General features: G+C 33.2%; 3 protein-coding genes and 1 long non-coding RNA gene across 21 annotated transcripts; 3 read left to right on the plus strand and 1 right to left on the minus strand.

The window, feature by feature from the left end:
- Nucleotides 1-7,596: 7,596 nt before the first annotated feature.
- On the plus strand, nt 7,597-27,640 carry sb:cb288. 2 transcript variants are annotated; one of them, XR_015498324.1, is made up of 6 exons: nt 7,597-7,734; nt 11,208-11,253; nt 11,337-11,405; nt 18,288-18,372; nt 26,298-26,516; nt 26,549-27,481. XR_015498324.1 is itself a non-coding variant. In XM_087265287.1 (5 exons), the coding sequence occupies exons 1-5, from the start codon at nt 7,678-7,680 to the stop codon at nt 26,350-26,352; spliced, it is 312 nt and encodes a 103-aa protein (XP_087121413.1). In that variant the 5' UTR covers nt 7,597-7,677; the 3' UTR covers nt 26,353-27,640. The 2 variants fall into 2 exon arrangements, 1 of the variants encoding a protein (XP_087121413.1); XM_087265287.1 differs by having other exon boundaries at nt 26,298-27,640.
- A 1,463-nt stretch (nt 27,641-29,103) lies between these two features.
- On the minus strand, nt 29,104-77,789 carry npc1l1 (NPC1-like 1). 2 transcript variants are annotated; one of them, XM_087265246.1, is made up of 21 exons: nt 77,321-77,789; nt 74,902-74,974; nt 59,422-59,586; nt 56,198-57,515; nt 53,538-53,802; nt 51,151-51,251; nt 50,897-51,069; nt 47,815-47,943; nt 46,631-46,813; nt 45,553-45,667; nt 42,214-42,479; nt 40,360-40,449; nt 40,037-40,227; nt 38,261-38,388; nt 38,027-38,153; nt 37,845-37,903; nt 35,460-35,610; nt 33,740-33,971; nt 33,018-33,131; nt 30,677-30,839; nt 29,104-30,186 (listed from the first exon to the last, which is right to left on the minus strand). In XM_087265246.1, the coding sequence occupies exons 3-21, from the start codon at nt 59,482-59,484 to the stop codon at nt 29,876-29,878; spliced, it is 4,179 nt and encodes a 1,392-aa protein (XP_087121372.1). In that variant the 5' UTR covers nt 59,485-59,586; nt 74,902-74,974; nt 77,321-77,789; the 3' UTR covers nt 29,104-29,875. The 2 variants fall into 2 exon arrangements, with proteins under 2 accessions (XP_087121372.1, XP_087121371.1); XM_087265245.1 differs by lacking the exon at nt 77,321-77,789 and adding an exon at nt 76,482-76,864.
- On the plus strand, nt 40,267-44,021 carry LOC141375901 (uncharacterized). The gene is made up of 3 exons (XR_015498354.1): nt 40,267-40,498; nt 40,728-40,919; nt 42,171-44,021. It is a non-coding gene; the product is annotated as an uncharacterized LOC141375901 (long non-coding RNA).
- On the plus strand, nt 59,965-93,913 carry izumo1 (izumo sperm-egg fusion 1). 16 transcript variants are annotated; one of them, XM_087262634.1, is made up of 11 exons: nt 59,965-60,072; nt 75,502-75,602; nt 78,124-78,198; nt 78,281-78,378; nt 78,480-78,500; nt 78,863-78,927; nt 81,921-82,010; nt 82,120-82,238; nt 86,939-87,092; nt 88,098-88,266; nt 93,655-93,913. In XM_087262634.1, exons 5-11 carry the CDS (start codon nt 78,496-78,498, stop codon nt 93,731-93,733), a joined length of 681 nt encoding a protein of 226 aa, XP_087118760.1. In that variant the 5' UTR covers nt 59,965-60,072; nt 75,502-75,602; nt 78,124-78,198; nt 78,281-78,378; nt 78,480-78,495; the 3' UTR covers nt 93,734-93,913.
- The last annotated feature ends 21,688 nt before the right edge of the window (nt 93,914-115,601 follow it).

A 115,601-nucleotide genomic window follows, 5' to 3' on the forward strand; every position in this document is an offset into this window, starting at 1 on the left:
CTTGTACGCTTTGGCAGTGTTTACTAACAGCTCCAAGGACCCTCGTGGAAACACGGGAAGCTGCGATCGACAAATGCAGACATCCCACCTCTTCAGGAAGCTCCAAAAGTCTAATGGATTATATTTTTTCCATCGTGATCATCCAGCAGTTGGAGCTCATTAAGACGCAAAATGCAAGCAGTGGAGCAGCCGCTGATTTGAGCGCTGTAAAGCACGGATTTTACAAAACTTCAAATCGCTTTAAGAAGCCACCAAAAAAGAAAAAAGGTGGAAAGAGAAAACAGATTGTGGACTGCACACGTAATTACACACAGACAAGGCGACAGAGGCAAGGAAAAAAACTTTACTGACTGGCGAAAGTGAAGAATTAAAGAACCTCGAGAGAAACTAGGCTCAGTTGGGCATGGCAGTTTTTCCTGTGGCCAAACGATTTGTGCAGAGCTGCAGTCTAGGCGCTGAAGGCTGGGGAACGCTGGACATCAGCAAAGACTCGTTTGTTCCTGGAGCGTCACAGGAATAAGTCACATCCTCTCAACTCCTCCAAGACCACCACAGCAGCTGCTCAGGATACGGCCTGGTCCAGGATAATGGAAACTTTGGGATCATCTCGTCGCTGGTCTTGGGTCACATCAGTGGTGCTGCATAGTCTCTGAGGGCCTCGGGATGAGTATCCTCAGGTGGAAATAGAGAATAAAGAGAATAATTAGTGTAGCTGCTGTTCATAGTGTATATAAACGAGATGTGTGGAGTACATTCATGCATCATACCGCTATGTGATGCACTGTGTATGCTTTACTAAAAAGATAGGTCTTTAATCTAGTTTTGAACTGCGAGAGTGTGTCTGCACCTCGGACATCATCAGGAAGCCGATTCCAGAGTTCAGGAGCCATAAATGAGAAGGCTTGACCCCCTTTACTCAACTTTGCTCTTCTAGGTACTACCAGAAGCCCTGACTTTTGAGATCTTAAAGAGCGGGTTGGATTGTAGCGAGACAGAGGGTTGGTTAGATAAACAGGAGCTAGATTGTTTAAAGCTTTATATGAAACTTAACAGGCAGCCAGTGGACGGAAGATACAATTGGAGTGATTTGATCATATTTTCTAGACCTGGTATGAACTCTGGCAGCTGCATTTTGTACTAGCTGAAGTTTGTTAATAGAGGATGCTGAGCAGCCAGCAAACAGAGCATTACAGTAATCCAGCCTAGAAGTCATAAAAGCATGGACTAGCTTGAACCATCTGAGATGGATGGCATACTTTGTAACTTTGTAAGCGATATTTCTCAGATGAAAGGAGGCAGTTTTTGGAATGAACCGCCAACTTATCCCGCAAGTTTTTACGCAGCGGATGCCTTTCCAGCCTACCCAATTCACCTGTACCACATGTCTTTGGACTGTGGGGGAAACCGGAGCACCCGGAGGAAACCCACGATGCGAAGTCAGGGAGAACATGCAAACTCTACACAGAAACGCCAACTGAGCCGAGGTTTGAACCAGCGACCCAGCAACCTTCTTGCTGTGAGGCGACAGCACTACCTACTGCGCCACTGCCTCACCCCGACATGGGATATATGATTTTCAAAAGTTAAATTGCGGTCTAATATGACACTCTAATCTTTCATAGTAAAGCTAATTGCAGGTTGAGTTGTGAGATCTGCCTTGTACATGATTTAGGTCCGATAAGTAACAATTGTGTTTTATCTGAGTTTAAGAGAAGGAAATTGTTGGTCATCCAGCCTTTAACATCTTTAATACACTCAGTTAGCTTAGACAGTTCAGACGTCTCATCAGGTTTAGATGAAATATATAGTTGAGTATCATCTGCCTAGCAGTGAAAGCTGATCCCATGTCTTCATATATATTGCTACCCCTGGGACCAACCTGCTAATACTTGAGGAAAAATATCAACCTCAACCAAATGATCTTAAAGCAGTGGAGAGGAAGGATAAAGCTGCAAAGGAGTCTTACAAGTTCTTTTATGACTGGAGACACTCAGCTTATACACTACCTGAGTTATCCTGGTGAAAAGGTTCTTCTTAAGCTGGATAGCGAAAGACACTGGAAAACACCAGCGGACGTGCTGAACAAAACATCAGAACCAAGATCGTACATGGTGCAAACTCAAAATGGAGCTGTCCTGTGTAGGAACAGAAACCATTTGCAAGCAATGCCACCTCAACCAGAGGCTAAAATCCATGCAGAATCTGAGGAAGAAAAAAAAAAACAGCTCGGTCTGGGACTGAACATTCGAATACTCACACAGTTAGTCCAGCAACACCTTTACTGGACACTAAACCACCAGTTACGACTTCCAGTGGAAGAGTGGTGAAAATGCTCAAACGTTAGCTGGACTGAAATGAACTAATCCAATTTATAGAGGGGGATTAGAATTTGAATTAATTGTTGATTATATTAAATATATAAAATAATACATATTTGGAAAATATAATAATAATAACCATTTTAACAATATTATTATATAATATGTATAATAAGGGATAGGGGTGGTGATGTCTGCAAATGGGCCTCTTTGCGGTGGGTGGTGGGTGAGAGCAGAATGGCCAACAGTCTGAACAATATCTGAACAACTTTAGTGAATGAAGTTCATTTGTCAAAAAAAGAAAGAAAGAAAGAAAAAAAGAAAGAAAAAAAACACATAACACACTGTTACCTAATTGTACAACATGTTAGTGACCTCTTGTGGCAAGCAAGCTGAAATGTATTTTTTATATATTTGTATTTTTTTAGTAAACCGCCTACAAGAATAGATGAGGGAACTATATTCAGAGAAATTACAACAAAGTAATAATGTTAAAACTAAATTTGTTAAAACATATAATATAAAATACGCACACGCACGCACGCACGCACACACGCACGCACGCACGCGCACGCACACACGCACGCACGCACGCACACACACACGCACGCACGCGCACGCACGCGCGCGCGCGCACGCGCACGCACACACACACACACACACACACACACACACACACACACACACACACACACACAAAAAACACATTTCAAGAGTTCACACTTAGATATTGCTTGACAACTGTAAGCAGGTTTGGCATGCTTTCCCGGGAGAGAGATAGTTGAGCCCGGAGATAGTTGAGCCCAGGGCTCCCGCCAGGTCCATAGAGCATGTGAGGGGAGTACGAGATCAGGTGGTTCTCGAGAGCGCCCCTTTTTTGTAAAGGAGAAAAGGAGGAGAAGGGGGGTGGATGGGGGGTTTCTTCGGAAAACGAAGATAAGGGAGTAAGCTAGGCTAGGCTACTTATAGTGAGTTAGGATAGATCTGATTGGCTAACTAATGAGTGTAGATAGGTGGCCAGCTGCAGTCAATTATATCACGTGCTCTTCTCGAAATTAGTTGAAAAACTTAATACACTTCATAACATCAGATGTCTTAAACACTTTGTCGTTTCTTTTTAAATGTATCTAATGTTTTTAAACAACAACCTAAGGATTTAAACATTAGTTGCTAACATAATAAATGTCAGAGAAACATGTTCATCCTGAAATTGTTGGGAAATAACACTACATAAGAAAATAAATAAAATAAAAATATTTTTATACACTTTACTTTTAGAAATGCTAAGTGAATGTTGACTACATCAAGAAAATGCATAACCCTACCTTCAAAGGAACAAGTCTTCTTGATGGCTCTCTTTCCTAAAAGAGATGGAAAGAAAAAACATTATTCATTCATTTTCCTTCAGCTTTGTCCCATTCACACACTCACTATGGCCAATTTACTTCAAACTCACACAAACATAGTGAGAACATGCAAACTCCACACAGAAATGCCAACTGGCCAAGCTAGGACTTGACCCAGCGACCTTGTTGCTGAAAGGCAATAGTGCTAACCACTGAGATGCTGTGCCGGCCACCCTACAAAAACATGATCTAAAACACAAGGAAAGACTGTTACAAATGGCCGTTTGTGATATCCAATATGCGTGTGCAGTAGCTAATGTGATTTTTCTTTTAATGATTCTTTTTTTTTACATTATAAAAAGCACAACTGTTTTATACATGTACATACACACATTCTGTTCAGTCTTTCAAGTTGTATGAGGTCATGAAACCTTTGCTATATACAGTTGAAGTCAGAATTATTAGCCCCCTTGTTCTATACAGCTTAAAGTGACATTTAAAGGCTTAACTAGGTTATTATGTTAACTGGACAAGTAATTAGGCAAGGTATTGTATAATGAGGGTTTGTTCTGTAGACAAATCAGAAAAAATATAGCTTAAAGGGGCTAATAATTTTCACCTTAATTTTATTTTTTTTTTTAAATTAAAAACTGCTTTTATTCTAGCCAAAGTAAAACAAATAAGACTTTCTCCAGAAGAAAAAATATTTTCAGACATACTGTAAAAATTTCCTTGCTCTGTTAAACATCATTTAGGAAATTTATAAAAAAGAAAAAAATCCAATTGGGGGTAATAATTCTGACTTCAGCTGTATATAAATAAATGTAAGATTTATTTAAAAATATTTGCCTATGCAAACCTACTAACAAATAAAATTTAAATAAATTGTGTACTTGTGTTGAAGTGTAAATAAAAAATGTATATGTTTTTTATGGTTATCATTTCTAAATGTAAATGAAAATTGTAATTTACATAATTATTATCAGTTAAACATAATAATATACTACTTTTATATAAAAAAATAAATCAGTTAAGAGTATTACAATTTACGTATTTTAAAAATACATACAATTTTACTTGTTTAAAAACATTCAAATTCAAAGATTGAAGATGTCACTGCAAATAATACTACTACTAATAATAATATTAATAATAATAATAATAATAATAATAAGAAGAAGAAGAAGAAGAAGAAGTAGAAGAAGAAGAACTCCATCTTTATGCAAACATGTCTAACTTAAATAAATAAAAAATAAATAAATAATAAACAATAATAGTAAATAATGATACGCAATAAATACAATGACAATGATCAACAATAACAATGGGTAGCACAATCACCTCACAGCAAGAAGGTCACTGGTTTGAGCCCAGGCTGGGTCAGTTTATATTTCTGTGTGGAGTTGTTCTCCCTGTGTTTGGAAGGGTTTCCTCCGGGTGCTCCGGTTTTCCCCATGGTCCAAAGACATGTGCTATAGGTGAATTTAACTGAACTGGCTGTAGTGTATGTGTGTGAATGTGAGAGTGTATTAGGGTTTCCCAGAGTTAGGTTGCGGCTGGAAGAGCATCCGCTGCGTAAAAAACATTCTGGATGAGTTGGCGGTTCATTCCGCTGTGGCAACCCCTGTTTAATAAAGGGACTAAGCCAAAAAGAAAATGAATGAATGAATGACACATATATGTGTTTGTGTGTACAAAAAGTGTAATTTTAACCCAATTTTTACCTAAATTCTGCCTTACGCAATCTTTTCAAAATATTTATGTATTTTTTCATCAGTTAATGTAAAGCATATTCATGTAAAAATTCATTATTTATTTTTTTTTTAATTTAATCTGGTAGTTCTGACACTACCTATTAAAACATAAAAGAATGAGGGATTGTGCTCAGTTGTATTTTTTATCTTATTGCTTACAAAATATACAATACATTTACATATAGTGCAAAAACTAAGGTGCTTCAACAATTTCAACAATTCATAAAAATGATAACAAATTATTATTTTTTGTCTGCATTGTGTGATACTTTATGCAAGCTTCATCAGAAGATTCTTGTTCAAGATTTGCTGGTGTATTTTGCCCCATATACAGGACATATCTTCATCTTTTTATAGCTTGCCTGTTTTGTGGTCACAGCAAGCTTGTATTCATAACGGATGTGGCTTTAACCTTCTGAAAGTAAAAAAAAAAAAAGATGAATCATAAGACATTTTAATTGTTTAGTGCTTGTGCTTTCGGGTAAAGTGAAGCTAAGTAACACTCATGTCATTTTATTTCCCTCATTTATTTTAGCATCTTTTCCTGTATCCTACTGCTGACATTAACAATTTACCACCAGTAGTTCTGTTCAAGTTTTACTGGTCAAATTTTTAAATATTCACCTCAGATAAATGACTATTTACAACACAGTAAGCTAACATTGCTAAGTTGCTAACCCCTTTTTTAATTGTTCAACATTTGAACAGTTGGAAATAGTAGCTTTTGTGTTTACATGCTTAAGTACAGGGAAGTACTAGTAAGTACACTGTTCTACAACTAGAAATCAAACTGCAGTTTTAACTGACAGAACCGGTTATTTTGGCTATAACCTCCATAATGCAGCTGTATGTGCAGCATTACATCACTGAGATGTGCGTTATGTAAAGACCGTAAATTACTTTATTTATTAAGTGTAAATGGATTAATATACACTCACCAGCCACTTTATTAGGTACATTTTACTAGGGGGTTGGACCACCTTTTGCCTTCAGAACTGCCTTAATCCTTTGTGGCATAGATTCTACAAGGTACTGGAAATATTCCTCAGAGATCTCGGTCCATATTGACACGATAGCAGCACGCAGTTGCTGCAGATTTGTCGGCTGCACATTGATGAGGTGAATCTCCCGTTCCCCACATTCCAAAGGTGCTCTATTGGATTAAGATCTGGTGATTGTGGGGGCCATTTGAAAATACTAAATTCATTGTCATGTTCAAGAAACCAGTCTGAGATTATGTGTGTTTTTTATGCATGTTGTCCTGCTGGAAGTATCCATTAGAAGCTAGCAGCTAGCATTTGAAGCCATGGCCAGCAACAATACTCAGGTAGGTTGAGGCTTAGACACGATGCTCAATTGGTTTTAATGGGTCCAAAGTGTGCCAAGAAAACTTCCACTCACCATTACACCACCACCACCAGCCTGAACTGTTGATATATTAGGCAGGATGGATCATGCTCTTCTGCACTCAGTTCAGTATCAGCTGGAACCAGTTTGGCCATTCTCCTCTGACCACTAACAACAACAAGGCATTTGCGCCCACAGAACTGGATATTTACTTTTTTTCAGGCCATTCTCTCTAAACCCTAAAGATGTTTGTGTGTGAAATCCTAGCAAATCAGCAGTTTCTGTAATGCTCAGACCTCGTCTGGCACCAACAACCATGCCACATTCAAAGTCACTTAAATCACCTTTCTTCCACATTCTGATGTTTGGTTTGAAGTCAGATCGTCTTGACCATGTCTACATTCCTAAATGCATAGAGTTGCTGTCATGTGATTGGCTGATTGGAAAAGTGCATTAACAAGCAGTTGGACAGTACCTATTGTATCTTAATTAAATTAATTATTTATTCTTAAGTAATATTAATATCGTTTTAATTCATATTTTTAAACTCACACATGGAAAGATATAATAGCCTACATTAAAAACACTGAAATAACATTTAAGAGTTTTTTTTTTTTTTTTTTTTTTTGCATGTTGCAAAACTTTTTTGCCCTTTATTATGAAATATGTACATGGAACATATACATCTCACAGCAATTTTTTGAAAAATAAATAAATTAGACACACCTAACACCATAACACAAATGTTAGTGACAGTCGTTGTCCCGCCCACTATTTATTCTTGCTCCGCCCACTTAAAGTGAAAAAAGGGGGTTCGTCTGAAAGTCTCTCATTCGATCTGTTCACAATGGGCGACTCGTGATAACCACGGAAAACACACACAAACAAACACGGGGAAACACGAGGACGGAGATGAGAAACAACAACAGCAGCTCCTTTGAAGAACCACAAGACCACAACCTCACACAGGTATACAAGCAAACAAGCGAAGCTTTGCAATGCAACAATCAGCTGTTTTGCAGTGCAGTTGTTTTAAATGCTAACCCGCCGCTCTTTATATCATTTTTCTCTTAATTAGGAAATAGCCTACGTTTATAATAGCCTACAGTATGTTTATGTTCAAATAATTCACTTTAAATTAAAATAAAACGTTCTTTGGCTCAAAAGTGAAATTGAATCTACACACTGTAGCCTGCAGAAAAATGCTTATTTTAAACAAAAATTCAGATGATACTTCAAATGTCTAAATGAGGTCAGTGTATCTCTTTGTTTTATTCAGTTATATGTAGTTTAGTTTATAAGGAAAAGTTACAAGACTGAGGACTGCATTTATAATCAAAGATGAACTGTAAACATCTTGGGAAATGGTCAATCTCTCTTGCCCTCCTCTCTCTCTCATTTCCTGTCTTCCAGCATGTTTTGGAAACTTTCAGTCATGGCATAGTTTCTTATCTTTGTTAAACAACAGTGCTGGGACATGCCCCCTCTCTTTTTCTGAGTTTTTTGAAGCGATAGTTAATCCTAAAATGAGCATTTACTCATCTTTTAAGTTGCTCCAAGCACGATTTATTAAAAAGAAGCAGCAGTTGTTGTTTACTTCAGAGATGGCACTGTTAACACACTTTGTATTAGCCATTACATTTATTTGAGTGGTTATTAAATTATATATATTTTTCTTTATTCCTACTACCCATAAGTTAACAGTACACATAGATAAATAAAAGGATGTCATGTACTTATTCTTAGTCAAGGGGCTCACCTTGTATCAGCCCTGTTGCAAACTTAGCAGCATGGGAGGCAGGGCATTCTCTTATCGTGCACCTAAATTGTGGAACGCTCTCCCCACAAATATCAGAAACGCCAGTTCCCTGGACTGTTTTAAGAAACTTCTTAAAACTCATCTTTTTATTATTGCTTATAACTTATGAGGCCTTCTTTTAATATGTATATTTTTATCATTATTATCATTCTTACTTTTTTGTGTATTTCATGTTCTTCTGTGTGTTGATGCTCTTGTTAGGGCTTTGAGTTTGAGAAAAGCGCAATATAAATAAAATGTATTATTAGTTTTAAAATTATTATTCTGTCATGCTGGTGAAAATGTGTCACTATAGATTAAGGTAAGTTGGTTTTATAATCGCACATTCATTCAGTTTTAAATAGTGAAAACTTGTGACTAAACATCACTATATTGTTTATCGCTCTCTTGAATATTTGGTCTGTAGTCGCATGTATGACTTCAAAACTTTTGATTGCCTGGTGAACAATGGTGTACTTTAATAGTCATTGGCTGATAATCTGAGTTCCCTATTTAGAATTTGCAAACAATGCTTTTCTGTAATGATATTATTATGGAGAAAGTCTGAACCTGCATATATTAAATCCAGCTTTTCCCCAGTCCACGGTAGCAGAATTAACATGCACTTATTAAGGTTAACATCAGGGCCCGATTTTTCAAAAGTAATCCACTAGGATTTTGGATAAGGGATTGGATCAAATCTTGAAAATGTTTTTTTTCAAAAGAAAAAACGGATTACATGATCAGATTAGATCACGTAATCTAATCTTGGTTTTGATCCAGATCAAACCTTTAGTTTGGGTTTTTCAGACCTTTTTTGTAGGATCTGGATCACTTTGATCCAAAAAACCTGGATTAAACCGATCCCATCAGAAGGGTAGATTTAGCGTGGATTTCATGCCCAAAATGTAATGAAAACTTAAAAAATTTATTAAATAATACTGTTTTTGGATCATGCAGTATCTTATGAGATATACTATTTATTCATAAGATTTTTATTTTATTTGTTCATCCGTCAGGCTATAGTGAGTATAGGCTTAAACGTATTCAGCCTTTCAGTATAGGCCTACAGCAAAGTAGAAAGAGTTTGGCCTCATAAAACAATCCCCCAAACAGCTGTCAAAACTGACCAAAAACAATACATTTTATTCTTTCACCAATTGATATATATATATATTCATCACAATGGAAAATATTTTTCTTTTTAGAATATTTATTAGTGATGCATGCAATGATTGCAGAATAAAAAAAAAATGCAAAGAATGGTAATGACTGATTTTTGAAATCTCTTTCAACAATTGCAAAAAGAGACTGAAAGTGCAGAAGCACAGCTTCATCTGGCAGAGTAACAACTGACTCTAACCAAACTGCAGCAAACCAAGGCCAATGACTTGAGATCCGCCTCCTAAAGGCTACGCTCAGAAAAGCTGGTCTCTCCACATCAGTTGAGGAAGTCTGATATTATTGTGGAGTTTTTGACATTAAGTCTTTTTTTATTTACATCTATATTTGAATTTTTTTTATAAATATCCTCAATGTACAGTGTTGTAGGTGTTAGATGAGCGGACTGCTTAAAGAGGATGGGGTGTTGTTTTTCTTGTTTTTATTATTACTAATTATTGTTTAAATAATTATCAAATTTTCTTAGTTTTCATTTTAAATAAAAATAAAGTTATATTGACCCCATGCTGGCTATTCTAATCTTTACATATCTATAGTTCTACATTGTGATGTCCTATCCTGTTTGAGCGCTGGTTATCCAGATTTAGTGATCCTGAAAAGTTCCTATCCAGATAAGATTGATCCAATCCGATGTTGCTTTGAAAAACTGGCTCAAAAAGTAAGCTGGATTACGTGATTACGGATCGCAAAAACAGGATTACTAAATCCGGATAAATTTTATTTGGATTAAACCTTTTGAAAAACCTGGCCCAGGTAATTCATTAGTTAATCATTTAATCTGTTTGTTCATTTAAATGAAGACTGATCATAGGAATTTGACATCCCCGGTTCACACAGATACCTGTAGGTGTCTCAAGAGTTCAAGAGCACTGGCCTTTACAGCTGTTATTCAAAATAAAGCCACGCTTTCAAAAACAACTTTCATTTCATATGTAACATCACTCTCCAGGAGGAATTTTAGAATATTTATCACTGACTAAATGGGAAGATCTTTTAAAAAATTATATCAGTGTTGTCGTTATTTGTATGTTTGTGTTTGTAATTTTTATTTATTAAAGGGATAGTTCACGCAACATTCTTTACTCGCCCTCAAGTGGTTCCAAACCTTTATAAAATTCTTTAATCTGTTTGAGAAAATCGGTAACCATTGATTTCCATTAAAACATATATTTTGAAAGTTAATGGTTACAGGTTTTCAAGCTTTCTTCACACTATCTTTTGCATTCAACAGAAGAAGAAAATAGACAAGCAGGTTTGGAGCAAGTGAAGGACAAGTAAATAAAGACAGAATTTTCAGTTTTGCGTGAACTAGACTTAATCTATCTGTCTGTCTGAACAAATAATATATGTTTCAACTTTTTTATTTAACCCCTTCTGTTTTATTTAACCCTTACAGTAACAGTTTTGCAATTGAATCAAGTCTATTGTCTTCTCATTGAGCAATTGTTTCTCTTTTTTTTAGATTTTTCCAGTCTCTTCATGGCTCCCCTCCAACTCCTTTAGAAATGGTAATGCATTAAGCAGTCTTAATAATGATGCCGCGTTAATGGTGTTTATTTATATGCATTTTCTAAAATCATTGTCTTTAAAGGCTCAGTGACTGGCGGTAAACCTCCTCTTGCTGACACTCCAGTGAGCAGACAGAGTGGAATCATACCAGGTACTACTTTTCACAGGCCCCGTTTACACTAGTGCGTTTTAGTTTGAAAACGCATAAGTTTTGCTACGGTTACGCCATCCGTCCACACTACGCCAGAGTTCTCAAGCGCCGAAAACTGAGCTTTTTGAAAACGCTGGAAAGGCCGTTTTCATTCTAAAACTGAGGCGGGGCTGCAAACGTTCGCCTATCTGATTGGGGCTTTTCCTCAATATTAAGTAGCCCGCACACAATTCAGTCTCGCATCCTCTTCTTGTAAGTTAAGAATTCGCAAGTTTGATCAAGGCTGCAGTCTCCCCCTTCTCAGTTTGATATGGAAAACATACAGAGGACACGGGTAAATCTTCAAAGGGAACAGTGTACTTTATAACTTTATTCACATCACCTTGGCTCCGTTGTTTCACTTTCTCAACAATAAAATGTAAACATGATATAACTGCCTATTTTCTTTTTAATATTAGCAACTTAACAGACAGCAGAAATGTTGAGGCGTCGTGCTGCATATATGAGCGTCATCTTCACTGTGTGGACATTTATAACAAAACGGAGCCAATAACAACTGTTTCCTTTCAATTTCAGTGAAAATACGAAACGCACCCTCTCTTTTGCTGAACATCAGTTTTAATAATCGATAATTATAAAAGTATAACATACAATAAGTTTATACATTGTAGGAAATAAAGGCAAGCGATCAGTCAATGTGCCTGGATTAATCATTAACTTATCTTTGCGCTTAACCAAAACATGTTACCCGTGAACAAGTAACTTAATAGATTCCTATGACCAAAGTCAGGGAATTGGCCTATGTCGTTAGATAAAGACAACAACATGAATGAAATATCACGTTCAGCAAATATAGTGAGATTAGATCCAGCGGGAGATGCTTGATGAGCAGTCCGACAAGCAGAGCTCTCATCTGGGTAGAAATGCTGGAGCGCTTGCCCGAGCGTGTGTGTGTGGTCACGTGATGTGCGTTTTCAGCGTTTTGGTGTGGACTGAGAGCTGTTCAGAAACGCTGGGTAAAACGCGAGTGTGGACGCGGATCGTTTTCATTCTACAACGCCGTTTTAAAACTAAAACGCACTAGTGTAAACGGGGCCACAGTCACCATAAAGTGAAACACCATCATTTTATTAGCATGTGTTTAGTAAAATGTTCCATTTTTAATAATAGTTTAACACAATTTAATCTGTAATTATCTTAGTTTTATTCTTTTTTGTTTTTATTTTATCCTGTCTTTTATTCCTGTTTATGTAAAGCACCTGAAATTACTATTGTGTATATAAATAAACTTGCCTTGCCATTAATATTTTTGATGAATACTTAAAGCAATTAAGAGATCAAAAAGACACCCATAAAGTTACATAAGATTTATTTTAAATTAATGTTTTAAATAATTGTGCTTTTGAACTTTCTAATTAAGAATCCTTAAAATACTATAAATAAAAAAACATAAACGACTCAAGATAAATTAATTTATAAAAAAGAAAGTGCTAGTTGCAGCACCTAAGCTAACATTTGTTATTATTATTATTATTATTATTAGGGTTTGATTTTGGTCAGCCAAAGGTTTCATTGCAGAAAACTAGTTTGTTTGTTTGTTTGTTTGTTTGTTTGTCTCACATCATTGTAACATTCTTCTAATGTACACCTAATTTTTGTTCAAATTTCCCCAAAACTAACTGTTATAAAACATTCTGAATAATAGGTGTTATTTAAAGAAAATGTTTAAAAATACTCACTCTTGTATGTTCTGGAATCTTTATTTTTGTTGGTGTTACCCTAAATTATAAGGAGTAATAAACCTAAAATTCGGAATCTGTGTAAGTTATCATTTTGTAACATTCATTAATTTTCTTTTAGCTTAATCCCTTATTTAATAGGGTTTGCTACGGCGGAATGAACCGCCAAATATTTCAGCTTATGTTTTATGCAGCGCATGCCCTTCCAGCCACAACCCAGTACTGGGAAACACCCATACACTCTTGCATTCACACGCACACTCATAGACTATGGCCAATTTAGTTCTTCGAACTCACTGCATGTTTTTGGACTGTAGGGGGAAACCAGAGCATCCGGAGGAAACCCACGTGAACAAGGGGAGAACATGCAAACTCCACACTGAAATGCCAACTGGCTTAGCTAGGACTCGAACCAGCAACCTTTTTGCTGTAGGGTGACAGTGCCATCCCAAAACTAACATTCATTCCTTCAATTGTTTTCTTTTCGGCTTAGTCCCTTTATTAATGTGGGGTCGCCACAGTGGAATAAACCAACTTACCCAGCACATTTTGTGCAGATGCCCTTCCAGCTGCAACATATCACTGGGAAACATCCATTCACACTCATACACTACGGACAGTTTACCCAATTTAGTTTTAGTTTTTTCTTTATTTTACCCAATTCACCAGTACCGCATGTCTTTGGACTTGTGGGAGAAACCGGAGCACCAGGAGGAAACCTGCGCGAACCTAGGGAAAACATGCAAGCTCCACACAGAAATTACCCAAACCTAACATTTAGTGACAAATAAATAATAAATTCGTAATGATTTTAGTAATTTATTATGGTTGTAAAATAACTAAGACATAAGAAGAAATGTTTCTAGAATGGTATTTAGTTCTCAAGTAACAACAACAAAAAAAAAAATACAAATAGTAATAATAATTTTTAAAAATCATAAAGGTTGGACAATATTTAGTGTTTGCTGGATCAACAACAACAATATTTTCAACAAAAATACAAACAGTTTATTGAGTATAAAATTAGCATATTGGAAAGATTTTATGTTTAAAGAATCATGAAACCCTGTCAATGTTTAGTTTTGCTGTTGAAAAAAAACTTCACTTTACATGCTTTATTTTTAATATTTTTAAAATGCATTCAATTTGAAAACATTTACTGAATATTAATGTTTAACTTTTTTTAGTGTATTTTAATCAAATGCAGCACTGAGGAGAATTATAAGCTATTAACTTTCTTTCAAAACTATCAAATCTTAGACAACTCAACCTTTTAAACAGTAGTATGTTTCTCAATTCAACTTTCCTCCTAGGAATTTATCATCAGTATTGTTTGCTAATTGAAGTACATGTTTAATTAGTTTTTTCCAATCTCTTTCTTGTCAGTCAGACATTCATCAGGTTGACCAAAGTCTTTTCAGTGGCTCTGCCTAAAGATTAAATCTGTGTTTTTGTGTGACTGTCATGTGGCTTATGCCCTCAAAACAAGTCCTGTCAAAACAAACGCTTGGGGAAGACGACTTATCTGCAACCTCTCAGCTCTCTGTGTTTTTATGCACTGGGTGATGTTTGTGTTTTTCTTCTGTGTGTTCTGAGAGTAACAGAATTCAAGTGTGAAATGAATCACTTGATGTCAGCACTTGTATCTTCCTTTGCCTGATAAAGATGATGAGGTTATTTTTGTCTAGAAATATCACACCTAGAAACCACTGTATTTATAGACACAGCAAACATCAAAACAATAAAGAAAGATATAATTCAATATACCAGTTTATATGCAAAATATGTAGTCTGGCATATCTAGATCAGTTTTATGACATTAATTTAAAGATCACCAAATAAATCTTAAAATTTTGTTCCTATCTTTCAAACCACCAGGTTTTATTCAAATGATTAATGAAATCTCACTGCATTTTGCAGCTTTTTGATTTGGTGGCTAATTAGAATTTTTATGATCCTATTTGTACAATTTAGTATAATTTGCTCATCCCCAAATGAGGGGTAGGGTTAGCAGTGGGGTTTGGGGACACGCCTCCTTTTAAAAATCATGTTTTTATATGAATTAAATAATTTGAATTAGTACAAATTGGACACTTTTCTGATGGTAAATAAAAGTAACAGTTCCTTGTGAGATTGGGTTGATTTGTCAGTAAAAATTATTTTCAGGGTGTCTGCAGGGTCTTAAAAAGTCTTAATGTCTTAAATGTTAAAAACCAAAATTTGTGCCTCAGGTTTAAAATTTAGATCCATTAAATTGTGTTTTACGTCTTAAATACTTTTAAACAGGTCTTAATTTTCCTTAAGCTAACCAATGCAACAGTCCATCTAAAAAAACATGTTTAAAGGTGTGGTCTACTGTGATATAATATTTAAAGTTTAGTTGATGCGTAATTTAGCTGTGTGGACATAAACAACATCTCTGAATGTAATACGCTCAAAGTTTAATGTAAAGTGAGACATTGGCTTTAACAGCATTAGCTTATCAAAGCCTACAGCGAACAAAGTTTGGGGACTACAAAAAAATACACCCGGGTTAATAAGATCATGAGTTATGTGCATACAGTAGCAAAGGGGTGTGGCCAGATGTGCTATATTGTTATAACAAAGACGCTTCCTGGAGCCATTCCGCAAATCAAAGCACATTATGTTAGCTGACCAATCTGAGCCTCCTGAGGGCGGGCCTTTCAGAGAAACCGTTTCATGTTAGCTGAGTAGCTGTATATAATCAAAGGAAGATATATGAAAAAATCTTGCATAACTGAATCATCAGCACACATTGCTTTACATCTTATAAACACAACCAAGCCTTAAAAATACACTCTGTGCTACCCCTTTAACAAAGGGAAAATTGATTAACTCTACTACCAATATAGTTTAATCATCTTTCTTGCATCCTTACAATAACATTTGTGTAAAAGTTATCCATATTTTTATGCATAATTGTATGTTGTAAATAAATTTAATTTATTGTAGTATTTAAAACTTGTCTTTTTTAGAAGAAAATAAATAATAATTATAATAATAATAACAATAATATAAAAACAAATGATTTATTTAATTGAAATAAAATGAATAAGTTGTATGACTGAATAAATGCCATAAAAAATGTGCTTACATTAATTAAATTATAATCTGTACTGTAGCCGTAACAAACTGATCAAGCGCAGCTCAATCATGCCAAGAAAAAGGTTGTTCAGCTGAAAAAAAAGTACATTTGTAATGTTTAAAGTTCTGATTTTCTCAGATTTTAAAACAAACAAACAAACAAACATATGCACAATACTTTGTGCATTCAAAGTATTTTTAAATTTAATATACTTGTGGTTAAGTTTCTGTAAAGGTACAAGCAATGCAAAATTACTCAAGGGATTTTAACTATTTGTTGAGTAAGATTGCTTTAAGGTATTTTTATATAGAGCTGATTTTTTTCTTTTTCATTGTTACACACACACACAGCTGAAGTCAGAATTATTAGCCCCTCTTTAAATTTTGTTTTCTTTTTTTAAATATTTCTTAAATTATGTTTAAAATAGCAAGGACAATTTCACAGTATGTCTGATATTTTTTTTTTTTCTGGAGAAAATCTTATTTGTTTTATTTCGACTACAATTAAGGCAGTTTTAATTTTTTAAAAGCCATTTTAAGGTCAAAATTATTAGCCCCTTTAAGCTATATTTTTCTGATAGTCTACAGAACAAACGATGGTTATACATTAACTTGCCTAATTACCCTAACCTGCCTAGTTAACCTAAATACCCAGTTAAGCCTTTAAATGTCACTTTAAACTGTATAAAAGTTTCTTGAAAAATATCTAGTCAAATATTATTTACTGTCATCATGGCAAAGATAAAAGAAATCAGTCATCAGAAAGGAGTTTTTAAAACTATTATGTTTAGAAATGGGTTGAAAAAAAAAGTTCTTTCAGTTAAAACGGAAGTTTTGGGAAAAAATAAACAGGGGGGCTAATAATTTAGGGGGGGGGGTAATCATTCTGACTATATATATATCTTTTTTAAAATTTTTAAATATACATACATTTCCTGATGATTAAAATGTAAAATATGACTTCACCCTAAGTTTTTCATAGTTTTTAATTACTCCCCTTTTGTTGTTTTAAACCTCCAAGACCTTCTTTCATCTTTTGAACACAAATTATGATATTTTAAATCCAAGAGCTCTTTCATCTTCCATAGATAGCAACAACAAAACAAACAAAAACCGTTTTAATGACTTTGTTTGCCAATGTTTTCTCTTCTGTGTCATGTTAGGGTGCACATTTACTAGCTCGCAATACGGCATTTGCGTGTTGCACTGCTGTCCTTAAAAGGAACACTTTGGCAAACAAAATCATTTTACAGGTATGTTTTTTTTTTTTTTTTTGGTGCACAAAATTGTTTTTTGAGCTTAATTTGATTACAGTTGAACAACTAAAGTCACATGGCTTGTTCTGAGGATGTTGCTAGTGCCTTTTCTGGACTTTGAGCTCATAGATTTAAAAAAAAAAAATATATATATACATACATACATACATGCATACATATCATAATTTTAAAGATGAAATTTAAAGATGAATTAAGGTCTCAAGGGTATGTAGTTTAGCTCTACATAAATACTTGTTGCATCATTTAAGATAAATAATTAAATAATGCGATTTTAAAATGTTTCAAACCATAATTTTATTACTTTTAAAGAAAAACTTGACACATTTGAACATCAGGGTGTTGTATGTAAATATGCAGCGTTAAAGCTTTGCTTTGCTGTATTTTTTCCCTCTCCTTCAGGCTCAGACTGGTTTCCATGTCATGTCTGAAATTCTACTTCTGTTCCCTCATTACAGCACATGAATGTGTTTGTCACAATATGCTGATTCTCAGGCTCCTCTCTCCCACCTCTGACCTTTCACAGGCCTCCGATTAGTACATCTGATGTTTACTAACAGAACTAAAGTGTCCACTTTGCAGTTTTTCACTGAAAAAAAACAATAGATCTCTGAGGGAAATAGCAACTTGAGCTCTTCTCTGTGTGGAAGAAACAATTATGAGACTTTGCTGATGCATGTTTTCAGACAGCAGTGTGACGGGGTGTGTGTGTGTGTGTGTGTGTGTGTGTGTGTGTGTGTGTGTGTGTGTGTGTGTGTTTGCAGGTGCGATCGCTGCTGCAGTGTTTATAGCATTTCTGTTAGCGCTCTACACTGTTCTGTGGAAATGCATGATTTCACCACCCAAACGGTATGAACCCAACACATTTTTTTTTAATAAGTGACTGTGTGTGTATAGGTTTATGTGATTTACAGGGACATCAAGATTTATAATAGCATTGATATGACTTGGTTATACTCTATTAAGGTGGTTTACAGGGATGCAACTCTTGTCTCTGGAATTCAAAATGCTTAAAAGTTATGCTTAAAATTTTGCCACAGGTTTTCTGTGAGTGTTGTGTTTCAGGGTAGGGGTTAGGTTAGGGCCAAACAATAAACAGTTTATACAGTATAAAATACATTACATCTATGCAGTGTTCCTGTAAACCATGTATACAAGTACTGCATGTGTCTCTGTGTGTGTAAAAGTATGTAAAAAAAGTGACATTTACATTCACTTTTTTTTTTTTTTTTTTTGTAAATTGCAACTTCCCTAAAATTAAACATTTTGTTTTTTATAATTTTTAATTTTAATCTTAATTTTTCCAGGGTATGGTGTGAACACTGTTAGCTTAGCTTAGCATAAACCATTAAATCGGATAAGACCATTGGCATCTCACTCAAAGAAATATTGATCATATTTAAAAGTTGACTCTTCTGTATTTTTATTGTGTACTATAGTTTCTCACCATATTGGCCTAGAAAATAGCAACTTTTCATTTATTTTGTCAGTCTTACTTGAAACAACAGAAGAGTCAAGTTTTAATGGTGCAGTAGGTGATCTGCCTAAATGCTAACAGTTAGCATAATATCTTTGAAACACAATCCCTCCCCTGCCATCCAATTCCACGCCTCTTGAAATCATGAACGCACATTAAAGATGACAGAGACCCACTAGATCATGTCATTCGCCAGTTAGAAAACTTTATAGTACTTTGTAATGCTACAATTTTAAATGGAAAAACTGTATTATATCTATTAGGGGTGTCAAAATTAATTGTTTCTTCGGTGCACCGCGATGCAGACGCGGACAATTTGGTATTGATTCAGTTATAATCATAACCGGTTATTGTTTAGTGATTTAATTTATCTCAAATGTCCTGTCGCGGTAGTTTACTATGGCGAGGGAGGCAAGCATGAGTATTTACAAAGCTTAAAACACAGAAACTGTGCACAATTTAAATGCGTGTGTTTGCTGGACAGTCTTTTACTGACACTTACAGCAGAAGCTGAAATTACGGAGTAACTGAAAGTAAGCGGCATTTCTCTCTCTCCCTCTGTGCACCTTTGACCTGCTGGCATGAGGTAGTTTCCTCTCCTCGGCTGTTAAAGTGATACTTCTGGATACAGACATGAGCATGTTTGCAGAGCAAGTTTTCTCCTTTGCGTCTATCACGGCCGCTGTTATCACCACTACCGCTTAGCCGCGTCACTCATTGGTGAACAGCACCAGACCGTTAGAGCCAATCGCAGCCCTTTCTGTTGAGCACGTGACCAATCATTGGGGTGTAAGAAAGAACTCGCTCGCTGGCCCGGCTCCACAGCTCCCCACCCAGTCAGAAGCTTGGCCCACCCTGGCCCTACATCAGATAACAGCAATTTTTTTCCCGATGCGTTTCATGAGAAAGCAGCATAAGTTGTGATCGTGAGCTTCAAAAAACATGCTTTGGCAAGCCAGACTCCTTTATAATCTTGAATAAAGTATTCCGTTTTAATATTTGTAACTGATTCAGGCTGCAAAAGATGAAAGAGAAACCATTCAGCATAGAGCGCAGGTTTCTGTGCGCATCACGCGTATGAGCACGCATTACCAAATGCACTTCCCTTTAATATAATTTTATGCAGTCGTAATTCATACAATAGGAAGTCTAAAAACACAAACAGTTTAGCAGCACTGAGTGAGATAATCGCGAGGATGTATTGGGCATTACATTTATAGCATTTTTCTCACGGAAAGAGCAAATATTAAGATCACTATCTGTTAATGACGCACAGAAACGGACAAATCACAGGCAGTTTCAGTAGTAAAGTTCATGCAAAGTGCAACATACAAAATTCACAAAAGAGTCCAAAGCACTTTGTTGCAGTTTGTGTCAAAAACATCAATATTTCGACACGTATCCACACATAGGGCTCTATTTTGACGGTCCATGTGCAAAGCGCAAAACGCAGGGCGCAAACACTTTCAGGGCGTGTCAGGACACGTTTTTTTTCTAATTTAAGGACGGAAAATCTGCCTTGCGCCGCGGCGCATGTTCTAAAAGGGTTGAGTTTATTTTCTTAATGAGTTATAGGTGTTTTGAGAATAAATCAATTACAGTCTCATCTCCCATTCCCTTTAAGAGTCAGCTGCGTCGTGCTAAGAGCGCATTCGATATTTACAGGACGCAAAGTAGGTCTAAGTGGGAAAAAAATGAACATTTCACTAGCAAACAGTTAACAGTTTTTAACAGAAAACTGTTAAACAGAGCATCTACTGCGTGGGAATGAGAGATAATGGATCACTTTCACTTTCGCTCTTGGATAGGGAAACCTTTACGCACAGACATCAATTAGTCTATAAATAAATACTTTTGTTTGTTAAGCGCAAATATTCGTTTCAAAACTATTTCTAAATTCAGTTCTAATTTCCAGCAAACGAATAAATGAATAATAATAGCAAAATGTGCTCAAAAACCTGAGTTATATCCTAAAACACATGCTGTGCCCCATATAGTCTAAAACCTGACAGGTGGGCAAATCTAAGCTTGTTTTTAATAAAACAAATATAAATATAAATATGGATATAATAAATAATACTGCTAATAATAATAACATTATACAAAAGCAAATTGTTATGAATGAACTGAAAAAGACTCCCGATAAGAAGAAAACATAAAAGCAGTGGTTTTTCCTATTTATGTAGGCTAGAAAATAATGTTTTGTAATATTTTAATCCTTTATATTTATATCCTATATCTATACTTATTATATCCTATATATATCCTTAATATTTACATTTTTTCATATGTAAAGATATTTGCCTATTGCTCTCTTGTGCGTATTAAGCAGTGCGTAAGCGAGGCGCAACTCTGCGCCGGAGTTTAGACCGGGTTAGTTTTGGTCTAATGAAAAATCTATTATAGATTCTCAAAATAGCAATGCACCAGCGGTCTGCCTCAGAACGCCTTCCTTTTTAGACCAGAACGCCTATGGGCGAAAAAATGAGCGCTAATGCATTTGCTATTTAAACAGTGTAGCGCAACGCCTCAAAACGACTCTTGCGCCAAGCTGAAACTACCAAAAGACTGCTGCTCCACGCCTTGCGCCACACTGCGCCGGGTGTATGATAGGGCCCATAATCTTGCTTTTGCTTTGCTCTCTCTAAACGCATGCTCTTCTCTTGACGCGCGCTGCTTCGTGTCCTTCATCTGTATAAACAATATCGAGAGGTTAGTAAGTGAACTCATTTCAATATCACTGATTTAATTAATTAAATAGGAAAGCCGTTTAAAGTGCTGTCGATTGACGTGTTTTCCTTTTTCCCTTTAAATCTCTCTAATTATCATATGTGATCTCCTCTATTATTGAACCTTTTAACTGATCAGGGAAAAACGTCAAAATCATACACAAGATATCCTAAACTGTTACTATTCACTGTTTTGGTTAACAATAGTGCAATGCAATATTAAAAATTCAGAATTCAATAATGAATAGAATAAATATTGATAATTCAAGATGTTTCAGGGAGCAGGGGGACGCACACACACAGAGCACTATGATAAAGCATGTGAAACGCCTTGTGTGTGTCGATTAAAACATGTTATATGCGAAATAAACTCTGATTTTTTTTTTTTTTGATTAGGCTATAAATGGTAATGTATTATCTACCACTAATAATTAGGCTAATATGCAAAGAAAATCTGCTATTCAAAAATTAGTTCATGTAATTAAAAATACTAATGTCCATATTGGTTCTGGTGCAATAAATAATAATTAAAATTAACATTAAGATTTTTTTTTAAAATCACAAAATATAGAAAATTGTATGGAATATTGATATTTTGATATGGTTGATATTTTTTGAAGGTATCATCTCAAAGTTGTAAATTCCAGCATAGTGACAACACTACAGTTATTGTAAAGATGCATAAAAAACAATATGGGTGATTCTATTGCATGTATATTTTACATTTATAAAAAGTTAAGGAATAAAACTCTTTAAAAACAGCAATTATTTCCAGTATCTTATAGAGCATATTTATCTTTTATAATTCATTTTGCTAAACATAAATAATTAATTGTTTTAATTTTAGGGAATAAAAGTTTTTTTTTTTGTCAACTCTGTCATGAATGATTTTAGTAATGTTTAGAAATGATAATAAATCATAGCCAGAAAAATCCTAATGGGTTTTTACTAAATTGACTGTAACAATTCATAGTTTTACAACTTTGTAGCCAAACATTCTACTTGCTATAACTACAAAGATCACATAATACTAATAAAATGGGGATTAAAATATTTTTAATTTGTCCAATATGTGATTAATGAAATATTCAGTTTTCCTTTTGTAATTGTGGTAATAGTATTGGCAGTTTACAGTTTAAACATTTAAAATTAAAATATTGGTGAATTTTTTTTAAGAAAAGTAAAATAAATTATTTTTGATTGCACAATGATGGAAAAATACACTGACTAATTCGAACATTAAGAATTCATGATTTTTGGTAATATGATCTTTGAAAATGATTAAGACATTTTATAAATAATCAAAAATGTAAGATGTAACAATTTTTTACAAGCTAGAAAAAGGATAACCGTGGTCACTACAGTATGTACCTGCAACTATAGAATCACCCATATAGTTCATGGAGAGCAACATGTTTTTCTGGAGTTTTCTTACAAAACTTGGCAAACATCACTTAAGCAAGCAAAGACTGAGATAAATATGATCTGCAGTACAAATAATAGTTTTTAAATAAAAGTTAGTTTGCTCTTATTAAAATGACAGTGAACATTTAAAAAGATAAATACACTACTTTTAAAATGCTATAAATTATTTTATTACTTTTAAAATAATTGTTGTGTAGGTTTACACCTCTAATATCTAGCACGTCTTTAGTTATGTAGTTAGCAATCTAAACTTGTCATAATGTGCAATATTTCATGCACGCAAGGTCTCTCTCACATGATTTGTCTACAATGTCTAAAGCGACTATCCGTATGCTCAGTGGTTGGCTGCATAGGTGCAGGAATTACACTTATTACTAAGCCATACTTGCATGCTATTTCAGACAGAATATTCAAAGTAGTATGGTGAACAATATAGAGAGCGCAACGCAGGTTGTCATTGTTCAAAAATGAACCAATGTGTTGTGAATATAAAACCTCACCAATGTAGACTAGGCTGAATAGTGCTGTTTAATTTGTTTTGTTGTTAAACTAAACAAGAATAACTTATGAAACTGAAAATAGTCACATCAGTCTTTCACTAAGAGATTTCAGTGGCTGAACAACACTTCTGTGCATATAACCAATTTGTAACAACAAAAAATCTACATCAGCTGACTAATGACTAAATGACTAAAATAGTATTCAAACAACATTAGCTGTCTAAAACAAAACCTTCACCCATGGTGTCGTGAACGGCTGCAGATGTACAAATCTACATTTGCTGACAGATTTTTTAGCACTACCTATCAGAATTATCGAAAATGTCAGCCCAACAATAATTAATTGGATGAACATTTTTTAGTTTTATGCCTCACCCAGAATATAAAAATCTAATAAATACATTTAGATAATTTATTTTAATCAGTACTATTGGAATGTGAAGAGACTTTAAACCAGCACAAAAAAAAACAAACAACAAAAAAAGAAAATTCTGAAGACAATTATCTACTGCAGCTTTAAATGGCCAAAAAATGTTTGTTTTTTTATTTAAAGCTTAGAGCGCTCTCACTAGGAGATTGTCTGAATGGCTAAAAGATGAAACATAACTAATTAAAAATTATAACTATTAAAAATAAAGTGTTTCACATACAAGGCTTAAAGGTGCCGTAGGCCCAAAATGTGAGGGCCCTTGAATTGTTGTAACTTTGCGTCCCTGTCAACAATGAACAATGACAGCCTCGCTAGACTGTTTACCATGCTACTCTGAATATTCGCTCTGAAATAAATGTGGCCAAACACTAACTACATTTCTAACTGGCGAATGACATGAACTTGTGGTCTGCTTTCATGTCTCAGTGCACGCTCTGAGACATGATATATGCTAAGCGGTTAGCATTTCGAAAGATTACCTACTGCACCTTTAAGGCTAATCCAGAATAACTGCATGTCGTCTTAACTGTAAATATCTTAGAAATGACAAATATGTCTCTTTCAATGTTTTGTTTCAAGATGAAAACCAGCGAGTTTTTTTGAGTCCTTTTTATAAAAGAGCCCTAAGTACCTTATTTTAACTAAAGCTTATACTTTGATTATGCTCGGTTTATGAAACCAGGCAGTAATGTTTTGATAATTAAATGAATATGACTCATTAATTCATAAATAAGATAAATTAACTTTTTTAATTAGAATCTTACAAACTTTTCAAATGTTCTATATTAAAACATACAGAAATTATAATGATCAAATATATAGTAAATTATGAAAAAAAATCCCGAAAGAAATAAGCCAACAAACCAAGTATGTATATATATATATATATATATATATATATATATATATATATATATATATATATATATATATATATATATATATATATATATTTACATCAAGTTAAAGTCAGAATTATTAGACCCCCTGTTCATTTTTTCCCCGAATTTCTTTTTTAACAGAGAGAAGATTTGTTCAACACATTTCTAAACATAATAGTTTTAACAGCTCATCTCTAATAACTGATTTATTTTATCCTTACCATGATGACAGTAAATAATATTTGACAAGATATTTTTCAAGACACTTTTATACAGTTTAAAGTGACATTTACAGGCTTAACTAGGTTAATTTGGTTAACTAGGCAGGTTAGGGTAATTAGCAAGTTATTGGATAATGATGGTTTGTTCTGTAGACTATTGAAAAAAAAATTGCTTAAAGGGGCTAATAATTTTGTCCTTAAAAATGGTGTTTAAAAAATTTATAACTGCTTTTATTCTTGTCGAGATTAAACAAATAAGACTTTCTCCAGAAAAAAAAACCCAAAAAAACATGATCAGACATACTGTGAAAATTTCCTTACTCTGTTAAACATGATTTGGTAAATATTTAAAAAATAAAAAATTCAAAGTGGAGCTAATAATTCCGACTTCAACTGTATAGGCTAAACACTGTATAAGATTTGGAGAACCACTTTAAAATCAAATAAGTATTGTGACATCAAATGCATATTACATATTCATCAAACATTGATCAAAAAATGCAAGATGAACAATATTCTAAGATATGTGTTAAAATTTATGAACATTTTTCAATTTTTATGCAGAGTTTGACAGCTGTTATGAAATATATACAATGTCTGTGCAAATGTATGGTGCGGACACTCTTATTAGATTCCAAACAATTCAGATTATGTGCATATGCATTTATTTAAACAAATTAATGGTGAAATATTAAACAAATGTCATATTCATTCATTCACAAGACTTAGCTTTACTAAACACAAATGCACCGCTTGTGTGTTTTGGTTTTAAAAATCATCCTCAGTCGAAGACCAATTTATAAATTTTTTTCTTTCTTCTTTTTTTTTGTCTGGAATGATGCATATATTTTCACTAGTTACTGTATTTTGCATAATTAAGTTAACAAGACAAGTTAATTAGACAAGTTATTGGACGATAGGGATTTTTGTTCTGTAGCCATTATAAAATATCTTAAGTGGCTAGTAATATTTACCCATAGGATTTATGAATTTATTTGTTTGTTTATTTATTCTCTCAAATACTGTGAAAAAATTCCTTTCATTGTCATAATCATAATGCATTTAAATCATAGTGTTGAACTTTTTATTTTGTCTCCCTGTCTCTTGCTAGGAGGAAAAAAAGAGCAAGTTTGAGGGTTCACGAGCAGAGGTCTCTTACATGCTGACTTCCACCTGCCCAGAGTTACTCATCTTAGGTCAGATCTGTATCAGCCGCAGCTTTAATGTCTGTTTGGCTGATCACTACACATTATCCACTGTCCCATTTGAAAAATAGTTCTGAAAATCTGTGATTTGGGCATTCAACTGAAAACTGTGTGTGTGTGTGTGTGTGTGTGTGTGTGTGTGTGTGTGTGTGTGCAGGTGCATGCGTATGTTTAAAGGAAATGACAAAGGGATGGTTCACCCAAAAATGAAATTTACTCATTTACTCCCATTCGGAATGTTTCCAACACATTTCAGTTTCTTTCTTAAAATACAAAGGAAGGTATTTTGAAAAAATGTAAAAATTAGCAGCCATGACGTCAGTAGTTCCCCCACCCCTACTATGGATGGCAATGGCTGATGATTTCACACACACATACACACACATCTTCTTTTTTTATCAAACAGAAAATAAGAAAAAACACATTTAATACAACTTAAGGGTGTGTAAAAGTAAATTATTTTTAAAATGAACTGTTCCATCCATTAAACGTGCTCTTGAAGCGTGTATAAATATATATGATTTGGAAGAGTGACCAAGACATAAATGTCCACTAGATGTCACTAGATTTGTTCACTTTTCACTCAACGAAACTAGGAAATCAGCCAAAAGTTCTTCATTCTTTAGCCCATATGTTTTTTATCTTCGTAAACTTGCCTGTTTAGGACTTTTATTTGATTTTATTGCCTATATATGCTAATTAACACACAAAAGATAACACCTTTTATAAAACTAGACGTTTGTTTTTCTCCAAACGTCCCCTTTGGCCAGGTGAACTCTGCACCAGTGAATGAGTGCATGCGTGTGTGGGTGTGAGAGAGCGAGTTTGTGAGATATTTGCCTTGTACAGCAGTATTGGTTAGAGAGAACAGCACATTTCTGGGTTAAAGTCTTTTTGGGTACGTGTGTGTGTTAATGTAAGAAAAGGGAGCTACAGATTGCACATTTTTATTCTAGATAATATACCCGTTTGCACAATAGCTGTACGCGGTTATAGATATTTTACTTATGTCATGGCTTTTTTATTAGCGGTTTTCACTGTGAATATCTGACTTTTATTTTGGATTAAAGTGTGTCGATGTAATCCAGTATGCAAATGTGTACTTTGGTTAAAGACGAGTTTGTACAGTTGTTTTAAACTAATACGTTAGATGGCTTCAGAATGAAAATGTTGCTAGCTTTATGCTTTCCAATTTCCAAACCTGCATTGTGTTAATCTTCAGAAAAAATATGAAGATGTTTTTAATGAATTGTGAAAGATTTCTGTCCCTTCATAAAAATTACCGCACTACAGTAATACAATTAATAGTAATAATAATGAATTAAATTCATTAATAATACGATTGTGGCTGCTGTGCTGACTGTCTAGTGAAATAAAGGACATTTATTCCAGAGCCCAACATCTGGAGCTTAAGCGTTAATTTAAAATCTTTAAAAGTTCCTTTAAAGACAGTCTTTAATATTTGAAATCATTTAAAAAAATGCAATAATTTACTACACTCACCGGCCACTTTATTAGGTACACCTCTCTAACTGCTCATTAACGCAAATTTCTAATTGTCATGGCAGCAACTCAGCAGGTAGGCATGGTTGAGACGATTTGCTGCAGTTTAAACAGAGCTTCAGAATGGGGAAGAAAGGTGATTTAAGTGACTTTGAATGTGGCATGGTTGTTGGTGCCAGACAGGCTGGTCTGAGTATTTCAGAAACTGCTACTGGGATTTTCACACACGACCATCTCTAGAGTTTACAGAGAATGGTTATAAAAAATTAAAATATCAAGTGAGCGGCAGTTCCGTGGGCGCAAATGTCTTGTTGATGTCAGAGGAGAATGGCCAGACTGGTTTAAGCTAATAGGAAGGCAACAGTAACTCAAATAAACACTCGTTATAACCAAGGCATGCAGAAGAGCATCTCTCAATGCATCACACATCCAACCTTGAGGCAGATTGGCTACAGCAGCAGAAGACCACACCGGCTGCCACTCCTGTCACATAAGAACAGAAAACTGAGGCCAAAATTTGCACAGGCTCACCAAAATTGAACAATAGAAAATTGGAAAAACGTTGCCTGGTCTGATAAGTCTCGATTTCTGCTGCAACATTCAGATGGTAGGGTCAGAATTTGGTGTCAACAACATGAAAGCATGGATCTATCCTGACTTGTACCAACGGTTCAGACTGGTGGTGGTGGTGGTGTAATGGTGTGGGTGATATATTCTTGGCGCTCTTGGGCCCATTATTACCAAATAAGCATTGTGTTGATGCCACAGCCTACCTGAGCATTGTTGCTGACCAAGTCCATCCCTTTATGACCACAGTCTGCCCATCTTCTAATGGCTACTTTCAGCAGGATAACATGCCATGTCAATAAGCACGAATCATCTGACTGGTTTCTTGAACATGACAATGAGTTCACTGTACTCAAATGGCCTTCACAGTCAGCAGAACTCAATCCAATAGAGCTCTTTTGGGATGTGGTGGAACGGGAGATTCGCATCATGGATGTGCAGCCGACAAATCTGCAGCAAATGCGTGGTGCTATCATGTCAAATGGACCAAAATCTCTGAGGAATATTTCTAGTACCTTTTTGAATATATGATATGAAGGATTAAGGTGTGTATTCATGACAAATGCAGTATAACAGTTTTTTTTTAATATATTTTATTCATAAAATTGCCTGTGACAAAAATAAAACGCTATTTTCATTGAACAGTGTGAAATCATTACATTTATTCCACAATAAATATCCTTAAAACATTTATTTTTAACATATAAAAAGTTTTACCTTGATTGCCTCTGAAAATGTTTTTCCAACATTTATTAAAAGAGAAATTGTAAAAGTGCTCGATGGCTCCTTCAACAGTAAATGGTAAACTTTAAACACACAAGCTGTAATGAACATTCAATGCGGTTTGTTTTACACAAGGTAGAAATACACACAGTGCATTTAATACATAGTAATGCTTATGATAATACTCTCTCTATACTGGAGTGTTTGAGTTGCAGTTTCCTGTTCTCAAGGCTGTAAGTGTTTCCGTCATGAACAAGACCATTTCAATCATGTGAAACCTGAACGACAAAATTAAATAACAAATATTACATCATAAAAAAGTCAAACAATTGTGCTCTACTGTAGTGATTTCCTTCATTGTGAAATGGTGGAATCAGCTTGTATCTGTTATCACTTTGCCTCAGGTTTGACCTGGGCAACATAATCACCGGTACGAATGATGGTGAAAGATCGACAAGCTGAATATGTCCCATCTTCAGAACAGCAGTAGCGCAATGCTATCAGAGAAGTCCATGTGAAACGCATAGAGCTGACAGAGCAGGTTCACATTCTGCTTACAGCGTTTCATCGATGGCATGTGATTGGCTGCTTTATTTCCCTTAGAGACTCGCATGCATTTACAATAGTGGCATTCATGACTTCCAGTTCAGTATAATGATTGAGGTAAATAAACTCGAAGAAAGTTTTAGGGCTACAACTTGGAGATATCCCATTCGGTGGGCATTTGGGTGGTTTCAGGCATAATCACTGCCATTATTAGGACTGACGGCTCTTCTGGAGGGCTCGAAGGCTCTACAGGGAAACTTGAAGGCTCTGCAGGGATTACGCCATTGGACTTTTCATGGTTTTCAGGCAAACTTGCAGGCTCTACGTGGATTTCGCCATTAGATTTTTCATGGTTTTCAAAGCAAACGTTGTCATATGTAGCTTTACTGTTGAGCTCCATCTCTTTTTCTTGTTCTTCTTGAATCTGCAGCAGAAGTGCGTTGTTCACTCCAGGACCTGGGAAACACACACACAGTCCTTTTTATTAGTTAAAGTCCCATTGAAATCAAAATGTAGTTTTAGACGTTAGTATCAGTATTTTAATCTCCATGTCTACTAAAGTGTTTTATTTTTTTCTTGAGCTAAGAAATTGTTTTTTGTTGTTGTCAATGGTAGCTCAATGTTCATAAATGTCTTTAGTAAATGCACACCCTGATCGTATGCGGTAGACACAGGCGAATAAAGTCATTTTTAAATTGTTTTAGTGTACAAAAGTGTTCTTGGAGCTTCGTATAATTAGTTGAACCACTGCAATTCACATGGAATAATTTGACAATGTTTTTGGTGTTGCACTCTATGATCCTTAAATAGTATCTTATTACGTCTTGATTTTTGTTTTAAATATGCCAGTCAAGACTTTTTATATATGAATAAAGGTAATGACAGTCATTAAGTGACCTATCTACAGTAAAGGTCAAGTGAGTGACGGTTTAGTTTAATAACTTACCAAAGTAACTGAGCAGCACAGGCAGAAATATGAGGCCATGGGCCATGCCGAGAAGAGTGATGACCAGATTGAGTCTGAAGAAGAAGATCTGGATGAGCTGAGCTTTAGCAAACGCCAAAACAACAATTCCGGGCAGATTGGTCATCGCAACACCAGCAAACACCTGAGAAAGACAAGGGATTTAAGAAATTTTTTTAAACTACAGTAGTAGTTTTAAAATTTACAGTAGTAAAGACATTTTTTTGCTCAAATTGTTATCCTTTGTGATTCATTAAATGCAAGTAAAAGTGTCACTCAGAAATATCTTAAAAATAGCCAGATAAAATTTACATTGTAAAGAAATGTATCATTCCTATTGTTTTCTGCATTGTATTACCGTGTATGTATTTATGTATGTATATTCAAACTCAAAAAAGTTGTTTCATTACCCTTTAAAAAAAAATTTGTTGAACAAAAGAGTGTTTTTTTGTGGCATTTTAATTAAGGCAAGTTTATTTATATAGCACATTTCATACACAGTGACAATTCAAAGTGCTTTACATAAACGGGAATAAAAGAGAGAGTTATAAATAAAATAAAAACAAATAATATAAAAACAGATAAAAGCAGCATAAAGACAGTTTTTCCATATTCCAAAACACTGGTGTATCAAATTTTCTCATTTTATTTGGGACTTCCCTATTCTGGTGTGTATATATATATATATATATATATATATATATATATATATATATATATATATATATATATATACATACATACACACACACACACACACACACACAAAAACAACAGTTCTGTCTAGTTATCGAATCTAATTTGGCTCATAGCAGTGTGATATTCTGCAATAACAGCACTCTTACAGCCTCTTCACCTTTGTGTATTACTCCGCCCACAGAGTGACAGCAGATCGATAAACTCACAACAGTTTGACAAATATTGCATCTAATAGACAACATAATGTCATTTTAAGGATAGTGCCTATTTTAAAATATATATATTTTCAGACAGACAAAGCGTCGGTTTTAGCCGGTTTTAGCCTTAGCCTATTAGCCTAAGACGGTAGACTTTGTCTATCCACGAGATGACGCCAGTACTGCATAATAAGCCCTTGCTTAGAAGATTAAAACTTCATGTTTTCTAACATGAAGATAGAAACACAGCAGATCAAATCATTATTAAACTGGTAAGTGTTATTGTAAGTCGATCTCATTCTTTTGTATAGATTGCAACTTTGCAGTTTATTTATAAGGACTGTACCTATTTTAAAACAGTTACTTACTTCCTGTCCCGGTTCTCAAAAATGTTAAAGAGACCTCACCCCCGAACACCCCCACCTTATCGCATACACAACAGCAGTCTAGTAGTTATTGCCCTGTTTTTTGGGGCGGTTAATTATTGTGATATCCCATTTGCAACAGAGAAATACTGTAGAGTAACACTGTAAGAAGATATCTCTGTAGACTGATGGCATTTCATGTCAAGTTCAGCCTTATAATCTTAAAATGTGAGCAAAATCAGCTGTTTTGTCATCACTTTATTCATTATGCTTGAGAGTCATTTAAACACTAGCTCTAAAGTAGAAAGAATTAGTAACAGCTCCTGCTGTTTTGACGTCAGCTGCAGATGCAGATGCATGCCTCTCGCATAGTGTACATATTTATATATATATATATATATATATATATATATATATATATATATATATATATATATATATATATATATATATACTCTGTATAGGTTTATATAGAGTGTGTATATACTTTCAGATACTGTATATACTTGTTTCATGACCCTTTAAAATAATTTGTTAAACAAAATAAGTATTTTTGTCATTCTTTAGTAGGACTCTGGTACATCTTTATATGTTACTTTCGAATTCTTGATGTGGTCTTTAAAAATGTGTCAATGAAAAAGAACTTAAACTGTGACTTAAACTGTTTTTAGACGTGCTTAAACTAAAAAAAACATAACAGAAAAGGTCCCTTGTGATTCATTCATGACGTGCAAGTAAACACTGAGTCAAAAAAATATTTATAGGCATCTGTAAATATCTGTGTCTTATTAAGCTAAACAATTGGCCTGCGCAAGAAACTGCTCATTTTGTTTCACTATTTATATTAATTCATTGTTGTTGGCCTCTCAAAGTGCCGGCAGCTATTGACATGCAATTTGTAAAATCATATTAAGGATCACAGTTTCAGATACAAAAAATCTTCTTCAATGTTTTACAAAACAAGTAAACCAAAAAAAAAATCATCACATTTTGGAAAATGACTTTTAGAATACACTAATATTTTTAAATATACAAAAGGTTTAGAATATTGGTAGTACTCACCGCACTGCCCATGTTAGCTGTGGCTTCCTTTGCTCTCTCCACTTTTGTGGGGCGAACGCTTAAAGCAAATGAGCGTGTTGTATGAGACACAAACTCCACTGATATACCAACAGCCTGCGAAACAAACTGTGTCTTAATAATCGAGCTTCACTTATGCTTTTATGAAACACATTTAAGTAGTCACGTTATGATGGCACTTCATAATCATATTGTCACAATGTGGTTTAAAAGCACTCTATGCTAATTATATTTAGATGGAGTTAGAGTTTATGATTCATGTTGCTGCTTTCTAAAAAAAAAAACTATATATATACATCTTAAAATAAAAAAAATGACTGTTTAAATGTAATTTGGTGAATATTTGTGTTTTATTTTTTCATAATTTAGCATAGTTTTTAGCTTAAGTAAATGTATAAAATTAGTAATTTTATAATTGCTTATGTTGTCTTTATAATATGGTTATTTCTAATAATTTATAATCAATATGTGAAAAGGTATCAGTTTGGAAATTTGGTTTCCTAATATGGATGTCGATGGTTACAGGTTTCCGACATTTTTCTAAATATCTTCTTTAGTGTTCAACAGAAAAAAGGGTCACACTTTATTTTGATTTTCCATCTGTTGAATTTAGGTTACATTGCGTCTACATGGCAACTTTTTTTTTATTTTTAACTTGAATGTTTATTTTTTATGAACTGTATGTGTTTATTAGACACACTCACCGTCACCAGGTTAATAAGTGACACGGCGTTGAAGTCGATGCCCCAAAGGGTCATGACGCCAACTGTGTCCACAGTGATCATCACTATAGTGAGCAGGTTCAGAAAGCCGGATCTCAGGTCCATGCCAAGCAGAATACAACACACCACGAATGTGGGCAGCAAACACACGGCGATGTTGAACAAACCCTCATTCACGATGTTCAGGTACTGCTCGTAATACACATACGTCACACTGCAAAATAAAAGACAGCATGTGTTTTACTTGTATACATACGCTGTAAAAAGTCTTTTTCAGTTGAATAAAATGAACTTTATACAAGTCGAGTCAAACCGACTAAAAATAGTATGTTACCTTAAAAGTATTTGGTGGAATGCTTTGGGTCTTATATTTTTTAAAGCATATATATATATATATATATATATATATATATATATATATATATATATATATATATATATATATATATATATATATATATATATATATATATATATATATATATTATTAAATTGTTTTCTTTTTATAATATATCCCAAATGACGTTTAACAGAGCAAGGAAATGTTCACAGTATGTCTGATAATAGTTTTTCTTCTAGAGAAAGTCTTATTTGTTTTATTTCGGCAAGAATAAAAGCAGTTTTTAATTTTTTAAGAACTGTTTTAAGGTCAAAATTATTTGCCTCTTGAAGCTATGTATTTTTATCTATAGTCTACATATAGTCAAACCTGACTAGTTAACGTAATTAGCCTAGTTAAGCCTTTAAATGTCACTGTATAGAAGTGTCTTGAAAAATATCTAGTCAAATATTATTTACTGTCATTATAGCAAAAATAAAATAAATCACAAATAATCACACACACATATATGCATATATATATATATATATATATATATATATATATATATATATATATATATATATATATATATATATATAATATTTTAAAATTAATATTTGAATCTATTTCTCCGTAAATATATGCAATGTATTTTAGTGCATTTAAACAGAAGAGATTTATTAAACAAATATATTTATTAAAATATTTTTTTTTGTCACCAAACATATTTAGATTGAAAAAATACGTTTTTAAAATTATTTTGCTTCTCTTGATTTTTTTTTAAATTTGTATTTAATATTTTTCTATAACATATAAATTTGGTTTTATAATTCTGACTTTAATTGTATGTATGTATATATATATATATATATATATATATATATATATATATATATATATATATATATATATATATATATATATATATATATATATATATATAAATTCAAACAAGAAAAGAGAAAAGATTTACTTTATAATGCTTTAATTCTTACAGTAAGTGTGTTTAGATACAGTCATGAAAATGTAGGTTACTCTCCTTCATAGTATTATATTACTTGCTAGTACACTTCATTAAAACATATTCTAAGATTTTTAGTACATTTTTAATGTGCATTCAGTTTCACATAGACAGAACTTAAAGTGAACAACGACAAGTGCTACTTTTAAAATAACAGTGTCCTATTAAAAGAAGCATATTAAGTAGCTCAAGGATCCGTTATGCAGTTTTGTCATTTATGAAGTAGCTCAAGGACACACTATCATTCAGTATTATTACATGCGCTGATTATCGCTTCTTATCTTATCACAGAGAAGAAACAGCAAGGGTAAGGATGGTAAATCCAGAGAGATAAGTGAGGATTAGAAGGGGACACCTACGTGTAAGGGAAGACCTCAAAATCTGGAGAGGTGTCGTTGAGTTTCCTCATGGCCATGGTGATGTTATGGGCCAGTTCTCTGGCTTTCTGCAGCGCTCCGGTGTACTCCTGCGAATTCACCAGAGGAGTGTGATAGGCCATGAACCGAGTAGCTGCAACACACACACACACATCATTAACTATGAACTCAGCAATAATAAAATGCTGAAAAACCTATATAAGTTGAACAAATATTCTTGTTGGGATTTTCTTATGACATAAATACACTTTAATAAAGAACTATTTCAAAACCCAGTCAACTTACAGAATGGACGACGTTGACTAATGAACACAAATATATTTAACATTATAATTTTTTTTGTGAAGTTCGTGCCAACTAAAATTGTGGAAGAGAATCGCATTTTAGTGATTAGCTAGTAGCATTTATTAACAGTCATCTCAAATACAGTAAACAATTTACTAAATAAGGACTATTAGTACAACAACTTTGTGAGTTCATCGACTTGATGAATCAAGACAACTGTTAGCATTGTAGCTTAGCCTATTTCCCTGCTGAAAAAAACAGCTTAAACCAGCCTAAGCTGGTTGGATGGTTTTATCTGGTAGACCAGCTTGGTTTTAGAGGGATTTTGGCCACTTCCAGACTATTTTCCAGCCCGGTCTTAGCTGTTCAGGCTGGAAAATGACCAGCTAAAACCAGCTTGACCAGCCTGGTTTAAGCTGGACATAGCTGGTTTTGGCTGGACTCCCAGCCTGGCTAGGCTGGTCAAGCTGGTTTTAGCTGGTCATCTTCCAGCCTGAACAGCTTAGACCAGGCTGGAAAAGGCTGGAAACCAGCCTGGAAGTGGCCAAAACCCCTCTAAAACCAGCTAAAACCAGCCAACCAGCCTAGGCTGGTTTAAGCTGTTGTTTTTTTTTTCTCTCAATATGGTTAATAAACTACATAGGGAGACTTAACATTTTAATGACTACACTTTAGTTTAAGAGTAAAGCAGAGTGTGAAACACTGAAAAGTTCACATAGTCAGGTCTTGAACTACACTGAAGTGAGTACACTATATGTGCAAATGTTGAGCAGTGAACAGTTCCCTAGGACTAGAACTACAACAAAAATGTCAATTTACATGTTAGACAAAATGAAAATCACTGTAGCTATTATAGCTTAGCAACAAATAAGAGAATTAATGATTAGTAATTTTTAATTTAGTAGTTAAACTGGCTATTTTTACATTGTGTTTAACTAAAAAAAGGAATAGAACCACAATACATTCCAGTGCTTGATTAACCGAGACAACTGCTGTAGTCATTAGCATTTTAGTAACAGACAATTTAAAAATTTAGGAATAAAATAAAGTCTGTAGCTTTCATATTTCATTGAAATAAATAAATCATACCTTAAATAACTGCTATTCACTGTAGCTTAGCATCTAAGCAAGTTAGAGGAATTAGCATTTTAGCAACTGACAGTTTATAATTTTGGAGTAAACCTGGGTAAGTAGCTTTGTCGCATTTGTCCAGACAAATAATACCTCAAACAACTGCTGAAGTCACTTTAGCTTAGCATCTTATGTAAGTTAAGTGAATTAGCATTTTAGCAACTGACAGTTTCAAATTTTGGAGTTAAACAGGCGCTGTAGCTTTGTCACATTGTTCAGTCAAATTATTCATAGGCTACCTTAAACATTAGGACTAGGACTAAAACTAAAAGTTTACATGTTTGACAAATTGACAATTGCCGTAGCCAATGTAGCTTAGCATCTTTAACAAATTAGTTTATGTAAATTAACATTTAATGGTGCCCTGCTGAAAAAAAAAACAGCTTAAGGTTTGAGCTGGTTGGCTAGTTTTACTAGGTAGACCCGCCTGATTTTAGAGGGGTTTCTAGGCTAGTTTCAGATATTTACAGCCCGGTCTTAACTAGTCAGGCTGGGAAATGACCAGCTAATAACCAGCTTGGTTTAAGATGGACACAGATGGTTTTGGCTGGTCTCCCAGCTTGCCTAGGCCCATCAAGCTGGTTTTAGCTGATCTCCCATCCTGACCAGCTAAGACAAGTTTGGAAATGTCTGAAACCAGCCTGGAAATGGCAAAAAAAACATCTAAAACCAGGCTGGTCAACCAGCTAAGGTTGATTAAAACTGTTTTTTTTTTTTTTTTTTTTTCTCAACAGGGTGGGTTTTTGTTTAGGGGTAAAACTGGCTATTTGTACACAAAGGAAGTGCAAACATTTCACTAAATAAGGAATAAGACTAACACAAGAATGTGTATTGCTGTGTGAATGTGAATTAGACATTAGCATTTTAGCAACCGCCAGTTTAAAATAACGTTGTAGCATTGTCACATATATCTATTTGTTACATTAAACAAACAAAATGCATGTATCTTACCTATTATTTCCCCAGTTTCATTGTCTCTAATCACAGCTTTATCATAGGCTCCCAAACCACTGGAAATGAAAGAACATTTTTTTAGTAAGTGGCAAGTGCATTATTATAAAGGTGTTTATCTATACTGGATGGAAACCTTCAGTGTTCAGTTGGTTCAGACTTAATTAATTTGCTTTTCTTACCCTTTTGGACACTGCAGGTCAGGTCTGTTGCTCAGAAAATCTGGCAGAAATCTGTTGAATTCTGAAACATCAGGCCGCAGTACACCATTTTCAGGTTTGCCCATACACTTCTTGAGACAGACACCGGCTGTCAAAGAACATTAAGTTTTAGATCTCCAAAAGAAAACATTGCATTGTACCATTTCAATAAACGGCAACACCTGAGGTGGACACTGCTCAACATTTTTCACTTACTCTCATTGGCAGGACAAAATTCATCTTTGTTTGGACCAAATGTGTAAAGGCGACAGCATCTGGATCCAGGGTTCAGCCAGTCAATATAGTCATCCACCCAAGAGGATGCTGGGATAGCCAGATAAGATCTAAAAAATCAGAAACATTTAGAAGAAAATCCTGCAAGTAAACCTTTGAATGATAAGGTTCTATCTGACATATTTGTCAAAATTTAGTTATTGACATATTCTTATTAAATGACAGCTTATTTACATTATGGGATGTTTTTTTTTTTTATAAGTTCTTTACATTTTAGGACTTTTTATATTAAAAAAAAAACAAAACAAATGTCGCACACATACTGTTTGCTATGGAATGAAAAAACTTAGCTCATTATCTCAAAATCGCAGATAGAACCTTATAATTCCATGGTGACGATATTTAAAGCGATACGATTTTGCTTTTGGTTAGTATTAATAGTATCGATATGTTGTCCCTTTTTTGCCCTTTAAATATCCCTATAAAATAATGGAGGTAATCTCCCTCAGAGTTATTGGAGGTTTAGTTAACAAGGGAAGAAATGTGGAAAAATATCAACTTGGAAACTGTTGTGCTAAATAATTGTTTAATTGCTGTAATTTACCCTCAAGATGTGTTAGCGAACAGTTAAAATTAGCATAACATTTTTGCTTTAATAATAAAAAAGATTGGAAAAGAGTCTATTCTGATCTTTAAAAAAAGGGTGGCATGGTGGTTCAGTGGTTAGCACTGTCGCCTCACAGCAGAAGGTTGCTGGTTCGAGTCCTGGCTAGGTCAGTTGGCATTTCTGTTTGGAGTTTGCATGTACATACTGTATAAGTGAAATGGATGAACTAAAATTGGCCGTAGTGTATGAGTGTGGGGATGTTTTCCAGTACTGGGTTGCGACTGAAAGGGCATCCACTGAGTAAAACATATGCCAAAATCGTTGGCGTTTCATTTCGCTGTGGCGATCCCTGATAATTAGGGACTTTGCAGAAAGAAAAATTAATGAATGAATGATTTTATACTTTTAATGTTGTGGTATCGGAAATGGTATCGAATATAGATATTTTTCAAGGTATCGTATCAAAGATAGAAATTCCAGTATCATGATTGAGATCAGCAAGTTTTTTTTCCTAAATAAACTTTTACTTTACCCAAAAAAGACCTTAAAATTGCTAATTAAAGTGATAAAAAATTACACTAAAGATTTTTTACATCATTACGAAAGTTTTCTTTTTATCTTTTCTATTAGCTTTACTCCAAAATATGAAGCACTTTTTAAATATATGAACCATAAATTAAAATATGTTTCAGACTGAGATAATAATAACCAAATTAGCATGTAAAATGGAAATATTAAGTCTTATTAATAACATAATTATATTATATGACTATATTATTTATAAATCTTATTTATTTAAAAATAATTTATTCATGTGGTGGCTAAAACTGTATTTTCAGCACCCCTTACTTCAGTCTGCAGTGTCACATGATACTTCAGAAATTATTTTAATATGCTAATATGATGATTATTTTGACCAAATATCTCACTTAGTTGGCATTAAACATTAAACTAACTAAAATAAAATATAATTCCTAAACAATTATGCTGGTATCCTAATCATGTCATTGTGAACTTTTAAGATCCATAACAAATCTGTAAGTTTAAGGTCTGATGTGATTTATTTAAAATCCATAATGCTGTTACATGTATTTTGAAAAGAAATAAAACATGAAAATGCCACAAAAAATCTGAATTATATCTGTGCTCACCGCTCAGGATATTCAGTAGCGTAGCGGATCTTCTGGGTCATAGAGAACTGGTCACATCCCACACTGGAACACACTGCATTAATGCCCTCCTCGCTGTTGAAGTTGAACCCTTTGGTCGTGATGAAATACGTGGGCACACCAACCTCAAAATACTTAAACAGGTATGCAAAGTAGTCCAGCATGTAGGAGTCCTGGTTATATTTAAACACAGAGGAAAATACAGAGGAAACACTGTGACTTATTAATGAACAACTGAATGTTTGTTTTTGTTTTGTTGTCTAGTGGCTAGTGTGGAGGAGTGTTCAATAAACCGCTGTACTTACAGTTGGCATGGCCAGTTCCTGATTCAAGCCCACTTTGACATGAAACATGAGGAACACAGAGCTAAAGAACATCACCAAGAACAACACCATCTAAGAGAAGACACAATGACATGTTTTACATGATAAAAGTCTTTATAAGGCAAAAGAGAAATACACATTTTATTAATGGGTGTAATTTTTAGCTATACACTACATATTTCATGTAAAAAAAATGTATTCAAATGTTGTGTAATTTTAAATTATTCTATTTTCATGTTTTTTTTTTTTTATTTATTCAAAAACCTTACAGATTTCAAACATTTATGCAAATGTCTTGATGGTCTCACTGTAGACTTTTAGGATCAATAATGCACTTCTACTTATTTAAGATATGTTAATTTGAGGGCATCTCGGTGGCGCAGTGGATAGCACTATTGCCTCACAGTAAGAAGGTCGCTGATTCGAGCCTCGGCTGGTTTAGTTGCCATTTATGTGTGGATGTTTGCATGTTCCCCCATGTTTGTGTGGGTTTCCTTGGGGTGCTCCGGTTTCCCCCACAAGTCTAAAGACATGCGGTACATGTGAATTGGATAAGCTTATTTGTCTCTAGTGTATGTGTATGAATGAGTGTGTATGGATGTTTCCCAGTGATGGGTTGCAGCTGGAAGGGCATTCGCTGCGTAAAACATACGCTGGATAAGTTGGCAGTTCATTCTGCTGTCGCGACGCGAGATTAATAAAGGGACTAAACGAAAAAGAAAAGGAATGAATGAATGAATGCTAATTTGATACATCGCATTAAATCAAAAGCCTTTAATACGTATTTGTTATAACTAATTACATTTATTTAAATGTACTTCATTTAAATGTTACATTTCATTATTTAAATATTAATTAATTCCAATTCAATTAAATTTATCCTCTGAAGTTCTGTTAGTTCAAAGTATTCCAGATTAATTTCAACAACATCAGATTAATTAAATGATACATTTCTACATAATAAAATATATTCAATTAAATGTAAACAATTAATTTAAAAAATAGTACTTATACTATTATTTATTTATAATAATAAAGACATTTAATTTATTTCTAATTTACTTAAATTCAGTGATTTGTAGCAATTTCAGTAAAACAGATGGATTTAAACACAATAACAAAATTAACATTCTTTATATGTACTCATTTTTAACATTATATCTTTACAAAGGATTTTATGACCAAAAGTGTGCCAAGCAGGCACAGGACGTCAACATGACATCATATTGATGTTGTACCCCAACGTCCTGGAGATGTTGGATTTTGTTTGTGAATGAAAATCAAGTTGACCTCAGAACCCAACCTCAGGCCAATGTCAGTGTCCAATTTCAAACCTAAAATCAACCTAATATCAACCAAATATCAATGTATAATTATGTTACACCTTGATGTTGTGTGGACGTTACCACTATGACATCTATCAGACATTTCCGGATTTTGGTCACTTTTCAACACAACCTAAAATCAACCAAATATCAACGTAATTTGACGTCGTTATTAGACGTCAAAATAATGTTGTCCTTAGACTCTGGCTAGACATTGAATTTTGGTAACCTGACATCATGACCTAAATTTAACCTAATATTAACGTCTTATGATGTTGTGTGCCTGCTGGGTTTGTATCTCTCTTTCCCTCTCTCAGTGTGTGCATGTGTATAAGTGTCTGTTAATAGTAAGTTTAATTCTATATCTATTGCAAAATGCAGCAATTAATATTAACTAAAAATAATAAACAGTGTAAATGTATTGTTCATTTTAACTCATTGCTTGTTTGTTACTTTGTTTATTGACAGAAACCCCCTAAAGGCAGTGTGCAGTGAATCTGTGTAAACGCACCACTACTACTCTGCTGAAAGAGTTGAGCAGGAACGGAGCGTAGTATTTCCTCATGAGCGGCAGCAAGATGCCCTCGTTGGGTTTTTGCGGTCGTGGAGTGTCCACAGTCACGCAGCAGGCGATCTCACAGCGGTTTGAGTCCTGACGGCGAGCGTCCAGAGAAAGCAGAGCCACAAAGGCAGTCATCTGGAGAACAAAGTCCATCAGCACAGCCAATGCAGCGTACAGAGCGAAAGACTTCACTGCTGGCATGGTGCTCAATGCTCCTGCACACACAATGAGAAGAGATCAGTCAGATGAGTGTGCTTCTTCATGTTGTAGGTGGAAATGATCTAAACTCACTGACTGCATTAATATGATTCAGAGCAGAAGCAGAGCAATTGCTTCTCTAAAACATATCCAAATAACATAATAATGGAAAACAATTTGCCTAATTACCCTAACCTGCCTACTTAACCTTTTTTTAACCTAGTTAAGCATTTAAATGTCACTTTAAGCTGTATAGAAGTGTCTTGAAAAATATCTAGTCAATTAATATTATCTGTCATCAAGCCAAAGATAAAATAAATCAGTTATTAGAGATGAGTTATTAAAACTATTATATATATATATATATATATATATATATATATATATATATATATATATATATATATATATATATATATATATATATATATATATATATATATATATATATATATATATATATATATATATATATATATATATATTGCGCACGCTTAAGAAAAGGTAAAATGTTTTAAAAATAACAATATAATGTATGTATGAACTTTTAGTGTCATTAATTTGAAGTTTTTTTCTGTTTAATAGATATTTAAGATTTTAAGCGTTGTTTTTTAAAAACAAAACTAAAAGGTATATTTAAATAAATTTAAAATTTAAATAATTATTGTTAATATTACTTACATATCTGTTGTCTATGCAATGAGGTGTATGTGAATTTTTAGTATTTAGTCAAGTAAAAAAACATGTATTTTAATGACAAAGTAAGTAATTACAAAAGTAATTTAAATACAATTTGAATGATCCAATAAGCAATTAATTACTTTTTTTTTAAGTTCTTTACCTAGCACTGCTTAATATAAGTATATTTTACTAGGAATTACTTGGAAACATAATATCAAAGTAAGAAAAAAGTCCCTGTTTTCCAGTTGCATTACCACTTTTCTGATTGTTTTTGCTGTTAAGTGTAGAAACTTTCTGTTTTATGATTAATCTTATACTCAGATTGACACTTTTATGATAATAAAAAAATATTTTTACCATCATGGAAAATCGTGCAAAGCATTGAGGTCTCTGGTTCATTTAGGTATCTCATTATCTATTTTTTGTTATCATATACCTTTAACTGCTCCACAAAGAAAAAAGAAATTGGATTGCATTTCTTAACTCCTAATGTTGCTCTTTAACATACTCATTACATTTTTTCACCAGATCCTATCATTTCTAAAATATCAACCTCTACCAAATGGTTAATATGTTGATTTATGGTAAAAGTACTGTAATTAATACATATACTATGAAAAATCTGAAAATATGAAGTGAAAGACCAATTTATTTAAAAACATTTTAAAACTAAAACACTTCTGAATACCAAATCATCTTTATTTTTTGAAGTATGCCATCAAATATTTTAGATTCTCATTTAACGCTCTCATATTTTCCTTTTATAACACAACCAAAATCAAGTGTAGTGATTATATGATAGGTGTTGTGTAGTGATAGGTGTTTATGCTTGTTTGATTATTTTGTAAACCAACAATGCTGTGTAAACCTTTTTTTTTTTTAAAACAGTCATTCTATAAATGACTTTAACAGTCGTTTTTAAAGCAGTCAAAATATAGTCAACCATTTAGTAGAGCAGGCATTTAAAGGGATATTATGAAAACAAATATGCTGAGTCACATGCTTACAGTAAATGTATATAGGTAGTGTATAAACTTCAGTAAAAAACAAAAAACAAAAACAAAATCAGTACTTTATTATTTGAGTAAAACATTTTAAATATGAAATGTCAACTCAGTAAAAATGACTACAAACAATGTTACATTTATATAACTTATTTAAGCAAATTACTTTTTGTATATATTCAAACGAATTCCTTACATGAAATTTACTTAAATGAAGTAAATTGTACTTGTTGTTTCCTTCAGTGTACATTTTTGCCTGTAATTTACATGAATCATATCTGTTTTTATTAAGGGTGGCACTTTTCTAATGCATCATGACATGCGCAAGGGAGTAAAGTTCAGGTAATTAAAACTAAAGTTGCTGCGACCGATACTAGATCTGTGACACCTGCTTCGTATATGATTCTGGAAACACTTTGCTCAAAGAGGATGACCATAAGACTGACACAACATCTTCATAATCATGGCGTGATATGTCATTTAGTGTCATTAGCTCAGTTATGTCATTATGTCAAGATGACATTGCTTGAGGTGTTTTTGTTTTGACAACTGGACATAAACAAATACATTATAAACTATCAGTGCCTTTGTCATAACAGCTTGACATTACCAAAACAATTTAACCTGTCATAAACCTGTCATAAACATGATATGACATATTCATTATAGAATTTAAGAAACTACTTAACTTTACGTTATTGTAACTACTTAACTTTTTTATGTTATTATAAACTGTCATGTGGTTGGTCACTGTCATGATGCCATTTTATTTTACTTGTATAAATATAATATTATTTGATGAATAACACAGCATTATCTCAGAATGATTGTGGATGGAATAGATTTTTTCCAGAAAAGGTGAGATATGGGTTTAAATGTGAACTGTTCTGATCCTATGTGTGAATATGCTACATGGTTATGTCCACATTTGTGCAGGTAAATAGCTTACATCTGCATTATGTAAATATGAAAATGTTAAGAGTAAATATTATTGCTAAATCCTTCCCTTCATATTGACACCTGGACAGTACTTTACTCAATAGGAGCATTCCAAAACAAAGTCAAAGAGCAGTAATTGATGCTACGGTGTTCAGCCTTGGTTTCTCTTTTAGCAACCTGGCCTTTAATAAGACAACCCATTTTTTTCTATAATAAACTGACTAAAGTTTTTTTGGGGAAAATAAGTTTTATGTTCGATCAACTGATATGTGAGGACAATAAAGCCTACTCTACACAATAAACCCACTGTTTGTTGAAAACCCACTTATTTTAAACTTTTTTAAATACATTTTTATTTTAATTTATTTTTAAATTTAATAAATTCTGGTGCAACCTGCTGTCTGATAAAAAAGAAAAAGTGTTTTATGGGTTGAAGTATAGTTTTAGATGAGTAGGAGATTCTCACCCAGGAAGAAACAAACAGATTCAGACAAACTGCAGAGCAGCATGCTGGGAGCCACGTTTCCGAGAACTCTGCCGATCTGTTCCTCCCGCTGCTCTCCTGGTCTGCGCAGGTCTCTCTGATCAAGAAGAAGAACAGGACAGACAGAAAGAAAGTATGGTTTATGAAGAAGAGTCATAAGTAGCAAGGTTTTAGAAATATTTATTTTTTTATTTTTGACATTTTAGATATTTCATTATTATGATTTATTTATTTTATTACAGTCTTTTAAATACACTTTTTATTTCAAATACTTCATTGTTAAACTGAATAAAATGCATGATTTTAATTAACAGGATGTAATTTTTCTTTTTAAGCTAACACTTATTTTAGCTATTAAAAATGTTTGCAGAACGAAATCTTAAATAGAGAAATATATCCAAGCAATCAAAGGATTTTGAATCAAAATCAGATTTTTTATTTCTGTTTTTTTGAAGTTGCCAAGATTTGTTTTATACTCAACAACACTGCAGTATTAGGTCACAATACAGAGCAGTATTGTAGTAATATTTTGAAATATACAGATCAAAAATGACCCATATGTAGGGCCAGACAGAATCTGCGGACGTTTTTTGCTATTTCTGCTGAGAATTTTGGTAACAATTTGCAGATTTCTGTGGAATGATTTTGGGAGTATCATAACTAAAACCTTATGTGAAATAAAAAATTATATCTTTTTAACTTGTATTTAATGCTTAAAATGCAAATCCAATTAGACAAAATCTAACAAAAGACAGAAAATATTACTGTACAAACTGTATTGTACATAAATCCGATTAACATTTTCATATTAGTCAATAATATTACTGAAGTTAATTTAAAAACTGAATAAATATAAATATACACACATTTACTTAAGTAAATAAACAGAATTAATGATGGGCTAAAAGTCTGCGGAAAATCTGCATAATTCTCCGTGTGCAGAATCCGTGTGGGCCTACCCATAGGGTTATACATTCCCTGTAAACCATTTGACTACTGTAAAAGAATAACCTACAACACTGAAGAAAATCGTAATTAAAAGAGCAATAACCCAACATACCTGATACTCCAGGACAAAAATGAAGATGTTGTCAGCTCCCACGGCCAGTACAAGGAAGGGCACCACCTGCAGAATGACCAGCGAGGATGCCACACCAATCCATGCATAGAAACCCATTGAGGCTATGACAGAGCAGCCGACTACCAGAATCCCACCCAGGCCTACCAGAAATTTCGAGTCTACCTGCAAAAAAATTAAAATAAACAATCATGGTGTGTAAAAGCAGCATTAATACACATTTATTAAGCAAACAAGACCAGCAGAACATAGGTTATTGAAAAAAACATCAGGGACACAAAGTGCAACATGATGTTATCTAAAAGTACTTTAACTGATTTATAATCGTTTATTGTCTTAATTGTGGAATTTCCTATAATATATATATATATATTTTTTTTTTCTTTAGAAAGTTTAATTTTTTTATTATTTTTTTCTGCAATAAAATACATTTTTAATAATAATAATAATAATAATAGTAAAAAAAACATAACTTTCAACAACAAGAAAAAAAAAAAAAAGAGATTAGATCAATATTATTAGCCCCCTTAAGAATTAATTTTCCCTGATTGGAACAGAACAAACCACTGTTGTCTGATAACCTACAATTAACCTTACTAACCTAGCAAGACAAGTTTAATTAGTTATTAAAAAACAGTTGTTAAATGTTGTTATGTTTAAACATGTGTTTCCGCTAATCAGCACTCTATTAACATTAACTTGAAATAAATAAAAATAATTCTTCAGTCAAGCTTGCAATTATTCATTCTCCTGGCTTATTATGATTAAAAGTTGTTGTTTAAATGTAAATAAAAGCTGAGAAATATATTTTTTCCACAATAATGCTTCGTGTACATCGTCTTATTATCTTTTGGGAAAAGCATGTGTCATTTCCTGTCAAAAAAAAAAAACTTATGCTGGTTGAATAAAAGTAACTTTTAAGTAAGAATTCGTCATGGATATGAGCAATTTCGGACTTGACTGTATATAAAACAAATACTACACTACATAAATATAGAATAAATACTAAAATACATCTATAATTATTTAATACACAGAATATCAAGAATGCACTTCAATCAAGACATGCTGAAGTTTCCATTGGGCCTTTATGTTGAGAAAACGATTGCTACTATTATTCTCTTATCGGAAATTCCCAGTAAGTCATTAACCACATCGTTACTCACCAGGATACGCTTGCAGGATGAATATTCCCCAAGAGCCACTGCGATGTAGAGGAAGATGACAGCATAGCTTATCATGAATATGGGGATATCCTCCGCTGTCGTTCTGTTAATCTCATCTTCCAAAGACCTCTGAAAATCACCACACAGTTTCATTATGAAACAGATAAATGTCTCCGACTGACCATCCGCTTGTTAAATATGGCTTCATTCGTAGAAATGCTTTTTCTGATGGCAAAAGTGAATAATTATTATTAACATATACTCAACCTGGTTTCAGACCTTTATGAGTTTATTCTTTAAGAACATTGGCAACTGATGCCATTGACGTCCACAGTAAGAAAGAAACATACTATAGAAGTTAAAGGTTACTGGTTTACAACATTTTTTGAGATTTGTGTTCAACAGAAGACAGACACTCAAACAGGTTTGGATGAGCATGTTGAGGATGAGTAAAATATGAATTTTCCTTTTGTGGGGGATGAACTATCCCATTAATAAAAGGAATACATCATGGAAAAATGTAAATTACCTCATAATTTACTCAACTTTTACATGACTTTTTTCTGTCAGATGAACACATACTGGAAAAAAATGTTGTCTGCAAAATTGTTGTAATAAATTCATGTGTTGATTTTAAACAAACAAATTGAATCTAGCAATGTTAAACTTAATTTGTTTGTTCAAATGAATTGTTTACAATCACTTAACTTAAAAAAAAATTGTAAATCATCTTTGAATCTTTTTTTTTCAGTGCAGTCAGAGTAATTTAAAATTTTCTCCTGGCTCTTACAATGTCTTATTTTCTTTCAATGTGTTTTTGGAAGAATAAAATATTAAATAACTTGAGGGTGAGTAAATGATGAGGATTTTTTAAATTTTTGGTTAGACTATTCTAAGATCCATTTGAATGAAGATTCATATTAATGACTCTGAGTTGACTTTTTGCAGTTGTTGTTGTTGTTGTTTTGAGAGTCAATTTTATATACAGTGAATTTTCTGATTTAAACCTCAGGTGAATGTTTTCATTTACTTAGAGCAGGGGTTCTCAACCTTTTTCACTTCAAGGCCTACCTTTTTCTCTAAAAAATTTTTTAACAGCCCAAACTGAAAAATGTTTCACAGTTGAAATCAGAATTATTAGCCCCCCTTTTATTTATTTTTAATTTTTAAATATTTCCCAAATGATGTTTAACAGAGCAAGCAAATTTTAACAATATGTCTGATATTATTTTTTGTCTTCTAAAAAAAGACTTACTTGTTTAATTTCGACTAGAATAAAAGTAGTTTTTAATTTTTTAAAGCCATTTTAAGGACAATATTATTAGCTTCTTTAAGCAATTTTTTCCCAGATAGTCTACAGAACAAACCACCGTTATACAATCACTTGCCTAATTACCCTAACCTGCCTAATTAACCTAGTTAATTCTTTAAATGTCACTTTAAGCTGTATAAAAGTGTCTTGAAAAACATCTAGTGACATATTATTTACTGTCATCATGGCAAAGATAAAAGAAATCAGTTATTAGAGAAGAATTATTAAAACTATTATGTTTAGAAATGTGTTAAAAAATCTTCTCCCTGTTAAACAGCAATTCTGACTTCAACTGTATATGATATAAAATACAATAATATATATTTTATTTTATTTTTTTAAATGCAGGTTTCTCAGGTTCAAAGCTCCTGAAATATTTACTTTAGCTATTCTTTACAACTACTGACAGGAACCTGAACCAGACAGGACTACAGGAGATGACAAAAACACTGCTGCAGCTTTGAATTAGACTGACTTCTATTCATCTATTGATCTATATCCCTCAAAATAAACAACCAAAACCTAACCCTAAATGTAAAATAGAGTAAACCCTCTAAATCTGTTGAAGCACATCAATCTGAAGGTGGATGGTTTTGTAGCTGAACATTATTGCTGGAAAAATGAACAGGTGTTCACTACTGAAACACCATCGAGTCTCACTCCTTCTGTACGGACGCGCGTCAGTTATAAAACGCTCGCAGGATGTTAATTTGGACAACTATGCGGATATTTTATATTTTATCACACAGGGAGAACATGCATAGTTTGTGAATCAAAGGACTTGTGCAACTCTTATACAGTACGAGTGGCAAATGTGAGGCACGTGTGAGCTGGTTATTATAACCCTAATCATCGTTACCTTTACATTTGCGAGGCGGTTTAGTTTATTTAACTTAGAATGTAGTCCTAGTTGACGTGCAGCGGCTGGAAATTTAAGCCACAGTTATGTCTGTACTTAACAGTGAGCCTGTTTTTGGACAGAGTTTATATTTGCCTGTTCAACCACAGAAAACGAGAAATTCCATTATTATAGTCTTAATATAAAATAATTAAGATTGAAATAAAATAATTATAGTATAATATTTAAGTTAATTTTAAGCTATCTTGTGGTCCACTAGTGCGTTGAGAATCCCTGACTTAGAGCCATGTTAGGCTGGACATTTAAGCTTTGTCATGCATCATTTGTTGTTCTGCGTTTTTGCAGTATACAAGTGGAATGAAGAGGTGATTAACCTCTCACAATCTGCAATCCGATTATTTTTTTTGACAGTTTAAAAATTTTGGTTGGCTCAGTTGAATTAGAACTACAGACCGACTGAAATGAACTCAGGGTTCATTGGGGATTGCTTGTGCTATATTTTTGAATATATTCCAGAATGCACAGGAACATTTAAAAGCATAAGATATTCTGTTCATATTCACCTTTCCACCTTGTTCCTTTCCACCTGAGTTTAACACTACTACCCATTAGATGGCATAAATACATCACATACGGGTTTTCCAACAACCATTAAACAAAAAAACAATAGATAGGGGTGTTACGTGTTGATTTCATACACACAATGTGAGCAGTCAAGCTGCTGCTGAGCAATTATATTGTATAATGTGTGTACATGAATCTTGAGCTTTGGCTTAACATTGCTTGCGATCTTCTTCAGTGTATGCCCGGCTTTACTGTGTTACTGCATAAATGGTATTTTTCAAAAACGCCATAATAGGGGCACTTTACTTTACATTACATCATTAGTTCAACCTGTGATATAGTCTCACCTCAGCCATGTAAGCAAATGTGAAGTTTGTTGTTGAGTTTTTCTGATACTCCTGTACGATTTTAAGAAACCGGTTTTCCCACTCTTCAACCACCTTAAATTTAACGTCTGTTCGTGCATAATTGTTGAGGGAAAAAGTGAGGATCAGGGCCTCAGCAGTGGTGTATTGTTCATCTGAAAATATAAAAGCCAAAGTCAGTTCTGTGAGGGTTTAAAAGCAATGTACAGATGCTAACGGACAGTTTTGTTTCTTACTATCATATCCTCCGACAGCCAGGAAGGGGAACACAGGGCCTCCATAGTCAGACATACAGCTCATGCCGAGAGCTGTGATGTCTTTAAATGATAGTGGAGAGCTGTGGCAAGCAGAATATAGTTATGAAATTAGGGTTTTAGAAGACAATTCAGGAAACAAAGGTATTGTATGAATGAAACTAGCAATATGGCTGAGTGAATAATTCAACGACTCTGTCCTAAAAACAGTTAGAAGCATGCTACAGTATACAGGAGCCAGTGAGTAGTTTAATCTAAACATGCATAGCAGACAAAACCAGTATGTAACAATTAAATCACGACATCTTCACAGACAGTAAATAAAAAAAGAGACCCCTTTAGTAATTATTAGGGTTTTTTATATGCATTTAAAATTAAGTGCTTTCTACAAGTGTGCCTAGAACAAAAGGTTTTTTTGAGTTTAATTCAGTTCAATCAAATTACTTAAATATCAATTTTCACAATAATTATCATTTCAAAGCAGCTTTACAAAAGATGAAGATCAAATAACAGTCAAAATCTGAAAAGTTAAAGGTTCAGGAAACCCTTGAGTACTTTTTTAACAGATGTGTGTTGAGCATCAGTTAAGACAATGTTAGCACCTGTTTAATTGTGGGGAAAACTGGATAATTTTGAGCTCTTGTCGGCTAATTTCATCTTCTGGGTTTAAAATCATTTATGGGGTGGGATCAAAATCGGTGACGTAGCGCCGATCTGCCTGTCTAGTGATGACGTGTCAGTTTCTCATTATTATTCATAGCTGAGTTTTCTAATCCTAAGAGAAGACCCTGCTTCTTAATTATTCATGAGAGCACATGCTTTCCAAAGGCAAGGTAGACCTGCCAAGCTGTTAGACCATGTCAGCGCATGGCGCACAGTATTTAGCCATTCATGAAGGGTTGTATGTGTTTGTTTCCATGATAAACCTGGTTTGTTGCATGTTTTCCCTGTGATGCTGTCAGGGCCGATACAGAAAAGCTGTTGGTTTGCAGCAAGCATTTCTGGAGAGCTGTATGAGAATTGGAGAATTTTATCAGTTGAATTTCTTACCATTCAGACACATCGCCTATATCCGTGCTGCTATGTTCGCCTATGTTTAAAATCATAGAGAGTAGCAGGGCTAATGGTTGAAATAGACAAGGCAGGAGACCTGCTACACTGCTGTCACTGTGTCTACAGTCAGTCCCGGGGATTCAGGAGGAGAGAAGTCCTCCTCATTTATAGTGTTTGTATAAAGATGATTATCTTTACAATGACTTAACAAATTGTGGTTATGTGTATATGAAATTACGAATAACATAAGTAGCAGTGGCATTAAATTGCTTACTGTTTATTTCTTTGCATTTTAACTTTGTAAACCATAAAATCATGGGTCCCCCCAACAGTTTGTGTCTCATTTTGTGAGCCGACTGACAATTGCTCACTCCCTTCTTTTTCCTCAGCTCGCAGCCCATCATGAAGCATATTTTGAAAAATTTCTGAGGTAGACTTCTACTGAAAGAGGGAGGTTCACGGCCCTTTAAGGAGTTGTGCATAGGGTGGGCGATATATAAACATAGTTAACCGGCAGTTATACAATATAATGTTTCCTTTTAAAAAGATGAGGTAAACAGTATGTGTATAATATATGTTAAATGAAGTGTACTTGCATATTAAGTGTTTGTTATCCTCAAAGTTTAATATACAGTTCAATATACCAACCATGTCTATTTATGAGCAAATGATTCAAATGAATGCACTGCACAAAATGCTTTTCTTGCTTAGATTTTTTGTCTTGTTTCTAGTCTAAATATCTAAAATTTCTTATATCAAGAAGAATTTTCTAGACAAGCAAAACATATTGTCTCGTTTTGAGAAATAATATGCCAATAATAAGTGAGTTTTTCCTTAAAACAAGCAAAATAATCTGCCAATGGGGTAAGCAAAACAATCTTGTTTTTTCTTTTGACGTAAGATTATTTTGCTTACCCCATTGGCAGATTATTTTGTTTGTTTTAAGTAAAAACTTACTTCATTTTGGCATATTATTGCTGAAAAGAAGACAATATGTTTTGCTTGTCTAGAAAATTCTTATTGATTTAAGAATTGTGAGATATTTGGACTAGAAACAAGACAAAAAATCTAAGTAAGAAAAGCATTTTTTGCAGTGTGGCTCACTCAAAGAGTTGCAGTACTTAATACAAAATACTGGTATAACAATTAATCCCTTTGAGGCAATTAATTCAGACTTTATTGTGCGCTTAGGCACAATATATGATAGAATATATGATACATGCAAACATGAAATGGTGATACAAACAAAAAAGTTGAAAAATGCTCAGAAAGTAATGCAGTAAATATAACTACAGACATAAATCTACCTGACTTACTTAACACAGTAGATGAAATGATCCCGCCAGTCCACTTCCTTAGTCACACCAAGCTCTGTCATGTTCACTTTGGCATTCAGGTTGTCGATGCTATTTTGGAAGTACTGCGGCAGACTGTTGACAGCGCAGTCGGTTAACGAGGGGTTGCCTGGATTGAGTGGCGCATAGCAAACATCCTTAAGGCTGGCGGTACTGTTTAGTTCATCTGACCAGAACTCAATTGCTTGGATGCTCTGCTGAAGCTTCAACAGCTCTATGATCAAATCTGCAAGGTAGAAACATGCACAATATATTTAAAATGACTGAAATCTTATATTTAGGTAGACAGAAAACAATCTTAAACGCACAATTTTAAGAAAAGGATAAACAGTTTGAATTGTGATTGTTTATGTTAATAAAAAGGGCTGCTATTAAAACAACCAGTGATTCTGATTTATAATCTAAAATGAAGGATACACTTAACAATTTACATGTTGGTTATGAGAGCACTGTGACACTGCAAAACTTAAGTTTGAGCATTTTTTAAGTGGGTTATTTTCTGTGTCATTTACTAAATTAGACTGACAATTGAATTCATGAACTCAATAAACACAAAGTCATTTGCTATTGGCTTAAAATTGTCAATTTTGTTTTGTTGTTTTATTATCTAGGTGTTTTCTGATCACAATTAATGCTTCAGATTGTTTACGCTTGCTGTGAAGTATTATTTCAGAATGCAGGGTACAGAACATGTCATGAAATGATGTCAAACTCCAGATGATTCTTGTGAGCGTCTGTGTTTTTTGCGTTCTGATTGTCATTCAGTCTGACATTCCTACTACTACTGATATGCTACAGTTTGACTTGGGGATCATTGTTATAAGTCTGACATGCTACTTCTATAAAGGATTAGTAAAAGTCGCACAATGTGGGCTAGACTTTAAACATTCCTAGTTGAAACCCTTTCTTTATGTTGACTACAAGCTTGCATTCATTGCCCCAACTCCATCTACAACCAAGTTCCTACACAACATAATCCAATATTCTAAGCTATAGAAAACAAATTGGTTAATCGTTGCATTGTGATTCTTTCTCTAGCAATTTTGAATTGATTCTCAAAAGGTACTCAAATTGATCGCAATCAGTGTTGGAGAAAGTCACTTTGAAAGTAATGCATTACAATATAGAGTTACACCCCAAAAAAGTAACAAATCTGTAATTTTACAGTTTATTTCTAGCAGCTGGAGTGCCCGAAAAAAAAAAAAAAAGTAAAATAACAGCCATTCAATTACAGAAATATTCTGTAAAATAACGAACATTAAATTACAGAATTTTCCTTAAATTTTAATTTCTGGTAAATTAATGTAATTTAATATCCGTCATTTTGTAGTAAATTTCTGTAATTTAACAGCCGTTATTTTATGTTTTTTTTTTTCCAGCACCCAAGCTGCTAGAAATAAACTGTAAAATTACATTCTTTTTTCAGTGTAAGTAATGCGTTACATTACTTTTTAGCTACTTTTTTTCCATTTCTTTTTTAAATAGAGGGGTTCTGCAATTAACGATGCACTGTATTACCTTCACCTACATTTATCTTAAAAAAAATATTATATATATATATATATATATATATATATATATATATATATATATATATATATATATATATATATATATATATATATATATTAGGATAATTTATCTGAGAACTTCCAGACCCCAGAGCTCTGCATGCGGTATATACAGATTGAAAGTTTAAAGCAATGTGTTTGCTACTTTTATACTATTTGACTTAAGTAAAATCACTGTCCATTAAGTCAATCCCCTTTTCCTTGTTTTGATGCTTTCAAATTAATGAACACATTACCTCATTGACTGCATGATTATTTGTGACTACTTTCATTTTTTAAAGCTAATTAATTAAACTAAAAAGTCACGTTTCATTTAAAAAAAAAAAACTCAAATATTATTACAAATTTTTTTTTAATAAGTGTGCTATTTCACTCGTTTCTTAGAAAAGTGATATTACGTAACTTGTGTTACTTGTAATGCATTACACCCAACACTGATTGGAATGGTGTAATACTCTCTTTATGGAATAAGAACTGTTTGTTCTTTATGATTGCTTTTTTTAATCTGGCATTTTGATGTTACATTCAGAGCTTGTTCAAGCTGAATACAACTTTGTTAATAAACTCAACAAATTATGCCAAATCTAGCACCACTGTCATTCCAATCAAGAACAAAAGCTTAGAAACTTCAATTCCGGTTACGTTGGAAAGACGTATTTTGCACAGCTAAGGAAATAGGAAAAAGAAGTCAACAACTGTTTTGGAATCAAATCATGACTCCCAGAATCGTAATCGTAAGTCCCTAAAGATTCCCACCCAACTAAGCTGAATGTCATATGTTATATAATGAAAAAAAAAAAATCTGTTGCAACTTCCATTTCATTAAGACATGCAATTAGCTACACCCCAAACCAAACTTACATCTGAAATGTAGATTACCTGACAATTACAGAGAACAATAGTATATTGATTGGGGATGAGAGACAGTGGCCCTTCTGGACAAGAGTTTTCTACCAATTAGGTCATTATTTGAATCACAATTATTATTATTTTTACTAATAGTGTAGCTGTAGCACTGATTATTTTCACCACCGAGTAAATAAAAATCACCTTTGGAGATGATGCCACTGAAGTTCTGCTTGCCAAAGAGTAAGGAGTCATAGAAGTGGCTGGGCCGGCCTGGAGCCGTCAAGATCAGCTGATTGGTGCGGTAAAACGGATCGAAATGAGCATCGTGGAAGGCCTTCTCCCGCATGGCGCGACTTTCAGGTGCTGACCAGAGCTGGACGGGATCTGTGGTCAGTTCTATGTCCTTTATTCCCACCGCAAACACCAGCACAATCACAAGGCAGACCGGAAGCACTATGTAGGGATACCGTGCCATTAAGGTCCCCCAGGACTGGAAAAGAGACCCTAGGAATTCCTGAGTGGCAAGACTGGCTTTGTCAGAGCACGAAACATCTTTAGGGCTGATTTTAAATTTGATCTCATTTGCGTTTTGATCCTTGGTGCTCTTACCCTTCCGACCCTTCCTCGACTTCATGTAGTAAGTCGTGCACTCGGTAATCACGTAACACAGGAAAAGAAAAAGGAAGCAAGAGAAGACTGTGAGGCAGATGACAAGCACCCCATTAAGGTTACCAATCATGAAGGGTTTCGGCAGAGGCGGTGGTTCTGGCACCACCGGACAAGATTGTAGGCAGTCCTGACAGGAACAGGCCTCGCCACCGGAAGGTGTGACTTCATTGCATTTTAACGCTTGTCCTGCAAACGCAAATGCTCCTGCTGGGACTTCAGAGGTCTCGCTGTCTTGTAAAAGCTTGAAGTCAATATCCAGCGGAGCCAGTCCATTGCTGGAGTCGCCCTGAAAATCATACCAGCGCTGTGGCGTACAGAGTGCTGCACCATAACGGCCGCACATCGTGGCAATGGCAAACCCTCCGGTGGATGGAATTCGTACATTTTTGCAGGAGTCAAACGAGGCATCAGAGAAGTTAGTGGATATATACGCTGCGTAACCCACCACGGCTTCTTTTACAATGCCTGTGGGTTGCGTGATGTTGGCCGTTTTGGTGATCTTCAATATCTGACTTTGGTCAGGACTGCAGGTCGTGGCGCAATGGAGATACGCAAAGTTCTCGGCACAGGACGGGCAGCGGATCAGAACGGCTTTGGAGAGCGACAGGCTGTTTTGCAGAGCTGTGAGTTGCCTGATTGAGCAGCAGGCCAATGTTTGGCCATCGCCATTGGCCAGCATTGGACATACAGATTTCAGAAGCTCATAGTGGTCTCCTGTCACATTCACTGCTCTTCTGTAGTCCTTACAGGGAACTCTTGGGGGAATAAGAGCCCCTTCCACTGCGGGATTTAACCCACAGTCCTCATACATTGCGCAGAAGCCTGGTTCATGCTGAGCACCTGTGAGAACCTGCAATAGATGAGAGATAGAAGATAAATAAAGATAACACAATCTGTCGTTTAGTCAAGTGTCTTATACCGTATCTCTGACTCTTTATCACTCAAAATGAACAATAAATTGGACAGCATTAAGACCACATAGGTTTCTCTTGCTTCTAAATTGTACACATTTCAAATGCTAAAAAATATTGTTTTTAAGTTTCATAGTCATTTATTGTATCAAAAAACCAAGTGTTTTTTTTCTCATTGTTCCTATGTAATTGAACAGATGTTATTCATTCATTGATTTTCTTTTCGCCTAATCCCTTTATTTATCCGGGGTCACCACAGCGGAATGAACCGCCAACTTATCTGGGTTTCCTCCAGGTGCTCGGGATTCCCCCACAGTCCAAAGACGTGCTATGTGAATTGGGTAAACAAAATTGGCCGTACTGTATGTGTGTGAATGTGAGAGTGTATGGGAGTTTCCCAGTACTGGGTTGGAAGTGAAAGGGTATCCGCTGCATAAAAACATTCTAAAATAGTAGGGGCGACCCCTGATAAATAAGCCAAAGGAAAATTAATAAATGAATGTAATTTATTTTCTTTGATAGCACAATATTCCAGGATCTTTCCTGCAGTCTTCATTGTCATATGATCCTTCAGAAATCACTGATCTACAGCTGAAGAAACATTTCTTGTTATTAACATAAGTTGAATATATTTAAATATATGAAAACAGTTCAATATGGTTGTGGAAATGATGGCACATCATCTTCCTAAGAAAAAGAACAGCTACTATTTGAAAAATATTTTGGAATAAACTATTCATTTGAATTATTTTTAATGCTATTTTTAAAATGGACTGTTTTTTTAAATTCCAGAAGTCTTCAGTGTTTTGACAAGTTAATGCATTCTTGCTTAATTAAAATATCACTTTCTGCCCCCACACTTTTAAACAGATATGTAAAAAGTAATTTTTAGAAAACATTTTCTCAACAACTCGAAACAGAAGTAATTTACTCTCCAGCTCACACATTCCGCAGTGAGAGAAAAGTGAACCAATGTTGGGATTTGTGTTTCACGTTTAGAAAATTAGATCTACAAACAAACTGGTAACACTTTAGAATAATGATCAATTCATGTATTTACTAACATTAGCTACAGTAAATAATTTTGCAAAGCATTTAATAATGATAGTTTAACATTTTCTAATGTTTTTTATTCTGATGATAAAACCATAATAAATGTATCACATATTGTTTCTTCATGTCATTCAACATTAACTAATGGACCATTATTTTAAAATGTTACCAAAAAATCTACTCACACAAAAATGACAAATACACAGTTACATAAAATAAGATAAATTAACAAACATTAAGAAAAAGATTTTATTTTCTTGCTGACGACTCAACCAATCATTCTGTTACAATTAATAAAATCCAGGAAAAAATTACAGCTCCAGATGGCAATATCACTGGAAAAAAAGTGTATTTCAACTATATTAACTTTTATTTTGTTTAATTTTTTAAGTGATACAAAGTTTAAAGACAGTCACAAACCACTAGAAAAGACCATATGAAAGTGTGATATGTATTCATATACATTTTATAGACAATTAATTAATCACAACAAGCTGAAGCTATTTTAAGGTTCAAAATCCATACATAGTTCGATATCTCATTACTGTGAAATATTTTACATTTACATTTGAATCAATTTCTCATTAGGGAAAGCGAAACAAGTGCTCTAACAATTTTTGTTTCAGCTCGTATATAAATATAAATTACACTTAAAACTAAAAAAAAAAATGAACAATGTCCAAAACTCTTTCCTTTCTATTTTAACATATAACAGCCTCATTTGCCTCACTTTATAGGATGATTCTCATGGTCACTCAAAGAATATTTAAATAAAGTCAAGTGAATCCTTACCAAACAAGCAGCAAGTGAAATCAAAGTAATGGACCACGCAGAGTTCTTCCTTTGGAAATGCATTTTTGTTGCCTTCAGTGTGTGTGGAGTGTTATTATTCCCAGAGGACAGACAGACGCGGGGAGCTTCAAGTGGATCCCTGCTCTTTCTCTGCCTGTGCTCGCACTGTACAGAGCCGTAGGAGGAAATGAAAGACTTTCTCTCTCATTGGATGAATATTAGTGATACTGATGATGGCCAAACTCTTATCTGGCCTGATGTTTCTACCACCAACCAGAATGGACAAAAGCCAATCCAGCTCACTGATCATTAACCAGATGGGCAGACTAAACCAAAGGTGTGTTATTGAAGTGAAAGGACAAAAACACACCCACCAAAACTTGATGACTCTCATTAATAAAATGCATGCAAAAATATGCAAAACAACTTTTTCTTTCTTTTTTTATTTATTTATTTTTTTGTGGGAAGAGTGTGACATTATACAATAAATATAAATTTAGATTTTTTTGTACATATTTTGTACCTTTAGTTACACTTGCTATATATAAGTATTTTTATTATATTTAATGATTTAAATGAGCTTTTACTTCTTTTTTTTAAAGATAATCAATGAAAATGTTTGGAGGAGATTTGATCGGAGCTTAAAAACAGGTAAGATTTATGACGCAGATCTGATGGAGCTTGTGGATCTTGTTGTTTGGCAATGAAATCAAGAAGAAAAAATTGTTGCTTGTGCAAAATCAAAATATAAATTAAACGATTTGAGGTCAAAAAGATTTTTTTATGGAAAAAAAAGGGTTTTATCTGTACCATAAATCGTTATTTGATCAAAACACACTACATTTTTATATTTTACTGTGAAATGTTATTATAATTGAAAAACATATTTATTTGACTCTTCAGTATCACATGATTCTTCAGAAATAAAAATGGTATGCTGGTTTAATGCTTAAACTAAATGCTTAATTACTATTCGATCAAAACAGAAATAATTAATGACTCTCACTTTTTAGCATCTGTTCAATTAATCCGTTTACACTAAAATGTATGGTATTTATTTATTTTATCACTTCAAACAATTGAACAGTAGTGTATTCACACAAAAAACTCATACACACCGTATAATTTTTTCCCCCCCAATGTGTTAGACATCTCATTCCATGGAAGCCTGTTCTCACCTCTGAATGCAAAATAAAAAAGGTATTGTGACTTTTTATCCCAGAGTTTCTACAAACTCAAAATTCTGCCTTTTTTAAATTCACAAAGTCTTTTAAGTCATAAATCTGAGATAAAAAGTTTCAATAGTTTTTTTTACATTTTTTATTCAGAGGTGGGAACGGGTTTCTGGAGATTCAGTATGTAGCGTGATAGTGTTGTAAAAGATATCAAAGGGCAGCAAATACAAAATCTGCTTGCATGACTATTACACTTGTGTAAAAAAAAAGAACAACATTTTTAAATGCATGCATTTTTCATGTCTCTTGATTTTATTTATTAATAGCACTCAATCGGAAGAACCTGTACATACAAATAAGCCAATGTAAAATATTTTACCAATAGTCCCATTATTTTGTTGGTAAATGTAAGTGATTTTGATGATCACTTGTGTGGCTTTACCTCAATTCTCAGTGGCATACACATTTGATAAAGAAATAAATTAAAATATAAAAAGTGCAGTTTATTGTACAAATTCCTATCAGTCATTTTAACATAATATATTTAATAGATTAAAAAAAAATTACAGATATCAGCAATAACGAGAATAGGCATTGCATGTGTTATGAATGCTTCACAAAGATTTGTATTAATTTATTTATTTCAGATTAATATCCAAGTCCCTTGAACCAATACCAGATAGGACAAAGGTTTACACGGTTGTCCTTCAGGTAAAGTAATCAGATAAGTTTCAGATTGTGGATAAGATTAAACATGCGACTTGATAAACTGATACTGAACATGCAAATTCAACTTGCTGGAGCATTTGGAAGCAATTAAAGACATAGTTCAACCAAAACATTTGTGCAAATGCATTTGCATTCCTGTGCAGGGCTGAAATTAGTCAAAAACACTTGCGTAGGAGCCGGTCTTGCATTACGAAGAGTGTATGATGACCTACTGTTGTTAACGGTCTAATGGATCGTTATACAATTTCGTAAATGTCTAATCAATAAATCAAATGCCGTACACTGAATCAAACCACATTATCAGGGTTTCTGTAGACATCATAACGTCAAATTAAAGACTTTTTAAGACCTTTTTAAGACCATTAAGTATTCAATTTAAGGCCTATATCACAAAATTGAAAACACGCATACACATAAAGGGCTCTATTTTGACGGTCCATGCGCAGAGCGCAAAACGCAGGGCACAAACGCTTTCAGGGCGTGTCAGAACGCATTTTTGCTAATTTACGGACGGGAAAATCCACTTTGCGCCAAGGCGCATGGTCTAAAAGGGTTGAGTTTATTTTCTTAATGAGTTATAGGTGTGTTTTGAGAATAAACCCATTAGAGTTTATTCATTAACGAACTGTTTTTAAAAACCTGAGTTATATCCTAAAACACATGCTGTGCCCCTTATGGTCTAAAACCTGAAAGGTGGGCAAATCTAAGCTTGTTTTTAATAATATGAATATAGATTTAATAAACAATACTGCTAATAATAATAACATAATACAAAAGCAAATTGTTATGAATGAACTGAAAAAGCCTCCCGAGATGAAGAAGACATAAAAGTAGTGATTTTTCATATTTATGTAGGCTAGAAAATAGTATGTTTTGTAATATTTTAATCCTATATATTTGTATCCTATATCTATTCTTATTATATCCTATATATATCCTTAATATTTAATTTTTTTCATATGTAAAGATATTTGCCTATTGTTCTCTTGTGCGTATTAAGCAGTGCGTAAGCGAGGCGCAACTCTGTGCAGGAGTTTAGACCGGGTTTGTTTTGGTCTAATGAAAAATCAATTTTAGTTTCTCAAAATAGTGACGCGCCAGCAGTGCGCCTCAGAACGCCTCCCTTTTTAGACCAGAACGCCTATGGGCGCACATCTGAGCGCAAATGCATTTGCTATTTAAACAGCGTAGCGCAACGCCTCAAAAAGACTCTTGCGCCAAGCTGAAACTAGCAAACAAGTATTGCGCCCCGCCTTGTGCCCCATTGCGCCGGGTGTAATTTGATAGGGCCCAAAGAGAAAAAGCTAAATTACAAAATTTGTGGTAAAATAAATGTATTCAAATTAAACAGTTCTATAAACAGGTTAGATGCACCATTGAACTACAGGAAAACAACCAAACAAACATCTAAGGCTGATTTATACTTTTACAACAATGCATTATGATCTATCAGCAAAACATGAAGAATAACAGTAGAACATGTGTAGACTTTCTTCTGAGATTCATTCTTTATTTTGGTGACAAACTTCCTTATATAAGTTTGGGCAGACGGAGATGGCAGATGACTAAATTAAATTTTTCTTTGTTCTATAAAAGTATTATAACCATGTTTGTGTTTTTGTTTTTGTTTGGTTTATTCATGTCCAGTGTTGGGTGTGAGGCGTTCCACAGTAACACGTTACTGTATTCTAATCACATTTTCGGGGACTGCATTTGTAATTTGATTACAGTTACTAAAGTCAATATACATTACAAATATAGTTTTTGGAAGTAAAAAAATTGCTTTGTTTGAATCACATTTTCCACTGTAATGTCAGTTAATAAGCATGCGCTTTTAAACTGCTGGAGCACGAGCTGAAACGGTTGCTCTACAGAGGTTCCAGGTCTTCAACTGGAAATACAGACATTATTTTGATTTTATTGAGTGTAAAAGCAAAATTATTGCTTTGAATTGCAGTCTATGTCTGGTCTCTAAAGAACAATTGACTGCTTTCAACTTGACCAGCAACTTGTTCAAGCACTTGAATAGAAAGCATTTTTTGATACTCGTCACTAAGGAGGACACTGGCATCCAAAAACATGACGGGCCAACTCAGCCTAAACAGGCTAAATAGATTTTTTTTTTTTGTGCAGGATCAGGAGTAAAGGTTTCTTCTGAATTTGAAGAGAAGCGTAGCTGCTTATGGGGCCGTTCATGTATCGCATTTTTTTGCTTGCACTTGCATTTCCCAGGCGCACACATGAAATGTAATCAGATTACAATTTTCAGTAATTTGTAACTTATTACTTTTTTAAAGTAACTTACCCAACACTGTTCATGTCATATCCCTTCAAATTACTTCTCCTGCATTCTTTATTAGTTGTCCTGGTTATTAATAGTCTGCTTCATCAGCTTGTTTTGTTAATTGTTTCTTTGTGTATTTATCCCCGGTTTTGTTAGCCCTTCCTTGTCTTGAAACTTGTTTTTTGTTTTTTACGTTTTTCACTATTTTGTCATTCCTGATTTTCTGCACTTCACTATAAACCCACTGGACTGCATTTGGAGCTACTTTTCATTATTTTCTATCACAGACGTAACAAGTATACACAGATAAAGAATTGTAAACTATGTTTTTTTCTTTTATTTTCATGGCCAAATGGTTTGTTTTACTGCCATTATAAAAAAGTGAGAATAAGCATACCTGTATGTTTGTCAACATCATGGATTGAAGCATTTATGTAGTGAGTTTTGTATACTTTTAATAATCCTGTGTTTAAGTCAAATTAATAACGTTTCACTGTCACAAAGTTATCCATATAATAACAGATGGATGTGCAGGCAGTAAATCACAGATTCATGATTTTCTTAAATTTAAGCAATTTTTTTAAGAAAACCTTTATTTAATTTATGTCTGTAATTAAATGTATGCCTATTTAAAAAAAAAGAAAAGAAAAATTGCATCAGAAATGTTATCACACTTTCTGAAATGAACAAGAACCAAGGTGATTTAATTGCATCCCAAAACATCACCATGAATCCTTCACAACTGTATAAGTGACAATTGCACATTGTTCTAATAGAAAAATATTTAAGCCATAATAATAATAATAATAATGTAAGAATTGAGATATTACAAATATTTTGATTTCTTTGACAAAAAAAAAAACAAATTGACTCTACAACCCAGCAGGTGGGAATGCTGTAAAGAACCAGTTCCCCCTACATTTACATTTGAATCCGCTGAAACTTGACTTCAACCACCCCTACTGACACATTTGGTCATTTTAAAGGTCAATCGCCACTGTTTAGTGACCAAGACTGACATGCTTGTGCTTAAGAAATTGTATACTCTGCCAGTACAAGATTCAGGATGTTATAGGATTCCCAATGAATGAGAATAACATAAAATGATGAACCGAAGAGAATATACATTCATAATCTAAAATAATGTGAAAGGAAACAAAATAATCTTCTCAATGTTTTATAATTGGAGTCAGATAAAACAAGGATAAATATATTATCATTCTAAACCACCTCATACTAAAATTGGAGTCAGATATGAGTTAAGTTTAATATAAATCAACATTGTGCACTGGAAAGACCGAACATGCAGTAAACCTTCATCCACCATTGGATACCGTCATTGGACCAACTGGCTGGACCCTACAATAATAATTATATTATTATTATTATTATTATTATTAATAATAATAATAATAATGATGATAACACGAATCATTATATAATTTAACATCCTTTCCTACTTACATTGTGTAAACAGTTTTAACAAAAAATAGTTGCATAACTGTCATTATGTTTCTATTATTTATTATAATTAAATCTTCTTTTTTTCCGGTTTTTATTATTTAATTATGTTATGTAAGGTAGTTGGCATAAGACTGACACAATGACAGGCATAATGTGATCTCACCTCAGTGATTATGATAGAATTAATAATTCTTTAAGACGCAAAAAACATGTTGGAAATGTGAGCTGTGGAGCAACAGACTACATTGTTACCTCAATGAGAGCTACCTTTCCCTTTATTTTTTAACCTACTTTTACCTTTGCATTATCAATGGATATTGTGCCACTTTGGCAGCAGACAATATTTGAATAACCCAAATAGTTTGATGGATAAGTTTTTTTTCTTTTCTTTTTTTGTCCCAATAAGGACATTCTGAAGTGTTTAAACATTACCATTTATATGAACTCAGGCAATAAGCATTTGGCTAATGGCAACAAATGGCTCATGTGGCAGGTTATATTAAAGTCCCTTTAATTCAAGTCATTTCACTTCTCGGCCATCTTTGAAACGCCTCTTGGGCAGTTTGCTCAGGCATTCTGTTTGAATGGGGAAACATCAAATTCTCCAAAATTACTTCCCATGATTACAATTACATTACATATTGTGAATAACCAATAAAATTAAACAACAACAACCATGTATTTAGTTTCATTTCTATATGTTCATATCAAACAAAATCTGCAGAAAGTCCCTCCCTCTGAGAATTGTCATTCAATAACAATCACTGATTGCCTCCTGTACTAGAAGGAGGGGCTTTATTTGCCATATTGACTGTTACACTTTTGCCCATTTAAAAGTATACCAGTGACATGTCCATTATATATAAATATTTTTCAAATCTGAGGAATGTGGTAGAAATATATATACATGAATATAGACATACACTCACCAGTCACTTTATTAGGTACATAATTCATGGTCAAGACGGTCTGCTGCAGTTCAAACTAAGCATCAGAACGGGTAAGAAAGGGGACTTAAGTGAGACTTTGAACGTAGCATGGTTGTTGGTGCCAGACTAGTCTGAGTATTTCAGAAATTGCTGATCTACTGGGATTTTCATGTACAACCATCTCTGGGGTTTATAGAGAATGGCCTGAAAAAAGAGATATATCCAGTGAGTGGCAGTTATGTGGGTGCAAGTGCCTTGTTGATGCTAGAGGAGAATGGACAGACTGGTTTGAGCTGACAAAAAGGCAATAGTAACTCGTTACAACCGAGGTATGCAGAAGAGCATCTCTGAATGCCCAACACATCAAACCTTGAGACGGATGGGCTATAGCAGCAGAAGACCACACCGGGTGCCACTCTACACCCTTAGGAAACTAAGGATACAATTCGCACAGGCTCACCAAAATTGGACAATAGAAGATTAAAAAAAACATCGCCTGGTTCGATGAGTCTCAATTTCTGCTGCGACATTTGGATGGTAGGGTCAGAATTTGGCGTCAACAACATGAAGGCATGGATCCATCCTGCCCCAATTGTTCAGACTGGTGGTGGTGGTGGTGTAATGGTGTGGGGGATATTTTCTTGCCACACTTTGGGCTCATTAATACTAACTAAGTATTGTGTCAACGCCACAGCCTACCTGAGCATTGTTGTTGACCATGTCCATCCCTTTATGACCAGAGTGTACCCATCTTCTCATTGCTACTTCTAGCAGGGTAATGTGCCATGTCATAAACTAAGAAATCATTTTAGACTGGTTTCTTGAACATGACAACAAGTTCACTGTACTCCAATAGCCTTCATAGTCACCAGAGCTCAATCCAATAGAGCACCTTTGGGGTGTGGTGGAATAGGAGATTCGCATCATGGATGTGCAGCCGAAAAATCTGCAGCAACTGCGTGATGCTATAATTTCAATATGAACCAAAATCTCTGAGGAATAATTTCCAGTACCCTGTTGCAACCTATGCCATGAAGGATTAAGGCTGAAGGCAAAAGTTGGTCCAGCCCAGTACAAGTAAAGTGTACCTAATAAAATGGCCAGTGAATGTATAGTCAACCTAAAAATATACCCAACAATTTATTATGCAACAGTTTTAAGGAAACTAATCACAATAAATGACAAATGTCTTCCAAAAAGACTTCTTAAACCAGAACATTGCCAGACTTGTGGTTTCCATTCCACTGTGATTGGAGGATGATTAGACACAACCACATAACTTTTTGATATTAAAATATTTCAAGTATTTTGAAAGGTTTCCAATGTTCTGCCTGTGTTAATAACACCCTGAGCACAGAGTCAGGAAAGAAAATGCTCTAGTAAACTTTTTTTAATGTTACAAGTACTTAATCCTTAAAATTTTTAGTGATTAAATCTGCTTAATAATAATAATTGCAATGAGAGAATGAAATAGAAATTCTTTTTTTCTTTTTTAAATTGAAGTACAAATATGAAAAACATTCACTTTAAGAAACAAATATTCGCATGTAATTGAGGCTATTTTACTCTTACCTTTAACCTTTTTGATGCATCAATTAAAGTAAAGGTATACTTTATTGTCAAAGAGGAAAATCAGTTTTAGGCTCTAAGGTACATTCATTACACACAAAAAAACATACATCTGAAAAATACAAAACATATATTACATAATTTTATTTAATAACTCAATTGCAGAGAGAATTCTGCATCTTGCAATTCTCAAGCTTACAGTTCAAAGTGTGCATTATGTTCGGCAGAAACACAGAAACACAGATGTTCTCATTTAAAGCCTGTAATACACTGTATAAAATGCTTCACAATTGACTTGTTTTGGGACAACATGAAGGAACTAAGTTAACTTATTAGTTTTTACAAATTTAAGTGGATTGAACATGAAACAATTAAGTTGCCCTAACATCTCTGAGCTCCGGCAATCAGCGTGCTTTGAGCACAAAACCCCAAAGAGCAGCACACGTTGGACAGTTTATCAAGGATGTACCGCTGGATCGCATCTCACTACAGACTTTTTTCTTGGAACGCAAAATTACCCATTATGCTTTGCGTGTATGCGCAAGGAGAATGCGAAGAACTTCTGGTCGGAAGTTGAGCTACCAGCTGACAGGCCGGAAACGCACACACACACTGTATTTCTGACGGCACACATGTGAACTAGGAGAAAGTTTTTCTCGTATTTCTGATGCGCTTGAACCACATGTGATAGATTATAACGGCTTTAACAGACACAGTTCTAAGTTGTGTGTCACAAAAACACTCTGTTATGCATTAAAACGTTATTGAAACCCATTTTCGGAGCGCAAATTACCAGTTGTACACGCTGTAAACGGAAGTTTTTAGCATTCTACCGGAAGACGCTTGTCGCTATAGCGCCCTCCATACAGCAGCCATGAAAAAGGTCTATAGTTGTGTTACACATGATATTTAATTAATCTTGTCTCTATCTAACCACTCTTCAGTCTTTTACACTGCTTCAATCTTTCGCTTTCACGCTTGTACTTAGTAATTTTAGCGAAACCTCAGATACTGTTGGTTGGTTCCTGTTGGTTGTGCACCTATTTTTACCAACCAAGTTTGTCGACGCCATTATAACGACACAGATCACTCTGCCTATTCATGCCAGAGTCCTGCGGAAAAAAATGACATATGGTAATTTGTGTTTATCTTATCTTTATTTATTTATGATTTGCTTATGGGTAAAACAAAGACCTTGCGGGTCAGGTAGTTGAAACGGTAGGCTACAAATAATTAATTTGTTATTAATTAATTAATTATCCATGAATAATTAAATTACCATTGCCTATGATGACAGTGCCATCTTCCATCGTGATGTTTTACATTAGACATCGCACGATGCCAAATTGGTCGACATCGCCCAACCCTGGTTTGAACTCAAAAGTTTGACTGTACAGGGGTTCTGTCCTATCCATAATTTTCATAGCAGCATGACTTAAATGTCCAAGTCTTGATTTCAGCTGTACTGCTAGATTTCCATACTAAATGCCCAAATCTAGCCACATTTTCTAGAACAGCCCTATAATACATTGGTGTCAGCATTTGAGCCTTCACAAGAAGTACAATCTTTGTTACGATCAATTCATATTAGTTGCGAAACATCTGAAATTGACTAAATATGTTGCATCCTATCTTCAGATGTACAGTATCTTGTATCTTCATGTACTAAGACATTTAATCCAATAGTTGTGAATGATTACCTGCCCTGTCCTTGAGAATCCAATTAATTAAGATTAGTGTTATCAGTGTGTGCAATATGACTGATAATGTAGACACTCAGGACACAGTGCCCGTTGCCTTAGGAACAGGAAACATAAGCTGATCCGCGATAATTCTGAGAATCTCTATATACTGTAGGTGTTGTATAAATGTATAAACTCACTGAACTTACAGCCACTGATGAGTAAGCATATATATCTATATATACTGTATATGTAAGAGACCAAATTACTATTTTCAGAGCTTAAACTCCCCTTTTCAAATCTCAAAACTACAGAATAATCATTTTTTATATTACAACCAGAAAACAAATCGAATGATTTATCCAAATAATATCTAAATATTCACTTAAATTATACACATTTAAATTAACTTACTGCAAACTCTAAGCTGAAACAGCATGATTGTTAATTTTTTTAGGGGGGGCATTTTCGACAGGCCCAGACCTACTGGGCTGTAAGACCACTTCAGTGATACTGTGTCTACAGGTGATGACGTCACTTCAATGGAGGCAGGTCTCGGCTTGCCGTAAATGCCCAAGTTTCCTTGACTCCACCCTCTGTCAAATCAGGGCCACAAAGTGAAACATGCAGAAACGTGGAGTGCAAAGTGGAAACAGCATTGCAAACTCAAGGTTGACTAAAAAAGCAAATCAAAATAACAATTGCAACTGACTAGACGGGTTTTGTAAAGGCAATGCTATAAAAAAATGTATAGCAAATATATATAGTTGTTCTTTTTAAATTGCAAATATTTTAGTTTTTTTTTTTTTTTTTGCACTGCTTGATTTTTTTTGCAGTTCCTTTTTTTGTTTGCAAAATTAATTTTTATTTCTCAAAACTTAATTTTACCTTTGCATTTAATTATTTTCATTAGCAAAATAAATTTTTATTTCTTAAAAATTAATTTTCGCTTTGCGGTTTTGGGAGATTTACATTTTTTTATTTTTTTTTGCTCAATACTTTATTTTTTGTTTGCAAAAATGTTTTTTATTTTGCAAGTATATTTGGCCGTAGATTGATTTATACTTCTCTTTACAAAAAAAAGGGAATTTTTTTATTTATTTATTTTTTTTCCTGTTCGTTCAAACTACTTATTTAAATTGAACCAAAACATCCTAGTTTAGCTTTTTATGGAATAACTGAATTGTTTTATGTTAAATGAATCCACTTACATTTGTAAAAACAATTAAGTTAAATTAATCGGTTTATGTTGGGACAACATGAAGGACTTGTATGGAACCTACCATTTCTAACAGAGTAAACATCGACTACCGAGTTAGTTATGCCAACATAATTTATTTATGTCCCAGCACAAAATTATCATACTATAGTTAGTAAAATTAACTTAACACATAATACAAAAAAACTGTTATTTTTTAATCCTTTTAAACCTGTTTTAAATCTTTTTGGATGTTTTAGTTATTTGTAGTTTTTATTTATTGTGTGATTATTTAAAATTCTTTTAATCTTCATCCTTATGTAAAGCATTATGAAGAAACAATTATCATTTTGTTTGAAATGTGCCAAATAAATAAACTTGCCTAAACCGATTTTTTGTTGGTTAGAAAGAATTGGTTCAACTCATTTTTGGGTAAAAGGTGTTTATTTTTAAAAGTTTTTGTCTCATCTTCATCTTTCTTTATATTTATTGTGCTTTTTACAGTATAAATTGTGTCAAAGCAACGTAAAATAGATGAAGAAATCATTGTGAAACATTCCAGCAATTCAGCCAAGCAAGAGACTAGTGTAAAATGTGTGTAGTTCTAGTTAATTAGATAGTTAAATCTACATATATTTTAATCAAAATCGTTTTAAGAAATGAAGACTTGGATGGTATAAATCTTGCAAATGCTGAGTAACGAAAGGGTTCTCTCAAACTAATATAAGTTTGAGAAAGCAAAAGTAAATTATTATCATTTAAATCAAGTCATCCAGGTTAAACACAAAGCCCTAAAGGGTATTTCCATGTGCGCTGCTTTCTGTTCTTTTTTTTTTTTAAATCTTTTGATGGAGAGAATCCCTTTAACTCTCAAAAGCATGATAGATCATGCCATCAGAGAGCAGAGTTCCTCTGTAAGGCCTGGAAACTAAAGATGAGCCACAATAAATGTATAATTTTAGGTGTGGTGACATAGTGATTATGGAAGGGTGTGTGAGAATGTGTTTTCTTAAGTGTCTCACTGTTTGTTCTTGGGTCTGAGAGTCTCGTATTGTGTTTTTACTGTAAAAGCTGTAAATCTCTTGTAAACTTTTGAAAACAAAGTACTGCTTCTCAATGCAGCTTATCTTTTATGATGTTTCTTAATGATTTTATTAGTGTTTTTTGAGGTCCAACTTTATACTTAGTGGCTTCAAATACAACAAAATATTGTGACTTATTGCAAAACATGTTTAGTTTATATTTTTTATTTGCATTTGTCAAGTGTCAACAATCAACAATGTGATTACAGATGTATTTACAGGAATATTTTACAGTTGTAATTAAATTCAGGTAGATTTAACGATAAGTACAATTCAGATCAGTATGTGTTAGATGCGTTATTAGAACAATAAGTGCATTGTGAGAGCTATTTTTGTGTGTTAGTGCTAATACACAATAATTGTCAAATGATGAATCACAAATAATCGAGTCCAAAATAAAAGTGTATTTACATAATGTGAGCATACACTCATTTTTCAAATAAAGCTTAATAAATTGCTGTTACAACATGAAGTCTTTTGGATTTTCACTTTAGATACATTGTCTCCAAAAGGCTTAAATGAAGAGTTTGACAATCGTCCTTTTCTTTAATCATTCTTTAATGTTTAATTAGGTGTTTGGGTACACCTTTGGGTTTTGGGTTTTTGGCTACATTTTGTTGCATATTTTGTTGTATCCTGGTACATTCTGTTTTTTTATTTATAATTTGTAATGTAATATTATGGTTTGTTTTTGTATTTTCACTTAACATATCTAAGCTGTATAATCTATGAATGAGTGTGTTTGTATGTATAGAGGATATCATGTGATCCGGAAGAGTACAAAAAGGAGCACCTGATTGTGATGAATGCTGTCTGATGAAGAGCCGTGTGGCTCGAAGTGTTATGCGTTTTGTGTCAGCCTTTTTAATTTAATAAATTTGTAGTTTTGGAGCTCTGGTGTTGCTGCCTTTGATGAATATTCAAATAAATGTACGACAGAAAAGTGGCCATACAGTCATTTGAACACAATTTGGGATTTATCAATATGGACATGAGCTGTAGCTACAATCCAATCTCATGTCCGTCTCGCCTTGTGAACGCAACCTAAAAATTTTAAGAGGAACACTTTTGTACTTATATATATATATATATACAATTTTCTTTATTATTATTAGCTAAAATTTTCCCTTTTTAGCCTGAAGTATTCCTTTAAATATTAGTACTTGTTTAGTACAAGTTATGTTTTTTTTTTTTTAACAACGATTATTATTGTTACTTTAAAATGAATGCTAATTCTTTTTTCAAAGCATTTTGTGCTTTATGCATATGAACAGACTGGGTTAAATTTGCACTTATGAAAATTTGCACAGTATTTTACACACTCATGAAATAGACACATGGTTATGTAAGCACAAAGTATCTTCTGCCCATATAGTTCCTGTATAATAAGACAATATAAAATATGTTGAACTTTACACATGATGTTCTGGGAGGTGATAAACTATCTGATGATCACATCTATTTCTGCTCATATATATATACAGTTGAAGTCAGAATTAGTATAAAGTCTTCTCACTGTTAAACAGAAATTGGGGAAAAAATAAACAGGGGGTCTAATAATTCAGGGGGGCTAATAATTCTGACTTCAACTGTGTATGTATATATATATATATATATATATATATATATATATATATATATATATATATATATATATATATATATATATATATATATATATATATATGTTATCTTTCAGGCAAAATGTGTACAAATGCACTTACTTTATTTAATAATATATAATTTCTTATTTTTATATTGATTACAGTGATGAATTTAGAGGTTTCATTTATTTCTGCTTTTTGTGGGTGGCAATATTACATTGATTTTCAGTGCTTTTACTCTGATGGTATTTTGTTTATGTTGTGTATCGTATTGCATGTTTGAGTGCATGCATATTTTTACTGTAAGTTCAACAAAAAAGAAAAGCAATTTACTACAAATCGTCACCTTAGAATTATAAGGTTCTATCTGCGTTCTGAATGATTTTGAGATATTGAGCTTCAAAGTTTTTGCATTCTATATAGCAAACAACATGTGTGTAACAGATCTTTTTCAAACATTAACATGACAGAGACCCTAAGGGTTCTCTAAATTTAAATTATCAAAGTTCTCTTACATTTGCAAATTGGAGTAAATAAACCACGGTAAATGCAGATAGAACCTTCTCATTCTGAAAAGTCATTTTCTGCTTGGAATTATAAGGTTCTATCTGGCAGATCATTCATTGAAGCATTAATTATCAAGAAATGCAATAAAAATATATATAGTTTAGTGTTGTAACAACATGTTGATGCTTGAGAAAGTTAAAATTTTGCTTTCTGTAACATTTATTTCATGTTTTAGGATAAATATTTTTTCTTTTAAAATTAAGCATACAAGGCTGTACTATTTTTTTCCAGTGCAGCTGTTAATTTTATCTAATTATTATGTTCATATTTATAAAATTTTATGCTTTAAATAAATTATTAAATTATATTTATTGAATTATATGCCCCATGAAATAAATTAAGTATTTGCCCTTCAAGGCTTAATATTAAACTTATAGACTTAAAAAAAAAAAAAAAAAACAGACTATGAGCAAATGAGTTTAATAAACACTGAAAAGTGTTTCACTGACTATATATACACAAATAAAAATATTTTACATTTAATATACAAATTTTTAAATTTGTATTTTCCCCGTGTTTGCGTGGGTTCCCTCTGGGTGCTCTGGTTTTCCCCACAAGTCCAAAGACATGCGGTACAGGTGAATTGGATAAGCTAAAATAGGCCATAGTTTATGTGTGTGATTGAGTGTGTATAGGTGTTTCCCAGTGTTGGGTTGCAGCTGGAAGGGCATTCGCTGTGTAAAACATATACTGGATAAGTTGGCGGTTCATTCCGCTGTGGCGACCCAAGATTAATAAAGGGACTAAGTCGAAAAGAAAATGAATGAATGAATCTCAGTGTCAAGAAATGCTTCTAAATCGTTACATTTACACACATTTCAATTTTGTGTGGTGTGGCATTATTTAGTCGACTCTGATTTTGTGTGATTTTGTCTTTCTGGTGTTTCCTGCTGTCAATGGAGCAGTCCGTCGAAATAACAAAGAAAGCTAATCCTAATTTGTCCTCGTGCATGCATTAAAAATGCTGATTGGCTCACAGATAGAACCTTTTAGAGCCAAGCTAGAGTTCAACTTTGTAGATACACCTTTTTTGTTTTTTAAATAAAAAGCCTTAAAATGTAAACAACGTATAAAAACACTTCCCATAATCTAAATAAGTTGCCATTTAAAAAGAATATGTGAATAACTCAATTTTGACAAAAATGTCAGATAGAACCATATAATTCTAACGTGACGAAATGCTTATGTTTTTCTTACCTGATGATCATGTTCTACAGATTTGGGATGAAATCACATTTTGAGCTTTACTGGACCAAAAATGGATCAGCGTCTGTGCAAAGAATCCCATGACAAATGTCAGAAATGTACTTCATTAATAACTTGCTGTAGAAATAGTGTAGAATCTAAAATATTTCTTATTTATTCTACTCATTTATTCTCTGTTATTTTATATTTTGTTGAAACTTTTAATATTTTATTTCCTGGCTTTAATTGTATTTTGATTGTCATTTGTGCGCACATATATGTTACACACTGTATTTATCAATGATTCACCTTTTGCTATTTGTTTTTACGTTTATTAAATCACTAAAATGTATTAAAATAAGATTTAATTTGATATCAGTTCATGTAATTTAAGTTGAATTTAATAAAAAATCCTAAGGCAAGTTTGTTTCAATTTAATAATTTAAGTCAACAACAAGTTTTTATTTATTTATTGTTGTACAATGTAGCTTACTGTTGTGAATACTGTGGTTTGTGGTGAGTATATATAATGTGATGTTTTGTGTATGGAAACTTTGAAATTTTCCGATGTCCTCATGTTTATATATGTTCATTTTCTTTACACCTACGTAGTCAGCAGACGTCAAGAGTGAAGTGAACCGGATCTTGCACTTGTTACCTACAGAGGACCTGTGCTGAAGCAGGACGACCGCTGCTGTCTGGTTAACCGCTGAGTGAGCTATTTTACTGTTATGAGATACTTCTTTGACTGCAAGACTTTTCAAGAGGAAGTGACCAGTTTAAACCTTCCTGTCTGACAATGCATGCTAAGTCATATTCATAATTTTAAACCAAATAAGATGATGTGTTTGAGATATGTACATTATACGACAATAGTTTGTAATAAATGAAAAAAAAAAACAATTTGAAAGAAAACTCTTTCTGCTAAAAAAATCTTTGTTTATACGATGCTTCATATTTAAATTTAATTTTATTGTGACAAAAAAATATTTTACTGTCATTTTTGCTCAATTTATCAAAAGTAACGCCACTGCTGCAACAACCATGCCACGTTCAAAGCATAGGTTCAAAGTCACTTAAATCATCTTTTTTCCTCGTACTGATGCAGCAGATCATCTTGACCTATATATATATATACAGGCTATATACACGCCTAAATGCATTAAGTTGCTCCCATGCGATTGGCTGATTAGAAATTTGCGTTAACAGATGTACCTAATAAAGTGGCCATATAAAACTGGTAGTGTATTGTAGCAAATGGCTTCCGTAGGATCATGAGAAATAATTTAAATTAAAATAATCAATGCTGAAAATCAGCTTTGCAATCACATGAATAAATTATAGGCCCCCATGTCTATCGACTTAATATGCTGCTTAATAAAATATTAATTTCTAAGAAATAATAATAATAAACAAACAAAATGAAATGCAAAGTAGACTACTGACTTTTCTATAGATGTTTGTATTATGATAAAAAATGTTAGGCTACATGGAATTATGTGGTGATATTTCGTGCCTTGTGATGATGTGTTTACAAGCAAAAGAGTGACATCAGTTCTTTGAAGGGCCGTTACGACAGAATGACGACTCACTTCAATTTTGAAGACCACAGTTCACTCCAGTCTCTCCCAAATGACTTTACCAATTCTTTTGGGGTGGTTTTTGACTCTGTGTTCAAGTCACATTGTGAGGTCCTGTTTGCAGTGTGACCAGGTCATCCGTTATGTACATGAAGACTTTCTCTCGACGGTTAAAGGGATCCGCGTCCGTGATCAGATCGAGTTAAAGAAAATTATCGATCACGCTTACACCAATTATCGCGAGACAAGCAGACTGCTCAGCGGTGTTATAGGTAAATCCGATAAATACTGTTTTGATGACAGTATTATTATTATGGTTCATTATAATTTCATAGGCCTGTTACAGCAGTGAAAGTGAACACCGTTTTGTATACGTTTGAATAACATGCAAGAAACAATTTTTTTTTATACCTACCCTATCCGTCGATAGGGGGAGATGTAAACATGGCATGAACTACAGAAATTAAGAGAACACACATATTGATTTAAATTCTGTTTCACTAAATAATACTTACAATTGTAAACATAATAGCAAAACTATTGTTTTAGAAGACTTTATTGCTTGAAGACTAATGGAAATCAACCAGGAATGAACATTACCCACATTAGGCTGTTACCAAAGCGTTTCAGTTTAAAATAGCTGAACTTTACATTTACCAAACGGTTACCAAATATCCATAGGCCTACATTAGGTACAGGATAATCAATCAAAGCTGTCATAATATGCTTTTTATTCATTACGTATTTGTTTTTGTATGCATTATGCTATAGTATGAGACTTTGGAACACCTCACTTATAAATCATTTAATCTAAAGTGGCTACAATTCTGCCATTTTAGTTGACTACTTACCCTCAGGTTGCTCCAATTCTGTATTGATTTGTTCTGCTGAACACAAAGTAGGATATTTGTAAGAATGTCAATTCAAACAGATCTCATATTTACTTACAGTAGAAGTCTGAATTATTAGACCCCCATTGAATAAATATATCCTAAATGATGTTTAACAGAGCAAAGACATTTTCATAGTATGCCTGATAATATTTTTTCTTCTGGAGAAAGTCCTATTTGTTTTATTTCGGCTATAAAAAAAGTTTTTAATTTTTTAAAAACGATTTTAAAGACAAAATTATTAGCCCCTTTAAGCTGTTTTTTTTCCCGAAAGACTACAGAACAAACCATTGTTATACAATAACTTGTCTAATTACCCTAACCTGTCTAGTTAACCTAATTCACTTAGTTAAGCCTTTAAATGTAATTTTAGGCTACATAGAAGTGTCTTGAAAATATCTAGTCACATAATATTTACTGTCATCATTGCAAAGATAAAATAAATCAGTTATTAGAAATGAGTCATTAAAACTATTATGTTTTGAAATGTGTTGAAACAATTTTCTCACTGTTAAACAGAAATTGGGGAAAAAAATAAACAGGGGGGCTAATAATTCAGGGGGGCTAAAAATTCTGACTTCAACTGTACTTATAGTATTCATTTTTCCAACTAAGGCAGTGCATGTGTGGCAAGATCATTTACTGACATTTTCCCCAAATATCTTTCTTTGTGTTCATCAGAGTTATAATAGGCTAAATGATGGCAAAATATATAAATTTTAGTTCAGGACCTTTTAGTAAGTGCTATATGATGTTTTCTTTAGATCCTACAACACTCTATCGTGCAAGAACAGAATACCAGAGTGAATTCAAGAGGCATTGGAAAGAAGACAGGACAAGTGAGCACTTGTGCATGCAGATTACTTTTAAGCAGTCAATCTTTTTTCATAATGGTAAAGACATGATATGAATGTTATGCAGTGTTGTTTTTGTAGATTCTCTTCAATGGGATTTGATTACTATAGTGGAGAAAGGAAAAAGAATTCTTCAGAAACACTTGGAGATTTTCATTGCTGAAGGTATGGGTACATAAAATTTAAGTTCATGTGTAGCGATGATATCTAAGATCTCTTAATTCTCAGTAGTTATATATATTTATCATATATATATTTTTCCAAAGGTCTGTGTCCTAATAAATGTGGTAAGTAAAAGAATTATTCTTATATTTCACCAAAATAGTTCTGAATATCTTAAAAAAAATACTTTACTTTTTTTGGGGAAATAGGCTCGTTTTGTAACTACTCCTACACAGTTTAGTTTTACTCATTATTTCTGTAGGTTTCACCAAGTTAAATTTAAAACATTTTAAGACCATTATGAATGAAATTATAGACTTATATGGGGCTAAATGTTAAAGACATCTTTTAGAATATCCCAGTTAGAAAATATTTCCTCTTACTCTTTTAAAAAAATATTAAAATTTAATACAGTACATAATTATTTACTTGGAATGTTTTTTATTCATTCATTTTTTTTTGGCTAAGTCCCTTTATTAATCCGCAGTCGCCACAGAGGAATGAATCGCCAACTTATCCACCACATGAATTACGCAGCGGATGCCTTTCCAGGTGCAACCCATCTCTGGGAAACATCCATACACAATATGGACAATTTAGCCAACCAAATTTACCTGTACCGCATATGTCTTTGGACTGTGCAGGAAACTGGAGCAAACGCAGGGAGAACATTAATATTTTTTATAATTTTCAAATATTATCATTCACAATCCTAAAACCCTTACCAAGAATAGAACTAAACATAGCTGTCACTTACTTCAGTCTAAAATAATAATAATAATTAAATAATAAGAGGTAAGTATCCTCAGCAGTAAATAAATGGGGAACTTTTAAGCAAATGTTACTGCAAGGAAAGTAGTTCATTGTTATACATATACATGTTATTCATTGTTATACATGAACAAAGGAAAATTAAGATCTACAACACAACTTTTCACTAGATTTAAGACCTATCGAGGCCTAAAATATAGCTTTTGAAGTTTAAGACATTTTAAGAACTTTTAAGACCCTGCGGATACCATGCTATTTTTTTTAAATCCATTTAGCCGATCTCTCTCACTTTTAGTTTAGATCAGCATAGGTCATTGAGTTAGATTAATAATATTATTGTGCCTGCTGCAGGCACAATATATGTAAAATTAATTTAAATAAATTTATTAAATTGAAGAAATGTTTACATTTTTTATTTTTGAATGAGATGCTAATGGTCTAGTCCAATTCAATTGTTTATATTACGCTAAGGTAAAAGTGCACCCTCCAGACTGGGAGATTGACTGAATGGATTACAAAAACGTACTCAAATGTTTAACTGTAGGTGACTTGTAAAAAGAGCCTATTTTTGAAAAAAGTGTGATGTTCCTTTAACACAGTATCGATACAAACCATAGACTGTAAAAAGTGAAGCCAACTGTCCCAGGCATAGCTGCTGTGCTGATGACATAATTTCCTCAAACCTCAGAACATTTTGAAATGGTAAATGAGTTGTGAATTATTACCTTTTAACATTCACATCATATCTATCTGTGGGGTTTTGCAAACACTTTCTAAATACAGCGATGAGGTTGGAGTTAAAATGCTCAGCTTCTAAAAGATAACATTACATTGTAACGGTAGTTTACATTTGTACCACATATTTTTCTCTACAACTATCTGTCTAGTTATTAGTAATCTAATGTTTAGTCCTACACTAGTATGTTATTTTATAACTTAGTTACATGTTTTGTGCCAATTATTGGCTATGTGATTTCTGAACTAACTGCTACAATGCGTACATAAAAAACAAACAAAACAGACAAAAAAGGTTACCTGGCTGTTCTTAACAATTAACCCTTGACCTTTCATTTTGAAATGAGCTGCAAAATTACAGAAACTTATACAATTTTTCAAAACTCATAGTAATGATACTGATAGTAATGAATTTACTTTAAATTTGAAAGTTTTCATGATTAGGGGCTTACGTTCATCTGCTTACACAACAATGATAGTTATGTTGAGGAGTGGGGCAAGGTGTGTGATCAAAATGTTGAGCTTGTGTATGTTTTTTTTTTCTCAAAATGTATAAATGCAAAACAAAAATACAATGTTTTGGACAAAATTGAAGGGGTGAAAATGATTTTAATGAGCCTGGGTTGCCTTTTCCAGTACTATTTTGCACTTGAAGCTGATGTGCAAAATATATATAAATAAATAAATAAATAAATAAATAAATATATATATATATATATATATATATATATATATATATATATATATCAGTATATATATATATATCAGTATATATGTATGTCATATACAGTTAAAGTCAGAATTATTAACATCCTGTTTATTTTTTTCCCAATTTCTGTTTAACGGAGAGAAGATTTTCTCAACACATTTCTAGTTTTAATAACTTATTTCTAATAACTGATTTATTTTATCTTTGCCATGATGACAGTAAATAATATTTGACTAAATATTTTTCAAAACAATTATATACAGCTTAAAGTGACAAGGCTTAACTAGGTTAACTAGGCAGGTTCGGGTAATTAGGCAAGTTATTGTATAATGATGGTTTGTTCTGTAGACAGTCGAAAAAAATAGCTAGGGGCTAATAATTTTGACCTTAAAATGGTTCATAAAAAATTTAAAACTACTTTTATTCCAGCCAAAATAAAGCAAATAAGACTTTGTTCAGAGGAAAAGTTATTATCAGACTTATTATCAATATTCCTTTGCTTTGTTAAACATCATTTAGGAAATATTTTAAAAAGAAAAAATAATTTTAAGGGCGGCTAATAATTCTGACTTCAACTGTACACTTATATATATATAAATATTGGTGGCGTAACTGGTTTGTGTCAATTGGTGTCACCAGTATTTTACAATATTTTACATAAAAATATAATTATATACATGGAAATAATGTGAAAAATTTGAAAACACCTAGAAATTTGAAAACATCATTAAAATATACATTTAGAGATAACTCGAATAAAATAAATGTTATTATGGTATTTTAAAATGAAGTAATAATTTTTGTGTGTACACTTGCTTATCTAGGAATTGTAAATTATTTAACATTTCACAATTTTTGGATTAGATTTTAAAATTACTCATCTTGCCAAACCTTATTTGTATAGGCTGAAAAAATTTGCATGTACCAGCTCCAAAATGCTCTGATACAAACTATATACTGTAGACAGTGAAGCCGACTGTCCCGTGTCTCATAATCGTAGCCAACAGTATATATATATATATGTGTGTGTGTGTGTGTGTGTGTGTATTATATTATTCTTCCTGGATTAAGCTGATCGTTCCTGTCATTCAAATTGATACATGTCTCCTACGTTAAAATCAAGTATTTAAGCTTAAGCCTTTAGATTTTAATATCCTGAGACATAAATTCAGTCAAGTGTCTCTAAACCTCTGATTACTGGTGTATGTGTCACATGACGCAGAATATAAAGAATATGACGATATATTTACTGTATATTTTATTGCTCATGGGATGTGTGGGTGTATGCATGGGTGGTTGCCCGTCCGGGGCGGATTCTTGTTTGTTTCAGGCCTGTTGTATCAGAGAGTGATGAACTGCACTTCCTGTCAGTATGGGCTGTTTACATGTCTGTCAGCCAAACCACCACTAGACTGTGGAGGTGAGAAAGACAGCCATCATGGAAATACACAGCAAGATTACATTTGCAGACTACTTTAACACATCACATAATATTCTGTTGTCTTTCTCTCTGCTTTGTATTCGTTCAGAGCATCATCTTGAGGCAGATGAAGGAGAGGAGGTGGTGCTGGATTGTTTTCTGTCTTGGCACACTCTTGTGGTGGGACAGACTGAGTATCATTATTCCTGGCATCCTGGAGAAACAAATGTAAAGACAAAGACACACACACACACACACACACACACACACACACACACACACACACACACACACACACACACACACACACACACACACACACACACACACACACACACACACACACACACACACACACACACACACACACACACACAGTTGTAGTCATTTGCTGGTTTTAGAGAATCTTGAAGCCATTTTATATACTGTTTCAGACAAACCTGAAAAAAAAAAACTTTAAAAGGGTATTTATTAAAGAGGTATGCTTAACCTCATTTCCTTTCATTGTCCAAATAGCAAGATGCTTTAGTTTACTTTCTTATATTGCAAGATGCTATGTTGACGCATTGCTGCCACATACATTTTTTTTTTTCTCACTCAGCTATGTCGTTATAACGTCATCTTTTCTCGAACGAGATCTTTTCTCATAAAAACGACTTCATGACAAACTATATATTTGGAAAGGTCTAAAGCTTCTGAATACATATTTTACTTTTGTTACGTAGGAAGAGAAAAGATTGAAATCCATTAACCGTCACCTTTTTACCTGTGGGATCGTTTGCTGATACATTTGTAAGCCATAATATTATAGTCTAAACATGAGGCAACCATGACAAACTATTAGGGCTGCGCAATATTGGAAAAAAAAAACTGGCATTGCAATATGCTTTTTGTCTGTAATATATATTGTGATATACAATTGAAGTCAGAATTACAGTATTAGCCTCCTTTTGATTTTTTTTCTCTTTTTCTATATATTTTCTCTTCTGGAGAAAGTCTTATTTGTATTATCATGGCAAAGATAAAATAAATCAGTTATTAGAGATAAAATAATTATACCTATGATGTTTAGAAATGTGTTGAAACAATCTTCTCTCCGTTAAACAGAAATTGGGGAAAAAATAAATATGGAGGCTAATAATTCAGGGGGGCTAAAAATTCTGACTTCAACTGTAACTATAATTTCAAAAGATGACTTGTAGTTTTAACACTATTTAGAAATCATGAGTTTAGATTGATTGAGATTATTTTGTAGGGCAGTATCTGCATAAAATCTAATTAACAAATTAGAAGCATACAACAACAAAGATGCAAATGAAATAAATTGTGTATTAGGGTTTTCTGCAGAATCTAACAATATTAAGGCACAGAAATTCAGTCATATGTAAAATAACACTGTATAGTCTTTTAAATAAAGAAATAAATATAAAGAAAATAAAACCAATCTATTTTTAAGGCTTTAACTTTATAACTGCTTGGTTTAAATTTCTTGGTTTGAAATCTCAGAGAGTGACAGGCGTTCAAAAACATTTTCAAATAAAAATCTTTCACTATATTAGGGTTAAACTTAGCGCAGACTCCCGAATCACATTTTCTGAACCTTGGTGGCTGGTGATTACAGTATAAACCCAACTTGACACTGCAGATCTTGCATTGGGACTATTGCAGATTCACACGTTGCGATATCAATGCTGAAACGATATATTGTGCAACCCTACAAACTATTTGTTAACAATTTCAAACTATTTAAAAATGTCTAATTTCAATGTGGTAATTCTTCATAAATATTACTGAGAAACAGCTATTCATTAATTTTCGACAAGATACTCATCAGGGTTGTAAAGCATTACTTTGCTACAGCAATCCGCATGTAAAAGATGTAGGTGCTTTTTTGAGGATTTTTCAAATCAAGCTGCTTATACTTTGTCAGACTTTAATTCCTACTTTACAAATATTGTCAAAAGTATGAAAACATATGGTTCATATTCTGCGAAACATACACATAAATAAGGGGTGCCCTTAAATAGTCACCAATTTAAACTGAATGTTAACAGGTGGTGATGTTTGGTATTGCGGCCAAGCAACTTCAAATTTGGAATATAATTTGATCAAAAATTTAGCTTTGATTTTCTGTCAAATTTGGGCTAAAAGATGTTTTGTAAAAATTAAGTATTTTATGTAACATAAAATATAGATTTATTCATTCATTCATTTTCTTGTCAGCTTAGTCCCTTTATTAATCTGGGGTCGCCACAGCGAAATGAACCGCCAACTTATCCAGCTCGCTTTTACACAGCGGAAGCCCTTCCAGCCGCAACCCATCTCTGGGAAACATTCACACACACACACACTCATACACTACGGACAATTTAGCCTACCCAATTCACCTGTACCGCATGTTTTTGGACTGTGGGGGAAACCGCAATGGCATGCAGCTGCTTTGTTTTTTTTTTCATTCTTTTTTTAAAAGTACAACCTGAAAGACGACAATACAACATTTACTATCACAATTATCAGCACTTTTAATAATTAATTTTACAGACTTATAATGTGCTGTTGTTCTATTGGAGTTTTGATTCCAAAATGGCCGCCGCGCCATTCAGTGGCTCTTTCACAAATTGCACTAGAGTGTCGTCTCTTGGTGATTCTATGCTTTTTGATCAAACTGAAAAATTAAGAGAGGGTGGGACATAGAGTAGCCCCTCCCCTTTTTACATTTAGCATTTTTATCACAGCTCTGCCAGTGAGAGTGGTTGAGCTCAAGTGCATCAAATGAAAAGCAAATAAGAAGCGTATTAAAGGAGGCAGGGCATGGCAGATACTAGAGAGTATTTGATTGGGCAAGATTTAATTAGAAACTGAAGTATGAGGTGATGTAAAAAAAAAAAAAAAACGTTGATCGATTTAGGTAGAAGTGATGGACTTCAAGCTTTACGTTTAAATCAGTTTTATAGTTGCTTATTGTGTCACTGTTTTGGAGCACAGCTTATTGATATTCTTAAAACTAACAGACAAACTAACATCTAAAAAAAATTTAAATAATGAGACCTTTAAGTGCAAAGTGAATTTTTTGTGTTTTTTTTGTGTCATCAAAAAATAAATAAAATGAATCTACAAGCAAACAACATCAACTCGTAATACAGGCTGTAAATTAAGGTAATACTGTTGTAAATCATGTTCCGTTTCCTGCACAGACTGATCATTTTGCTTCACAAAGCCCAAAGGTATCCATTATGTAAACATAATTAATTAATTTATGTTTGGACTCTTAAAATTGACTTGTGTTTTGCACATCACTAAGCACCAATGTTTCAGCCAGATTTTCTCTTTGATATTTTACTGACCTTTTTTTTTTTACCCACAACTTGTTTTGCCTAATGATGAGTAAACTTGCAGCAAGTCTTTTTTCCCTGCTTTTTGCACTCAGATAGTTTATAGCTAAAGTGCATTACAGCCAAAGATCACTTACAAACAGTCAAAATTACAAAAACTTGTTTCAGTAGCATTTAAGTCAACACATTAAAATCAGTGTACTTATTTAAAACACAACAAAACAGTAAATATTTTTTAAGATTTAAAATATGCAGTAAAAATAACATTATATTTTAACTAGATAAAGAGCACAGATGTATCCTAAATGATATACACTCCACACGTAAGCACACATGTACTTTGACACTATGTACTCAACCATGCAGTGTATGAACTTTATGCGGTTATTTCTTCATTCAGCATCAGAGCCTGAAAGCCCCGCTCCCTCCACTAGTATCCAATAGATCATTTTGCAACTATCAGGTTGTAAAAATTATTATTATTATTTTTATTATTATTTAGTAGGAAAACAGATTTTTTACAGAAATAGTGATAAACCTTTAAAGGCAAGACAAACCTCTTATGAACTCTGAGAGAATTCCACCAATCAGAGAGTTGTGCACACACACACATGAACACACACTGTTCTCCACAATGGTGATGTAAATAAACGTTTTCTGTTAAACATATGACTAAAATGGTTATTTGTTTGTCAGTAACCAGTAACCAAACAGATTAGTTGATTTCATTTGCTTTTATGAAACACTGTGAGACCAATATGGATGTTACCCGGTTGAGCCCCACATTAGACCCAGTCAGATTATTTGTGAGATTCATATTGGCTAATTTAGACTGTAAAGTATACTGTAATTTCAGTTTTTGTGGTTTGGACTCTTCAGAGGTGTAATGCATTTCATACTAAAAAAATGCTTATCATATGGCCTTACCCTAGCCCTACCACTTAACCCAACCTCTTACAAGAAAGCAATTGTAAATTTTGAAAGTAAGAAGAACCCATTAAGAATGATTTTTAACATTTTTAAATTATTAATTATTAATTAAAATGACCTCAACATTGTATTTCCTGGATTACACCCCATTATTCAAATCCCCAAAACCAGTACACATGCACACGCACACTTGCATAAAGAGTTACAGTTTTTGTTTTATTTACTTTATATTTTCAGTTAAATAAGTGCTTTATCAACATATTTAAAGAGCAATTTTCTTTTTGAAAGGTTCGATGTGAATGCAATTATGTCAATGTAAATGCAAATATTTCAATATGAATACAAATATGTCAATGTGAATGCAAATCGAAGCAAATTTAGCCTGTGTCATTTCCAGAAAAAAAAAAAAAAAATGCTGGTTGAATCAAAGTTGCTTTAAGTCAGAATTTGCCAGGTGACTTAATAATTTCCTATATGACTGTAAATTATTTTATAGTAATGTTGTCATAATATAATTCCCCCTTAAGTAGCAACGAGTTTACATCATGAGCTTGATAAGCTATTCAAATGTTGATCTTTCTATATATATTTACAGACCAGATTACAAAATTTGTTATTTTTAATATATATATTTTTTAATTTATTATTATTATTTTTAATTGCAAGATGTTATTTGACGGAGAGTATGAAGAGCTAGTGGTGACAAAAGAGTCTAAAATCGTCCTCAATCAGCTGAGTGTCAGTGAGGAAGGCTCATACCGCTGCCTCCTAAAGGACCAAAAGGGTACTGCACTGTCCCGCACGTTCTTTCAACTAGAAGGTACAGTAGCTATTTCTGATATTTATGTTTTTATTATATATATATATATATATATATATATATATATATATATATATATATATATATATATATATATATATATATATATTTTTTTTTTTTTTTTTTTTTTTTTTTAGATTTTTATATATAAATTTTATTTAATTAATTAATTAATTTTTTTTTTTTTTATTATTGCAAGGTGTTATTTGATGGAGAGTATGAAGAGCTAGTGGTGAATCTCTACTGTCCAATAGTGTGATGGTCTCATTTATAGTTCAATAAATTACAGCTCTTATAAATTCAAAAGTAGATGATTAATAAATACTTCAGGCAGGTTTTACAAGTGGCATTTTTTTATTAGAAAATATAAATGTTTTTTTATACACATTTTTCAAAAACATCAAAACTTGATACATTTTGTCTTTGATGTGATATTATATTCTAATTTTCACCAAAAAATTTTATTAGTTGAAGGACCACATTCAAGTTCACTGTGACTGAAGCCCCCTGTGAAGCACAATGACATACATCTATTAAGTTTTTGTTTCATAATTTTCCTTATGTTTTAATTTTTTTTGACCCACTATACAGTTGTCAAGTTTTGTTGTCATTTGGTGTGATCCCTATTAATTGAAAATGTCCGACAAGTCATTGAGAAATAATATTCATTATTACGTATAAAACAAATAGCACTTTAAATGTCCAACAATGAAGATAAATTACTCTCACACTATTTTTATATTATTAAGAATAGTTTTTCTTCCTTTTAAAAATATATTAAAAATATATAAAGTACTTATAATAACAGTGTAAGAATTAATTGAGTTAACGACCCCTTAGGTTTTCCTCAAACATCAGACTTCAAACGGCATAAATATATCTGTTTTCAAAATATAAGTATGTTTTCTTCTTCTTCTTCTTAAAAAATCTTCAAAACAACATTTTGACAACTATCCATACACGATTTAATTTGGACTTCATCTGACCTGTTTCTCTTTCCCTCAGTCAAGCCATTTCCATCCACAAGCCCTAGACAGGTTGTGACATTGCCGTCTTTGCCCTTGGGTTATGAAAACACACCTTACAGCCTTCAGAAGAGCAGTTTCCTCACTGTACTAATTTTGCTGACTGTACTCAGCATCACAGGCAGCCTCATCATCATAGAGTACCTCAGGTATGATTGCCAATAGGGTGAATACATGAGTAAGGCGTGTGTAATATAATATAATGAATAACAAATAAATTTGCAAACAGGAAACAAAAGAATGAGTAAAGAGCCAAACCTTTATGACTTTCTTTCTTTTGTTAAACACAAAAGTAGATATTTTGAAGAAAGCTGGAAACCTGTAACCTAACCTTTGACTTTCGAAGTATTTGTCTTTCCTACTATGGAAGTCAATGGTAACAGGTTTTCAGCTTTCTTTAGAATATCATATTTTGTGTGTAACAGAAGAAAGAATGTCTTAAAGATTTAAAACCACTTGAGGGAGAGTAAATAAATAGTGAGTAAATTATAATTTTTTTGTGAAATTTAGTATCTCTAAGGCATACACTGCAGCCAAAAACTGATTTTGAAGCACATGTAAAATGTAAGCTTTTGGGCTTTTCTTTGTAGTTTAATGGAAATAAACATCCAAAATACACTATTAAGTGTTACATATTTTGCACTTTATCATTTTTATTTCTATAGTTTATTGTCTTCATAAGTTTTTTCATAAGTTCATAAAAACCAATTGAAAAAATCTCCATAAATGTTCACTTCAGTAGCACTTTTATACACTAAAAGTTCACAAATTTATTCAAATCTGAGTTCAGAAACCTTTTATTTTAGGGGAAATTGTTCATATAATTTGCCTGATTATATAAAACATTTTACAGTATATATACATTTTTTTCTAATCAATCACAGTATTTTGGAATTACACTCACTGGCCACTTTACAAGGTACACCTGTCCAACTGCTTGTTAACGCAATTTTTTAATCACCCAATCACATGGCAGCAACTCAATATATTTAGGCATGTAGACGTGGTCAAGATCATCTGCTGCAGTTCAAACTGAGCATCAGAATGGGGAAGAAGGTAATTTAGGTGACTTTGAACATGGCATGGTTCGTCTGGCACCAATGCCTTGTTAATGGCAGAGGAGAATGGCCAGACTGGTTTAAGCTGATAGGAAGGCAACAGTAACTCAAATAACCACTCATTACAATTGAGGTATGCAGAAGAGCATCTATGAATGCCCAACATCTCCAACCTTGAGGCAGATAAGCTACAGCAGCAGAAGAGCACATCGGATACCACTCCTGTAAGCTAAGAACAGGAAACTCTATTTTTTTTAAACACTTTGGCCTCGTTAGTACCAATTGACCACTGTGTCAACGCCACAGCCTACCTGAGTAGTGTTGCTGACCATGTCCATCCCTTTATGACCACAGTGTACCCATCTTCTGTTGGCTACTTCCAGCAGGATAATGCAGCATGTCATTAAGCGAATCATCTCAGACTGGTTTCTTGAACATGACAATAAGTTCACTGTACTCAAATGGACTTCACAATCACCAAATCTCAATCCAATAGAGTACTTTTGGGATGTTGTGGAATGGAAGATTTGCATCATGAATGTGCAGCCAACAAATATGCAGCTATGCAACTATGCTATCATGTCAATATGGACCAAAAACTCTGAGAAATAGTTCCAGTACCTTGTTGAATCTATGCCATGAAGGATTAGAACAGTTCTGAAGGCAAAAGGAGGTCCTATTAAGGTGTACCTAAAAGTGGCCCTAAAAAGTGGCCAGTGAGTGCATATGGAGTAATAAATGCAGATTCCCAAAATCCCCTAGTTGGACTATATATATATATATAAAAAAAAAAACTTTCTTTGATTGATCTCAATGATGGTTTTGAATGTTACCATGTTTTTATCAATTGCAATATTTGGTGATCATTTATTTAATGAAAAATGCGTTTAGTAAAAGAGAAATTATAGGCTTTCCAAATATTTGTTTATTTGTTGCTTAGCATATTTTATGTTTCTGTAATTAATATATAAAGTACCAGTGTAATATAGTGAAATAGGATTTCATAGACAGTTCAATAAGTTACATTCATTCATGTTTGTACTAAATATTCATGTTTTGGAAAATGTTGTATAATCAAGCCCACATGGAATCTGCACCCACAGAGCTCGGCAACAATCCGCTGATGACCACTACACTCAGTGCAACACCTGCCAATGTTTGTATATCAAATACCGTGTTACTTTAATATTACTGTAGCCACGGCTGTTATTGTTAAAACTATAATAAATAAAATAAAATAGAACGCACATAAAAAATATATATAAACATACAGTCCAATTTACTGGGTTTATATAAAGTCATTTTCCAGAATAGTTTTTGAAGGTGTTTTTCTCAATTGTACACTGCATTGTGTTTTAATATTAAAAAGAACTATATGTAAAATGTCTTGCTAATCTGTGAGGATATCATTTATTTTATAGATGTTCTACAATGTAAAAAAATAAAAAATAAAACTAGTGTAATTTAAATGTTATAAAATATTAAATGAAAATTTTGATTTAAAGAACTGAAATAAAATAAGATTATGCCATTATGTAGTAGATTAATTCTGCAAAACATTGCTGAATTGTTAATTACTAAATGTGAGTCTGTGAATTACAAATTAAATTAAGTACAAATGAAAAATCCCTTACTCAGAAAATGTTTTTTTTCTTCCTTTTTAAACTTATGTAAAATCAATCAACAAAATACTTGAGTTTTTATGGGACAACTTAATGTTTAATCACTTAAATTTGTAAAAACAATTAAGTTAACTTAATCAATTTGTGTTAAAGAAAAGAATAGTGTGGAACCCAGCACTTTTTACAGTCCCATAACATACATTAGTCAACATGAATTAATGTATCCAACTAACAATAACTAGTAATGAGCAACATTGATTGACAACATTTCATTCAACTTTGCTTGTTGATATCAGTTCTTAATCATTCAACTGCTCATTGATAATGTTAGCAAGATATTTACTCATGCATTATAAATCAATTTTAAAACTGTTAATGTTGAAATTATACTTTAGATTAATACAAAATTCAGAAATGGTTTCATTCTAACTGATGTATTTAATGTTAACAGATTACCAAAAAGGCCAACTCTGAATAATGAACAAAGTAAATGTTGTCGTAATGTTTTTTTTCTTTTTTTTAATATAAGACATTATATATATATATATATATATATATATATATATATATATATATATATATATATATATATATATATATATATATATATATATATATATATTTGTTTTTTTGTAGATTTTAAAACTCACTGTTGTATGCCAAAGTTATGACAACATGTTTTTTTTTTTTTACTTAATATATTTAGTCAGTTGAGGGGGCACGGTGGCTCAGTGGTTAGCACTGTCACCTCACAGCAAGAAGGTTGCTGGTTCGAGTCCCAGCTGGGCCAGTTGTAATTTCTGTGTGGAGTTTGCATGTTCTCCCCATGTTGGTGTGGGTTTCCTCCGGGTGCTCCGTTTTCCCCCACAGTCCAAATGTCCTAAGACATGCGCTATAGGTGAATTGAATAAACTAAATTGGCTATAGTGTATAGCAGGTCGCACACCAGAAGCGCCATGCATTTTAGAATTCTAAACATAGGTTTCTATCGGGATACACACACCGGCGCCGCAAGTCGGCGGCTGTCGGCGGCGCCCGGCCAAGGCTCAGGACGGAGTTCATTTTTCAGCCGCACCACAGAGCGCCATCTGATTAATTTCATGTTAAATATTATTAGAATGTGCGCGTCTGGTGTGTGATACTTTAAACTGTCATGTGCGCGCCGTGTCAAACATATGTTGGAATAGTTGGCGGTTCATTCCGCTGTGGCGACCTTAAAAAATAGAGACTAACCTGAAAGAAGATGAATGAATGAATTTAGTCAGTTTGATGTTTTTGATTTAAGTTTAGATGACTTAATTTAAAAAGTTATTTTGATTCAATAACAAAAAATACAGTGTAGTACTAATGCCTGAAGGCTGTGACACATGTAATGGCAATTTTATTTATAGAGCACTATTAAACACAACCAGAGGTTGACCAATGTGCTGTGCAATATACTTAACAACAAAGAAAAATATAAAAATATAAAATTATAGCTAAAATGGACAATTTTCATAAATAAAATGCCAAATCAAGAGATAAGTTTCCAGCCTAGATTTAAAAACAGACAGAGATGAAACAGATCTAATACAGAGGGGCATAGCATTCCAGAGAGAGAGAGAGAGAGAGAGAGAGAAAGAGAGAGAGGTTGAAAAAAGCTTTATTTTTACATTAAATCCAGAATTTTTAACATTATCAATTCAAGTAGAATTTTAAAAAACTTCATTACCAATAACACAAACTCCTTAATACTTAAATTAATTCATTTTCCTTCGGCTCAAGGGGGTCTCACACCAGATGCGCCACTCAGCGCTGCGATACGCCGCACACACTAAAATAAGAAGAATCACACACCAGACATGCACATTTGCATGTCATTTAAAACTATTCAGATGGCGCTTTGTGGTGCGGCAGAAATATGAACAGTGTCCTGTTTTGTAGCTGGGTGCCGCGGACAGCCGTCGACTTGCAGTGCATACCCTGATAGAACTCTATGGATAGAATTGTAAAATGCATGAGTCTTTTTTTTAGGGGTTGCCACAGCGGAATTAGCAGCCAACCATTCCAGCATATGTTTTACACAGCAGATTCCCTTCCAGCCACAACCCAGCACTGGGAAACACCCATACTCGCACACACTCATAAACTGCGGCCAAATTAGTTTATTCAGTTCACCTATACCACATGTCCTTGGACTGTGGGGGAAACTGGAGCACCCGGAGGAAACTCCACACAGAAATGCCAACCAACCCAGCCGGGACTTAAACCAGTGACCATCTTGTTTTGAGGCAACAGTGCTAACTATTGAGTCAAAGTGTTGTCCCTCAACATCATTAATTAAATAAATATATAAATAAGTAATTATTTTAGCATACACTCCAACATTAATTCTGCATCAATGAACCAAGTTCTAATACCTTATTTTTCGTTGTCTTCAAAATTGCAAGTTCTAACCCTAATCCTAAACACTTTGCATCTATCCACTACTTTATATCTGATCCCACCCAAAATACTTATGGGAAAACTCCTCACCAAAACTCCTAAAAAAGACATTCATCATTCAATCGAACATCTCAAGAACAAATTCTATAGTGTCTTCAACTTCACAACACTTGTGCATTCAGGTGCGCTACATGTCTGATTGTAGCTAATTAATCTGACTCTACAAAAAAAAATTAAGGCAGCAAGAACTTTATAGAGTGTAGTTAACATTCCTGAAGGCTGCGACACATGTGGAGAAAGAGAGACTGGAGGAGAGGAAAGACAAACTGACAGTGAATGATCTGTTAAGATGTCCTGCTGATTGTGACAGTAGGAAGGAAGCACACTTTGTTTTTCCTCCATTCTGTCATGTTTCTTTGTGTCTGTGTGACAGAAAGAGCCTGAAGCGGCAGGAGGAGGCGAGAGGGAGAGACAGCAGGACAGCAGGAGATATAGAGCTCAACACTGAATGACGGATCACATCCAGACACATGCAGGAATAAAGACAGATGAGTTTCCACTGTTCCAGTTTGAAGATGACACGCAGCCAGAACGTTCAAAGTATTTAGAAAGGCCTTAATATATATTCTGCACTAGATCAAATAAATACTGCATGATAGCATAATAAATAGCATTCATTCATTCATACTGTATATATATATATATATATATATATATATATATATATATATATATATATATATATATATATATATATATATATATATATAGTGCTCATTTTTCATGTGAATATAGGCAATGTATTTTGGTGCATTTAACCAAAACAGATTTATTAAACGGATACATTTATTAAAATAATATTTTAGTCACCAAACATATTTATAAGTGAAAAGGGTCCGTGTATCATCCGTTCATTTGATTATTCCTTTTATTACGGAAAACGAAACATCAGAAAAACAATGAATATTTCGTTTTTCTGTTTATTCTGTAGGCAGAAAAAACGGAAACTCATCTGTTATTCTGCTTATTAACTTAAAACGAAATATTAAAACAAACACAAAACCAAAAACGAAATAATGAGTCAAAAAATGGTCCGTGTACGGTCCGTTTACGTTTTGTTCATTTGTTTTCCATTTTCAAACGGAATAAAGGAAATGGAGAAAACTGCCGTTTTTTTGTTTTTCTTTTGCTCACGAGAAAACGAAAAAAACGAGATTTTGGCTGGATTTTCGTTTTTTGGTTTAGGGTAGGAAAACGGATAAACGACTTTAAAATTCATTTTACACCTGTAGGCGGTGCTGAAACGCCCACTTTCCTCTAATTGGTCAACCAAATCTGCGCTCGTGACGTCACCCTCAAAATAAAAGCCTTACACGCAGGCTTTTAATTATTATTATTTAATTATATATTAACTAAGTTTACATATTCTATCATTTGAACCACACACAGTTAGCAGGCTTACATTCATTGCGTATGTATGAATTAAATAAAAACATAAAGCAGTATTCTTAGACATTTGTCATTAAAATAAGGTCATAGTTCACTAAGCTTCTTGCTGCTGTGCACCTGATGCTGAGCAAAGAAAGCCATTTCCGAGGAGCACCTGGTTTACATGATTGTTTCAGAGCTATTGTAGGCCTAAATAATAGCCTACTCTGTATAAAATAATAATTTATTATTATTATTATTAGGCCTATTATTATTAGTATTGTTATTATTATTATTTACTTAGTTATTCAATGGTTGTAAGAACACATTGGGCCCTGCATGGGGCTATAATAAATGGTACCATTTGTTTCTATTGGATTTTCTCCTATTTTAATTTAATATATGCCTTTAGCCTATTGTAAATATTTATTTGATAATTAATACTTTTTTATTGCAACGTCAAAGTAGGCCTGTCTTATTATTATTATTTTTTGTTATTATTTTGTCGTTGTTGTTATTATTATTGTAGCAGGAACATAGCCACAGGTGTGGCAGAGTGTGCTGGTGCCACCCAAAGTGGCATCTTGCACCTGAAAATAGATGCCTTCGCGCTCAAGCGCGCGCAAAAAACTTGCACAGGCAAAAGTAATGATGAATGTGTTGAAGGAAAAAAAACATTCTAATTATTTGTTAATAAAATAGTGCAACATTATTCTCAGTCAGTGTAGGCTGAAAAAATTAAGATCGCCAGCATTTCAAGGGTGGTTTTATTTTTAGTTCATTGCTGTGACGCGCTATATTTCACTAAGGCTGCATGAGACTGCGCATCTTGCTTATTTTCTCTATTTTACATACAGAACATATCATACAGTCCAGGTTCTACCGTTCTAGTGAGTGTGGGGCATTGCTTTACAGTGGTAAAGTGGATTATTTCTTGGCAAATTCATAATGATTCACTTTGTTTAGTAATAAATTTCATAGTTATAAAATAACTACATTTCAAGAATATGTTAACACTTTCAACTATTTAGGATTATTTATTGCATCAAAAGTAATTTCAAAGTAACATTAAATGTACGTATAAACTGCTTAATTTGTGTGTGTAAACACCTAAGATGCAAAAAGCTTATTTAGACCAGAATAGGCCTACTAAATGCAACGGTCAATGTATGCAAACGTATGACCTAAAATGTCTTAAATGACTAAATTTAAGTCTTTTTAAGTTTTTAAATAATTTAAGTTTAACATAAATGATTTAAACTTTAAACTTCAAATTAACAGAGTATGGCAAATAAATTGTTTATTAAATGGAGGTCAGGTGTCTATCTTAATTATAATTATTAAATATTATGACACTATAATTCAGTGGTGTATTGAAGAGTACGCACCTTTTAATTAATTAATTTTAAATAAGTGGTTTATCCTAAATAAAATGCAATGGGATCGGTGTGCAATGAATAGTTTGAAAACCCTTGGTTCAGACTAGACGAGCTAGCTGTCTGTGCGCTGCGCTAATAACTTGGCATTTGCTCTTTTCGGTGCTGCCAGATGCATTTATAGTGCATAAAATAATAAAAAAGGTAATACGGTAAAGCGCGTGATGCGCGCAGAAATAAGCGCACTATATGCATATGTCGAATTAAGTTATCTTTTTCTTTAATCAAGACTTTTCCATTCGAGGAATTACAGTTATTAATAGCTTAGTCCTTATAAACGATCAGTTTATAAAATACACAATTTACGGATCAAGCCTAATGAAGAATAAGAAGAATATGCAACGCATTATGATCCTTGAATGATCAGAGCGCATTTATATAAACTATATATTTTATATAATCCATAAATGTTAAAAAACATTATACATTTAAAGTAATGGAACATTATATGTTATAAAATCTAAACTATTATTTAGGCTACAGGCTAAATAAAGGCGCCTTTTCAGGGCTGTTCAGCGCGTGCGTCAAAGAAAAGACATGACACAATCTCTATAAAAACTTGTTGTTTATTTACAATATCTAAAGTGATATAAATCATCTAACATGCATCTCCATTCTCAACGAGTTTCTGTGTTCTGCATCCTTCACAGACCGAGTTCTCATTCCGAGGTAATCTGTAAATATTCTCATTTGGTTCTGGCACAGTCTTGATTAAAGGTGAAACTGACCGGCGCAACGGATGATTTGTCATCTAGGGTGACTACAGTTATAATACAGGTTATGGAACTATTTCACTTTAATTTCATATTATTATTTTATTAAACAAGCAAACCAGTTTTGTTTTGGCTCTGCATGCAGCGTATTGGATCTTTGAAGCATTGCACTTCAAATGTTATTCCTTTTTTTTTTTATTGTATTTTTAATATTTTTAATTATACAACACAAAATTGGTTCTAAACAGATACATTTTCCTATAGGCTATGATGAAGTGTATATTTTTGTTCACACAGGTCCTATACAAAACTGTGTGGATGGATGATTTGTTTCTCGGTGAAAATCACTCATTTAATAAGCAAAACAGGCCAAAATGTTGTTTAGCTTGCGTCAAACTGGATGGACAATTTACAAACATATTGAATACAAAGACTGGTTATTTTATGCAATGAGGGACAATAGGCCTATTACAAATTAACGAAAATTATTTGCATATTAAAACGAAAATATATAATACAACAACAGATCCTACCTCGTAAGAAATTACTTTAGATAATGTAAATAAGCATCAAGTTTTTTTTTGAGATTGTGTGTCTAATTCAGTAGTGTAGTGCGTTCGCGTGGGTTTCCTCCGGGTGCTCCGGTTTTCCCCACAGTCCAAAGACATGCGGTACAGGTGAATTGGGTAGGCTAAATTGTCCGTACTGTATAAGTGTGTGTGTATGTGTGGATGTTTCCCAGAGATGGGTTGTGGCTGGAAGGGCATCCGCGGGGTAAAAACTTGCTAAATAAGTTGGCGGTTCATTCCGCTGTGGCGACCCCAGATTAATAAAGGGACTAAGCCGACAAGAAAATGAATGAATAATGTGCAATACTAATTTAAAATACGTATCACTAACCTTATATGTGAAATAGCAGGGCCAGCTGTAGCACTTTCTCAAGAAGATCAATTGTCAAACTATTAGCGCAACGCACATGTAGCGAGCTCATCTGTTTGTCGGAACTACTAGACACAATTTTTTTAACTATATTATCAACTATAATGTGTTTATTTAGTTAATTTGAAATTTATGTAATTATTCCAGCAATAATTGTTGAGTGAAAGAATGCGCTAGAAATATGCATTGCGGCTCCCTTTATTGTACAGGCTTATTGCACTTAAACTTTTTTTAGGTTCGGCTCTCGAATTAGTAAGGTTATGAGTAAATGTTATTTAAAATATTTAAAGCCTGCCATCTAGCCTACAATAACAGCAAATTTTAATAATAAAAAAAATAATAAGACAGGCCTACTTTGGCGTTGCAATAAAATAGTATTAATTATCAAATAAATAATTACACTATAAATAGGAAGAAATACATGAAAACAAATGGTACCCTTTGTTTTTATAGCAGGGCCCAAAGTGTTCTTATTCTGGTTCTGCTAACAACTATTAAAAAGAAAAAAAACACACCAAACAATAAAAACACTAGTTACTGATAATAATAATAATAATAATAATAATAATAATAATAATAATAATAATTATTATTATTATTATTATTATTATAAAGCCCTTGCTCTGAAACAATCATGCAAACCAGGTGCTCCTCGGAAATGGCTTTCTTTGCTCAGCATCAGGTGCACAGCAGCAAGAAGCTTGGCAGTGAACTATGACCTTATTTTAATGACAAATGTCTAAGAATACTGCTTTATGTTTTTATTTAATTCATACATACGCAATGAATGTAAGCCTGCTAACTGTGTGTGGTTCAAATGATAGAATATGTAAACTTAGTTAATATATAATTAAATAATAATAATTAAAAGCCTGCGTGTAAGGCTTTTATTTTGAGGGTGACGTCACGAGCGCAGATTTGGTTGACCAATTAGAGGAAAGTGGGCGTTTCAGCACCGCCTACAGGTGTAAAATGAATTTTAAAGTCGTTTATCCGTTTTCCTACCCTAAACCAAAAAACGAAAATCCAGCCAAAATCTCGTTTTTTTCGTTTTCTCGTGAGCAAAAGAAAAACGAAAAAACGGCAGTTTTCTCCATTTCCTTTATTCCGTTTGAAAATGGAAAACAAATGAACAAAACGTAAACGGACCGTACACGGACCATTTTTTGACTCATTATTTCGTTTTTGGTTTTGTGTTTGTTTTAATATTTCGTTTTAAGTTAATAAGCAGAATAACAGATGAGTTTCCGTTTTTTCTGCCTACAGAATAAACAGAAAAACGAAATATTCATTGTTTTTCTGATGTTTCGTTTTCCGTAATAAAAGGAATAATCAAATGAACGGATGATACACGGACCGAAAAGATAACACAATTAAATTCAATCAAAATATAGCATAAATAAAAAATAAAAATTACAAAATTTCAACTACAATTTTTAATTTTTTGCTTCTTGATTTTTCCCTTTTTTTTAAATTTATGTTTAATATTTTTCAATAACATAAATTTGGTTGGTCTAATTTTTTACCGTTATCATAAGTTATTTTGTTAGATAAGCTCTAGATTTGGCTTCAGTACTGACTAATCTGATGTATGTGCACAAATAAAATATTGAATAGCTTCCTATTAAAAATATGAATTTAAAATATAGTGATATATACTGAGCACTTTTGTGTGTATATATATATATATATATATATATATATATATATATATATATATATATATATATATATATATATATATATATATATATATATATATATACTCACACACTACCAGTCAAAAGTTTCGGGGCAGGTTTTTTTTTTTTTCATGTTTTTATTGTTTTGTGTTTTGTTTTGTGAAATTATTCTGTTTCTCAGGGCAGCATTTATTAAATGTAAAAAAAAAAAAGTTACATTGTCAAATATTTATTACAACTTTAAATAAGTCCTTGCTTATTGTGTGTAGTTTCAAATAAAAATATTAATCCAACCCTTATTGCTTTTATTACTATTACCAATAATAATAATAATAATTATAATAATTAAGAGTGATTTCTGAAGTATCATGTGACTGAAGACTGGAGCAATTAAGCTGAAAATTAATGTTTAAAACCACTGGAAAAAAATGATTAAATTAAATGATAAACTACTTTTGGACCAGTACTTTATAGTGCTAAAACATTTCACAATTATACAATTTGTACAGTATTTTTAATTAATTAAATGCAGCCTTGGTGAGCAGGAGAAGCTTATTTTTAAAAAATAAAAAAACTGACCCCAACCTTTTGACCGAATGTGCATGTATATATAATATGATATCTATATTTAAAATATATTACCTATTTACAATACTATGATTTTAAAATATTATTAACTTTGTTTATTTATTTAGAAATTATCTATTAGGATTAATCCCTTGAGGTGTACTACTTTTTAATGTATCTCAGTTACGACATAGCAACATATGCACATATATATATATATATATATATATATATATATATATATATATATATATATATATATATATATATATATATATATATATATATGCAAATATCTCTAAATGCCATCTGAAATGTTCTTCTAAAATTTACATTTTTGTCAGGGTAATTGGTTTGAAAAGACAATTGAATCAAAGCAATCCAAATTTTCTATTTTGATAACAGTACCTGAGAAAATCTTTTCTACTTTTATAAATGTTTTATACATGTTTATTCAAATTAATGTATAGGCGCTCCCAATAAAGGCCACTTGGAGACTCCAAGTTAACCTTTTTGACCATTGACACACAAAAGACTGTCATTTTTGGCTCTAATTAAAGATGACACTTAGAGCTATTCTACCCCTTATCCTTATTCACTGTCAATACTTGCTGACACATAGGGGTCGTCACAGCGGAATGAACCGCCAACTTATCCACCATATGTTTTTACGCAGTGGATGCCCTTCTTATTCGTCACTGATGGCTGTCACTTATTCGTCACTGATGAAGACTGATGGCTTTTAGAGTTTTTTGCATCTAAACTTTTCATTAAAAAAATTATTAATAAAAAATATTTATATATATGGGGTTGTTAATATGTAACCTTTAAATAAATGTAATTTTCAAATATTATTTATATTTTATAATCAATCAATATGGAATAAACACAGTAGTACTATCGTTAAAAAATAGTAACATTGAGAACTTTTAAATTCCTTCATACTCACTGATTAATGAGCAGTTCCTCATATAATATTGGAATTTTACATTTATTTTCAAATAATATTTTTTTACACATACACAGTATGGCTTGATGCCAACTTTAAAGGCCAACAAATGAAAATAAATAATAAAAAAGCAGCCATAGGATTGTCAAAAGCTCATACAGAAATGATGACATCATGGTTTAACCTGAAGTCATGTGACTTACTCTGAGGTAGATTTTCATGAGTAATTCATCTCGGTGGTTAATGCCGTTTGCATTATTATCTGTCCAGAAGGTTCTGTCATACAATGTGGGTTATTTAATTGCAGACCACATTCACACACACTCTAAAACAGACCCATTCACTGGAATTAAAATAAAAGCAAGACACGTTTCAGATGAATGAATGCCACGTTTCTGTTGGCCGACACGTGGGAGGGAATGAAAGATACAGTGGGAGAAGTAAATCACTCGGATTACAATGTTTTTTTTTTTCTCTAGAATTAATATTCCCCTGCCAACTGGTTAATCCCAGGGATAATCCTCTCTTGTGGCCAGAGGAGTGTACGCTGAAAACTCTTGTTTTCATATGAACTTCCCCTTTGGTCAGTGAGAGACTGTCAGACTTCCTGTTTTGAGGGCCTGCGTTACCTCTGATTGATTGTGGCTGTTTTTAATACTTCTAAAACAGTTTTGTGTTGTTTTGCCTGGACAGGGGGCTGAAATCTATTGTACTTTACATATATTGTAAATAACACTACTTGTTTTCCTCATGATGGGGCGACACGGTGGCTCAGTGGTTAGCACTGTCGCCTTACAGCAAAAAGGAATCCTTATGATTGTGAGATTTCTGGCTTTTATAATGTTTTTGTTTTCTCATCAACGATACACTTTTATGTATTTCTTTTGATTGCACTTTATCAATTTGTGTCTGTCGATTATAATTTCAATACGTGAAGTTTCACAAACTAATTTTGAGAGGAGCACGTGAAATGATCGACTACAGTTGATTCTCATCGCTAATCAGCAGCTAGCCTATAAGATCATTTTGAAACTACTATAAATATCCAGCCTAAACTTCATTCCTTATCTTCGTTTTTGAAACAGGTTCAAGTTCTAATTGAGCCAGTCGGCACTCCCTGCGCGGAGTTTGCATGTTCTCCTCATGTTTGCGTGGGTTTTCTCCGGGTCTTCCGGTTTCCTCCCACAGCCTAAAAACATATACATAAGTGAATTGTAATAGTCACATGTACTTAACACATACATACCTAATCAATCAGTACCACCTATAAACCAGAGCCTAAAGGGGGCACTTGCAGCAACCATGGCCTCATCTATGTCCGAGCTCAGGTTTCTCTCCTGGGACAGCATGCCAAACCTGCTATCATAGTTGAGCATTATCTAAGTGTGAACTCTTGAAATTATTATTATTCATTTTCATCTGCCTTTCCGGGGCCGAGTCCCGGGGGCAGCAGTCTTAGGAGAGAACCTCAGACTTCCCTCTCCCCAGACACTTCCTCCAGCTCCTCTGGGGGAATCTTGAGGTGTCCCAGGCCAGCCGAGAGACATAATTTCTCCAGTGTGTCCTGGGTCTTCCCCAAGGCCTCCTCCCGGTGGGACAAGCCTGGAACACCTCCCTAGGAAGGCATTCGAAACAAATGCTTAAGCCACCTCAGCTGACTTTTCTCGATGTGGAGGAGCAGCGGCTCTACTCCGAGCTTTTCCCCGGTGACAAAGCTCCTCACCCTTTCTATAAGGGTGCGCCCTGTGACCCTGCGAAGAAAACTCATTTCGGTTGCTTGTATCAGAGATCTTGTCCTTTCGTTCATGGCCCAAAGCTCATAAAAATAGGTGAGAGGGACCGTAGATTGACCGGTAAATCGAGAGCTTTGCCTTTCGGCTCAGCTCCTTTTTTTACCACAACAGACTGGTACATTGACTGTATTACTGCTGCCACTGCACCAACCTGCCTGTCAATCTCACATTCCATCCTTCCCTCACTCATAAACAAAGGCCCAAGATACTTGAACTCCTCCACTTGGGGTACACTTTCCTCCAACCTGTAAATAGCAAACCACCTTTTTCCAATTATTATTATTATTATTATTTGTCTTTATTTCAGCAGCTCTTCACTACACAAAATTGGACAGTTTTCATATATATATACATGTATATATATGAGCAATTTCACACTCGTAGCAGTGCGATATGGCTGTATATAGCACTGGTGTGAGGCATGCCTTAGCGTCCCACTAGTGCTGAAATACATCCATATCGCACTGCTACAAGTGTGATATTGCGTTTATACAACAGTTTGACGGCACAATCCTGTATATAAATGAGAAAATCAAACACAGAGAGTCTAAAAACCTCTTTTTATTAGGAACTACTTTTTTTCCGCCATTCATTCACATCTGCAGCCGACGTCAAAACAGCAGAAGTTGTTACTAATTCACCAACGTCAATTTAGAGCTAGTGTTTGAATGACTCTATAGTGAAATGTCTAAAGTGATGTTAAAATAGCTGATTTTGCTCACACTTTAAGATTATAAGGCTGAACATGACATGAAATGCCTTCCATCTACAGAGATATCTTCTTACAGTGTTACAGTCTACAGTATTTTTCTGTTGCAATCGGGATATCACAATAATTAATCCCACTATAATTAATAATTAATTTCTCTCAGAAACTGTACATATTTTAAAATACATTATTTACATTATTTTAAAAATAAACTGCATAGTTGCAATTTAAACAACTACATTCTCGACTAAAAAAGCCTCAAAAGTACATTTTGTTGTCTAACAGCAGTAATATTTGTCTCTGCTTGTTGCTGGCTGTATGTGGGTGGAGTAATACACAGAGGGTAAAGATGGATTCTGATATTACTTAAATATATCACAGCTATCAGCCAATCAGATTCGAGATCCAGACAGAACTGTTGTATATATATATATATATATATATATATATATATATATATATATATATATATATATATATATATTAGCGCTGTCAAAATTAACGCGTTAATGCATGCGATTAATTTTAAATAATTAACGCGTTAAAAAAAGTTACGCAATTAACCCAGTTCAGGTTTTTTTTACTTTCTGTTGTGGTGGACGTGTGTTCAACATGCAATAAATGTGGATAAGACCAAGGAAGCACTATTTGAAGGCAAGTTCCAGTATAAAACAATTAGTTGCATCACAGGTTATCCAGAGTTTCATGCAATTTCAGGTGTTTCATTTTTAACTTTCGACATCTGTTGTAAGTTGATACCGCATGGCGAACAGAAAGAAAATCCTCCGCATTTCATGACTCGGTGTTCCTATAAGGTAAGGTTCCTTTTAAGGCTACATGGTAGACTTTAATAAGAGTATTATCTTAATCATATTAAAATCGGAGTATTGGTGTCTTATGTAAATGTACTCAGAACGTCAGAACGTACTCTGCCTTTCAGCATGAGCCCTCCAAGTTTAGTGTGTTCCCTCATTAAACGCAACGAAAGCGTATGCTTCGCGTTGTTGTGTAAGAATCCTTGTGAAATACAGTAATACTTTAGGACGCTTAGCAAATTTGATGAACGTGATCATGCGTGTTGAATCTGAGGGGAGTCGCTCCAGTATGGAAAGCCATTGGGGCCAAAACGTCTGCAGCGCGTTGTGTGTGTCTGTCTGTGTGTGTGTCTGTGTCAGGCCCGTTGAGGGGTGTCAGGGGTGGAGTGAGCGATGTATCTGAGTAGGGGCGAGAGGGGTGTGCAATGTATTTAACGACCGGTTTGCAAGAAATTATCATTCATTTGCGGGCATTTGGGAGTCTCTGTGCACTTGCGGGATACTCCTAGTCTTAGCAACTGGATGAATGTAAAGGAGGATTAAGCAAAATTGTTTCTACTCTATAATTAATGTTCTCAACTCACAGCAATAAAACTTTACAATGAGTGCAACAGTTTGTATTCTATAGTTTATTATTATAATTTTTCATTTTCCATATCTGCAATTCCTGTATTTTGGCATTTTTTTTGCAGTCCACTTAGAATCCAACATGGAAATCAATGTTTTCTTTATTGGCATTGATTGTTTTGAAATTTAAATGTCATTAACATGCCTGTGTTTTAATTTCTGTAATAAATATGGCTGTCAAGCCAGGATCTTGATGGTTTATTGTGGGTATGTTGTTTACATGAAGAAATCTGTGTTACAAGTTAAACAAAAATTCTATTAAACAATAATATTTTTAATTTAAATATTTTTTGTCTTGCGTTTACATTAATTTTACATTTAAATAGCCAAAATTACAAGTTTCAGTATTTAAATGTGATTAATTGCGATTAATTTTTTAAAAAAGGTGCGATTAATTAGTTAATTTTTTTAATCGATTGACAGCACTAATATATATATATATATATATATATATATATATATATATATATATATATATATATATATATATATATATATATATATATTCATTCATTCATTTTCTTTTCGGCTTAGTCCCTTTATTAATTTGGGGTCGCCACAGCGGAATGAACCGCTAACTTATCCAGCACGTTTTTATGGAAGGATGCCCTTCCAGCCGCAACACATCTCTGGGAATCATCCACACACAATCATTCACACACACACATATACATTACAGACAATTTAGCCTATGTAATTCACCTGTATCACATGTGTTTGGACTGTGGGAGAAACCGGAGCACCCGGAGGAAACCCACGCGAATGCAGGAAGAACATGCAAACTCCACACTGAAACGCCAACAGATCCGAGGCTCGAACCAGTGACCTTCTTGCTGAGAGGCGACAGCACTACCTACTGCGCCACTGCGTCGCCCTTGTATGATTAAAAAAAACTTGATTGACCTCAAACCTCTCATCAATAAGTTAAAGTAACACAAAAAAATGTCTTCAGGATGTTTTGTTAATATCACTTTTTAGAGGGCAGAAAAGAACATTTTGTGTGTGTGTATATATATATATATATATATATATATATATATATATATATATATATATATATATACATGTTTTTTGTGTTACTTTAACTTATTGATGAGAGGTTTTAGGTCGATCAAGTTTTTTTAGTCACACACATTTGAGTCAGTTTAATTTATATTAAGTTGAAATTACTTGTAAAGTTAAGTTTATTCAGCTCAAAAATGTACTGTGCAGCTGTTGATAGTATTTTCTGAATTATAGCGTGATTAAAAATAGATTCTCAGTTTTCACTTTTGAACTCCCAAACTTAAAAATATAAAAACATTAACTCTAATTTGTCAACAAAAATAATAATTGAACCTGACTTCATATGGTATTCATCTTTTTGTGGTAGACATGTATACAAATTAGTGCATATTTTATTAAACACTCCCTCATTTGCACATAAACTGTTACATTACGATACAAAAATAAAATAAATAAATAATAATCTTTGGAATCTCTTGTCTTAATGTTGTCATTGTCTGAAGGAAAACCCTAATCATGTGTTTTGGAAGTTATGCCTAGTTGTGAATTTGAACGATTGCTTTTTATGCTTTCGTTTATTGTGATGGAAAGCTTTCTGCATTTTCCTTTTGTCTGAGTGAGGTTCGAGTGACATCACGGAGACAGGAAGTGCTGTCGATGTAAACGCAGACAGGACGGTTCTTCCAAAACATTAGGTTAACAACATTAGTATATTTATTCCTGAGGTTTTATTACTTGTTATGGTTTTACTTGTTTACTTTGGAACGAAATGAACATTGCAAGTATTGATTTTCACCGGATTACTCACCAACTTCCTTTATAAAACACAAACAGCTCACGGGGCGTTCCTAGAATGAAACATTGTCTTTGTTATTTCTTTTATAATTAAGACATGGTCATGACTGTTTTCCGTTACTTACTTGGCAGTTAAAGACATTTGGTCTATAGAAAACTGTGTAATTACAGATAGATTTTTATTTTTTATTCTGATATACAAATACATAAACTGACATGTATTGCATTATACAGTTGATGGCAAAGTTTTAGCCCTCCTGTGAGATGTTCATTCTTATTTCAAAACATTCTCAAGCAAGGACATTTTTACAGCACTTCCAATAATATTTTTTCTTCTGGAGAAAGTCATATTAGTTTTATTTTGTGTGGAAAAAGATCAGTTTTTAATAAAAACATAAATAAATAAATAAATAAATAAATAATAATAAAAAAAACATTTTAAAGTCAATATTATTAGCCCTTTTAAGCAATATTTTGTTTTCAATTGGCTACATAACAAACCACTGTCATACAATGACTTGCCTAATTCCCCTAACTTTCCTAAATAACCTAGCTAATTGCACTTAATAATAATATCTTGAAAATGATTCAGTAAAATATGATGTACTGTCATCATGACAGAAATCAGTTATTAGGAATTATAAAAATAAAAATATGTTCAAAAACATCTTCTCACTGTTAAAATATAAAAGAATAAGGAGAAACAGGAGGGCTAGTATTTCTTCGATTGGATATGTACACATACATTATACTTTTTTTTTTTTTACTTTAAACATTATACACTCACTATCACTTTATTAGGTACACCTGTTCAACTGCTCATTAATGCAAATTTCTGATCAGCCAATCACATGACAGCAACTCCATGCATTTAGGCATGTAGACATAGTCAAGACGATCGGACAATTCTGTCAACTACGAACAGGAAACTGAGGCTACAGAAGATTGGAAAAACGTTTCCTGATCCAATAAGTCTCCATTTCTGCTGCGAAATTTGAATAATAAGTTCAGAATTTGGTGTCAACAACATGAAAGCATGAATCCATCCTCACCTGTATCAATGGTTCATGCTGCTGCTGGTGGTGTAATGGTGAGGGGGATATTTTCTAGGCACACTTTGGGCCCATTAGTACCAACTGAGCATCGTGCAAACGCCACAGCCTACCTGAATATTGTTGCAGATTATGTCCATCCCTTTAAGACCACAGTGTACCCATTTTCTGATGGCTACTTTCAGCAGGATAACGTGCCATGTCATATAAAGCGCAGTTCATCTAAGACTGGTTTCTTGTACATGACAATGAGTTCACTGTACTCTAGTGGTCTCCACAGTCACCAATCCAATAGAGCAGCTTTGGGATGTGGTGGACCGGGAGATTCGCATTATGGATGTGCAGCCAACAAATCTGCAGCAACTGCGTGATGCTATCATGTCAATTTGGACCTAAATCTATAAGGAATATTTACAGTACTTGTTGAATCTTTGCCACGATGGATTAAGGCAGTTCTGAAGAAAAAAGGGGGTCCAGCCTGGTACTAGTAAGTAATACCTAATAAAGTGGCCGGTGAGTGCATATACTTTATGGGGTCACACTTTACAATAAGATTTCATTGGTTAATATATTAACTAATATGAACTAATTATGAGCAATACTTGTACACTATCTATTATTCATATTTTATCATTTACTAATACATTATTAAAATACCAATTCAAGCTTGTTAACATTAGTTAATGCTCTGTGAGTTAACATCAACTAACAGTGTACAACTTTGTTTTCATTAACTAACGTTAACTAACATGAACAAACACTGTAATAAATGCAATGTTCATTGTTTGTTAATGTTAGTAAATGCATTACCCATACAACCTTATTGTAAAGTGTTACCCTTTATATGGCCATTTTCTGGAGGAAAAGACAGTTGTTGTTCATGCACCTGTTAAGATGTCGGGTGTTTTGGCTTTTCATGTTTTTTTTCTTTAGTTTTTTTTTTTTTCAGTTAAAAGACATCATCTAAAAACTCTTTTTATAGTTTATATATATATTTTTTTATTTAAATCAGTTAATTTATAGATTTTTAATTCATAACATATTTTAATGGTCATTCTCTAGTTTTTTTTCTCCTCCAGTTCATTTCGGCAGCACTTATATATAAAACATATATTAAAATTGAAAGTTAAATTCATTTACAGTTTTATTAGCATTTGTATTTTTTTCTGGTTGTTAGATGTATTTTGTGAAACATGAATGAATAAATGAATAAACAAACAAATAAATATTTCAAGAAGATTATTATTAGATAATTTTAATAATTATATTAAGAAATTATATTAAGATAATTTCTTAATATTAGAAGATATTAAGAAATTATAATCTAACTTTATTCAGTGTTTTTGTGTTATTTATATTGATTTAAAGTCAATCAACTAGCGAATGATAGTGATAAAAACGATTTATTTTTTACCCTATTCACCTGGGATGTCTTTCATTAAAAGCAATCGTCAACGTTTTCCATTGATGATTTAATTTCCGACCGTAAAATGAAGCCCTATTATGGTTGCTAAACTGGCTACAAGGGCCAGTATTTTTTTTTCTCTGCCACCTTGAACAGGAAGTTATGACATTAGGCTCTTAAAACTAACCTCAGAACACACCACCATCCTTGCAGCATTAACCGAAACGCAATTCAGTTTGCGCATATGCAATGTACACCCTCATCCTGACACCCTCACAAAACCACATATAGGTTAGCAAATGTTACACACACACAAACTTAATTGATGTGCACAGCTGTGTGCGGCTGTAAAAATAAAGGCTCCTTATCAGCATTTATGGTGATGAACCTTGATCATCCATACAACTTATTTTACAAAAAAAGAGTCTTTATAGAGTAAAGTGTACAGTGGTTCTCAACTGGTTTGGTCATGGGACCCACATTTTTACATGGTCATCAAGCCGCGACCCAAACTTTTGGGAACTATATTATAATTTTAGGAATTATAATTCATTTGTATTTATTTGTTAACATACAAATGTAGTAAAATCATAAGAAATTCACCAAGACTTACAAATAAACAATACTTTACCTCTGTCATTTAACATAATGTATCAACTTATAGTAATATTAGAGAGGAAAAAGGTCAAATAACAGTGGTTAGGGTAAGGAAAAGTTCAGTTACCATTAACTAAACTGAACTGTTTATGAAACCTTAACAGGGATCCGTTGAACAGAACAAACCAGCAAATAAAAGTAATTAAAATAATCTTAACCATTTTTATAATAATCACCAGTTATTTGCTCTTCTGCTATTGTGTGGGCTTTCTTGGCCTTTGCTACACGGTGAGCACTATAAGATGCGCAAAGTGCCTGTACTTGTTTTGAACATGAAGATGTTAGGCTCTTTTGTGTTGCCCTTAGCTAATGGAGTCGTGTTTGAAAATAGTCCATGGGTTTGTCCTTGCGACTGGGATGTTTGGTTTCTAAATGTTGTTTTAATGTAGAATGTTTCATGCTCTCTTGTAAGAGAACCTCACTACATATGACACGCTGAGGCTTTAAGCCTTTTTTTGTTGTCAATGTAAATCCACACTTTACATATTCGGGGTCGTACTTGTGCTTCGACATATTTGTTGCTATAATTAAATAAAATGTCACATGTCAAACGGTATGGTTGTCATGCGTGCATTCCAAAATAAAAGTCATTTATAAGCAAAATAGGTAAAAAATTACTTTTGTTTCTTTGACCACTCTCCGCGACCCACTGAAAATGTTCCCGCGACCCGACCCACCAGTTGAGAAACACTGCTTTAGATTACTTGAAGATTATGCAGCGGTTATTCCAAAAACTGTTTACTGACAGGTTATTTAGGGAACAAAAAATTTTCTTCTTTGCAAATGGTGAATAGTTTTTATTTGTATGTATGTATTTATTTAAATTATTTTTAAAGCTAATCAAAGTGCAATAATTCTGTTGTTTTTTTAGTTTTTTTTATTAGTTTTTAAAACACAAATGGGCAGATAATATTAGTTTGAGTTTTATATATTATTATTTCAACTTTCAGGTTGAAAGACAAAACATTGGATAAACAACACTAATAATAATAATAATAATAATAATAATAATAATAATAATAATAATAATAATAATATAAATGGATAGTGGATGGTAACTTTACAGTGTGTGTTAGTCAGATCATTTTATATTCATTTTCATAGTATTTTTAATCATTCCAATTAGTCAAAATGAGATCAATTTATCCAGATGTCCCTTCTTGAGCATCATTCTGTCTAAGAAGGCCCTACACTCTCTGAAATAAAGGAACGAGAGCTGTCACTGGGGTGATAGGTTTACAAAAGATACATATTTGTATTAAAAGGGTCCATATTGGTACTTCCATATTGGTACTATGTATATATTTATATATATATATATATATATATATATATATATATATATATATATATATATATATATATATATATATATACCTAAACATTTTAAGAGGTACACTTTTGTATTTATTGGACTAATATGTACCCTTGAGGTTTTAAGGTACAAATACCTTTTGAAAAGGTACCACCCTAGTGACAGCTCTCGTACCTTTATTTTTGAGAGGTGTAGGGGGTAATCTGCAATGCAATCTCATGTCAACTTTTAACTTTTCCATTTTGAGCTAATTTGTATGAATTTGTACAATCACATACATTTTAGTACAACTTGTTAGAGTCTAGCTTCAACCTTTTGTCCTTACCTTAATGGGTCACTAAAATTGTTACTGTATGGTTCACTATTTTGGTTTTTCTGACAGTGAAAACAGACATAAAAAAGCGTCTTTTTACTGTACCAAAACGTACCACTGAGTGGAAACGAGTCAGTAAGTCTGTTCAGGTTATAAGACCTTAATCATAGGGACTCTGTATCAAAAACGTACATTTTTACTTATAATAAATGTGACAGGGTCTGACTTAAGCTTGTCCTCCACAAAAATACTAATAATACAAAGTCAATTATAAAATCAATTCAATAATAGAATGCATCCTTGATCACTGTCAGCCTTTCCAGCTTTTCCTGTTATAGCCTTAAACTTGTATTGCATACATTTTATGTTAAATTTAATGCATGAGACAGGACTTGTATTAGTATTTATTTGTAGAATTTATTTATAATTTCATATTTTTGATCAATTGATGTGAATGATAACAACTTAAACTTGCTGTTTCTGAATTTTTTTTTTTTTTTTCAAAATAACAGCTTATATCATAACCAAACTATTAAAGCTGTAGGTTCAACTGGGCCAAGGACAAGGACTATGACATGGTTTGTACATTTGTAAAGTGTTTTTAATAAAGAACAAAAATCTGAGAACCAAATGAACGACATATTCCTTTACAGAACAACTCGCAGAAATCAACCATCAGCCCATATTAGAATTCATTAGCCCATATTAGAATTTTTTATTTTATTTTATTTTTTTTGTGATGAAATGTTTTTTATTTACTGTATTTATGTTCCTGTTTTAGGGAAATTTAATGTACGTTTCTGGTTGAATGTCTCCACACTAAAAAAAATGTCTGCAAAGTTGTTGCAAACAATTTATTTAAGTTAAATTTAAATAAATCAAATTTAGTCAGTCAACTTAATTTGTTTAATTTTAGCTCAAATAGATTGTTTACAACCAACTTAACTTAAACAAATTCAGTAAATCCAAGAAATCTTTGAATTTTTTTTTTTTTTTAGTGAGGAGCCATGAGTATTAATTTATTTGTATTTATTTAATTATTTTTTTTGCCTGTACATGTTTTTGACTCTCAAATCAAAGACTTAAGTTCTAAACAAAAAAGGGAAAACATCTTGTATGGCCTGAGTGTGTTAATCTGTTCTGAACTTTTGCTTATTGTGATTGCAGACAGGTTGTCTGAACAAAACCATAATGTTTGACTTAATGCCATGACAGGAAACTCTGTGTGTTTTTTACATTATTAAACACACTTGACTGATCTGCACTGGTTACAGCACTGATGGTTAACAGCATACCAATTGTGAATAGTGAGTCTTCACTAACTCATCTGATGGAATGACAGTGTTATGTCTCAAGGGAATTACCTGACATGCAAGGACATGCACTGACAGTCAGATTAATATGAGGTAAGTGTGAACACAAGTCATCAAAGTGAACAGGAAGAGGAGAGTGGGATGGTAGAGTGGCCACAGTTGTGGAAGAAGCAGTAGGGGAAAAGACGGGGGAGAAAGAGCGAGTGAATGAAGGGAAATTCAAAAGTGAGGGAGTGAATGAGCCGAGCTCAGCTGCAGAGCAGGGGAGGATCCTCCTCCTCTTCCTTTAACAACAGTTTTAGTTTTGCTTTGTGATTTTAGGCTCATCTGAATAAGTGTAAGTGTTCAACTGGAAGCCAAGCACAGGGAAATTTTATGATATTGTGAAATACTGTATATTTTGGCAGATGTTACATTATGATTATATATATTCTGTAAACATCTATTTGGAGTTTTGAAGAGTAATTTTAATGGCTCAAAAAATATTTCAGTCTTATATGACATGATACACATTTTATTTATTTATTTAGGCTGATACATTTTTTTATAGGAATAATATCTGCCATCTTGATTTTGATGAGGTAGGAGACATGGATATGATATGCAAAACTAAAATGTTCTTAATAATAATACTAATTCTCTACAACTCTAAACTCTCTTTTCACAAGAAATATGATGCAGTGTGTAAAAAGGGGCACCAGCGACTATTTTGTTTGAGAAAGTTACACCATTTCCATATTGACAAAAACATGATTTAATTTTCCCAGGCTTTTCTTGAATCCATTTTATCTTTTACTTTGGTGTCATGATTTGATAACCTTTCTGTTGAGAATAAAAGCACACTAAATCAGATAGTGGTCCAGTAAGCTGATCGGAGTGCCATTAGACAATCTGGAGGCTGTGTACACCAGGCAGCTAAAGAGAATTACAAATTCAATTTTAAGTGACAATACTCCTTTCAACTTTATACTTTACAATGTATAGATTGTTTTAAATACTTATTCATTTGGTGGGGGGAGGGGGTTATTTATTTATTCATTTTTTGAAGAAAGTCTATTGTATGTCTGTTTTATGTTTTTATATCCATTTGTGATTGTTACTATGCGAGTTTTTTTTTGTGGGTTCTTAACTGCAAACCAAATCTACCTTCGAGTATAAATAAAATAACCTAACCTAACCTAACCTAACCTAACCTAATTAAATAATATTAAGTAATAAATAACACTGTATGTTTCAAAAGTAAAGTTTTTAAAACACTGAAGAAAAATTATTATCCCGGACGAGCCCCCAATTGTTACATTACTCACTGGGTTGGGAGCAGGTTTAAGAATAAATAAATAAATAAATTGTACCACTAACAGATTTATGAATAAATAAATAAATAAATAAATAAACAAATAAATTAATTAATTAATTGTACCACTAGCAGATTCAAGAATAAATAAATAAATAAATAAATAAATAAATAAATAAATAAATAAATAAATAAATAAATAAATAAATTTTACTTCCCAGAGATGGGTTGCGGCTGGAAGGGCATCCGCTGCGTAAAAAAATTGCTGGATAAGTTGGCGGTTCATTCCGCTGTGGCGACCCCGGATTAATAAAGAGACTAAGCTGACAAGAAAATGAATGAATGAATGAATGAATAAACAAATTTTAAAAAGCCCAAAAATAAAAAAAATATTTTCTATTTACATGTATTTTGGAACCCTCAAGTTGTTGTTTTTCTGTTGAACACAAAAGGATTTATTTTGAAAAATGTTAAAAATCTGTAACAATTGACTCCCACAGTAGGAAAAAAAAAATTTACAACATTTTTCAAAATATCTAATTTTGAGTTCACCTACAAAAAGAAATCCTCAAACAGATTTGTGATGAGTAAAGTTGACAAAATTTTCTGTTTTAAGTGAACTATCTATTTAATATTGTTATATATACACGTGTGGTGTACACACATTTCTCTGACAAAACATGAAAGTTAAGAATAATCCTGCTTGTCAGCATCATGAGGCATGGTGATGTCATTTTAAGTCATGCTGGTTAGGCTGACCGCAGACATTTTTATCATATGGGGGTGTTTTTTGAGCAACAAGATTAGACTATTTTCTTTTGATGCATCATACTGTATTCAGTAGGCCATATCAATCATGCATGAGGAAACATCATTTCCATTTTCAGATTGTGACTCACACACACACACACACACACACACACACACACACACACTAATGATATACTGATATGTTTGCTTTTGTTATTTAAAACAAATATAATGTGAGCTCAGACTGGCATTTTACTGTAAGGAAAAACAGCGCAGATGAATCTGAATATTATCTCCAGCTGCTGGATGGTTTGTTTTTATTTGAATTCACATTTGACTGGCGACTGTGAACTGTGACTGCAGTGTGAAAAAGAAAAGGTAATCGTAAAATTATTATCTACATTTAAACGTATCATGTACCATTTTAAAATGTCATTTATTAATTGTACATTTCACTTGTGATTTTAAAAGGCCTTTACACCTGTTTGCACATTTATTTTATCGTTATGTTTGTTGACTGTGTGATCATTGTTAAGTTTCATTCCCGGGTTGAGGAGTCATAATAAGAGTTCAGTAGACAATAGCAATAAAAATCCCCAACCACCAAATAACAGTTTGAAAGATTTTAACTGTTGGTACTGACTCATATAGTGTACATTTCAAATCATCATTTCACTTAGTAACTTATCCAGAGAATTGTTTTCATAAAAATGCAGACAGAAAGACAAACAGACAAACACAAAGTTGGAAGATGGATTTAATGATGGATGGATGGATGGATGGATGGATGGATGGATGGATGCAGGACAGACAGACATACATA

Source organism: Danio rerio, chromosome 8 (genome assembly GCF_052040795.2).
Source record: "Danio rerio strain M-AB ecotype USA chromosome 8, GRCz13ab, whole genome shotgun sequence".
NCBI lineage: Eukaryota > Metazoa > Chordata > Actinopteri > Cypriniformes > Danionidae > Danio > Danio rerio.

Bases quoted from the DNA above. Each gene is read 5' to 3' on its own strand.
- sb:cb288 (XM_087265287.1), top strand. From the start codon at position 7,678: ATGAGAAACAACAACAGCAGCTCCTTTGAAGAACCACAAGACCACAAC. The intron at 11,254-11,336 runs GTAATGCATTAA...TTGTCTTTAAAG, and splicing joins CTCCAACTCCTTTAGAAATG to GCTCAGTGACTGGCGGTAAA. The intron at 11,406-18,287 runs GTACTACTTTTC...GTGTGTTTGCAG, and splicing joins ACAGAGTGGAATCATACCAG to GTGCGATCGCTGCTGCAGTG.
- npc1l1 (XM_087265246.1), bottom strand. From the start codon at position 59,484: ATGCATTTCCAAAGGAAGAACTCTGCGTGGTCCATTACTTTGATTTCA. The intron at 38,154-38,260 runs GTAAGTGAAAAA...GTTCTTTGACAG, and splicing joins ATTTTGTCCTGCCAATGAGA to CCGGTGTCTGTCTCAAGAAG. The intron at 33,972-35,459 runs GTAGGTGTCCCC...TTTATTTTGCAG, and splicing joins TTTGAGGTCTTCCCTTACAC to TGTGACGTATGTGTATTACG.
- izumo1 (XM_087262627.1), top strand. From the start codon at position 76,522: ATGACTTTACCAATTCTTTTGGGGTGGTTTTTGACTCTGTGTTCAAGT. The intron at 78,928-81,920 runs GTGCAACCCATC...TGTTTGTTTCAG, and splicing joins CGCAGCGGATGCCTTTCCAG to GCCTGTTGTATCAGAGAGTG. The intron at 82,011-82,119 runs GTGAGAAAGACA...GTATTCGTTCAG, and splicing joins ACCACCACTAGACTGTGGAG to AGCATCATCTTGAGGCAGAT.